This window comes from Glycine soja, chromosome 1 (assembly GCF_004193775.1).
Source record: "Glycine soja cultivar W05 chromosome 1, ASM419377v2, whole genome shotgun sequence".
NCBI lineage: Eukaryota > Viridiplantae > Streptophyta > Magnoliopsida > Fabales > Fabaceae > Glycine > Glycine soja.
In genome coordinates this window covers 19887949-20032127 of record NC_041002.1, presented here as the reverse complement: position 1 = coordinate 20032127, position 144179 = coordinate 19887949, and the positions used below count along the sequence as shown (strand labels likewise).

Below are 144179 nucleotides of genomic sequence, written 5' to 3'. Positions count from 1 at the left end.
CTAATCCTAGGTAGACCCTTCATGTTGACTGCCAACTGTGTGGTAGATATGGGAAATGGAAATTTGGAGATGAGCGTGGACAATCAGAAGGTGACCTTTAACCTATTCAAAGCAATCAAGTACTAGAGGAGAGCAAGAAATGCTTCAAGGTGGAGGAAGTAGACAAAGAATTTTTGTGCTCTTGCAACTACACAGACGTCGCTGGAGAAAGCTTTGGTAAATGCTGTAGACTGTTTAACCAGCAAAGAAGAAGAAGATCTAAGGGCTTGCTTGGAAGACTTGGATCAAGAAGACAACACTATTGAAGGAGGAACCAGCTTCAAGGAACTAAAGAGCAAGAAGACTTGGATCTAAAGGCTGGGCTTATCTACCCCATCTCTGAGAGCGCTTGGGTAAGCCCAGTATAGGTGGTGCCGAAGAAAGGGGGAATGAAGTCATCTGGAATGAGAAGAATGATTTGATACCAACATGGACTGTCACTGGATGGCGAATGTGCATTGACTACCACAAGCTAAATGAAGCCACAAGAAAGGACCATTTTCCTTTGCCCTTCATGGATCAGATGTTGGAAAGGCTTGCAGGTCAAGCATACTACTGCTTTTTGGATGGATACTCAGGTTATAACCAGATTGCTGTGGACCCTAAAGACCAGGAGAAGACAACATTCACATGCCCTTTTGGTTTCTTTGCCTATAGACGGATGCCATTTGGGTTATGTAATGCACCAGCCACATTCCAAAGGTGCATGCTGGCCATTTTTTTAGACATGGTGGAGAAAAGTATTGAGGTATTTATGGACGACTTTTCAGTGTTTGGGCCCTCATTTGAAAGCTGCTTGAAGAACTTGGAGATGGTATTAAAAAGATGTGTAGAAACTAACTTGGTGCTGAATTGGGAAAAGTGCCACTTCATAGTTCAATAAGGCATAGTTCTAGGCCACAAGATTTCAGCTCGAGGGATTGAAGTAGACTGGGCAAAAATAGAAGTTATTGAAAAGTTGCCGCCACCATCAAATGTAAAAGGAATTAGAAGCTTTCTAGGGCATGCAGGTTTTTACAAGAGGTTCATCGAGGACTTCTAAAAGATAGCAAGGCCATTAAGTAATTTGCTGAATAAGGATGTGATCTTTAATTTTGATGATGATTGTTCATCAGCATTCCAGATCCTGAAGACCAAGCTCATGACGACACCAGATTGGAGAAAAGAATTTGAATTAATGTGCATTGCTAGTGACTGTTGGGGCATTGATTTCATGGGACCCCTTCCTTCTTCATACAGGAATATCTATATCTTGGTGGCCGTAGACTACATGTCCAAGTGGGTGGAAGCCATAACCACTCCAAAAGATGATGCCAGGGTAGTGATAAAGTTCTTAAAGAAAAATATTTTCTCCCGTTTTGGAGTCCCACAAGCCCTAATCAGTGATGGGGGAAAACACTTATGCAACAATCAATTGAAGAAAGTCCTAGAGCATTATAATGTTAGACATAAGGTGGCTACACCTTATCATCCACAGATGAATGGCCAAGTAGAAATTTCCAACAGAGAGCTTAAGCGAATCCTTGAGAAGACTGTTCCATCATTAAGAAAGGATTGGGCTTTGAAGCTAGATGACGCTCTGTGGGCCTACAAGACTGCATTCAAGACCCCCATCGGATTGTCCCTATTTTAGGTAGTATATAGGAAAACATGTCACTTACCAGTGGAGTTGGAGCATAAAGCTTACCAGGCTCTCAAATTGCTCAACTTCGATGAAGCCGCATATGGAGAAAGGAGAAAATTATAGTTGCTGGAATTAAAGGAAATGAGACTGAATGCCTATGAGTCCTCTAGAATTTACAAGCAGAAAATGAAGGCGTATCATGACAAGAAATTGCATAAACAGAACTTCCAGCCAGGCCAACAGGACTCTTTAACTCTAGGCTTAGATTGTTCCTAGGTAAGTTGAAATCGAAGTTGTTAGGACCGTTTGTCATTAAAGAAGTGAGACCCCATGGAGCAATTGAGTTGGAGGATCCTACAAGAAGCAATCTTGAAAAAAATGGATACTCAATGGACAACACTTGAAGATCTACAATGGCAGACAATTAGAGAGGCTCACAAGCATTGTCTATTTAAATGACCCGTGAAGAAAACACAACGTCTAGTTAAAGACGATAAACTAAGCGCTAGTTGGGAGGCAACCCAGCACATATGTACAAAATCCATCTTTCTGGACTTTTTCAAAAAAAAAAAAGCCCAACAAGTGTATACAGTAGAAACAGGGGTGCAAGAAGCAAAATCAGATTGGGCTCACGAAGACTCGTGCTAAGCACGCTACTTGGCGCTAAGCGTGCAGGATGTCACATGCGCTTAGCGAGCGTCCTCACTGAGCGCCCAGGTCAGTTTAAATTTAAAATTTGAATTTTCAGAGGGGAATCGCAAGGGGCGTCATGCCCCCCAGCACTTAGCGGCTGCCAATGCGATAAGCGCATGACTCATAATTGCTAGGCAGTTTTCGAAACTGCCCAACCCCTCGTCTGCCTCCCTTTCTTTCTTTTAAATTTCTTTACTCTCATTTTGCGCACTTTTCTACTGAACCTTCAAAATTCTCTCTACATTTATCTGCTCTTCTCTGCCCCTATCTCACTCAATCTCTACCATCTTCTCCTATTTGCAATAAGGTAATTGATAGTTCTGGATCTTTAAGCTTGATTTTTACGTAGGTATTATCACGTTGAGCCTCTTGCATGGCTTTGCGGGAAAAGATGTTCTGGAAAAACAGGGGCATGATCGAGACTAGTGCGCTAAGCGCGCCTGCACGTGCTACGCGTGCTCCAGTATCCACCTGAAGACTTATGGGCGCGCTAAGCCTGCACCATGGCGCTAGGCTCGCCCTTGAACACGAAGCACACGCTAAGCGTGCTCTACCAGGCACTAAGCGCGCCTTGCTTAAGGCCCATCAGCCTTTTGATTTACTTTCTGCACCTTCCTTTTTCCCTTTTGTACTTTGTTTGTTTCTAATTTTCTTTTTGCACCCCCTATTTTACTCTTCTCATTCTGTTATTTGGATACTACTATTTGCACCCCCTATTTCTATAACTACAGTCTGTTCTTTGCTTTATTTTTCAGATGGCCTCCCGGAAACACCGAGCCGTGCCTACACCCAGGGGGGAATCCGCCTGGGATTCTTCTAAGGTCACTTTAGAGATAGCTTGGCATAGGTACCAGGACAACGTTCAGCTCCGGAACATCTTACCGGAGAGGAACGTGGAGCTAGCTCCTGGGATGCTTGATGAGTTTTTAGGGGAGCTCCAACGAAGGCAGTGGCACCGGGTTCTTACCCAGCTCCCAGAGAAGAGGATTGACGTAGCCCTGGTGAAAGAGTTCTACTCCAACTTGTATGATCCAGAGGACAAGAGCCCCAAAATCTGTAGGGTGCGAGGACAGATCGTTAGATTTGATGCAAAGACGATTAACGACTTCCTCGACACCTCTGTCATCCTGGATGATGGAACAGACTATCCAGTTTATTCTCAGCACCTCCACACACATCCGGACCATCAGGCCATAGCAGCAACTCTTTGCACAGAAGGGGAAGGATTTGTTTTGAACGCAGATGGTGCCCCCTAGAAGCTGTTGTAGAAGGACTTGATGATGCTAGCACAACCATGGAGTGTCCTTTCATATTTTAACCTTGCTCCTACCTCACACACCTCTGGTTTAAATGTTGTCAGGGCGCGTCTAATTTATGGCTTAATAATGAAGATGGATATGGACCTGGGCAGCTTCATTTCCTTGCAGATCAGCCAGATTGCTCAGTCAAGCACATCCAGGTTAGGGTTCCCATCATTGATCACAACGCTTTGTGACATGCAAGGGGTCGTCTCTAACACCCTAATTTTTGAGTCACTGACCCCTGTGATCAACCTGGCATACATAAAGAAGAATTGTTGGAACCTCGCAGACCTGTCCATCACATTCCCCGGGGCCCGACGCACTCGCTCTAGAGCTGTAACACCAGCACCAGAGGCCTCTCTTCCTTCTCAGCTTGATCCTCGTCCACCGGCGTCTACCTCAGCACCACTTGACATGCACATCCAGATGCTTTAGTCCTTATACCAAGGATAGCAGATTATTATGCTAGACTTGCATCAACTATCCCTTCATCTGTAGATGGACCCGCTGCTCACAACTCTAGAGGCCTTTATTCAGCAGGTCGCCTGGCCAGGAGTCCAGCCTTCTACTGATAGGGGGGAGAGCCGTCTAGAGCAAGAGAGGAGGCTAGAGTCGACGATGACATTGTAGACTTCACAACTACCGTAACTATTGATTGGGGTCCATGGGTAGACTTGGGCGGAGGAGATACAAGATCTTAGTTTTTCTGATGTTTTTAAGTTTGAATGATTTTGATGTCTTTTATTGTTTATGTCTTTTAGTTTGTCTTAAACTAAAAATGGTCTGCAAATAATGGTAATTTAGTATGTGTTTTGTTTTCAGTAAATAATTGCATGATAATCTTTGAAGTTACTTTTTAAGCTTTTTCTGGAAGGATTCAACACTTGAGATGCTGCATGAAAAACTGTGAAAATGCTGGTTCCTGGAAGCAAAAGTCACTCAAGCATTGAACATGAATCATAAAGAGAGAAAAAGGTTAGCTTGGTGGAAAGAAATCATGATCTGGTAAGCCGATAACTTTATCTTATCCCAGTGAGATGTGTGAACTTAAATTGTGAGAGAACGTCTATTTTTAAGTTCCTAGTTTTGCATCATTCTTAGACTATTAGATTATTTACATAAGGTGGATATGATGAAGGCCATGTTTCTTTTAATCTTAGCTACTCATCCAAAAAGCCAACCTGTAATGAAATTTACCCCTTGCACCCCTGTTGAGCTTGAATTAATGATGATTTGTTTGAATAAACCGCTGAGCCTAATTTTGATATTCTTGACCTTGTTTTAGGGTTTTAAGAGAGCATAAGGGTTCTAAGTCATGATAAGTCCTTAATTTGGGGGATTGCTAGATAATTTGCCTCAGAAAAGTAGAGCAGCACATAATTAGGCACCCTTAAAAGTTTGTAAGCCCAAAGTATTCCTTTTTCTTAAAAAAAAATTGAAAAAAAGTTTTGAAATAAGGGCAGGAAAAGAGAGGTGTCATAAGTGCCAAGAAGAAAAGTGATGTTAAAAGAATAAAGACTGAAAAATAAATAAGCCTAGGCAAAATAATTGAAAGTTTTTCTAGGAAGAGTGCTCTCTTATAACCCTAAAGTTTTGAAATCCCAGAAAAACCATGATTTCTTGTTTAGCCAGGCCCCATTACAAGCCAATAAAATTCCTTAGTGATCCGTGTTAGTCGGTGAATACGACTAACTTTTGTGTATAAAACTTGTGTAAATTGTATCAAACTTCCCCAGTTTATGGTTATTTTGTAGTGTTATAAGTACTTTCTGTTAAGTATAGGTAATAAATACTTAGTACTTCCATTTTGTGTGTTTAATAATCATTTTCTCTCAATTTCAGGTTAATTAGGCGACTCTTAAAAGTGTTGTTTTTCACCTTCTCGCTAAGCCAATCTGCTGGCTTGGCGAGCGTTCGCTAAGCGCACTAGCATGAACAAGGCCACCTATTTAAGCCTGAAATCAGATTTTGTGAAGAGAGTTTGGGTTGAGAGCTAAGCTTTGCATGTCTAGTGATTCTAGAGAGAGAAAGGTCCAAGTTCCAGAGAGTTTTGAGAGATTTTGCTGTGTGAAGATCTGCAGAGACTAGAGCTTGAAGCGGAAGCCGTTCTGAGAGCTTGAGATGAGTTTATGAGTGGTTGTGAGATCCTAGAGGTGAAGGAGACATCCTCACCACTTGTATTTTTGCAATCTTTCATCTTGTTCTGCTCTTTTTTGTAAAGGAGGCTTCCTGGTTATGGAAAGCTAAAATCCTCTGTTGGATCTTCCTTGTAGGTACTTGATGTAAATATCTTTCTATCTATTTAATGATGTTTTGTGTGTTCTCTGTGCTATCAACTTTTCATTCTAGTATGCCTTTACCTTGATCACGTAGATGCATGCTTTGTTAGGGTCATTCAACAGTGGAAACTGGTCTGATTCTGATGACCTTGATAGGACAGGGCTAAGTTGTCATACTATCACGAGGAATTGGGGTGCGATAATTTAGTTGTAGTATGTTTGTCTTAATGTGGTCTTGGTTGAGTTTAGTCCAACAAGAGAAATCTGAGGACGATGCTTGATCAGGATTAGGCTAAACTATCATGAGGAATTGGGGTTTAGCATTTCAAGAGACACCATAGGAACACATGAGCATTGTTAGATAGAAAATATCCTTTTAGCATCAGGCACCTATTAGGAAGACCAAAGTGTTTTCTACTTGTTTTTACACATCGTTTCTCTCGCGTGATTTTCCTTTTTGCATAGATAGTTTACATACCTGTTCATATTCACACTTAGATTTTCACACCAGACACCTATTCATTGAAATAGCTTACCAAGTAACACAAGTTCCCTGAGAGTTCGATACTCGGTTCTTACCGTTTTATACTACTTGTGCGATCCGATGCACTTGCCGAAAGTGAACAATCCGCCAAATGTAAGTAAGAATAAATTTAACTAAGATGAAGTGGAAAATTTGGGAATCTTAATTGCAGATCGTAGAAATTTCAAACACTCACCCCAGACACTTGTAAGCAAAGAGAAACACTAACCTTGTGAGGAATGCGAGGCAAGCCAACATGATGGACGTCCGACACTAACCAAATTCATCTTAATTTTTTTGTGCTTCCATTGCGAGATCTTGACAAAATGCAGAAAGGACCAGTTGAAGGAATCTGAGGAATTGCAACCATTGAAAGTGTTGAAGCATTCAGAGCCTTCTTTTATTTTGTTTTTCCTTGGGGACAAGCAAAGTTTTAATTTGGGGGATTTTGATAACTGCTAAACAATTGTATTATGAGAGTATAAAATAAAGCAAATTGTCTTTAAAAATAATTATTTAATAGTTATTTGCGCTTAAAATATGAAAGAATTGATGTTTCGTGATTTCTGGCTGCAGGTATTAAAATCAGAAGGGCAAAAAGCAAAAAAATGGGCAAACACAAAGAACAAATCAAGGCCCAGCCCAAATGACGCGCTAAGCACGTAGGACACGCTAAGCGTGCGACGCCAGACAACACGCGCTAAGTGAGAGGAGCTCGCTAAGCGCACACGCTAAGCGAGATAGGGTGCACTAAGCGAGCGTACGAAAGCGTTAATCCATTCCAGCAGCTATAAATAGAGAGTCAGACCAAGGGAAAAAGACACACCGAGTCTCAGAGCACTCTCACTACTACCTAAAGCCTTAGCTCCTGTCCTCTCTTTTTATCATTTTTCCCAATTCTTTCTTCTATCCCTCTCATTGTAAAGCCCTCATGGCCATGAGTGGCTAATCCCTTAGTTAGGGTTTGGCAGGCCTAAAAAGCCAAACGATGTATGGTGTACTTCAAATTTATCAATGCAAAAGGATTCCCTTCCAGGTTTCTTTCTATTCTATTATCTTTTCTGTTTTTATCTTGCATACTTCATCTTATTATTCTTTTAGGGGTTAGATGCTCGAGAGAGGGTAACCTTTAATTAAGGTTTAAGGAGAATATGCATGTATTGGTTTTAGGGGTTAGATGCTCGAGAGAGGGTAACCTTTAATAGAACAAGAAGAAAGGATATCTTAATAAAATCATTGCTAGACATAGAATGATTGCATTATGCCCATGCGTCAAAACAAACATCTAGAATTAAATCATCATGCATTTTATTTATTGAATCTTTTCAAAGACATTTGGGAGATAGGTAAGTAAAATAGGCTTGTCATCGTGAGATATCAGGGGCAAGTAAATGGATAGATGTGGGTAGAGTAGAATCAATTTAATTGATAAAGAAAATCATGAATTCATACATCCTAGGCGATAAAGGCATGCTAGGTCCTAACATTCACATCCATTTGAATTTTATCTTTAATTACTCTGCTTTTTCTTTTGTTGTTTATTTACGAATATAAATTCTTATTCTGTACTACAACCTTCAAATTATTATTTCTTATTGAAAAAAAAGCATTTAAATAAGTACAACACAAAATCCCTGTGGGATTCGACACTCAGACTTTCGAGCTTTTATTACTTGGAGACATTGGTACACTTGCCAAACTGTTAACAGCTTTTGAGTTGAAGAAATTCATCTTCTCAATCCAACAAGGTTTTTGTGGAAAGATTAGTCAGGTTGTATCTCTCTTACTCGATTTTTCCTTTGTATGGTTTTTACACAGTCTTTTTGGTTATGCATGAATTGCTTACGTGTTAGAATAGGGTTTTCTAGTTTGAGCTAAGAGTAAGGTTCTCTTAGGATTATATTCCCTTGTAAGGGTTCTTGATGCATAGTGAAAATCTAATTCTAGTTGTAGATTAGATAACTGGATTAGCTTCTCTAGTAATAGAGAGTGAACCAGTATAAAAAGATTATGTCTTTCTTCTCTTGTTCCAATCTTTTTCTCTCATTCAAGTATTAATCAAGTTTTTTCATAAAGGTTCAAGTTTTATAATCATGAAAGAAAGGAAGTTAATGAAGGATCATTTTTAAGGAAGGATTGATTAAGTATTGATTACGTTCATTCATATATTTGTTTGTGATACGATCCATACAAAATTTTTTTGTAACTATTTTCAAAAGTACATTTGTTTGAAAACCAATTCACCCCTCCCTCTTGGTTTATTGAGTTCCATCATCTTTTTTCAATTGGTATCAGAGTTAAGTCTTGAAAGTTACTTAAGATCATAGTGTTTGTAAAAGATGGGCTCAAAACAAATCACTATCAAAGAGGATGCATCTTTGAATCGACCTCCTTTGTTTGATGGTGAACATTTTTCATTTTGGCAAAAGAGAATGGAAATCTTTATTCAATCAATTGATCCCGGTGCATGGAATGCCATCATTAAAGGTCTTTTCATTCCTACTAAAGAACTGAATGGTGAATTAATACCTAAAGAATAGGATGAAATGAGAAATGATGAGAAAAGAAAAGTGCAAGATGATAAAAAAGCTAAAAATATTTTAACTTCTGGTTTATCTTCTGTTGAATTCTTTCATACTGCAAGGTGCAAAAGTAAAAAAGAAATTTTGAATATGCTTGAAGTCACTCATGAAGGCACAACGGATGTGAGAAGAGTAAGAAAGCATACTCGTATTCGAATATGAAGCATTTTGAATGAAGAATGGGGAAACCATTTCCGAACTTCAAACAAGATTCACTCACATTGTGAACAATCTCCTTGGTCTAGGAAAAATGTTTGAATATGAAGAGTTGAACATCAAGATCTTAAATTGTCTCACAAGAACTTAGTAACCAAAGATTACAACAATCAAGGAATCCAAGAATCTAGCTACAATGACGATTGAAGCTCTCTTCTGTAAATTGCTAGCTTATGATCATGAACTAACTCAACAATCTTATGCAGAAGAAACATAAAATCAAAGCAAAGGAATTGCATTGACAGTAAACTCCTAAAGGGAAGAATACAAAGATAGTTCCAACAATGAGGAAGATGCAAAGAACTTAAACTTGATGCTAAGAAAATTTGGAAAATTTCTTAGAAAATCTAAGGATGGAAAATTGTCAAAATCCTACAAGAAGATTGAGAACAACAACAAAAATTACACATGCTTTGAATGTGGTAAGCAAGGCCATATAAAATCTGAGTGTCCTATCTACCTTAGAAAACATGGTGAAAAGAAAGGAGAGAAGGACATAAAACAAAATAAAAAGCCTACATAGCATGGAAAGATAGTGCATCAACAACTTTCGACTCTTCAAGTGATGAAGAAATTGCAAACATATGTTTAATGAAAAAATCCTTTAATGATCTGTCAACAAGTGAAGAAGTTGAGGTAAATCTTGATTTTGAAGAACTTTTAGAAGAATTTAATGAAATGCATGAGGAAGCTCAAAGGCTTGTTGTGTTAAACAAAAAGCTGAAAAGCGAACTGAAATTGCATATCAATAAATTGGCTTCAACATAAGGTGAGTTGAATGTACTGAAGCAAGAAAATGAAAAACTTATTTCAAGATGTAAAGCCACTGCTTGTGATGACACCTCTACTTCCTTTAACATGGATGATTGCAAGTTTTTGCAAACTAAGTTTGAAAATTTCAAAAAGGATCATTATGTTGAATGTATGAAATTGCAAGCTGAGCTTTCCTATTTTAAAGATCTGTTTGGAAAATTAAATAAAGGAAAGAGTGATCTTAATCACATGCTCAGTGTGCGAAAGAATACTACAGATAAGACCAGCTTGGGGTATAACAAGCAAACCTCATTTTCAAAGAAAAATCAGTTTGCATCCTCAAAAGGGGCGAACCCAAACAAGGTTTCAAAAAAGAGAAACATGGTGTATTCTTAGAGAAATGCAAAAACATGTCATTATTGCATGAAAAAGGGTCATACATCATATAACTTATATGTTAGAATATTTGATGTTCCAAGAGGAAAATGCATATGGATTCCAAAAGATTTATTTGTGAAGATTAACCCTATTGGACCCAACTTAAATTGGGTACCACCTCTCTCTAATTGATTTTGTCTTGTAGGTGTGCCTAAAAGCAAGGGATTCAATGTGGTATTTGGATAGTGGCTGCTTTGGGCACATGATGGATAACAAGTCCAAACTCGCTAACTTTGTGTCAAAAGATGGAGGATGCGTCACATTTGGAGACAATAACAAAGGAAAAATAATGGGAGAAGGAAATATAGGGAATCAACACAAAACTTAGATAAAGAATGTGTTATATGTGGATGGACTAAAACATAACCTCCTAAGCATTAGTCAACTTTGTGATAAAGGCTTCAAAATAGAGTTCAATAGAAATTGTTGTCTTATAACTGAAGCCATATCTGGTAAAGTTGCCCACATTGGTAAGAGAATAAGTAATATCTACATGCTAAATGTTGAACATGCATCATTTCATGAGCTGAGTTGCTTGGTAAGTAGAATAGATGATTTATGGTTGTGGCATCGTAGGGCAACACACATCAACATGCATCATTTAAATCATCTAGTTAGGAAAGACTTAGTAATTGGTCTTCCAAAACTCAAGTTTTAGAAAGATAAACTATGTGAAGCTTGTCAAAAAGGGAAGCAAGTTAAAAAATCCTTTCAAAGCAAAAACGTTGTTTCTACTTCAAAACCCCTTGAACTATTTCACATTGATTTATTTGGTCCCTCTAGAACTATGAGTTTAGGTGGAAATTACTATGGTTTAGTAATAGTAGATGATTACTCAAGGTTCACCTGGACTTTGTTTTTGAAAACCAAAAATGAAGCTTTTAATGCTTTTCACAAACTTGCCAAGGTGATTCAAAATGAAAAAGGTCTCAACATTGTTTCAATTAGAAGTGATCACCGAGGTGAATTTCAAAATGAGTCTTTTGAAAACTTTTGTGAAGAAAATGGAATTCACCACAATTTTTCTGCCCTAAGAACACCTAAGCAGAATGGTGTGGTGGAGAGGAAAAATAGATCCCTTGAAGAAGGTGCCAGAACCCTTCTAAATGAAACAAGGTTACCTAAGTACTTTTGGGCAGATGCTGTACATACTATTTGTTACACCTTGAATAAAGTACTTAATAGACCTATCTTAAGAAAACTCTTTATGAACTGTATAAAGGAAGAAAACTAAACATTTCTCACTTGAGAATTTTCGGTTGCAAGTGTTTTGTTTTAAATAACAGTAAAGACCCTTTTAGCAAAACTTGATGTAAAGGCCAATGAGGCTATCTTTCTTGGTTATTCATTGCATAGTAAGGCATATAGGGTATTCAATAAAAGAACTTTAAATGTTGAAGAATCTGTACATGTGGCTTGTGATGAAACTAACTCTATTGTTCAAGAAAATTCTTTAGAAGAAGATGCAGGTTTTCAGGAAAAGGATTTTGCTCTTTAAGATGACATCAAGGTTGAAGAACTTGATCAAAGCAAAGAGATCTCTACGATAATGCCTAAATGATTTCCTAGAGAAAGGAGAACTTAAAAAGATCCCTCCTTAGACAACATAATCGGAGAAATCTCAAAGGGTGCCTCTACACGTTCTAGACTTAGAATTATGTGCAACAACATGGCTTTTGTTTCTCAGGTTGAACCAGGAAACATTGATGCAGCCTTGTGTGATGAACATTGGTTAATGGAAATGCATGAAGAGCTAAATCAGTTTAAGAGAAATGAAGTATGGGATTTAGTTCCTAAACCAACCTCTCATAAGTCAATTGGAACCAAATGGGTGTTTCGAAACAAACTTCATGAATCCAGCATCATAGTAAGGAATAAAGCAAGATTGGTTGCAAAAGGATACAACCAAGAAGAAAGAATCAACTATGATGAAACCTACGCTCCAGTTGCAAGGTTAGAAGTTATAAGATTACTGCTTACATTTGCATGTATTGTTTTAGACTTTTTTTAGATGGATGTAAAAAGCGCCTTCTTCAATGGATGCATTGAAGAAAAAGTGTATGTAGATCAACCACTTGGATTTGTGGATTATGAACATCCTAACCATGTCTACAAACTGAAAAAGGCTCTATGTGGTTTGAAGCAAGCACCAAGGTCATGGTATGATAGATTGAGCAGTTTTTTAATTGAACAATCTTTCACTAGAGGTTAGATTGAAAAAACTTTGTTTATTAACAAAGTAAACAATGATTTGTTAATTGTTCAAATATATGTTGATGATATTATATTTGCCTCTACTAATGAAACCTTGTGCAAGGAATTTCATGTTGTTATGCAGAAAAAAATTTGAGATGTCTATGATGGGAGAATTGAACTTCTTTCTAGGACTCCAAGTCAAGCAAATGAAACATGGAAACTTCCTTAGTCAAACCAAATATTGCATAGAACTGATTAAGAAATTCGGTATGGAAAAATGCAAATGAGCATATACTCCAATGGCTACTTCAACCTACCTCAACTTAGATGAGAAAGGTAAATCAGTGGATGAATCAAAACAAAGGTATGATTGGATCACTTCTCCACATAACTTCAAGTAGACCAAATATCATGATAAGTGTTTTCTTATGTGCTAGATACCAGTCCAATCCTAAGGAATCACACTTAATTGCTGTTAAAATGATCATTAAGTATCTTAAGGGCACAACCATTGTAGGTTTGTGGTATCCCAAAGGTACCTCCTTAAACTTAACAGGCTTTTCAGATTCAAATTTTGCAGGATGCAAATTAGATAGGAAAACTACAAGTGGGACATGCCACCTATTGGAAAGCTCTCTAGTGTCTTGGAATTGCAAGAAGCAAGCTTGTGTCGCACTTTCAACTCCAGATGGTGAATATATAGCTGCAAGAAGTTGTTGTGCTCAAAGTCTCTGGATGAAGCAACAACTAGAAGACTTTGGGGTAAACCTTGATCACATTCCTTTAAATTGTGACAACACAAGTGCTATCAACCTAACAAAAAACCTTGTCATGCATTCTAGGACTAAACACATAGAAATAAGGCATCATTTTCTTAGAGATCACGTGTTAAAAGGTGACTACTGCATTGAGTTCATTGATAGTGAGCATCAATTAGCAGACATTTTCACTAAACCTCTTGCTAGAGATAGGTTTTTTTCCATTAGAAATGAACTAGGCATATTGGATGCATCTAGCATATAATAAACTATTTGTTTGCATATTGTATGATTCATAATGCTACTCATATCATTTGTTTTTGTTTAGTCTGTGTCTCAGTTATTGATTTATGTCCATACTCACTAGTTTTTCAGAAAATCACAGGTTTTTCTTAGTTATTTCGTGATTTCTTTCTATTTTAATCGATTATGCCATGATTTAATCGATTACGACTGCTTGATATGTGTTTTCTATTTTGAAAACTTGTTGTTTTAATAGATTACCCCGCGTTATAATCAATTACCATTTTTCATGTCTGAGATGTTTTGCTAAAAACTTGTTGTTTTAATCGATTACCCCACGTTTTAATCGATTACCATTTTCGTGTTTGTGGTGTTTTTATTTTAATCGATTACAGGCCTATATGTTTGAACTTAGTATGGATTTCATTCTATTTTAATCGATTGCTTAACATTTTAATCGATTACAACGGCCTCAGGTAGAGTTTTTCTGGCATATTTAATCGATTACGCTCACGCTTTAATCGATTACTTATAGTAGCTTTTGATTTTAACTGAAAACAAGGGCCAATTTAATTGATTACTATGTAATTTTAGTCGATTACTTGCGTGTCTGTTGCGAGTAATCCGTTACATTTCTTTGTCTTCACCTTATCAATACCTCCTTTAGTCCAGCATTTACTCCTTCACCTACCAGCCAACCAAAACGTCACTTTTCCTTTATAAAAGGCAACCCAAACCTCCATTTTAGTCACACCTTCACTATCTCAAAGTTACCATTTCCAAACCCTAACCTTCATCTATCTTTGAACCTTTCTTATCTTCTAAAAATGGCCAGAAACCCCGCCAAAGCTAAGAAGAAAGTGAAATCCTTGAAAAGGAAGCAAGGAGAGTGCTCTCAAGTAGCTCTCAACAAGCTGGGTATGTGGTTCATAGATGAAAACAAGAAGTCTGACTTCAAGATGATCTATGCTATGAAGAATGTGAGAATACCCAAGTTTTTGAACTTGGAATGGTTCTTTAAGTAGGGATTTAACTTTCCCAACCTGCTCAAAGCACAAGGTCTGTCAATGTTGGTGTAGATGAAATGAACCTTTTACCCTGAGTTGGCAAAGGTTTTCTACACATGTGCCCGTGCAGATATGGAAGGAAATTTGTACTTTATTGTCAATGCTGTAGAGATGATCATTGGTGCTGCAGTTTGGAAAGAAGTTGCAGGAATAGATATGGGTGGAGTCCGCAAATTTGAAGAATCAATGGATGGCTACAGTAAGATGGAGACATACAAAGGTATGCTTATTGACCCAGCAAGGAATCTGAGAAACCGCCTTGGAGTTGGTGGTTTAACAGCTAAAGATAGAATGTTAGTGTATCTCATTACCTACATTCTAGCACCAAGGTCCAACCATCATGCTCAAGTCACTGACGACAACTTAGAAATTGTATATGGGCTAAAATCAGGTATTCAAATGAATTGGATACTGATGATTGAAGATATTATGTTAAAGAGTCGTTGACTAGTGGATTATGAATTCCTATATGTTGTCTTAGCTTCTGGGATGACATATGTTGATCATGAATGAATCATGGTCAGAGAGCCACCAACAACAGAAAACATCAATCAAATGGAAGAAGATATGGAAGAAGAAGCTCAACAAGAGCCTACTCAACAATGGAACCCTTTTGAGTCTCTTATGATTCAAAAGTTGGATGCTATCCTTCATCTCCATCAAGAGCACCAAGCCAAAGTTCTCAACTCCTTAGAAAATATTACAACTAGGCTTAAAAACATAGAAATTAGGCTATCCTTGAGTAACCTTCTGAACCCAGATAAGGATGAGGCGTAGTTGTGTTCGTGTGCTTGTTTTTGTTGTTTGATGTTCTTTTTATCATGTTATATTTTGTTTTTTTAAGTCTTAAGATGTTAGTTAAGTTTGTTTGTCTTTTTATTAAAAGTTTATGTAATGCTCTATGTTTAATGAATTTGGTTTTATTTCTCTGTTTACTTGTATGTTTTGTCTTGTGTTTAATCACACTTTTTGACCTCGTTAATGTTTACTTGTATGTTTTGTCTTGTGTATAATCACACCTTTTTAGCCTTGTTAGTGCCAAAAGGGGGAGAATATGCACTATTGCATAATTTCATATTGATTGCATTGCATAGCATTGAGCATTGGATTTTTTAAAATGTATTGATATATGATGATGATGATGAAGAAGAAGAATTACTCTTTTCTTAAGTGTTAAGAACTTTTCAGGATAAGACTAAGGATCATGTCTCCAATCCAATCTCAAGACTCTCAAAATGCACTCTATGTCATACTTCAGTTTGACATCATCAAAGCCCAAAAGGGTGAGATTGTTAGAGATAGGGGGAGCAACATGAGCAACATGGTGAACAACCCAAAGGCTAAAGCTTGAAGCTCAAGGAAAAGCTTGAAGAAGTTTTGAAGAAGTTTTGGCTTTTACATGCCCAACTCCCTTGAGTGGCATTTGTATTGGTTGTTATCTTGGTTGTTGCATCTTAGTACATTTGATATTTGTATTGCATCATGCATCATTATGGTTTGTGTGAAGAAAAGTTTCTAAGTTAGAAAATTTTCTTCAGAAGCAAAAGCTCTCTCTTTTAATCGATTACAACCTCATTGTAATCGATTACAACAAGTTGTCTGAAGCCTGTAGAGTTAAGTCTCATATTGGTTTAATTGATTACAACTATCTCATAATCGATTACACTATTGTTTGAGACAATGAATGATTTGTTCATAAATCTTTGCTTTGATCAATTACCAAGCAGATTAATCAATTACTTCTCTCTTGTTTAAGTGTTCAAAGGTGAACAAGAACACTTTAATCGATTACTTAGGGCATCTATTCGATTACATTGTTCTTAAGTTATTTCCAGATGTTGAGAAAAACACTTTAATCGATTACTTAGATAATATAATCGATTACTTCGTTGAATTAATCAATTACCTTATAGATTTAATCAACTACAGGTGGTTATAAATATTTTCTCTATAAATAACATCTTAGCCTCAAAATGTGTGTTCACATCTATACATCAAGAGATCAATAGAGGATTCTTAAAACATCTCAAAAATAACATCTTAGCCTCAAAATGAGCAGGATTTCGTGTTGTCATTAGTGAATAAGAGAAGATAAGAAAAGAAATTAATAGTAACTCATAACTTCTTAATTGTTTGGTTATGAAGTTTTTTTCTTGGAAGTGAGTTGTGTCTTTTGAGTTGAAGAAAATCACCTTCTCAATCCAATAAGGTTTTTGTAGAAAGATTGGTTAGGTTATATCTCTCTTACTTGGTTTTTCTTGTGTATGGTTTTTACATGGTCTTTTTGGTTATGTGTGAATCACCTACAACATGCTAGAATAGGGTATTCTAGTTTGGGCTAAGAGTAGGGTTCTCTTAGGCTTATATTCACAAAAGACCCAAGTGTTGGGTGCCTTAGTCTCTTTTTTCGGGGTGGGAATTGTAGATTGGCTATGTTTGCCTGTAAGGGTTCTTGATGCATAGTTAAAATCTAATTCTAGTTGTGGATTAGATAACTGAATTAGCTTATCTAATAATAAAGAGTGAACCAGTATAAGAAGATTGTGTCTTTCTTCTCTTGTTCTGATCTTTTTCTCTCATTCAAGTATTAATCAAGTTTTTCATAAAGGTTTAAATTTTATAATCGTGAAAGAAAGGAAGTTATTGAAGGATCATGTTTAAGGAAGGATTGATTACGTTCAATTCATATATTTGTCTGTGATACGATCCATACAAAAGTTTTTTTTTGTAAGTCTGTTTTTTAAAAGTACATTTTGTTTGAAAACCAATTGACCCCCATTTTGGTTTATGGAGTTCTAGAATCTTTTTTTCATATTTCTCTTTCTTTGAATTCTTGAGTTGAGCTTCAAATTCATTACATCTTTCAAATTTAATATTTTCTTGATTTGAAATTTAAAGGTTCTATTCAAGAGCTAAAGAGGGACAAAGAGTAAAAAAAAGGCAAGAGTGCACATTCTAGAAAAAACCTTGAAAGAGAGAAACACAAGTGGACTTTGAGTGAAACATTAAGTTGAGTGGCAATGTCCATAATTCTATTATTTCTAATAACCATTTTTTGCAAGAATGTATTATTCATCTTATAATAGAAGTGAAGAAGGTTGTGCGGAAGATGATATTCAAAAGGAGAGCATATTCCAAACTAGATGCTTGGTTCTAGGGAATGTGTGTTCTTTGGTCATTGATGATAGAAGTTGCACTAATGTGACTAGTGCAAGGTTGGTTTCAGAATTGAATTTAGAGACTATACCACACCCATAACCTTATAAACTTCAATGCTTTAGTAAAGCTGGTAAGATAACTATGAACAAGCAAGTTGAAGTGGAGTTTTCCATGGGAAAATATGAAGATGTTGTGTTGTGTAATGTGGCCCCCACTGAAGCATCATGTTAGGTAAACCATGTCAAGTTGAAAGAAATGTGAAACACCATGGTAAGACCAATAAGATTTATTTTGTACATGAAGGACATAAGATCAAACTTGCACCACTTTCACCTAAAGAAACAAATGAGGATCAAGTTAAATTGAAAAAGAAATAGGAACAAGAGAGAAAATAGGAAAAATATAAAGAAACAAAAAGGAAAGAAATGAAAGAAAAAGAAAAGAGAGAAAGAGAAATCATTGCTATGGAGAAAGAAAAAAGATAAAGAGAAATATGAACATTCTTGTTTTCATTTTGACCCTTTGTTTGTTTGTGAAAATTCTTTGCTCTAGGGATTTCAAGAAGATATTCCAAGTGAAGAATGAAAAATTCCAAATTCAAACCCTTTGTGTGATAATGAAATCTCTCATGTGAAGTGTAACATCCCTCGTTACATTGTCCCAAAACATACATTAAATGCTATTTATTCAATTTATTTATTTTTCAAAAAACCACATTGAAGAATATGGAGAATCAAGTGATGAGTCGTCAGAAGCATCGTTCCAAGGAGATGGAAATGGCTCTCTTAAAGACCTCCATCCTCTTGGCTTCAGCCTTAACTACCTCTATTGCAACAAGGTCTCCCTTAGGCTTAGCTTCCTCTGCTAGGTCCTACTCAAGGTCTTCCTCTGGCTCATCCTATGGAAAGAAGTGCTCCAAATTAATGAAAAAGGACATGCGTGTCTCGAATCGTCATATAATAGGTGCAAAACAAAAACCGATAAGTGGGAAGATGCATACTGTGACTTCTCCATTCCACTACCATTGATCTTCAAGAAACAATAGATTCCATTGATGAAGAAGATCCAATGCCTACACCCTGCATGCAAATTAAAGACTAGCTCTTTTTAAATTTATTCATGTTCATCTTGTTAATATGTGTTCATACAATTTCATCATGATATTGAATCAAATTGGTTCTTCATTTCCATATTAATTCACAATACTAACAAAACAACAACTATTAAAACAAACATTATGGAATGTAAGATTGAAGACATGAAATGAGAGAACTTTTAGAAGTTCCTCTCTACCTTTACATAACACAACATCATAATGAAAAAACCCAAACTCCCCATACCTATTTCTGCTATGCTTTGAAGTTGAATTTCTTTTCCTTCCTCTCTCAATTTCGTGCACCACCACCTCTATCACCAAGGAGAGCTCCAAAACTTTGCTTTCCTCTAGCTCTTACACTACTTTCACTACAACTCTTTACTATGAGTGTTCTTTTTGTGTCTTGAACTCAAATGATCATTGGGGTATTTATAGGGTAAGATGTGAAGCAAAGGTAGTAAATAGAACCAATGAGTGCTGAGAATCCCATAAGTCTTTTTTAATTGTTCTTACCTCTTTATTTTATTTCTATTTTATTAATTATTTATTCTAGATGTTTCCTAAGTTATTTGAGTGAAGATAAATATGTTTGCATTCCTTTTTTATTATTAAAACAGATTTTTGGTATACTATTTGCACTACAAAATGCATTTTACTTACAACACTTTGAATACTGCTATTCACACCCTTACAATACCTTATTCTATTTTTATTCTATAAGCCCCAAAACTAATATATTCCTATTCTAGGGCCAACATCATTTAGCATATACATAAAAGAATTACGAAGTCATGTAGTTCAATAAAACAATCCATAAAAAATTAAATATCAATCAATTCACACAAATTAAACATTCAAAAGAAATATTCACAATTTCTAGTGATTTTTGTTATACATTAGAAAGCAAGAAAGAACAACAAAGAACAAAAATACAGCCTCAAATGGACCACTCTTGTAGCATAAACTAACAAGAGATGCAATAGTTGAGGAGGGTGAAACCATTGAAGACAAACATTATCATGCTTTGCACCATACTTGGCCATCCAATCCGCATGTGCATTAGCCTCACATAGAGTATTACGAAAAGAAAAAATCCACTCCAAAGATGAGCTCGTGAATGGAGGTGATTAAGAAAAAGTAAGGGTGGAATGAATTAGCATAGTGTTGAATTAAATCCAGTGCAAGCTTTGAGTTAGATTCTCACAAAACAAATGAGAATCCTTCATTCCAAGCCTTATGAAGACCATAATACATAGTGTACAATTTCGCCTTCAAGTTGGTTGTAGTACCACGCTTCCTCGAGAAACCAGAGATCCAGTTGCCCATATGATCACAAATCACGCCCCAAAAATTAGTAGTACTCGAGTTGCCAGAAGAACTTCCGTCAATGTTTAGCTTTACAAAAGGACGAACATGAGCTTCCCAACCAACATATAGATTGTTTTCATCACGTTAGTGTGTTGAAATCCAGCCTCAGTGTTAGTAAATAACATATGAATCTGATTAAGAAGATGATAGAAGTCCTAAGCCTTGTCTTGAAAATTTGTAGCCAACAAGAAACAACAAATACGTTGCCTTTGGATGATTGAATGCTGGTCATGAGCCAATCCTTTGTAGTAGCAATGTAGAAACCTGCATCATGATCCATGTTTAGATACTGCCACGTCCTTCGGGAATGTTGGCAGCCATGAAGCGAATATTGCATTGTCTCCTACCCATTGTTGTACCTGTGACAAGAAGCATCTATAGACATGAAAAATGTTAGTGGGAAGGCTACCATGTAAGGTAAGCCATATAAAATGAATGATACTCTCAATCAATATATGGGTTGTTACAACTCTCCCCACCTTTTAGGAATTTTGTCTACGAAATTCTTTCTTACCTTCAAACAGATAAGGAAAACAATTTCTAGATTTTTCTTCCAATTCCCATGTTGCATCGCCTTTGTCTATATGGTTCTAGACAATCTTTACAAGTGAAATATCCTTCCTATGAAGTTGTTTGATCCTTTGATCAACAATCCTTATCGATCTTACATCATAAGAAAGGTTTTCTGGTACTTGTACTACATTGAACTTGATAACATGATAAGGGTCGTGAATATATTTTTGAAGTTGAGATAGATGAAACACATCATGAAGATTGGAGATATGTGGTGGCAAGGAAATTTGATAAGCAATGCTACCAAATGCTACCAATCCTTTCAAGAATTTGGTTGAGACCAATGAATTTTGGTGATAATTCTATAGATTTGAGAGCTCTATCCACACTAGTTATCGGGGAAACTTTCAACAACAAATGATCTCCTTCATTAAATTCTAGAGGCTTCCTCCTCTTATCATCATTACTCTTTTGTCGATCTTGCAATATGTTTTTCCTTTCATGCATTAGCTTGATCTTCTTTGTTGTTTTTTCAATCATTTCAAGTTCTACTAGTAATGATTCTCAAGTTTCATACCAACATAACATGGTTCTACATTTACTCCCATAGAGAGCTTTGAATGGGGCCATTCCAATGCTAGCGTGATAGTTGTTGTTGTAAGTGAACTCAATCAAAGGCAAGAATCGATACCAACTTCCATTCTATTCCAATATGCACACTCTCAGCAAGTCCTCTAAAGATCAAATTGTTTTTTCGTTTGCCTATTGATTTGTTGATGATATGTGGAACTAAGCCTTAACTTAATTCCTAGAGCTTGCAAAATTTTCCGAAATTGCAAGGTAAAATGGGGATCTCTATCTTACATGATGCTAGATGGTACTCCATACAAACAGATAATTTCCCTGATGTAAAGCTGAGTCAATTTTTCCAAAGGATAGTGCATGTTGATTGCTATGAAGTGTGCATACATAATCACTCTATCCACAACAATCCAAATCGCATCTTGATTTGTTGACATCCTTCACAGAAATGTGATGAAATCCATTGATATGTTTTCCCACTTCCATTCTGGAATTGACAGAGGTTGCAACTCTCCAAATGATCTTTGATGCTCCACTTTTGCTTTTTGACATACTAGGCATGCAAATACATATTCTACCACAACTTTCTTCGTTCTAGGCCACCAAACCATATTCCTTTGAGATCTTCGTACATCTTTGTAGTTCTTGGCTGAATTCTTACCTTTCCTTTATGCGCTTCATCCAAAACTAGCTTTCTAAGCTCCTTGTTATCAGGTACACAAATTCATTCTTGAAAATGAATGATTCCGTCAGATCCTTTGTGAAAAGATTTTCCTTCTCATTGCCTTTCCAGGTTTCCTTGCAAAAATTGGTGTTCTCGTTGAGCATCTTCAAGAAATCATTAGAGATCTTGAGCATTCCCACGAACATGCTCTTTTGTGTTTCCTTGACAGCTAGATTCATGTCTCGGAACTTGTTTATCAATTCTATCTCTTTCACCATCATCATTGAGGCGTGTAAAGGCTTTCTCCATAAGCATCAACTAACACGTTTGGTTTTCCAGGGTTATAGTTAAGATCAAACTCATAATCTTTGAGAAATTCCATCCACCATCTTTGTTGCATGTGTAGCACTTTTTATCGAACAAGTACTTCAGAATTTGTGATCGCTAAAGACCTTGAACCTTGTGCCATAGAGATAATGCCTCCAAATTTTCCTTCCAAATCATGCGTTGGATAGTTGACTTCAAGCGTCTTCAGTTGTCTAGAAGAGTAAGTTGCTACTTTTCCTTCTTGCATGAGGATGCATCAAAGTCCTTGTCTTAAAGCATCATAATACATACAAACTTCTTTGTTGGGTTGACAAGAATCAAAATAGGTGTTGTTGTCAACCTTTTCTTTAGCTCTTGGAAACTATGTTCATATTTTTCTGCCCACCAAAAAGGTTGTTCCTTGTGTGTTAACTTAGTCAAAGGCAAAGTCAACCTCAAAAATCCCTCGATGAATTTCCAATAATAGCCAACCAATCCTAAGAAGCTTCATATCTTGGTGATTGATATTGGTTATTTCCACTGCAACACAACTTCAACTTTCGAAGGATCCATTGCTATTCCTGCTTGAGAAATAACATGACCCAAAAAGCTTACTTCTTTCAACTCGTACTCACATTTTGAGAGTTTGACATACAATTGTCTTTCTCATTAGATTTGCAACATGATCTTCAAGTGCTCCTCGTGTTCTTCTTTATTCTTCGAGTATACCAAGATATCTTTGATGAAGACTACCACAAACTTATCTAAGTATTCATGGAAAATTTGATTCATCATGTAGTCCATGAACATAGTTGGGGCATTGGTCACTCTGAACGACATCATTAGAAACTCATAGTGGCCATGTCTCGTATGAAAAACTCATAATGACAACATTGTATTGATCCATAACCTGGTTGATCGACCATCATTGTAAATCATCCTTGGGAAGCAATAGGGAGTAAGTATATCCCTGCTCCTCATCAACTTAGTACTCCTTGATGCAATTATAGCTTGTTTAGTCATCATCATATCCATATGTATCTTCCTTACACGTAATCCACCAGAGAAATCCTCGCAAGGGATATACCCCCCGCTTCATCACAGATGCCTGACATTTATTAGGATGTTCGAGTTGGCACCACTTATCTTGGAATTCCACGGACTCATGTTGTCACCCCTTAGACCCACACAAGGCCACAACCTAAGCAATCTCGAGTGCACCAAATTGTAGCTTCCTGCATCACATCCAAAACCTTCCTCCTAACATGGCTAATCCAAGTCTTTTAGGCTCTAAGGTTTGTACTTGCGAATTAATCATCAAGCCATAAATACAAGGGTCATTCTCACCCTTACTAGATAAATAATATAGGTTACGAATATGGTACGAGAAACATAATAATAAGCTACACTTATCTCTTCATATCCTTCTCTAAAAAAAATAATTATGAGATCAACACAGTTAGAATCACAATAACTTACAAAAATAAATTTATAAGAATCGCACACACACACATTTAATTTATAACTTTAGCTCCAAATTGATTGAAATAATTTATAAAATAACTATATAATAATAGATTTTTAGTAACTCAAATATTTTTATTTTCTTATGAGATAAAAATACGTATACATAATTACATGTAACATGTATATGTTTGTAATTTTCCTTATAATGTACTTGTTAACGTAAATAAATATAATGTATCTTATAAAAATTTCTCATAAAATAAGTATAATAATAAATTTCCAACTTATACAATTCCAACGCTTATTTTGCTATAAAATTTTCTCATAAAAAATATATAATAATGATTATTATGACATTTATAAGTATACTTTAAACAAAACTATAGACTTTCCAAAACATAAGTTTCTTTCATAAATTAAGTATATAAGAAAATTTATTTTCTCCAAATAAATACTACCATTATACTAATAATTAAAATTAATATCCATTAAAAAAATAATTAAATTGAATAAATACTAACTTTTGTAGCCAAAAGTTACACCCCACATGTAGATTAAAGACTAGATTTTTTCATGTTCATCTTGTTCATACAATTTCATCATGACATTCAATCAAATTCAAACTTCAATCCATATAAATTCATAATACTAACAAAATAACAATTATTATAACAAATATTATGGAATGTAAGATCTAGGACATGAAATGAGATAACTTTTAGAAGTTCTTCTCTAACTTCATATAGCACAACATCATAATGAGAAAATACAAACTCCCCATACCTATTTCTCCTATGCTTTGAAGTTGAATTTCTTTTCCTTCTTCCTCTCAGTTTCGTGCACCACCACTTCCACTACCAAGGAGAGCTCCAAACTTTGCTTTCCTCTAGCTCGGACTCTAAAACTCTCTAATATGAGTGTTTTTTGGTTTGTTGAACTCAAATGATCCTAGAGGTATTTATAGGGTAAGATGTGAGGCAAAGGTAGTAAATAGGATCAATGAGTTCTAAGAATCCCATAAGTCTTTTTAATTGTTCATACCTCTTTATTTTATTTTTAAAACTGATTTTTGGTATACTATTAGCACCACAAAATGCACTTTGCACCCCTCTTTTTTGTGTAGTTCAATTTTACTTACAATACTTTGAATACTACTATTTGAACCCCTTACAACACCTTATTCTATTTTTATTTTATAAGCCCAAAAAATAGTATATTCCTATTCTAGGCCCAACATAATCATATACATAAAAAAATTGTGAAGTCATGTAATTAAGTAAAACACACACCCCAAAAAATTAAATATCAAACAATTCACACAAATTAATCATTATAAAAAGAAATATTCATAATTTTTTGTGATAATAATTCTCTTTAAATCAAACAATATTTATTCTAAGAAATATTTGTAGATGCAAATGCCTATGGTGTTTTGATGATGATCATGATGATATGATGCAATTGATGCAAATGGGCTTTTCAAGTTTAAATTCAAGACAATACTTCAATAATACAAGTCACAACATCAAGATGATCACTAGTATATTAGGAAGGGAATTCCTAATTGAATTAGCAAAAGGTTTGACCAAGTAATTTAAATTAAAAAAATGTTTTTCAAAGGATTTACTCTCTGGTAATCGATTACCAGAGGATGTAATCGATTACCAGTGGCCAAATATGCTTTACAACAGCTACTAAAAATTTGAATTCAAATTTTAGACTATGTAATCGATTACACCATATTGGTAATCGATTACTAGCAGTTAATAAACGTTTTAATTCAAATTTTAAAAGCTGTAATCGATTACACAAATCCTGTAATCGATTACCAAAGAAGATTTTCAGAAAATTATTTCTAAGAGTCACATCTTCTCAAAAGGTTTTTTACATGACCACCAAAGGTCTATATATATGTGACTTAAAACACGAATTTGCTAAGAGTTTTTCAGAACAACAAGTGTTTATTCTCTCAAAGAGCAAAAACGTTTTATCCTCTTAAGAATTCCTTGGCCAATACACTTGCAATTCAATAAGGAATCATTTGAGTGCTCAGATTGTAAAATCTATCTCTTTCAAGAGAGATTCATTCTTCTTCTCCTTCTAATTCTCTAAGGGATTAAGAGACCGAGGTTCTCTTGTTGTAAAAGAATTCTAAACACAAAGGAAGGATTGTCCTTGTGTGTTTAGAACTTGTAAAAGGAATTTACAAGATAGTGGAACTCTCAAGCGGGTTGCTTGGGGACTGGACGTAGGCACAAGGGTGTGGCCGAACTAGTATAAATCTGAGTTTGCACTTTCTCTTCCCTTAAACTCCTTTATTTACTATTTCTTTATATTCATATTCAAATTGTTTTATTTGAATCAATATTTAAGAAGTTCATTGTTAAGGGAATTTATAACTTGAATAAAAAGTCAAATAGATTTTTAATTGGGGAAGTAGTTTGGGATATCTTAATTCAACCCCCCTTCTTAAGATATCTGAGGCCACTTGTCTAAAAATATTTAATTTATTCAATTCTTTAAAGGTGAAAATTGGGTTGTTACATGAAGGAGAAGAAAGTTGAAGTTTCAATGGAGAAATGCAAGACTCTAATTCTTTTTTCGAAGAATGATGGGCTTAATTCTTATTGTAATTCTCTTTGTGCATCTAACCATGCAAAGTCTTTTGTTTTAATTCCTAAGGAGGAATTGTACATCAAGGATCAATGGGCACAACAATTTGGAAAAGAAGTGGTTGCATATAAGGAACAAGACATCCATTGGGCGAAGATTTTTTATCATTACATCTCTAGGCCTAATGTTTTGATTGATATGCAACACGTGTTAATTCTTGATTTGCATGATACTTTTGATGTTCATGATGCATATGCTTTGCATAATCTCAGTTTAGGTCATGGAATCAAGTCTTTGAGATTTTAGAATTACACACATCATTTGGGTTTCTATGATCATCATGAGACTTTTTCCATGTGCATTGTTGTTTGTAAAGACAACGAGCATGATGGATTCTTTAGTCACGGGGAACATTTGTGTAAAAACATGATATTTTATGTGCCTAAATTTGCCCTACATGATCCATTAATGAGAGGAACTCATGGTGAGAGTTTAGTGAGGCATGATGGGCTTAAGTTTAAGGATAGATGGATTGTGCATATAAGGGGTAAAATAAAATTTTTAGTCCATGGTTGTAGAATCTCTTTACTTATTTTTAACTCTCATTGGATTGATATGGCTATGGAATTTGTTCTAAAGTGCCCAAGATCCAAAAGAGGAAAGCATTATTTAATATTGTTTGGTAGTTTCCTTTTGCTTGTATTTGATCCAGGAGGATGGATAGGTAAGCACATAAATAATAAGAGATTTTTAAATGAATTCAAGTATCCTCAGAAGTAGGATTTTGTTTTCATTGAAACTAATACTTGTGTTCTCTTTTGATGTAGGTAAAGAGGATTTCAATTCAAGGACAAATCCTCTCAAAAAAGGAGGGGATGATGAGTATTAAACAAGGAAAATGGAGAATGAGGCACTATAAGGATTTGGTGTACTGATTTGCAAGACATGGCCCATGAAGATGTATCATCTAGTTTTATTTTTCTATCAAATAAAGTTGTAAATATTTAATATGGCACAATAGGAGTGGCTTTTGGCTTGCATACAAATTAATAAGTCACTAACTTGAGATAATTATAGCCATTTGGAGTTACATTATTAACATTAGCCTTTTGGTATGCCTTAGGAAAACTATATGTATGCACACACACCCACACACCCACAAACATCTCACAATCTTATGAATGGAATCATATTTGGATGAAATCTGAAATTAGCTTTGTGCTAAGTGAGAGGGTTTTATTCTTGTGTAGAAACCTAAATTCTTATCAAAGAATTACTATACTTTGTGTCAAATTCTCCTCAACTTATCAATCCTTAGGGATTGTGGCATTGTTCATTTCCATTTTTCACTTTAATCCGCTTTTTATTTTTCTTCTACAAAATTTCCTTTAATTATGATCTGTTAAGATAATGATTTGTGATCCATGAAAAGGGTTCTCATCAGTAGCCCATAATGTTCTTGCTAGTGGGTAAAGGGACAAGTTCCTAAGTTCCCCTTGCGCCTAAAGCAACCATTTCCTCCAACATCGCTTGTTGCCATCGTGGATCAGCCATGACTTCACATGTAGACTTAGGTATAAACATAGAATCCAAAGAATAGACAAAAAGAGAAATAGGTGGGAGATAAACGACTATAATTAAGAAAAAAGGCATATAAAGGGTTAGGGTTGTGAGAAGACCAAATACCTTTTCTAAGAGCAATGGGAAGGCCAGGTACAAACAACGTTGGTGGAGGGGAGGTTGGAGTAGGAGATGATGCTGGCGGATCAGGAGATGACATTGCTGTTGGAGATTGTGGATGTCTGTGGTAGACCATTAGAGGAGGTGTTGTAGGGGCAACAGTTGAGGTTGGAACAATAGGTGGAATACCAGGGTGAACCTCTAGAAAAAGGGTATTCTCAAAGAAGGTAACATCAATAGAGAAAACATACTGTTGAAGTTGAGGATAAAAACAATGATAACCTTTTTGAAGACAAGAGTAGCCAAGGAAAAGACACTTTAGGGACTAGTAGAAAGCTTATCTTTACCTAGTGTAAGATCATGGACGTAACAAGTGTAGCCAAAGACACCGAGAGGGACAGTGTATAAAGCTTGTTTAGGGTACAAGATGGAGTAAGGGACCTGATTTCCAAGAACAAATGAAGGCATGTAGTAGATCAGGTAATAGGATGTAATAAGTGCATCACCCCAAAAATGATGTGGGACATTATAGTGAAGGATAAGAGTATAAGTTGTTTCAACTAAATGATGATTTTTCCTTTCGACAACACCATTTTGTTGTGGTATGTTGGCACATAAGGTCTCATGAAGAATTCCTTGCGAGGTTAGAAAAGAGCGAAATTGGAAGAACAAATATTCATGGGCATTATCAGTGCTTAAAATCTTAACGAAAACACCAAATTGATTTTGAATTTCATATGAAAAACCTTGAAAAAAGGAAAACATATCAAAATGTCTTTTCAATAAAAAAAACCCAAGTACATATGGAAAAATCATCTGTAAAGGTAACAAAATAGAAATGCCCCAAGGTTGAACATACATGATTAGGACCCCAAATATCATAGTGAATTAAAGCAAACGATGACACAAAATGTTTATTGACATAAGGATTGTAAGTATTACAAACACATTTGCCTAACTGACACGACTCACACTGAAGGGACTTAATGGTAGAAAGATTGGGAACCAAAGGGCGTAGTTTGTCAAGACTAGGATGGCTAAGATGCTAGTGAAAAAGTCCTGGAGAAATAAGGGAGACACAAGCCACCAATGGTGAAAGTTGGTTCAATCCTCTAGACTCATGTCATGCTACAATAGTCCATCCAATGTGTTGATCCTATACAACAACGAAATTGTTAACAAACAAAATAGAATAACTAAGAGTGCGAGTGAGTTTGCTAATTGAGATTAAACAAAAAGGATAACCAATAACAAATAAGAATTTTTTTTGGGATAAGTTAGGAAGAGGGTGGGTTTGTTTGATGCCACAAACTGGGAATTGAAAGCCATTTGTGGGTGTAATAGAGGATAGATAATTCAAAAAAAAAAAAAACAAATAAGAGAAAAGTGTTCGATTACCAGCCATATGATTGGAGGCACCATAACCAAGGATCTAGGGTCTAAGAGAAGGAGACTGAGAGATAAAGGCTACAAGATTACTAGATTGAGCCACAGGGGTAGCAAGTAATGCAGGTGGTTGGGTTGTTCAAAGTTGAATCAATTCATTGTACTCAATGATAGAAATAGTAATATTTGTAGTTGAGGCAGGATGGGAGACTTGAGCCACATTGAATGACCTCGCTTGATCATGAGCCATGTTACAACATTCAACTTCAATATGACCATAAATGTTGCAATAATTCCAACAAATGGAATGTCATCAACAAGAGCAAAGGAATCACCAACAGGTGCAAAGGATGATCCAAAGGAATGTGGAGTGGAGAAGCAAAGCAACTATTCACTAATGGTGTCATAGGAAGAAACCTCAGAACCTGACAAAATCCAATTATAGACATCATCAAGTTCATGTGTGAGAGCAACAAGGGCAAGGACCACAAAGAACTGGTTGTGTTGCTTGTTAAATGTGTCTGCATCACTCGTATAGGGCATGATAGTGTTATAGTCAACAATTAAACGTTTAACCTTTCCAAGTTAGGTTTGCATATCCATGTTCTCTAATTTTGTATTCATCAAGGCAGTTATGATTTTGTAGAAATGATGAATGATGTGTAAAATATGAAAGGTTTGCACAAGGGCAAGTGTACCCAACGCAATAGTAACAGTAGACTCGAAAGTTTGGATATTGAACCCAAAGGACCACTTGTATTCCCAATTAGTCAAGTTTATTAAACTAATAGTTGAGGTGATTAAAAAGAGGAATTAAATATTTTTATGGTTTTGGTTTCTAGAAGAAAACAAATAAACTAATGCAAAGAGAGATTTGAGTGATGATAAGAGTGACTGGGGGTTATGATTCACTAGTACCAATATTTTTCCAATCCCAATCCCAATGAAATTCCTTCCTCGGTTAATTACTGATTTCCAAAATCAACCAAAGCCTATTGTCAAGGTCAGGGATACTCTTTTCCTTTAATCAATACTCCAATGATCATGGGTCTATCAATTTAAGTCAAAGGATATAATAATTTCTAGGGATGATCAATTAAAGATTAACTAATCTATCAGAGATTACCCAAACAATGTGATCATGCAATTTGGTACAAAACATTCTCTACCTAGATCTACCAATTACATGCAGGTGATCACTACTATGTAATCAATTGAGTATTAGAATGGCCGATTTCAAATAAACAATAAAGGCAAGGAAGAGAATTAATTAACATTAAACAATGAGGAATTCCTTTAAGAATAGGGAGAATGGTACATTTGGATAGTTACATCATAACTCTCAGACTACGGGGATTGACTGCTCATGATCAAAGATAAAATAACAATCCTATACAAAATAGACATAGACATGCCAATAAGGCAGGAACAATGATCATGATCCATCCTCACGGTGTTTTCTAGGCTTTACATCTCTCAAAAGCTTTCAAGGTTCTCCTAAATTCGTAAAAAGATAAAATTAAACAAACAATTGTTTTTATGAAGTATAGAGACCTATATATAGCTTCCTTAAAATATTAGTTTGAAGAGGCCAACTACGACCATGGTCAGAAGTGACGCTAAAGCTTTGGGGAATTATCATGGTTGGCTACAAACCTCATGAATTGACCACGATCTTTGTTTGATCGTTGATGTTGTTCTGGAGGACTATTATCATCTTATTGCGGTCATGTTACTTACCACGGTTGTGGTAAATGTACCAGAATCATGATCAAGTGCAGAGCCTTCAAATCTTCATAAAATCATACAATTTCAAACTCTTCACTCAATTAAGTAGCTACACTTTGGCAATACAAAACTAGTGTTCAAACATGAGTTCTACCAAGAAAATGCATGCATAATGACACAAAAACTAACACAAAATATCACTTAAAAAATGGTTTATCAATGGATATCATTGGAATATACCTTTTTATCCTTATTTCATACCTAATAACAAGTGGGAAAATATGAAATTATGGTTGAAGGTTAGGGCAAGAGTGAACTAGAAAACATTGCACAATGAAGTATAAACTTTCTTCCAACGGGCTTGCTCTGAGGTGGGAATATCCTTCACCTGAGTGGTCAAGTGATCAGCATGGCCTTGGTCTTGGAACCAAAGCTGACCAATAGTGGCCCATGTGTTGTAGTTGGTTGTCTCGATTAATTTTTCACATGAGATGAGCGGTTTGTTGGTGAAATTCACATTTGAAGACGTGGAAGCAGGATTAGAAGCAACCATGACAAAAGTGAAGTAATCATAACATCACAAGAAAGGGGTTTGAATTGTGATGTTTCCAAATATTCTTGAAACTTTAACCTTTCTAAAGTTTTACTCAAGATTACCTTGGTGTTTAGAAAGTCTTGACATAGAGGTTCAAGCTCTTAGATAGCTAAGCACTCTAAGTAGTTAGTCACAACACTCATTATGAAATGTTTGATATGATTATGAGAACCTAATATCAATGCACATTTGCTTATGTTTAGAAGTTCATTACATACATAAAAACATTTCTCATAATATTGTTATTATGAAAAACTTAATTTATGTTATGTAAATGCAGTACTTAGAATGCCATGTCAGAATGTTGTGCTTAGAAAGCTATTACTCACAATGTTTTTTCCATCTTTTCATGCACAAAACCATTTTCATGTTATATGAAAGATTTCATACTTCAATGCATATGATGGAACTGGTAAAAGGAAAATCTTGTTATTACAAACATGATTTAGTTCAAATATGTCATTTTACAAAATAGTTGAGTTTGTTATGAAAACCTTATTATGTATGCATTCTGACGAAAGTCATTCTGATGCTTAGAATGGTCTAATGCATATGTAATATATAGGACAACAAATAACATAATGCAAATAGGAAAGAGAGAGAGGATTCAACACAAATATTTTTATATCGGTTCACCCTAACCTTGGGCTACGTCAAGTTCTCACCCTTCAAGATGAGATTTTCATTAGCACAACCGACAACTTGTTCAATTTTTACCATTGCCAACCACTTGTTGGACTTCAAAACATCTCCCTCACCACACCTGGTCTTGGCTTGGAGATAACCCATCTCAACCACAACACCATGGGAAAGACAAACCAAGCATTCTTCACCTCTTAAGGTGAGCCTAACCCATAGAATGATTCTCCTCACTCTCGGGAAGCAAAACCCACTCAACTACAATACCTACTTGGTCATGGGAGAGACAATACAAGTATTTCTTTCACCTCTTCAGGCTACCCAAGTATTATTTTACTTTAGCCTCTTCAGGTTGCCATCTTAGAGACTCTCTCTAAGCTTCCCACCTTCCACGAATTCTCCCTATCACTTATCTCACAACCAAACTTAACCTACATGGTTAATTTGGGATACATGTAGATTACAAACTAGAAGAGTGTGTTTAAGGGGATTTTATAGCGAAACAACACTCATGGGTTGGATCTTCATTGATGCTTTGGTTGTATTTCACTCCATTTTCTTCCTTTTAGCACATAGAAGGTTATGGAGGGTGGAGAGCATGTGATTTTCATTTTTGCACTGTGTAGGTAGTCTCTTACCTTTTTCACAACTTCTGTAGCCATCCTTTAATAGTTTTATAGACCTATAGGTCAAACTAGTCGTTATGACAGTTGGGTCTCTTCTTCTCTTTCTTCAAAAGCTTGCTTCAAGTTTGAAATGTCCCCAAGAAAATAGCTGTTGGAAGTAGGGCCCTTAGCTCTGCAACAACTTCTTGTAAAATTTGAAAGTGTACTAGTTGTACTTGAGTAAATAGGTTTGAGTTCGTTCTGAAGTTCTCCTTTTGGGTCAAGATACCCTAGAGACCCTTGTGGAGCTGTGGAGACATGGCTTACATCATTGGGGAGCAATCTTGAAAGCCTAAAATCTGGCACCTTAATTGAAACACTAATGTCAAGTAGAATGTTGTTGGTTTTGACATCACAGTGGATGATATTAGAAGTATGGAGATAAAGAACAAAACTAATGATTTGTGCTCCAAAACTAACAAATCTCCTCTAATCGTTTCTACACTCCTACTATTTAGGCAAATATTTTATAGAAAAACACAGATAATAAATTGTGATGTACACAAGTATAACAAAAATCAGAGTAAAAATTTAGAAGAATTAGAAGATAAAAAGTGACATTAACCATACATGAGAAGCATAAAGGTAAAAAGTACTAGACCTTATCAGTGTGAAATGCATGAATGATAAGAAGATGCACCTCCTATGTTAATATCTTATTATTATTTTGATATATAAGGTATGCTCCACTTACACACTTATTTTATTCTATCTATTAATACACTTTATATATTATGTATCTAAGTATAGATTGGGTATTATTATTAATTAAGCATATGAATGCTAAACAAATGTTTTGCTTTTTCTTTCATGTTTTCTTGTTTTGAGCTACATAGCCAAATGCTAGTTGCTTCCCTTACTGGAGGATTAGTAGAAGAATATTTCTTCCGCTAAAAACACCACATACACACAAGAACTGTCTGTTGTTCCTTCTTTAAAATGGAGCATCGAAATCCAACAGCTAATCTGGTCTCAGTCTGACTCACAATAACTTAGGAAAAATCCATTTTGTCATACCTCTAAGCTTTAAGACATTTAGCATCTGCAAGTTACCATTGATAAGAAAGCCTTGCTCCACTTATACATTTATTTTCTGCCTACAAAATTCAATATTCATTCTAAAATGACAATAGACCCTACTACTCTTAAGTATTCAATATTCATTCTAAAATTGAAAATTCAATATTCAATATTCATACCTTTCTGCTCTAACAAATCTGTTGTTCATCTGATAGCAATCATCGGAGAAAGAACACTATATCTGCTTGGTGAATCTTAATCATGAATAAAAACAAGAATTATCCTCTTACAGCTCTCTTTGCCTATCACATGAATAAGTAACACTTTTAATAGCCAACAAGCAGTTTCACATACTTTGGTTGAGCATAAGCTGAATTAGTTTGTTGCAGTTGAACTTGGTTTGGCTTTGAGTTCTTCTAATGTCATTACTCATTATATCAACTCTAGGTAAAGCTGAATTAGTTTGTTGTAGTTGAACTTGGTTTGTCCATTGGCCTTGTTGTGGAAGCTGTTTCATTATATCAACTCCAGGTAAAGCACATTGTTACTACTTTTTATATATACATGTATATGTGTAAAACATGTATTGAAACACTACAGCCAAATACAACTTCCAAGCAGGTGTTAAAGTCCTAGAAGCTTCAAGCTGACAGAGAGTTGAGAAGTTTGGATAATCTCACTTGAAGCTGTGAGTTTTCATTGATAATTTTTTCATTCGTTCAAGCTTCCTTACTCGAGAATGTCTCTGAAATTACTGGTTTTTTTACCATATACTCGATCTGAAATTTCTGCTTAAATGTATGTTTTTATGAAAATTTGTTAAGGTGCTAATTACAAGGATTAAGCAATATATAGTTTAAGTGCAAGGTTCTAAGGCCAGAGTATTATTTTGAAACAATAACTGTTTTCTCAGGACTGCCTTTTAAATAGTGTAGTACCTTATACCTATGTGAGTTTTCATTGATAATTTTTTCATTCGTTCAAGCTTCCTTACTCGAGAATGTCTCTGAAATTACTGGTTTTTTTACCATATACTCGATCTGAAATTTCTGCTTAAATGTATGTTTTTATGAAAATTTGTTAAGGTGCTAATTACAAGGATTAAGCAATATATAGTTTAAGTGCAAGGTTCTAAGGCCAGAGTATTATTTTGAAACAATAACTGTTTTCTCAGGACTGCCTTTTAAATAGTGTAGTACCTTATACCTAGCCTAGAGATGAAATTGTCAGAAATTGTGCACAAATTGGCTGATCACACACACTAATTAGTGTACTATATCTGGCTTTATGTGAGCAAGATATCTGCCCCAGCTCCCTATCTGCAGCATCTCTCCTAACCTTGCTTCGTTTCAGAATCTAGTCTTCATCAACAACTACCCTTTCGACACCTCCAATGGAATGTTCATAAATAGTGAATATAGGACCAGACCCTACACTCCAATGAAAACCCTCAAAGTGGACTTAACCCTGGGTGCTTTCCCTAAACAAGGCCCCCAAAACAGCATCATAGAGAAACTATGTATGCATGATTATCTATATCTTAATATGCACACAGGCATTAGTGTATCCTAACCCCAAAACCTTAAGGACTGAAAATGATGAGAAATACATTACCTTAAGCAAGTTGGTCAAAAAATTAAAGCAATTGACCAGACCAATACAATGAAAAAAAAATATACTTTAACTTTGACTAGCTTGCAGCAAGTCCATTGGTGTTACTTCATGATATACCTACTTACCAATGAAATATTTAAATTGTAGGCACTATTTATCTAGTTCTTTGCATCGTCATCACGACATTCGTTCCTAGACACTATACTGATCATCATCACAGGTACGAAAGTTTGCAATCAATTTCGATGCTTACTTTTGTTATGATTGTTTTTGTATGTTGTTGTATGTGATGAATGTACTTTGCTTTAGATACAACTTTTGTTCATAATGATTCTTGCGGACAGTTTACATTAATCATTGTATTCAATCTTGAATTGTCCATTTGGACAGTTTGAGGAGACTCATATTTTTATGGTAGATTCATGCGTTAAGGTTAACAATATTTTGTTGAATTTGATGAAATTTCGGTACAATGCATTTCTAGTTGTTTTCTGAGTGCATACTTGATTATCAACAAATTAATTTCACCGATTTCATGTCGTGTACTTGGAGACCAATGTGAAATGCTGCCAAAATTTTGTCAAATTTAACAAAATAGAATTAACCTTCACGTATGAAGCTACCATAAAAAAAGATCTTCCTGAATGGGATAGGGCCACACCTATAATAAAAAAGTGAGATTTTCATGCATCAAATAACTTTGTGAGTATCATAGAGTTATTATTTAGATGGATCGAAGTTGGATGAATGAAATTCGCATGAGCTCTGCATATGAGGAAGGCGTCGAACAGTTCTTACAATATGCCTCTGAAAGAAGTCGACCAGATGAGGAAGAAAAATATTATTGTCCTTGCATTAATTGTTTGAATGGAAGACGACAAATACTGGAAGACATACAGGGGCATCTATTGTGTGATGGAATTAAGAAGAATTACACCACGTGGATATGGCATGGAGAATTAATAGACATGCAGAGTGGGTCCCAATCGGAACCGTTTGATGTAGAAATTGGAGATCGCTTGGAGGATATGATTTGTGACCTTGGACAAGAGTCTTTTCAGCAAGCACATGCCCCTATGTATGAAGGATTGCAAAGTGATTCAAAAAAGCCTTTGTATACGGGGTGCAAGAATTCCTTGACGCTGTTGTCGGCGGTGTTAAGTCTGGTTAATGTCAAGGCCAGATATGGGTGGAGTGACAAAAGCTTTACTTCACTGCTTCAAATAGTGCATGATCTGCTTCTAGAGGAAAACATGTTGCCTAAAAGTTACTATCAGGCCAAGAAGATACTGTGTCCGATCGGTATAGAGTATCAGAAGATTCATGCTTGCCAGAATGATTGCATACTGTGCAGGCGTGAATTTAAAGAAATGTCCAAATGCCTTAGGTGTGGGGCACCATAGTACAAAGTGAAGGATGATGAAGACTGTAGCTCTGATGAAAACTCAAAGAAAGGCCCTCCACTGAAGGTGTTGTGGTATCTTCCCATCATTCCAAGGTTTAAGCATCTTTTTGCTAATGGAGATGATGCAAAAGACCTTACCTGGCATGCAAATGGGAGAAACTCTGATGGAATGGTCCGTCATTCGACTGATTGCTCCTAGTGGAAGAAGTTGATGGTTTGTATCTGGATTTCGGCAAAGAGGCAAGAAATCTTAGGCTTGGACTAGCTAGTGATGGAATGAATCCATATGGCAATTTAAGCACTCAACACAATTCATGGCCAGTTTTACTAGTAATTTACAATTTGCCTCCTTGGTTGTGCATGAAGTGAAAATACATGATGTTGTTTATGATGATATCAGGCCAAGACAGCCAGAAAATGACATTGATGTTTATCTAAGTCCGTTGATTGAAGACCTGACAAAGTTATGAGATGAGGGGGTTTTAGTGTTTGATGGCTTTCGCAAGGAGACTTTTGAAATGCGTGCAATGATTTTTTGTACCATTAATGACTTTCCAGCATATGAGAATCTAAGCGGTTACAATGTTAAGGGTCATCATGCATGCCCCATCTGTGAAGAAGACACAAGCTACATACAACTGAAACATGGTAGAAAAATAGTGTACATTAGGCATCGCCATTTTCTAAAACCTCATCACCCTTACAGGCGATTGAAAAAAGCATTTAATAGAAGTCAAGAGCATGAAAATGCATCGATACCATTGACTGGTGAGCAGGTCATCCAGGGGGTTCAACACCGGAATACTGTATTTGGAAATAGGGGTAGGAATAGGCCAGGTTTTGAAAGGCCTGAGCCTGGCCTACGATGAATTTTTGAGGTCTGAGCCTGGCCTATAGCCTATCAAAGGCTTTTATTTTAGTTCAGCCTGGCCTTTTTAAAAGCCTAACCTGGCCTAATAGCCTTTTTAAAAGCCTTCTTCACATTAAATATTTAATATTCCTTTGCTCTGGAGTAGGAACGTAATAGGAAAGTTAAAGTAAAAGGAAACGTTAACAGGAATAGGAAAGCCAATAAAAATAATGAGGAATATAAAGGGGCACATGACTCACACCTAAATTGTAGTTAAAGTCTTACTTGATTATATGAATAGAAGTGATGGAGCAGTAATGTGTAATCAAAGTCTGATAGTTCCAAAAAAAAATTAATTGTACCCAAAAAATAATATAAGTATATATACATATATATAGGCCGACCTATCAGGCTTGCAAGGCTTTTTAATAAGCCTAAGCCTGGTCTATTTAATTTAATAGGCTTTTAAAAAAGTTTGAGCCTAACCTTTTAATTAAATAGGTCAGTTCAGGCCAGACTTTAAGTAGGCCAGGTCGTAGGCCCTTGTAGGCCGACCAAGCCTATTCCCACCCCTATTTGGAAAGACCCAAAAGAAGGATAAAAGTAACACTTGCATATGGAAGAAGAGGTCCATTTTCTTTGATCTTCTATACTGGTCAGATCTAGATATTAGACATTGTATTAATTTTATGCATGTGGAGAAAAATGTATATGATAATGTCATTGGGACGCTCCTTAACATTCAAGGCAAGACGAAAGAGGGTCTGAATACCCATCAAGATCTAACTGGCATGGGTATATGATCGTAGTTGCATCCAAGGTCTGATGGTAAAAAAATATACTTGCCTCTAGCTTGTCATACTTTGTCCAGAAAGGAGAAGATCAGTTTTTGTCAGTGTCTACGGGGGGTTAAAGTCCCACAAGGATACTCTTCAAATATTAAGAGCCTTGAGCAGTTGAAGGAGCTTAAGCTAGTAGGGTTAAAGTCTCACGATTGTTACATGTTGATGCAATAATTATTAGCTGTGGCCATACGAGACATTTTTCCTAACAAAGTCAGGTAAGCCATAACTCGCCCTTGCTTTTTCTTCAATGCCATATGTAGCAAAGTCCTTGATCCTGTCAAGTTTGATGACCTGGAAAATGAGGCCGCAATTATATTGTGCCAGTTGGAGATGTATTTTCCTCCTGCTTTCTTTGACATCATGGTTCACTTAATTGTTCATCTGGTCAGAGAAATCAAATATTTTGGTCCTGTTTATTTGCGGTGGATGTACTCGATTGAGCGATACATGAAGATCTTAAAAGGGTATACCAAGAATCCACATCGTCCGGAAGCATCTATTATTGAAAGATACATTGCAGAAGAAGCCATTGAATTTTGTTTAAAGTACATTGAAAAGGCTAAACCTGTTGGCCTTCTTGAGTCTCGCCATGACGAGAGAGAGGGCGGTAAGGGTTCAAGAGGACTGCATGTTATCACTCCAAGTGTAGAAGATTTGTTACAAGCTCACTTGTATGTATTGAATAACAGTAATGAAGTTTTTCCATACATACTTCAGCATGAAGGTTTAGTCAAACAAAGTAATCCAAAAATGTCAAAGAACTGGGTCTTGAAAAAGCATAACAAGACTTTCTTTGATTGGTTTAAAGATACAATCTTTGCTGATGAAAATGCTTCTGAAACATTAAGAAAGCTAGCAGATGGGCCTAAAAGAAATGTTACAACTTGGCAAGGATACAACATAAACAAGTATTCCTTTTACACAAAAGCACAAGACGAGAAATGTACAATGCAAAATAGCGGGGTCACCCTAAGGGCTGAATATCAACACTTCGCAAATGTACATGATGACAATCCCTATGTAACTTCCATCCTTTACTTTGGGTTCATTGATGAAATTTGGGAGCTTAACTATGTCAAATTTATTGTATGTGTTTTCAAATGTAAATGGGTTGACAGCAACACCGGTGTGCGGACCGATGAAGTAGGATTTACGTTGGTAGACCTAAAGAAACTAGCTTACCACAATGACCCTTTCATCATGGCAGAACAAGCTAAACATGTATTTTATGTGCAAGACCCTTGTGATGAAAGGTGGTCCGTGGTTCTACACGAGAAAACAATTGGTGTTAATGTAGAAAATGATGATTCATACATGGACACTTATGTTAGTCCTTTGTCCACACAAATGACTCCTAACATCGTCGGAGAAGAAGAAGCTGACGACGTTCATGCTAATCGTAATGATCATGACGAAGGAGAACTAATTAACATCGTCTAATGTAATTTTCTAATTATGTATTTCATTTCGGTACATTCATTTACATAATTGATTCAGTTTTTTGATAATGTTAACTAACTCAAGTTCTTTTCTTTACAGGCCCATGGCTACTCCACCTGCCTCGCCTCCTCCTCCTCCTTCTGTAGTAGCATTAGTGTCTCCGTCTACCTTGAAGTGGAAATGCAAAGTCACACGACTACGATCCTTGGCCACTAGACTACCTGGGGTAGAAAGACCAGTGGTCCACGTCGATCCTGCAATTGGGAAGGCCAACGGTCCCCACAAGAAGAAATTAAGAACATATTTGGGGATTATTGCTCGTGATAAGGTCGACGTGACATACGAGACTTGGAAGGAAGTCCCTGCTGCTCAGAAGGATTTGATATGGGAGGATATTCAGGTATTTTAGTTTTCATATTTGATTTTCTTTATTAGCCAAAATTTATGATTTACTAACAATAAAACCTAATTTATTGTTTGTCATGCGAAATTTGATATCCTTGAAGCTTCTCATGGTAGGACAAAGAAGAAAGTACTTCAAACTTTTGGTGAGCGGTGGAGACAGTTTAAATTTGATTTGATGAGGAAACGGGCCACTTGCAGCCGACAAGGACAGTGTGGACGACACTGTTTCTGAAAAATACGACATTAGCAAGGAGAAATGGGCCCAGTTTTGTCAGACCCACAGAGACCCCTCGTGGGAGGTATGTACTTTGTCATTTTAATTGTTTTCCACTAAAAATTCAGTTCTTATAATACATTGTAGTAATCATTTTCATTAATGTTCGATTTTTGCCGGATGTGCAGAAAAAGGCACAGGCCATCCAGAAGCAAAACACTGCCCTCCACGTGTTGTCTCGTGGGGGTTATGAATATTTAGAACAGAAGCTGATGGCTGAGAAGACAAAGAAAAAACTGGAGAAGCTGCTTAGTTCGGAAGCACTGAGGGCGTCATTGACCCTCCATCTCCCATCAGACGACACGTGAAGAGGAAGATGGCCCGCACCAAGAAAATTTGGCAGATGACGTCTGAGGCAGCAAAGGAAATTGCTAACAAGATTGTAAGTCATTTTCAATTAAAAATTGTAATTATCTTTGTTTATTGTGTGAATGACTAAAAAATATATGTGTTATGTACAGGATTCTTTGGAGGAGCAAGCGTCATAGGGTTCGTTTGTCCCCCATGGACGTCATGATCTCCTGACTGCTGCCATTGGTTGACCAGAACACCCTGACCGTGTGCATGCTGCTGGAGCTGGTGTCAGCATAAAACAATACTTTGGATCGGCTCCATAAACCACCCACAGTTCTTCCTCCATGGCTCCCGAAGAACTGAAGCAGTTGACTCAACAAATCAGGGACCAGCAGGAGGAGTCGATCACAGAAAAAGTGACTTGGCAGCTGATGTTATTCTTCAGCCAATTGCAGTCCTAGTTGCAATCACAGATCCAATAACAGGGACTTGCACTACCTCCGGAGCTTGAGGTTGGTGCCTCAGCTGCTCGTGTCAACACAAAGGGGAGTTGTGTTGATCCCTCAATGACCGATCCAGACGGTGACTCAGACAAATGCGGGTTGTACATCAAAGAAAATCCTCTTCGCCTAGTTGCCCTTGGAAGAGTTTATGAGGGATCCACAATGGAACACAACATCCCTTTGTTGCTTGGCCAAGTGAAGGTTGGTGATGAGGAGGTTAAAGATGTAGAGGCTCCCGTTCCTGTACCCATTGACGAGGTTATTTTAGTGGGGCAGACACTTAACACTTCCCTTGCTTGGCCGACACATCTCGCGAAGCGTTTATCAGACCAGGTATTTTACTATCATTATATGCTTTTTTTTTCAACTGAATTGTTCACTGTAATTAAATTATGTTAATTAACTATGTTGGATAAACAAGCACCTGTGTCTCCAGCAAAACCTCCAAATAGGCCGGATCATGAGGTCGATGATCCTCTATATTTGATGACATTGACCATCCCACAACATTTTTTGAAGCCTCTCTAGGTTATGTGGGATGATACCGTGTTCGAGGTGTTTAATGAAGACTTCCCGTTGTACATAAAGCACGAAGATCTCTCTGAAATTGCACACGGTGGTCAAAATCTCAACATATCTGTTATACAATTATGGATTCTGTCAGTCAATTTAGATTATTGTTAATTACCTAAGTTATTCTTTTAAATTCATACATAATTAACTTTGTCTTAACAACAATAGGCATCTGACTGAGACAAGTATGCGAGCAGGGAATGCCGATGTGTATGGATTCCTCGAGCCACAGTCCATTCAGAGATCTGGGCAATCGTAATTTGAATCAGAAAGTTACATGAAGAGTTGGATGCAGAGTTCAAAACGCGATGTCTACCTTAGAGCCCACCTGAATGGGTAAGTCAAACTGAACAACTGAATTTAAATAATGTATAATACTACAATAACCCATATTGGTCTCCACTGCAACGAACACTAGCAAATGGTCGTCATTTTGCCTAAGGAAAACCTTGTTGTCTGGTTTTGTTCCTTGCATAATAGGCCAGACAACTACCTTAAAGGAATAATTAACAGGTCAGTGTTTTTTCTCAATACATTTGCATTAGCATAACTCAACAACATCAATATTTTAATGTTCCTTGTATTCAACAGTGCTTTGAAAGGACTTGATAATAATCCACAACCTAAATCCAAGGTTGCTGCTAGGTGGATTGCTGTTAAGGTACGTGATTTAAATAAAACTTCTACTTATATATACTGCTTATGTGTGTGTACAGTAATTGTAGTTAACGTTTAATATCCAAATTTCATTATGTATTTAGTGTAATAGACAAAAAGGAAGCACTGAGTGCGGCTATTACATCATGCACTGGATGTCCATGATAATCTTTAGGAACTTTCAGGAATAATTGAGAAACGGTAATTGTTTATTTCAAACAAAGTTGATTTTCTTATCATTGGTATTACATTATTGTTTGACGCATTGTTTGTCACTCAAAAAAGCATATGCTGCTCTAATCAGTTGGAATATTTGTCTCTTTGCTAAAGCATGTTTGCATTTTAGTGGAGAAAACACCGAGACTTTGTCAAGTCTCACAAGTTATCCAGAACTACGTAGGTCTGAGTTCCTCGTTGGAGGATACGTAGGAGCAAGAGCCTCGCTTTTGTCGACCACACCACCTTTTGTTGCCATGACCCAAGAGCTGGTAACCCGCGGAGACACCTTACGGTTATCCGCACCTCGTCATTCAGTGACCCCAAGTGTGATTGACGAGCAGAGGCCAATGTGGTCATCTGCGCCCTTTCCGGAGATGTCAGCATCTTCCAACCGAGACTTTTTCAAGTCTCCCAAGTGATCTAGAACTACGTAGGTCTGAGTTCCTCATTGAAGGATACGTAGGAGCAAGAGCCTTGCTTTTGTCGGCCACCCCATAATCTCTGTCATACTGACCCTGAGGTCATGTGACATGCGGAGACAAAATTTGGTCATTCCGCACCCCTTTGCCATTCAGACACAGTCGTGTCCGATGGCACGCAGAGACAAAATTTGGTCATTCTGCACCCTTTTGTCATCCAGAGGCGGCGGGCCCGATGACATGCGGAGACAAAATTTGGTCATTCCGCACCCCTTTGCCATTCAGACACAGTCGTGTCCGATGGCACGCAGAGACAAAATTTGGTCATTCTGCACCCTTTTGTCTTCCAGAGGCGGCGGGCCCGATGACATGCGGAGACAAAATTTGGTCATTTCGAACCCCTTTGCCATTCAGACACAGTCGTGTCCGATGGCACGCAGAGACAAAATTTGGTCATTCTGCACCCTTTTGTCATCTAGAGGCGGCGGGCCCGATGACATGCGGAGACAAAATTTGGTCATTCCGCACCCCTTTGCCATTCAGACACAGTCGTGTCCGATGGCACGCAGAGACAAAATTTGGTCATTCTGCACCCTTTTGTCATCCAGAGGCGGCGGGCCCGATGACATGCGGAGACAAAATTTGGTCATTCCGCACCCCTTTGCCATTCAGACACATTCGTGTCCGATGGCACGTAGAGACAAAATTTGGTCATTCTGCACCCTTTGTCATCCAGAGGCGGCGGGCCCGATGACATGCGGAGACAAAATTTGGTCATTCCGCACCCCTTTGCCATTCAGACACAGTCGTGTCCGATGGCACGCAGAGACAAAATTTGGTCATTCTGCACCCTTTGTCATCCAGAGGCGGCGGGCCCGATGACATGCGGAGACAAAATTTGGTCATTCCGCACCCCTTTGCCATTCAGACATAGTCGTGTCCGATGGCACGCAGAGACAAAATTTGGTCATTCTGCACCCTTCGTCAATCGCGACCAACAAGCCCGTTGACACGCGGAGATTTTCATCATCTTCCGCACTCACAAGATCTGTCATACTGACTTTTGAGTCACGCTGACGGGCGGAAATACCCGAGTGGTTATCCGTATAAACATTCTTTTGCTATCTGTAAGATAGAACGCTTGATAGCAGGCAGAGACTGACATCGTCTTCTGCACCTTTTGTTCCCCTGGGAACAACGAGTCATTTGCATGCGGAAATTTTATGGTCACCCGCGACTCTCGTCAACCGAGAGGAACGAAATTAGTGTCTTATCTTTGCTTTCCTTTTATCTCCAATAAAAGACAAGTAAAGAGGGGCAACTGTCGTACCCTAATTTCATCCGGGGACCTTTGCTTGATGACATGCGATCTTTGTTTGGTCCTTGTAAGGTGCTTGGCACCCATCAATAGGCAATTTGTGAAATTCCGGGACATGCCGGAAAACTAAAGAAAATATTGATGCACAATCTGTAAGGTTCCGTGACACACCGGAAATCAAATGGAAGCATCGTTGCATAATTAGTGAGGTTCCGTAACATTCCGTAAGTCAAAAAGGGGATGATTATGTAATCCGCAAGGTTCCGTAAACATTACGGAAAGAAAACAAGTATCGTTACGAAATTCGTAAGTTTCCGTAACTTTACGAAAAAAGAATCACAAAAAAAAAGGCAGAGGGGGTGTACTTAGTAAAAATGGGGGTGCAAATAGCAACCAGGCCCACATGGTCCCTCCAGAAGCCTTCTGGAGGAAGCAACCTGGCTCGCCTGGGCGAGCTGGGCGGCAACCATCTCCCCTATTTTGCTATAAATAGGGGAGGAAGTGAGAAGGAAAAGGGTTCAGCCCCTTAGGCACTTCTCTCTCTTTCGAATTTGCTTGGAAAAATTGTTTCCGTGAAGAAAATCTAAGCCGAAGCGCTTCCGAAACGTTTCCGTAACGTTTTCCGTAAGGAATTTCGTGAAGGTTTCAACCGTTCTTCGACTTTCTTCATTCGTTCTTCATCGTTCTTCGATCTTCAACGGGTAAGTACCTCGAACCAAGCTTTTCGATTCATTCTATGTACCCATGGTGGTCCACATTGTGTTTCGTGTATTTTTATTCTTGTTTCATTTACTTTTTATACCCTCTCTTGACGTGCTTAAGCCATTTTATTTAAGTCATTTCTCGCTTAACCTAAAAATAAAATAAATTTCCACCGATCGTTTGAATTGTATTATCCGTTAACTTCGGTTAAAATGGATTCCGACCGTTCGGTCGTGCCGTAACCACGTTGGAAATAAAAAAAGAGGTAAAAAATAATAAAATAATAAAAAAAACATCTTTTAGGTAAAATAAAGCGGAAAATCAATCGGACGTTTTTTCTCTTTGGGATTTCTCATTCTTAATCGAATTGACTAATAACTAAGGTGAAACTAAGGCTAAAATCAACTCGCCTAGTCAAGCTCGTCCATAAAAATAGGTTTTTGAAGTTTGTCATTTCAATTTCTTACTAAGTAAATGGATCATTTTCAAGGTCCAACGCCTTAAAATGATCACCTTTTAAGTAAAAAGAATCACTTGATAAGAAAGAACTACGTAGGTCTGATTTCCTCATCGCAAATTGAGGAATACGTAGGAGTAAAGGGAAACACCCTTGTCGACCACAAAAAGAGAAAAATATAAAAAGGGTATAAAGGATACAGAGACATAAAAAGGAAACATAAAAAATCAAAGTCATGTTTGCACATTCGATTAAAGGCTGCCGTCCCTTGGGACGGACGTGTGGGGTGCTAATACCTTCCCCGTGCGTAAATACAGCTCCCGAACCTTTCACTTAAAAGTTCGTAGATCTCGTCTTTTCCGGTTTTTCCGACGTTTTCCTCAAATAAACGTTGGTGGCGACTCCGCGCGTATTCCTTTCGTGGAACACGCATCCCGCGAGTCTCGCGTCGCCCTCCCGCCGAAGGGTAGGTTGCGACAGTTGGCGACTCCACTGAGTTATATATACAAGAACATAATGAAGGGAAACCCAACAAAGGAGTAAGTCACGGTAAAACATTGCACAAGATTAAATGGCCTAACTCTCTAAAAATAGTCCCCAGTGGAGTCGCCAACTGTCGCAACCTACCCTTCGGCGGGAGGGCGATGCGTGACTCGCGGGATGCGTGTTCCACGAAAGGAATACGCGCGGAGTCGCCACCAACGTTTATTTGAGGAAAACGTCGGAAAAACCGGAAAAGACGCGATCTACGAACTTTTAAGTGAAAGGCTCGGGAGTTGTATTTACGCGCGGGGAAGGTATTAGCACCCCGCACGTCCGTCACAAAGGACGACAGCCTTTAATCGAATGTGCAAACATGACTTTGATTTTTACGTTCCCTTTTATGTCCTTATATCCTTTATACCCTTTTTATATTTTTTCTCTTTTTGTGGTCGACAAGGGTGTTTCCCTTTGCTCCTACGTATTCCTTAATTGCGATAAGGAAATCAGACCTACGTAGTTCTTTCTTATCAAGTGATTCTTTTTTACTTAAAAGGTGATCATTTTAAGGCGTTGAACCTTGAAAATGATCCATTTTACTTAGTAAGAAATTGAAATGATAAACTTCAAAAACCTATTTTTATGGACGAGCTTGACTAGGCGAATTGATTTTAGTCTTAGTTTCACTTTAGTTATTAGTCAATTCAATGAAGAATGAGAAATCCCAAAGAGAAAACGTCCGATTGATTTTCCGCTTTATTTTACCTAAAGATGTTTTTTTGATTATTATATTATTTTTTACCTCTTTTTTTTATTTCCAACGTGGTTATGGCACGAACGAACGGTCGGAATTCATTTTAACCGAAGTTAACGGATAATACAATTCAAACGATCGGTGGAAATTTATTTTATTTTTAGGTTAAGCGAGAAATGACTTAAGTAAAATGGCTTAAGCACGTCAAGAGGGGGTATAAAAAGTAAATGAAACGAGAATAGAAATACACAAAACACAATGTGGACCACCACGGGTACATAGAATGAATCGAAAAGCTTGGTTCGAGGTACTTACCCGTTGAAGATCGAAGAACGAATGAAGAACGTCGAAGAACGGTTGAAACCTTTGCGAAATTCTTCACGGAAACGTTTCGGAAGCGCCTCGGCTTAGATTTTCTTCACGGAAAAAATTTTTCCAAGCAAATTCGAAAGAGAGAGAAGTGCCTAAGGGGCTGAACCCTTTTCCTTCTCACTTCCTCCCCTATTTATAGCAAAATAGAGGAGATGGTTGCCGCCCAGCTCGCCCAGGCGAGCCAGGTTGCTTCCTCCAGAAGCAACAGCCTTCTGGAGGAATCTTCTGGAGGGCCCATGTGGGCCTGGTTGCTATTTGCACCCTCATTTTTACTAAGTACACCCCCCTCTGCCTTTTTTTTTTGGTGATTCTTTATTCGTAAAGTTACGAAAACTTACGAATTTCGTAACGATACTTGTTTTCTTTCCGTAATGTTTACGGAACCTTGCGGATTACATAATCATCCCCTTTTTGACTTACGGAATGTTACGGAACCTCACTAATTATGCAACGATGCTTCCATTTGATTTCCGGTGTGTCACGGAACCTTACGGATTGTGCATCAATATTTTCTTTTGTTTTCCGGCATGTCCTGGAATTTCACAAATTGCCTAATGATGAGTGCCAAGCACCTTACAAGGACCAAACAAAGGTCGCATGTCATCAAGCAAAGGTCCCCGGACGAAATTAGGGTACGACAGTTGCCCCTCTTTACTTGTCTTTTATTGGAGATAAAAAGAAAGTAAAGATAAGACACTAATTTCGTTCCTCTCGGTTGACGAGAGTCGCGGGTGACCATAAAATTTCCGCATGCAAATGACTCGTTGTTCCCGGGGGAACAAAAGGTGCAGAAGACGATGTCAGTCTCTGCCTGCTATCAAGCGTTCTGTCTTACAGATAGCAAAAGAATGTTTATACGGATAACCACTCGGGTATTTCCGCCCGTCAGCGTGACTCAAAAGTCAGTATGACAGATCTTGTGAGTGCGGAAGATGATGTAAATCTCCGCGTGTCAATGGGCTTGTCGGCCGCGATTGACGAAGGGTGCAGAATGACCAAATTTTGTCTCTGCGTGCCATCGGACACGACTGTGTCTGAATGGCAAAGGGGTGCGGAATGACCAAATTTTGTCTTCGCATGTCATCGGGCCCGCCGCCTCTGGATGACAAAGGGTGCAGAATGACCAAATTTTGTCTTTGCGTGCCATCGGACACGACTGTGTCTGAATGGCAAAGGGGTGCGGAATGACCAAATTTTGTCTCCGCATGTCATCGGGCCCGCCGCCTCTGGATGACAAAGGGTGCAGAATGACCAAATTTTGTCTCTGCGTGCCATCGGACACGACTGTGTCTGAATGGCAAAGGGGTGCGGAATGACCAAATTTTGTCTCCGCTTGTCATCGGGCCCGCCGCCTCTGGATGACAAAAGGGTGCAGAATGACCAAATTTTGTCTCTGCGTGCCATCAGACACGACTGTGTCTGAATGGCAAAGGGGTGCGGAATGACCAAATTTTGTCTCTGCATGTCATCGGGCCCGCCGCCTCTGGATGACAAAAGGGTGCAGAATGACCAAATTTTGTCTCTGCGTGCCATCGGACACGAGTGTGTCTGAATGGCAAAGGGGTGCGAAATGACCAAATTTTGTCTTCGCATGTCATCGGGCCCGCCGCCTCTGGATGTCAAAAGGGTGCAGAATGACCAAATTTTGTCTCTGCGTGCCATCGGACACGACTGTGTCTGAATGGCAAAGGGGTGCGGAATGACCAAATTTTGTCTCCGCATGTCACATGACCTCAGGGTCAGTATGACAGAGATTATGGGGCGGCCGACAAAAGCAAGGCTCTTGCTCCTACGTATCCTCCAATGAGGAACTCAGACCTACGTAGTTCTAGATAACTTGGGAAACTTGAAAAAGTCTTGGTCGGAAGATGCTGACATCTCCGGAAAGGGCGCAGATGACCACATTGGCCTCTGCTCGTCAATCACACTTGGGGTCACTGAATGACGAGGTGCGGATAACCGTAAGGTGTCTTCGCGGGTTACCAGCTCTTGGGTCATGGCAGCAAAAGGTGGTGTGGTCGACAAAAGCGAGGCTCTTGCTCCTACGTATCCTCCAACGAGGAACTCAGACCTACGTAGTTCTGGATAACTTGTGAGACTTGACAAAGTCTCGGTGTTTTCTCCACTAAAATGCAAACATGCTTTAGCAAAGAGACAAATATTCCAACTGATTAGAGCAGCATATGCTTTTTTGAGTGACAAACAATGCGTCTACCAGGGAAGGAGAGTCTGCTGATGGAATCCCCCATAACCATAAATGAGATTTTGGATGTTAGCATTTCGTTTCTAAATGACCATTTAGAGGAAACACTGGGTTCGACAAAAATAGAAGAAATCCGCTCAAAGTGTATCAATCTTGCACAGGTAAGTGTCTTATCCTAATTCCGAACCATAGATATGTCATGACTTAACCTTGCAAATTATTTCCTATCAAATCAAAAATTACATGCGTGATCATGGATCAATAGGACTTCCCTTGGGAATGGATTCTTTTGGTGGGTTTTTCGGCTTTTGTGTGTTTTTGGCCTTTTCCTTTTCTGGTTTTGCGCGAGGCGAACAAGTCACCGACGCACAGGATTTTGGTTGGTAATCAAAGGGAGAAGACCACTTTTAGGTCATGGTTTCCTTTTCTTTCTTTTGTTCATTTGGTGACAATTCTGTATTGTTCAGATACTGTCTGGTCCAAAGACCTCTCTGCACATTTTTTCTGGTTTCTTTGACCAGGAGCTTTCTTCTTTTTTACTTTCTCCCATTCTTTGGTTGGGAATTTTCTTTCTTTTCTTTTTTTTCTTTTTTCTTTCTCCCACTCTTTGATTGGGAATTTCTTTGCTTCCTTTTTTCCTTTGATTGGAAATTTTCCTTCTCTTCTTTTTTGCTTCCGAGGGTAAGGATTGATATTCTCACCCTGGGTCAAGGTTTATGGTGAGTCAGGATTTTGGCTCAAGACTTGTATAATAGCTAGGCATGATACATGTCAGGGTTTGGTTTGGTTCAAGGATAAAAAGGGATGCCCCACATTATTTCCATGACACAAATGCAAAAATGATGATTTGGAAATTTTATGCAAAACTGGTCATGCATGCACCTATGCGGACACTCAAGTGTCAAATTTTTATGGTCATGCGATGCTAGGGCTCAGGATTCATTTCCTCCATTTTAGTCAACCCAATGTTTCCAAAATATGTGCTTTTATCAATTTGTGCATTCATCCAAGTCCATTTTGGGTACTCGGGAAAATTTCACAGCATTCACCCTTCAGGTATACACACATTTTTTTTTCCAAAAACTAGCTATGATCAGTGAATTTTTTCAAAGAAAAGTTGGAAGTCATCTCTTTTCAAAAGCATGTTGGTTTTTCAGCTAGACAACTTATTTTTCTTTTTTTCTCTCTTTTTCCTTTTTTTTATTTGTTTATTTCTTTTTCTTGTTTGTTTTTGTTTTTTTCCTTTTTTTTCATGAGGTATTTTGCTACCTAAACATGTGTATATTTTTGTGAGGTATTTTTGCTATATACATGCATATCCAAGGTATCTTGCTACCTAAACATACATATATATATTTTGTGAGGTATCGTTTTGCTACATACATGCATATCTAAGGTATTTTTCACTACCTAAACACGGATACATATATTTTGTGAGGTATGACTACCTTCCGAGCTTATGCTCGTTTTATTTAAATTCTTAGGATCATGAGCAACTAGGTGTGTCCCACTATGACTTAAGAAACAAAGCTGATCAAATAACAAGCAGAGATTTAAAAGGTACTAGGTTGCCTCCTAGTAGCGCTTCTTTAACGTCTTGAGCTGGACGCCTTATGACTTGTCGGTCACTGACCTAGTACTTTGCTTACCTTTGGCTTTGGACTTGGTCGCCTATTGGTCGGCCATGTGGTGTAGGCAATACTCAAACCTTTTTGTGGATGAGCAGAGGTGAACTCTAGAGGTGATGGCGGTGCGTTTGTTGCCCACTACCGGCCATCCCAATGCTGATGTGGTGTTTCGCCCTGCGCCTGCCTGGGGGCGCAATACTTCTTGATGAAAGCTCGATTGGTAGAGGGCCTGATGACCTTGCTGGGGGCGACATGCACTCCCTTGAACTGACAGAGACCCGTATTTAGGGCTGGCAACTCCAAGACCCTGTTGGCCTTCTTTGGGTCCACTAGGTGTCTTGTGGGCACGATCCCTGCAAACAATAGATGACATCAGAAATCAGTTGAGCGATGTGCATACTTACCTATGATGACATGACCTTGCCGGGGGGGTACGGGCACCCTGTAGGACTGATAGAGGCCCGTAACCAGAGCTGGAAACCCCAGGGCCCTGTTGGACTTTTCCGGGTCCACTGGGTGTCTTGTGGGTGCGATCCCTGCAAACAATAGATGGTATCAGAAATCAGTTGAACCATATGCATACTTACCCATGTCGGGACGACACAGACCAACTGATACTTTTGCAGGGGGAGATTGACATTGCAGTCGCTGGGCAGAATGTTGCTAAGTAGCAATGTCATCTATATCTGTGTAAGAGTGGTCATGTTGGTGCGCATGATCCGCACTCGTCTCTTTGCAGCGGCACGGGTGAAATCTTGCCCCGGTATGCATAGTAGCTGTGTGATAGCCTCCCTCTCTGGTTGTATTCGCACAGTTGGCCCCCCTCCAATATCAGGGGGTGGCCCAGGAACCGTTAAAAGGAAACTACTGGTCCCTTAACCGGGAGTGCAAGTCTCGGTTAAGCATTTAAGGACAGAGGACCTTAAATTCTCTTAAGGTGCGGATGTGGAGCACACTGAAAATGAGGACATGTAGCCCTCTAAAGGTAAGGGCGTGCAGCCCTCTCAAGGCAAGGATGTGTAGTCCTCTGGAGGTGAGGGCGTGCAGCCCTCTGTTGGCGAGGACGTGTAGTCCTCTTCAAGGTGAGGGCGTGCAGCCCTCTGTTGGCGAGGACGTGTAGTCCTCTCAAGGTGAGGACGTGTAGTCCTCTCAAGGTGAGGACGTGCAGTCCTCTGAAGGCGAGGATGTGTAGTCCTCTAAAGGCGATAGGTACAAGTACCCAAGGGTCCACCCTTATGAGAAAGCAAGAAATCGACTCATCGAGAGGGCCGGTCATCCCAAATCCACAAGATTTGGACATTAGATGTAGGAAATCTATGCAGTTAACATGATTTTTAGGGATGCAGATGCATGCAACCTTTGTCGTGAAATTTGGTAAATGCGGACTTCATATGAAACAATGCAATGTAATGGAAAGTTGTACAATGTTCATGACATTCTTTCCCTATTTTGTGATTTTGATTTTGATTTGATTTTTTTTGGAAAACACAAATTGACTGTCCTTTTGAAAGAGGTGATAGTCCATGCAACCTTATCCTATCTTTTGCAAATCTCTCCGAGAACTCCCTCAGAGTGTTGTTCTGTTTGATTTAGTCATTTGACCATTTTGGAGTGACGGCAATGGAGTCGTTTGATGTTTAATCAATCCATTGAAATCCTAGGGTTTGTCCCCCCCCCCTTTTTTTGTTAAAAACATCGATGGGTGAGAACTTTTGATCGACCCCTATGTTCACTTGAGGCTCATGCACGGTGCCCCTCATTGCCCCAGTGTAAGGCTTTGAGGTACCAATCGTTGTCTTTCGTCATGACCTTATAGGAGGGAACCTATTGGGTGAGAACTTCTAATCTGCCCCTAGGTTCACTTGAGGCTCATGCACGATGCCCCTCATTGCCCCAGTGTAGGGCTATGAGGTAACCATCGTTGTCTTGTTTTCACAACCTTGTAGCAAGGGAGAATGAAAGAAGCAATTGATTTTTGCAAAAAGAATTTTCTAAGGACGAGAAATAGTTGAAGGATTTTTTTTCAGTTGATGGATTAAGTCAAATGACTCCTATGTAGAAGCAAGATATTTTGATGTTTTGATGATGCCAAAGGATCAAGTGCTTCCAAGTTTTATTCAAGACAAGAATCCAAGAATCCAAGAAAATCAAGATATATGATCAAGTTGATCTCTAGAATCTTAGGAAGAAGTTTCCAAATTGAAAAAGCAAAAGGTTTGGCCAAAGAATTCTATCTAAATCATTTTAAATTGAGATTTACTCTCTGGTAATCAATTACCAGCAGCTGAAAATGTTTATAACAGTCACTAGAAATTGAATTCAAAATTTATAATGTGTAATCGATTACACATGGATGGTAATTGATTACCAGCAGTTTATTCAAATTTTAAAGCCTGTGATCGATTACACAAGTCTTGTAATAGATTACCAGAGGAGATTTTCAGAAAATAATTTCCAAGAGTCACATCTATTCAAATGTTTTATGAATGGCCATCAAAGGTGACTTGGAAACACGAATTTAAAGAGAGTTTTCATTGCCCAAAAGTTTTATCCTCTCAAAAAGATTCCTTGGTCAACCACTTGCATATTCAATAAGGAATTTTGATTGATCTTCATTGTACAATCTATCTCTTTTAAGAGAGATTTCTTCTTCTTATTTCTGAAAAGGGATTAAGAGATCGTGGGTCTCTTGTTGTAGAGGATTCCTGAACACAAGGGAAGGGTTGTCCCTGTGTGGTTCAGACTTTGTAAAAGGAGTTTTACAAAGAGAGTGGAAAATCTCAAGTGGGTTGCTTGAGGACTAGACGTAGGCGCGGGAAGTGGCCGAACCAGTATAAATCAAGTTTGCATTCCTCTCTTCCTTTAAACTTCTTTTATTTATTTCTATTTATCTTTTGCTTTAAAGAAGTTTATTTTGAATTGTCTTTTGAGTAATTCATGTTTAAGGGTGCATTGTTAATCCAAAAAGAAAGAGTGATAGTTCAATTGGGGAATAGTCTTTGCATCTTAATTCAAACCCCCCTTTCTTAAGATAACTGAGGCCATTTGTCCAACATCCTATTCTTGACAACTCGCTTCTCTAAGAAGACAAACTTTCCGGAATGATAAAATGAAGTCACATGAACGTCTATATTTTTACTTGAAAACACAGTCAATCAAATGCCCCCTCTTTTTTTTTTTTGTTTTTACTTTACTCGTCGTTTTACGACACCCCCACCAATGTGCAAGATGAGTAATCTCTGATTGAACGGTCTTGGAAGTCAACACTCAGGAGCGCAGGTTGCTTGAGCAAACAGACCAATGGCTTACACTCACATTCCGGTGGAAGTTGAATAAGCAAAGATGTGTTTGTGAGAGGATGAGAGAGACAAGGATGTCCATTTTATCCATATCATTTAGCATTGTAACTGTGGTTTATAATAATGGCATAAACTTGAAAATCCTGATGAGTCATAACAACAGCTTCCAAAATTGCCCCATGTATGGTGTTGCTTGTCAATGTTAGGATTCAACAAGCGATTCTCCTCAAATTTCAGCCGGCCCGTATCAATTAGACTTCACACTTTATGCTTTGGGGTCATACAATGCTCAATGGAATGCCCCGGGGCTCCTCCATGATAAGCATACGTTGCGTTCGAGTCGTATCCTCAGAAAAATGGAGGTTGAGGAACCTTGGTTGGGGTTATGGCTACCATTGAATTATCGAGTGGATAGGGGATCAAGTTTAGCATATGACAACGGAATTTGGGGTGAACCCTACAGGCTTTTTGCTGCAAAATTCCTTTTTGTTGGTGTTTTTGGTTTGTGCTAAAGGTGGTCTTCGTCATTGGAAGTGTGGTAGACAGGCTTTGTGGTTGATTTAGGGATGGCCTTTGTGGATAACTGGGTGGTGGGTAAGGAGGAGGTTTGTTATTGGCTGAGTAATGACATTGTTGGGTTGGTGGGAAACTTGGCCGTATAGGAATGGCAGTCACAGCATGGGTTTCTCCCTCTTCCTCACCCTCTTCATTTGCCCCAGTTTTTTCAGTCGTCCTAGTAGGATGATCAAATTTGCCTCTTTTCGGACCCACATCGATCCTTTCACTGGTGAAGACCAAATCCGCAAAGCTTTGAGGGTGCGTAGCCCACCATCTTTTCATAGTAGAGTATCGATAATGTGTCTACCATCACGATTATCGTCTCCCTTTCCATCATTGGGGGTACCACCTGGGCCGCCAGATCCCTCCACCTTTTGGGTGTGTTCTTCGAAAGATCCGTCCCCTTTTTTGCACATGTTCTGTAGTTGCATCCTATCCGGAACCATATCAGAATAGTACTGATACTGCCTAACGAAGGCAACCATTAGGTCCTTCCAAGTATGGACTCGGGAAGGTTCCAAGTTAGTGTACCAGGTAACAGCTACCCCAGTAAGACTTTCTTGGAAGAAATGTATTAGCAGTTCCTCATCTTTGCGTATGCCCTTATCTTCCGACAATACATCTTTGGATGGTTCTTGGGGCAAGTAGTCCCCTTGTACTTGTCAAAGTCCAGCACCTTGAACTTGGGAGGGGTGATGATATTGGGTACTAGGAACAACTCTTCTAGGTTAGGAAAGGCATAATCTTTACCTCCTTCAATGGCCCTGAGCCATTCCTCTTTCCCATTTCTGCCATAGCATGAGGGTTTTTAACCGCTGTGGAATGTGAGGGTTGTGGTTGTGGGTGACACTGAGGGCCCTCCAAAGTGTTTTGCAGGGGTATACCACCAACTGCTTGCCCTTCAGTGGCATATCCGAGGCAAGGCTCGAAGTCGGCTAGATTGTGGTGGGGAATTTCATGTGTCTCCCCCATGGTTTGAGAGATATGTGCCTGATCAGATTGAGGTTATTGGTTCTCAATGAGTATCGAAGTGGAGTTATTGAGATTTTCATTGAGAGTGTATGCCACATTGGGTGGTGTATAGTTGGGAGGCAAGCCATATGATGGGAAGGCGTGCTCGTTTTGAATTTTCACATCATGGGGTCGTCCGTACTTCCCAAATCTTTGCCTACCATATTTGAGGTTGGATGATTCATTTGGTTGAGGCCAGAAGGGGGCATCGGGTTCACCTTAGCAACAGCGTTGGTAGCGGCAACTGCAACCATATCGACTTCCCTTATCTTTTTCATGCTTATTATGGCCTCCATCATTGTGGCCATTTGCTCTTTCATGGCCTCCATGTCGGCCTTCATCTGCTCTTGCACCTTCTCTACTTCACCCATTACTCTAGCTCTAGCACGGGTTTGGTAGGGGCGCCGTAAAGCATGTTTTTTTCTTTTTTGATAATAACGGTTAAGTTCATTTTTATTTTATTTATTTATTTTTATTTTCTTTTTCAAGGAAAGAATGCAATGAGCAATGCAACCAATGAAAAACATGGATGTATGCGAATGATGTACAGTTGAAGTATTGCGAATTTTTACGCAGGATATGGGGTTGAATCAATTTAGATTTTCAACATGGTCCATGACATCTTTGTCAAGGTGAAACTGGAAGTAACAAGGACATCAACAATCCTAAATATGTTTGGCACTAGACGAAGCAGTGATGTGACTCGATTCATCTTTTGCCCCAATTTTTGCAAGATAGTTACTTCCATACTTCAACTTGACTTGATGAACTTTTTTCGAAAAAGCATGAGCTTGGTTCAACCCCATAACCCAGGGAATGGCAATTTTGATTGCCAATACTTCAACAACATTTCATAGGGATGAAAGACTCGGGAATACGCATACTATGCATGGAGAATGTAATTATCAAATTGAGATGCCCGAAGAAACATCTTTTCTTAGTTAACTATGCATTAGGTACCATGTTCACTCATTTTGTTTTTAAGTGAAACGGGTTTATGATCCCAACATGGTTGGCTCATGGTACCGAATATATGCAACCAAGAATGCATCATGAATTTTCATGCTTCCTTTTTTGTTTTTGTTTTGTAGAGGAAAATGCAAGGCTCATGCATGAGCAAACATGAAACAAAAGGTATGCAGTTTGTAGAACAAAAAGTATGTTGAACGCATATGCATGATGATGCAATGACTCATGCAAAATGTGAGGCTGGAATATGATAACGGACAAATGCAGGAACAATATGTTCATTATGATGTTATGAAGAGATGCTTATGCGATGCATGATATGAATGCATTTTACGGACACGAGAGCCCGGAAAATTATCTCTTCTTACTTGCGCATTTGGGGGCGCAGTGCCCCATGTGTACAATTAAGAAGGTGATATGGACCTTCCGGCTTCCCGTGACAAAGGACGAGACCAACATACAATGCATGCTAGAGATAAAATGCGGGAGTAACTTGATTCGCACTGATTTTTGGAGTAAAAACGTGGGATAAACTCATTTTATTCAGAAAGTTTATAACTAGTCAAGATCTGAGCGACAATACAAACTTCCTAGCGGTTTCTAATCATATGGTCCATTAAGTCTATCATATGCTGACAATAGCTGAGAAGTCTGTGGATCTCCTCGGGGGCGGAGTAGGTGTCCGCCATTGCTTTGGCCTTGGCTAGCAATCGGGGAAGTTCTTGACTCCTGTTCAAAGTAAGAGCAAATCGGTCCATCCACATTGTTGCCTCTTGGTTGAATGAATCAATTACCCTTTCCCTTGCTTCCCTTTCTGCTGATATCTTGGCGTACTCATCCTCTAGCCTTTGCTCGTGAGTCGCCGCTAGATTTAGCTTCTCTTTGCACTCATCGATGATGGCCCACATATTCCCTTCAGTCTCGCTTAACTGTTGGGACAAATTTCTTTTCGACCTAAGGCAAGCCTTTAGCTCGTCCTTCCAGATCATGCCTTTGACCCGTGATGATTCCTTTCACCTCTTCGGAGTTTGAGCTCACTATTGCTGCCCTATAAAGCCCCTCAAAACTTGTTTTGGTCGTGTTCTTCCTTTCGGGCCTTCTTGGTTTCTCATTCCAAGGCTTCATCAGTGGCCATATTGACGTCCCTTAGTTCATCATACTCTCTTCAGACTTTGATGGCTATGGACTTGAACTTCTCTTTGACTACCCGGGCTCTTTCAAGCTTTGCCTTTAGGGCTTGTACCTCATCACTTTCTTCCGAAGCTTTAACCTCATTGTCTCTCACAGTCTTTAGATTTGGGAGCCAATCCAATCCTTGTGTCTGGACTCTCAGCCACTTATGATAGCCGCCGATGCTCCCATTACTGCTTCCCCTAAGCTCTCTGTCCTTTCTTCACACCGCATCACATGCCTTGTGAACTCCTTAGAGTACCCTTGCATTGGGGTCGCTGAAACCCCGTGTGATGAAAGGCGAGGACGGGATTATAATTAATACAACCCCTTGTTCCATCAAGGGAACATTTGGACATCCTTCGCATGAAGATAGAATCCTGATTCTTCCTTCCTTCTAGCGAGGGAACCAATTAACAGACGCCCCTCTATGATAGCCAAGAGTTGGTCCCAACTCGTCTTTCTTTTTTTCGACGCACGAGCGGTGACCTTGTAGCGGATATACGAGCCTACCTTCTTGGAGAAAAAGGTGCGAAACCAGCCACACATAGAGAGTCGGTGTACAACAAACAATTCTTGCGCCGCTCTTTTCACATCTCTGATCGAACGTGTCATGCATGGCCAAAATGGCGACGACCGGGCTTTCCTTGCCATGATGAAAGGCGAGGAAAGCGTCAATCACTGCTAGGTCCACTAACCCTTCCATATTTGGAAAGAGGACACCTCCAAAGATCAAAAGTGCCAAGATGTCAATAAAAGAAACCCATTCGCCTTGATTTTGCCAAGGCCTTTTCCCTTTCCTCCAAACACTTCCTTGGTACTCCGACTACTCCATTTCTGTTTTGCTTTACACGGTCCAACTCTTGTGCTGAGATTTTCACTACCTTGGCAACTCTTGTCGTGGAGGGATAGAACCCAGAGAAAAGATATGGCTTCCTTCCTCCCAGTGGGCATCCCAGGATTTCTTCAAACTCTTTCACAGTCGGCACTAGCTGGAAGTCCTCAAATGTGAAGCACCTTAGGGGCTGGTCATAATACTGGGAAAGGGATGCAATCGGTTCCATGGAGACTTCTACCCTAGCTAGGTCCCAAATCTTACCATAGGCTTTGCGGAAGGCTTGCCGTTGAAGTTGACCCATTAATTGCCCCAACTCTCGTAAACTAGTGACCTCTAAGCTCTTGATTTTGACTTGATAGAACCTCTTTTTAAGCGAAGGCTTTTGACTTGATCCCATGTTTTACTAAAGTGAAATAAAATCTAGTGCGAATCAAAACTCCGACATCTATCATGGGTGGAATGGATGAATGCATGAAGAAATGCATATGACACAGATGCAATTTACGAATACGGGAGCCCGAGAAATTGTTTCCTTCTTGGATACAACGTTTGGGCAGCGTGGCACCCAACGTATGTTTTTAAGAAGGCGACACGGACCCTCCGTCGGTTTGCTAAAGTGAGGGGATCAAAGACGAAACCCACACATGATGCATATGTGAAAGGCACAACACGGGGATGTACATAGTACGACAATATTCACAAACAAATATAAGCAAAAGGGTATATGATACTTATGCATGGCAGTGTGAAAAATGGCACGCAGCGTGTTTGCTCCGTGCCCCTATTTAAAGGGACCTATATGGGAGGGAACTAACTAGGCTTTTAGTAATAACCCCCAAGGTAGTCATATCTCTCTTGATGGTTTCTAGAGGTACCATCCCCTTCGAAGAACATACTGCAGCAGTAGGGACTACTAGCAACAATATGTTTTCAAAGAGAAAAACTCTAGATGAGGGTTCACTGTAATCAAGCAAGTCGGAGACCTAGCATGATCACGGATTCACCTCCACTCCTTATGTTCCCACGAACCCGGGTATAGGGCCTTTTTTCAACTCACCGTGTGTGCAAATAGTGTTAGTGTTTGTGTGTATCAAATGAATAAATATTTACCTCAAGCGTACACTTAAAAATGCACAAAAAAACATCAATGAGTTATATATACAAGAACATAATGAAGGGAAACCCAACAAAGGAGTAAGTCACGGTAAAACATTGCACAAGATTAAATGGCCTAACTCTCTAAAAACAGTCCCCAGTGGAGTCGCCAACTGTCGCAACCTACCCTTCGGCGGGAGGGCGACGCGTGACTCGTGGGATGCGTGTTCCACGAAAGGAATATGCGCAGAGTCGCCACCAACGTTTATTTGAGGAAAACGTCGGAAAAACCGGAAAAGACGCGATCTACGAACTTTTAAGTGAAAGGCTCGGGAGTTGTATTTACGCGCGGGGAAGGTATTAGCACCCCGCACGTCCGTCACAAAGGACGGCAGCCTTTAATCGAATGTGCAAACATGACTTTGATTTTTACGTTCCCTTTTATGTCCTTATATCCTTTATACCCTTTTTATATTTTTTCTCTTTTTGTGGTCGACAAGGGTGTTTCCCTTTGCTCCTACATATTCCTTAATTGCGATAAGGAAATCAGACCTACGTAGTTCTTTCTTATCAAGTGATTCTTTTTTACTTAAAAGGTGATCATTTTAAGGCGTTGGACCTTGAAAATGATCCATTTTACTTAGTAAGAAATTGAAATGATAAACTTCAAAAACCTATTTTTATGGACGAGCTTGACTAGGCGAATTGATTTTAGTCTTAGTTTCACTTTAGTTATTAGTCAATTCAATGAAGAATGAGAAATCCCAAAGAGAAAACGTCCGATTGATTTTCCGCTTTATTTTACCTAAAGATGTTTTTTGATTATTATATTATTTTTTACCTCTTTTTTTAATTTCCAACGTGGTTATGGCACGACCGAACGGTCAGAATTCATTTTAACTGAAGTTAACGGATAATACAATTCAAACGATCGATGGAAATTTATTTTATTTTTAGGTTAAGCGAGAAATGACTTAAGTAAAATGGCTTAAGCACGTCAAGAGGGGGTATAAAAAGTAAATGAAACGAGAATAGAAATACACAAAACACAATGTGGACCACCACGGGTACATAGAATGAATCGAAAGGCTTGGTTTGAGGTACTTACCCGTTGAAGATCGAAGAACGATGAAGAACGAATGAAGAACGTCGAAGAACGGTTGAAACCTTTGCGAAATTCTTCACGGAAAACGTTACGGAAACGTTTCGGAAGCGCCTTGGCTTAGATTTTCTTCAGGGAAACAATTTTTCCAAGCAAATTCGAAAGAGAGAGAAGTGCCTAAGGGGTTGAACCCTTTTCCTTCTCACTTCCTCCCCTATTTATAGCAAAATAGGGGAGATGATTGCCGCCCAACTCGCCTAGGCGAGCCAGGTTGCTTCCTCCAGAAGCAACAGCCTTCTGGAGGAATCTTCTGGAGGGCCCATGTGGGCCTGGTTGCTATTTGCACCCCCATTTTTACTAAGTACACCCCCCTCTGCCTTTTTTTTTTGGTGATTCTTTTTTGGTAAAGTTACGGAAACTTACGAATTTCGTAACGATACTTGTTTTCTTTCCGTAATGTTTACGGAACCTTGCGGATTACATAATCATCCCCTTTTTGACTTACGGAATGTTACGGAACCTCACTAATTATGCAACGATGCTTCCATTTGATTTCCGGTGTGTCACGGAACCTTACGGATTGTGCATCAATATTTTCTTTTGTTTTCTGGCATGTCCCGGAATTTCACAAATTGCCTAATGATGGGTGCCAAGCACCTTACAAGGACCAAACAAAGGTTGCATGTCATCAAGCAAAGGTCCCCGGACGAAATTAAGGTATGACAATTATTAACCTATCTTTTATTTGATCATGCAGTATTTTAATGATGTTAGACCATTGGAAACAAAGAGATTGAAGGCGCTTCGCATCCAATGGGCACAATATTATCTCAAAGTTAGAAATCAAACTTAGGATGTTAGGGAACTATGTAACTTTAGGTTACTTAATTAGTTTACTATAGCTTGCATTACATTTTTTACAATTGTTGTTTCATTTTAACATTGAATAATCTTTGTTGATAGTTATTAATAAATTATTTATTCATAGTTATCAATTGATTTTTTACAATTGATAGTTTACTAGCTAGCTTTAAGCTAAAACATATTTGAAAGCAGAATGCAAATGATATATGTTGTGCTGTGTGGTCTAATTTTAAATTTACAGGTTAAATTTTGGGTTTTTTTTGTAAAAATAGAGAGAGTATTTTAAAAAAAATTCCTAATAACAACATCGGTTTTTTTAAAAAAACGATGTTAATATCCAAAAATGTTAACATCTTTCTATAAAAAAAAATGATGTTAACTTATACGTTAACATCAGTTTCTGTTAAAAATTGATGTTAACATAAAAACTGTTAACATCAGTTTTTATAGAAAACCGATGTTAACGTATAAGTTAACACCGGTTTTTTTTTTACAAAAACTGATGTTAACATTTGGAAGTTAAGATCGATTTTTATACAAAATCGATGTTAACATATAAGTTAACATAAGTTTTTATAGAAAATCGATGGTAATGTATAAGTTAACATCGGTTTTGTATAAAAACCGATGTGAACTGTCAACATTCATACATTTTTTTTGGTGTAATTCTTATTATATAACATTGATTATTTAAATAACCGATGTTGTCAATTTTACGTTAACATCAATTTTAAAAAACCAATGTTAATGATAATACTTTCAACATCGGTTAAAAATCGATGTAGAAAGTTAAAAATAACCGAGGTAAAAAGCATATTTTCTAATAGTGACTATAAAAATCTTATTTTAGGAGCAAAATTTTGTTTCTCCACATGTTGTTTATAGTCTTTATGCCAATACATATGATGATATGTGTTTTATTTTATGGTGATATATTATACGGTTTGTTTTATATATTAAATTTTTTAATTACAAGGAACCACCATAATATGAAGGAATTTGTGGTTTTAAAATTAAATTGGAGCATATGATGAAAATTGTTTTAATTTATTTTATTATAAGGAACAACTTGACTAACAAGAGACTTGTAATTTGAAAATAAATTGAGCATATGATGCAAACTATTTTGATTTATTTTATTACAAGGAATGACTTGACTAACAAAAGACTTGTAATTTGAAAATAAATTGGAGCATTGATGAAAATTATTTTTATTACAAGGCGAGCCAAACTCACCTGGGCGAATGTTGCAGTCTACAAATACGTCCAGCAGTGTAAAAGAGCCATCTTCTTCCTCCTCCTCTTCCCCTAAACCCTCCCCTAACATCCCCTCCTCCACCTCCACTGACCACCGGTGACCACAACGAGCCGCCTTTGTTTGCCATCGGATCACCGCACAGAGAAGAACAGTTTAATCGGAGCGGAATCTTCAAAACTCAACTCGAGGATTCGGTAGAGAATGAAGCCTCCAATCCTTCCTTCACGGTTTATTCGAGGTAACTGTGATTCTAAGTCTTCTCCTTGTTAGTTTGAGCCTATCTTTGCATCTCTTCTGACTTGGGAACCATTATTAGATGTTTTTACACTTCCTTTGAAAAACCCTTGAAAATGAGATGTTGTAAAAGTTATCTTTTTATAACATTGATGTTATTTTCGTGACCTTCATTGAACCCCGATCACATTGGCGTGATCAGAATTTTAAAATGATGTCTCCTTTTAGTAGAATCTGAAACACCCCTTAGCCCTTTATGTTTTGACAAGGGTATTTGACTCCAAAGGTTGTCATAAACCTTGTTTCTAAAATCTATATTATATTTCCTTCAATTTAGTATATTGTTAGTCGATGAATACAACTAACTTTTGTTTATAAAACCTGTGTAAATTGTATCAAACTCCTCCAATTTATGGTAATTTTGTAGTGTTGTAATTACTTTTTGTTAAAGATAGGTAATAAATACTTAGTACTCCCATTTTGTGTGTTTAATAATCATTTCCTCTCAATTTCAGGTTAATTAGCCATATTTGTGAAGTGCTGATTTTCATCCGCTCGCTAAGCCAATCTTTTGGCTTAGTGAGCCATTCGCTGAGCACAACATTCCTTGGTTGAGCGCGAGGAAGAATCTGGAAGAAGGATGAGTTGTGCATGTTCGCTAAGCAAGGGCTAATCCCGCTAAGCGCACTGCTTGAGTCCATCCGCTGAGCGACAAGACGAGCGCTAAGCCGAAATTCACTAATGCGCGCTAAGCGAGCCAGAGTTGTGCTAAGCGCACAAGCACCAACAAGGCCACCTATTTAAGCCTAATATCAGAAATGGAGAGGGAGTTTGGGCAACTCTCGAAGCTTTTACATGTTTAGAGATTTCTAGAGAGAGAAAGGTCCAAGTTCCAGAGAGTTTTGAGAGCTTTTGTTGTGAGAAGACTGGCAGAGAACTGAGTGAGAAGAGGAAGCCATCTTGAGAGCATGAGATGAGTCTGTGAGTGATTGAGGTTCTAGAGGTGGAGGAGACATCCCCACTACTTGTATTTCTTCAATCCTTCATTTTTATCTTCTCTTTGTTGTAAAGAAAGCTTCCCAGATATGGAGAGCTAAATCCTCTGTTGGTTCTTCCTTTTAGGTACTTGATGTAAATACTTGTATATCTATTTAATGATGTTTTATGTGTTCTCTATGCTATCAGTACATCATTTCAGTGTGCTTTTGCCTTGATCACGTAGATGCATGCTTTGTCAGGATCATTCAACAATGAAAAATGGTATGATTCTTAGAAATTGATAGGACTGGGCTAGTTTATTGTATTATCACGATGGATCGGGTTATGGTAACCTAGTTGTTTGTATGTTTGTCTTAATGCGGTTCTGGTCGAGTTTAGTCCAACAAGAGGAATTTGAGGACGATGCTTGATCAGGATTAGGCTAGACTATCATGAGAAATCGGGGTTTAGCATTTCAGGAGACACCATAGAACACATGAGCATTGTTAAGTAGAGAATATCTTTTTAACATCAGGCACCTAATAGGAAGACCAACGTGTTGTCTACTTGTCTTTACACATCATTACTCACGTGATTTTCCTTTTAATAGTTAGTTTACATACCTGTGCATAGTTGACATATCTCTTTTCATACTAAACACCTATTCACTGAATATAGCTTTACCAAGTAACACAAGTTCCCCAAGAGTTCGATACTCAATTCTTACCGTTTTATACTACTTGCACGATCCGGTGCACTTGCCGGATTCGAACATATATAGAACCTTGCTTTTGGACTGACGAACGTGAACGAGAGAGGTCTCTGAGTGATGCAAAGAGAAACTGACATAGAGCTCACGATAAGTGAGGGGAGTTTATTATAACTTACCATTTTTGATACCATAGTTGGGGTCAGGGAACCGAACTATGGGGATGTATGTCTATCCCTGTTGCATGCTGGTTTTCAAGAAAATAATGTTTTTGAATAATTGGATGTGATATATCTATTATTGATGAATAACATTATTGTTTCTATTAGACTTGTGTTGTTTGAAGACCTGGGAGTGTGAATCTCTGGCATGAACTATATATGTATATACGGAGTGTGACTTACTGATGATATTTCTATTGATGACATTAATTGATATGAGCTGACTTTGATGTTTATGATAATATTGATATGAGATGATGTTGTTGTTGATGATTATGTCAATTTGAGTTGATGTTGTTATTGAGGATTATGTTAATGAGATGATGTTGTTGTTGTTGATAATGTCATTGAGATGAGATGATGTTGATGTTGAGAATGATATTGAGATGAAATGTTGATGATGTTGAAAATGCATTGTGATGATGTTATGTTGTGTATGTACATGGGGGGTGCAGTGACCTTATTGGATATCCCTGGTGGGGGAGATAGAGTGGTTAAAGAGTTTTAAGCATCTCTGGAGGGGGATGGCTTAGAATCTTTAATTATCCACGGTCAGTGCATTGATGGTGTCCATGTTTCATACGTTGTATGTTGTGTATGTACATGGGGGGTGTCGTGACCTTGTTGGATATCCCTTGTGGGGGAGATAGAGTGGTTAAAGAGTTTTAAGCATCTCTGGAGGGGGATGGCTTAGAATCTTTAATTATCCACGGTTAGTGCATTGATGGTGCCCATGTTTCATATGTTGTATGTTGTGTATGTACATGGGGGTGCAGTGACCTTGTTCGATATCCCTGGTGGGGGAAATTGAATGGTTAAATAGTTTTAAGCATCTCTGGAGGAGGATGGCTTAGAATCTTTAATTATCCACGGCCAGTGCATTGATGGTGCCCATGTTTCATACTTCATATGACATGGAAATAGTATAAACTTTGTCAGTATGTACTTGTAGTTTCTCGTGAGGAGGAATACTTGTACTTGGGAGCATGTCACTTGGTTTAGAATCCCTTGAGACTTAGGCTGATCACCATGGGGGGGGGGGGGGAGTTACCTATGCACGACAGGGTGACCTCGACACTTACTGCCTAGTTTTCCTAAGGGAGAGTTTCGTGTGGACACGCTTAGGCTATTTCCTTGGGATGGTACCACATTGCGTTTGAGAGTTGAGGTCAGGTGCATGCATCATACTGAGCATGATTGATTGGAACTATGGACTTATGATGACTATTTGTTGAGTGTGTGTTGGACTAGTGAATGTTTGTGTAAGCTTATGATATTTGTTAATTTTTTCTTACTAATTGTGGTTATTTGATTTTTGTATTATTTTCTTTTATAATAAACTCACCCCTCGCAATTTTGTACCGTGTGGTTGGTACCTGTGATGATCGCGAACCTTTGTTCATGGGAGCAGAAGGACAGCAGTAGAGTACAAGAAGTGAGATTCTTTTGTGGAGCCACCGAGCCGACGTGATGACGTTGGGATCATTTTGGGAGAGAGTTGTGTTTTGTTAATCAACTACTCCACAGCTGGTTCTATAATTCTTTTTGTTGATTTGAAGATGTAAATCACAAATTTAATTATATGTATGAACAAATTTACTTTCCATTATGTGAATGATGTGTACTGAGTTACTATTCCTATATATATATATATATATATATATATATATATATATATATATATATATATATGTATGTATGTATGTATGTATGTATGTATGTATTCACTTAAGTAATGGTGCATTGTTTGGTGAATGTATATTCGAGAAAAAAAATTACGTTCATTTTTCATAAGCAAATTAACGGAGTTTTCATTTTAAAAATTGAAATTCTCGCGGTTTAGAGTGGTGATATCGTAGCGACGAGGCAGGTCGTTACAGATACTAATAGGATTGACCTGACAACTAAATACTTATCTGGTATGATTATTTTTTTCAAAGTGTATGTGATAGATCATGTCTTAGAAAAATATATGTGATATATTTTTTCTTAGAATATGTTTGAGAAACGACTTGACAACCAAGTGACTCATTCGTAGTTTTAAGAAATTTTTCACTTAAAGAGATATTGCAACAAAAATTGGTTGGATAAGATGCTTAATATGCTAATTGACTATGAGAATCAAGTTACCTATGATTTTATAGTAAGTTTATGTGCACATATGCTTTAGAAGCACTAACTTATTTTCCAAATAAAGTTTCTACAAAATTGGTATCTACAACTCCATATTTGATATGGAAAGGACTAGAATGAATCTCAAACACAACAAGGTTTAGGATTGTCCCACTTACATTAAGAGATTGGGAATAGATAAACTTGAGGCAAGGTCTGCGAAATGTAGATTCATTTGGTATCCCAAAGAAATTATGGGATATTGTTTACGCCAACCTTCTAACCATAAAGTGTTTGTGGCAAGAGTAACTATTTTTAGAAAGGGAATTCCTTGTAGAAGGAAGTCATAGTAAAGAAATTGAGCTTGATGAAACTCAATTAACCAATGAAACAATTATGGTTCAAGAACCTTCAACAATTATGGTTCAAGAACCAGTTATAGTTCAAGATTAGGTTAATGAACCAATCTTAGAATCAATTTAACAACCTATAAACCCAATGTATGAGGCTTCTAAAAGATCTACTTGAGTGCATCATGCACCTGATAGATTAAACTTGATGGTCCTAGATGACACATCAAATGAGTTTTATCATGATGATGATGATCCAAGAAGCTATGAAGAGACCATGCAAAGCTTAGATTGTAAGAAATTGCAAGAAGCTATGGAATCTGAAATGGAATAAATGAAGATCAACAAATTATGGACTTTAGTTGAAGCTTCAAAGGATATAAAACCAATTGGTTGTAAATGGGCTCACAAGAAAAAAGATTGGAGCAGATAGAAAGGTCGAGACCTACTAAGCTTGCCTTGTTGCCAAGGGATATTGTCAAAAGGAAGATATAAATTATGACGAAAATTTTCTCCCGTGACAATGCTCAAATCAATTTGGAATCTTCTTGCTATAGTAGCATACTATGATCATGAAATATGAAATGGATGTGAAAAATGGCTTTCCTTAATGGTGAGCTAAAAAAGGATGCGTATATGATACAACTCAAGGGATTCACACCCTTGTCTGATCATAATAAAGTCTACAAGTTTCAATGATTCATTTATGGATTGAAATAAGTGTGTGGAAGTTGGAACATTAATTTTAACAACGTAATTGAATGGTTCAATCTTGTTAGTTATGAAGAACTTTGTGAGAACAAGAAGGTCAGTAGGAGCATTACATTTATATGTAGATGACATAAAAAATAATACACAATGCAAGTAAGAAAGATTTGACTACTAATATATTATCCATGAAACATTTGGGAGAAACAACCTACATTTTAAAAATAAAGATTTATTGAGATAAATCTAGAAGGCTGCTTGGTGTCTCCCAATCTAGGTTCATTGATACCATCATAAAGAGGTATAACATGGAAACTCCAAAAGTCACTATTTGCAAATAAGAATTGAAGTTACTCTCGGTATGGAGGATTGTCCTAAAACTGATGGAGAGAATACATAACTAGAGTACCACATGCTAGCATAATTGGAGCTATTGTATATGACATAATTTTTTGCATGTTCTAATATCATTTATGTACTAGGTGTAACAAGTTGATATCAAGAAAGTCTTGGTGGGGAGGATTGAAAGTGGGTAAGACCATTCTTAAGTACTTAAGAAGAACTAAAGATTGCACCTCATTTATGGAGACTCAAAATTAAAAACTAAAGTATTTTGGTGAGCATGAGTTCCAATTAGTAATGGAATACATGAGTGATTGGCTCTAGAGAAAGTGAGAGATTGTTGGGAATAAATATGTATGCTAAAGATCCAATTCATGATATTATCAATTTTAGTAAAGAATTGTTCTTTATTTTATTATCATATTTATTGTTTTATTAAATTGTTAGTTTGACAAGTTCTTAATTAAAATTAGAGACTTGTTATCGAGATAGAGATTATGATAATGAGAACACAAGTCCTTTATAATTTTAATCTAAATTGTTCTTGATCATAGGATTATTGTGAATAGGACATCAATAATCTGAATAGATCAATATATATGTAAGTCTTTATTGGATAAAGATTAATAAATCTCATTTGTTGTTAAATTAATATATAGATGATGTAATGTGGATGTCATAATTAAACTAACTCAATTGAGAATTTATAATAGTTAATATTACCTTGATTTGTGAATAGGAAGTTCTCAAGAAGAAATATAATAGTTTCATTTAACTTGAAATTATCATAGTAATTAAAAAGTTATTTGTTATATTTTAATTTCGGACACCTAATGCCTTAGGGCACTAGTTGAATCGATATTAGATATGATTAAATACTTGTAGAATTAATGATTAATCAAGAAGGAATTCATCAATTCTAGGTAATGAGTTTAAGTTCTATGATAGAATTAAGACCTTGGGCAGGACAATTGAATGAAAGAAGAAAAGAGTGTCTTAAGTCATTCATTGATTAAATGTGTTAGCTTATTAGAGTTTGATAATAATACTATACTCTAGAGTTAACCTTGAGTTATAAATGATGGAATGAAATATTATATTATTATTCTATTGGTTCTTGAAGGTAAAAAAATGTAAGTTTAGGTTATCCCAACATTAAGGAGTGTTGCTAGATGCCTGCCTTGATTAGTAAATTAACTATGAGTAATTTACTACTGGTTAAATATTACCTACGGAGTCACACGCAAATGAATGTTTCAATCTTTGCAAAAGAAAATAATTTATTTAATAAGTAAATTAGAGAATTTAATTTAATCAAATAAATATTTTAGTGGAATATTATTATATTTTTTGCTAACACCAAAAATATAATTAATATAAAAAACGAGTATTATTTTATAAATGTGGAAGTTGTCCATAAGATAAGAATAATATTATATTGCTACATATCAAGATCAAATCATGCGATTAATTATCGTAATTAGTCATGTGATTAATTATGAATTATTTTTGTCTTAGATCAGTAAGTTTCTTAAAATAAAAGATATGAGATAATTTTTATTTTTATAAAGATACAAAGATTTAAAATTATTTTAAATAAAATCTTTCCTTTTTTTCTTCAAAAAAAGGCTCAAATCCATATCTATCTAACATTGCAAATAAAAATATATACATGAGGCAAAGTGTAATAGACACAAGCTAGAAAAGTTAAGCCTAGCAAACGAGTTTGCTCTTTAGAGTTTCACGCATCGAGTTGATAGAAAAGATTGGTTTCGGTGTGAATACATGTAGAGTCTTCACATTATTGAAGAATTGTTGCTTCAAAAACATACATACCTGAATACACAAATCTATTTTTTTCTATTTATTATCATTGTATATTATTTAATACAAAATACATTTTAATTTTAGTGTTGAAAACACTTTTATATAACTATCAGCATCATCATACCAGCTTCCATCTTAATTTTTTTTTCATTTTTTAAAAGCAAGGGAGTGTGAATAAAAAAGAGACATTGAGAATAACAATTCCCTTGGCAGCAAAACCAAGAAACATTCTCTATGGTGGATTCCTATTCACACCCACTTTTGCTATTTTCACCCCTATATTTTTAAAGTAAAGTGACACAATTACCCCTCCTCCTTTCCCTACACCACCCTTCCCTTTCCCTCCCCCATTTTGCTCTCAAAGTTTCCACCCACTCCCTTCTGTCTTTTACCTTTGGCATCACATCACATCTAGCAACCAATTTGCATCCTTTGAACTTGATTAAGCTAGTTGATATTTGTTTGCGAGCGTTAACAAACATGTTTCAAATGAGTCAATTGAATGAGATAAATACAGGAAAATATTAATCTTTGTTCTACTCCCATTTTACAAAAAAGGCGAGAACCCAAAGCACTAATTCAATCAACAACAACAATATAAAACTCATCCCAACAGAAAGCATAAGACACACAAAGAGGAATCCTTCACTTTCTCTATTACTCCCAATGCACCCACGACACTTGTCATAGCTCTTCCACACCATCTTTGTCACTCACACAGGATCATCCTTTGTTCTTTGAAAAATGGTAAACATGGGGATGCATTTTTCACCCCTTTCGATAGCCACACAGATAGACTCATTAGTCCCATACAAGCTATGTGACCACCACATGAGGCTTACTAGCAGACATAACTCAAGATAACCCTAGTTCAAACATCTATCTCACAACACTTAACACATTTTGAGCCTCCACTGCCACTAAGCCTCACAAGTCTTTGTAACGCCCAGAAATTTCGATAATTGAAACTAGATGTTTGATGTTTTTCTTGTGTTATTTGATTACTTGATTAATTTGGATGAGTTAAGTTATTGTGTGAATTAGCCATGTGCGATCTGCTTGATGTGGATGTTGAGTTATGTGGACTTTTATTGACTTAGGTTGAAATTATGAGATTTCAAGTTTTACCTAAATTTGTTCCACTAAAACCGCAATCTTGGATTTGTTTGACCGTTGGATCGCTTTCAAATTTGGACTGTAGGCTTGCTACCCAATTCTTCACATTCTGACCGTTGGGATTTTCAATATAACATCGTGAGTATGAGATATGATATTTTTAACCAAAGCAGTAAAATTTGAGTTGGATCAGCTCGCCCAGGCGAGCCAAATTTTGCCTGGGCGAGTGTTGCAAGCTACAAATACATCCAGCAGCATAAAAGACCCATTTCTTTCTCCTTCTCTTCCCCTAAACCCTCCCCCAACACCCCCAAGCTCCTCATCCACCACCACTGACCACCGGTGACTGCCACGAGCCGCCTTTGCTTATCGTCGGACTACCACACGGAGAAGAACAGTTTAATCGGAGCGGAATCTTCAAAACTCAACTCAAGGATTCAGTAGAGAACAAAGCCTCCAATCCTTCATTTTTAGTTCTTCGAGGTAATCGTGATTTCTAGGCCTTCTTCTTGTTAGTTTGAGCCTATCTTTGCATCTCTTCTGACTTAGGAACCATTATTGGATGTTTTTACACTTCCTTTGAAAAACCCTTGAAAAAGAGACATTGTAAAAGTTGCCTTTTTATAAAATAGACTTTGTTTTTGTAACATTTGTTGAACCCTGGTCACAGTGGCGTGATCAGAATTTCAAAATGACCTCTGTTTGATATGAATCTCAAAACACCCCTTTAGTCACTTTTTAAATTGAATGGGTATTTGACCCCAAAAGTTAATATTAACCTTGTCTTTGAAATGTATACTGAATTATCTTTGACTTGGTATGTAGAGCTCTGCGTTTGGACGAACGGATGTGAACCTAAGAGATCTTAGAACAACACCGCAAGGAACTAACTGAGAGATATAGATAGGTGAGGGGATTTTATTGTTTGTTTATAGCTTTTGATATCATAGTTAGGGTCAGGGAACCCAATTATGGGAATGTATGTCTATCCCTATGCATGCTGGTTTTCAAGAAAAATTGTGTTTTAAACTAATGGGATGTGATATGTTTATTATTGATGATTGAAATTATCAATGATGTTGTTGTTGTATTGATTGGAATTTTTGGGAAAAGTCTTAATTATAGAGGAGACTATGCCCAAAATTTTATATTTGTTCTTCTATTTACTTTTTTTATTAAATTTTAAATGGACATAAGAGTTTGTTTTGAATACTATAGTTTTCCTCTTTAATTTAGAATTTTTCTTAAAAATATGAGTCTCGTGGTATTATAGATTGTTGTTGTATGAGGTTTATGTTGCCTTAAGATCTAGGGAATGTGAATCCCGAACATGAATTTATATGTATGTATGTGGAATGTGATTGCTTGGGATGTTGAGATGAGATGATGTTGATGTTGATGATGTATGTTGTGTATGTACATAGGGGGTGTGGTGAACATATTGGATATTCCTAGAGGGGGAAATAGTGTTTTAAAGAGTTTTAAGCATTCCTAGGGAGAGAAGGGGATGACTTAAAATCTTTAATTATTCATGGTCAGTGCATTGATGATGCTCATGTTTCATGTTTCATATTGCATGGAAATAGTACAAAATTTGTCAGTAAGTACTCGTAGTTTTTCATGAGAAAAAATACTTGTACTCGGGGGCATGTCACTCTGTTTGAAACTTCCTTGAGACTCAGGTTGATCACCATAGGGAGGGGGGGAGTTGCCTATGCACGACTGGGTGACCTCGACACTTGCAGCCTAGTTTTTCTAAGTAAGAGTGTCATGTGGACACGCTTAGGATATTTCCAGATAAATAGTACCACATTGCATTTTTGAGTTGAGTCAGGTACATGCATCATTTTAAGCATACATGATTTGAACTATGGAAAAGTTGATGACTAGTTTCTTAAGTGTACGTTGAACTGGTGGGTTATTAAGAATGATTGTGGTCATTGTTATTATTTTCATGTTAATCATTGTCTTTTGGTGTTTATTGATCTTTTATAATAAACTCACATTTTCAATTTTTGTACCGTGTGATTGGTGCCTATGATGATCTCGAACTTTCATTCGTGGGAGCAGATGAGCATCAGTAGGTGACTTGGAGGGATGTCTTTTGTTGGACCGCCAAGCCGACGTTATAACGTTGGAATTTATTTTGGGGGAGAGTTGTGTTTTGTTATGAACTCTTCCTTAGTTGGTTCCTTGAATCTTTTTTATTGGGCATGTAAGTCCCAAGTTTAGATATATGTAAAAAAATATGAATTATGTTCTGACATTTGAAAGATATGTAGTGGTGTATAATATATATATATATATATATATATATATATATATATAAGTATGTATTTGTTCACGCGTTTGTGAGTTGTTTGATGAATATACAACGCAAAAAATTTACCATCGTTTTCACAATCAAATTAATGGAGCTTTTACTTAAAAATTAAAATGTCATATTTTATAGTAAGTGGTATGGTAGCAACGAGGCGGGTCATTACAGTCTTCATGGTCTTATGCAAATTAGTTGGATGATGATTGAGAGTACATGTTCTAGTTTGGTATGGATGACATGACGTTCTCATCAACCATGGATAAAGCCTTATTTATTTCGAGAATGCCAAGTTAGTTTGAGTGAATCCCTGAGTCTTAACCAGACTTACAACCTTTGTTGAGTTGTCACAACTTGACATCATTTCCTCAAGGACTCCTTCAGCCAACAAACTTTCCTCCAGTGTATTGATTGTAGCCATCCACTCATCTTAAGATAAAACCTCACACAACACTCCTCATCAAGGGTCATCCTTTCAAGATAATAGAACATACGATTTCCTTGGTACATACGGGAGAACATTAGATGACACTCCCACCTGAGCATGGAGTCAAACCCTATCTTTAATAAACATAACCACATCATTAACTCCATCACATCATTGCAAATCGATGTTCCTTCATTCAATTTTTCTTCCTCAAAGCACGTGCCAACCAGAAAAGCTTTATGACACATAGTGTCAATTGCCACTCCAATTCAAATGAGAGTAAATGGAACTTATTCCTTCTAACCTCTTAGTGTAATATATAATCATTATGATCGCTCAAGTGGACAAGCCACAATAATCACGTAAGTGCCCTGAGCACTATAACATCATCATGAATCACATGCACGATCAAATTCCAACACTCATTGCCTAAGGATCACATTCCTCTTGGTCTCCAAATTCAAGATAATAAGTAGAATAATGAATATGAGCAATACTCAAGATTCAAATCATAATTAGCCAAATATTTTCATTAACTACTTTCGCTAAATTTAAGTGTCACATTGCCTTAAATTACAATTATTTTCAAATTATGAGACTTAGATCCTAGACTTAGGTCCATCCTTACCCACTCCTCCAATACAAATGGTCCTAATGAATCACTCAAGGTAATTCTCTCCGAGTCCAAGGTTCAAAGTCACACAATCATATTAATTCACTAAACTAGACATAACTTTCATGTTTTAAATCCAAATTCACCATATTTTGAAGCAAGTGCCTATACCTAATAGGCATCTAAATCCATCAATTCTCCATAATCATTTAGAACTCATCAAATTAGTTAAAATTCCATTTTTCTGACTAAATATACTGCAGCCCATAAAAAGTCATTAAAACATCATTTTGAAGTAACATAGACTTACCATTATGCACTAGTATAATGACCAATTGATACTACAAATAGTTCCTGCCAACTGGAAAAGATTACACATCATTAAAACATCATTTTAGGTAGAGTCATACTCCATTTTTGTAGTAAAAATATGTAGCTATAAAACTCTAGGAAAAAGAGTCAATTTTGTCACTTTAAAAGACCGTAAATGAACTAAATGTTACAAAATATTTTTTTTTATAATTTAAAATTTATAAAAATATATTACTTATATTAATTATGTTTTTATAAAATAAAATATTTGTTTTAGAATCTGTTACGTAAAACTAGAATTCCTATCTTTTAAGATTTTGTTTTTAATGGGTCAATGTAGTTTGTTACGTGTTTGTTATGTGTGTTTTTGTTCTGCACGTTTGTTTCCAACATTCATGTAGTTTTACTTTGAGTTTTTTTTAGCAGAAAAAAATTGTTTTTTTTTCTCTAAATTTCTTCTCTTTCTTTTCTTATATAAAAAAATTATTATCTTTTTTAGAGCAAGAGCATTGGTGCTCAGTAGGTTTGGGAATCCTTTTGTTGCACACGATCGGAACCAACGGGTTGTCATATCTTGGGAGAAGAGCACAATTAGAACTTTCTACCAGTGCAGTGGGGGTGTTTTCTGTCTAAGGGTAGCATTCGTACACTTCAACCCATACTAATTAAAAATTTCTCCCTTAAATTATTTTCCTTTGTACTTATTGTATGTTATATTGCATTGTTGATTCATGTTCTATCATATTTTGAAGTTACTTTGCTACTGTTGTTTTGTTATTTAGTTTAAGCCTTTGCATCTTCTTCTCATTTATTTATTTTATTTTATTTTAATTTCTAACAGTCTTAGAGAGAAAATTTCATTTTCTTCTTGCATAGTCTTTTCTATAGTAGCATTCTGTTTTATCAAAATGTCCATCATGGATATGATTAAGTCCCTTTCTAGTAAGCCTGGAAAATTTATGGGTGAAAACTTTTTCTATTGGCAACAACAAATGAAATTCTAGCTTATTGAATTGGATTTATACTTTATGATTTCTAAAAGAGAAATAAAAGCTTCAACTTCCTCTACTGATATAGTTCAAACTGATGCTACCAAATCTTCTACCACTAAGCATGGTGTTTCTGATAAAGATATTTTAGGTTATGGACGCATTTTAAGTGCTTTTGTTGATAACATATATAAAAATTTTTGCCATACTAAAACTTTTGTTGAGTTATGAGAAGCACTTGAATTGAAATATGGATCTGCTGAAAAAGGTTTAAGTTGATACTTTTGTGAAAAAATGATTGAGTTTCAAATGATTGATGGAAAATCTATTTCAGATCATATTCATGAATTTGAAAACATTGTTTATGACATGAAATTGAAAGGAATTGTTTTGCCTGAAATTATGCTTGTGGCTTTCATGATTTCAAAATTGCCTCCTTCATAGATTGATTTTGCTCGAAGCCTGAAACAGTAGTAAACCTTTCTCTAAGTCCTTAAAAAAGCATAGGTTTAATAAAAATAAATTAGGTAGAAAGCCTTCTTTTTCTAAAAATAAGTGCAATGCTTTTAATAACAATAATAAACCTAAGGATAAAAATCCGGGGAATGAAATTTTTTGCTTTGTTTGTGGGCAAGCTAATCATTTGGCCAAGAATTGTTTTCAATGCCATCGCCAACCTATGTCTTTCCCTAAACCCCAGGCTAATGTTGTTACCATTGGTGTTACCTCTAATTCCCCATCTGATAGGTACCATGTCACTAGTCCTGAGTTAAATTGTGTTTTTAACTCAAATGATTGGTTTATAGACTCTAGGGCTAATGTTCATGTGTGTGCTGATAAAAAATTATTTTCTTTATATCAGGAATCAAATGTATTGTGAGCATAGAGAATGGGAGTATGTCACATCTGTTAGAAGAAGGTCAAGTGAAGCTAGAGCTATCTTTAGGGAATTTTCTTGTTTTAGATGGAGTCTATCATATTTTTGATATTAGGAAAAAATTAATAAGTACTTCTTTGTTAGTCCAACAAGGGTACAAGGTTGTTTTTGAGTCCAACAGAGTTGTTATTACGAGACATGGTGTTTTTATTGGTAAAGGCTACATTTGTGATGACTTGTTTAAGTTAAGTCTTATGCCTCTTTCTATTAATAAAATATCCAGCATTTCTTCTTTTGTTGAAAATGTTGAATGTTCTAATATGTGGCATGCTAGGCTTGGACATGTGCATTTGAATTCTATCAGAATAATGATGTTTCTTAATCTTATTCCTAAATCTTCCATTGATTTAAAACAAAAGTATGAAACATTTATTCAAGCAAAGCAACCTAGAAAGGGTTTTACTACATGTATTGAAAGAGAAACTGTCGCAACCTACCCTTCGGCGGGAGGGCGACGCGAGACTCGCGGGATGCGTGTTCCACGAAAGGAATGCGCGCGGAGTCGCCACCAACGTTTATTTGAGGAAAACGTCGGAAAAACCGGAAAAGACGCGATCTACGAACTTTTAAGTGAAAGGTTCGGGAGTTGTATTTACGCACGGGGAAGGTGTTAGCACCCCACACGTCCGTCACAAGGGACGGCAGCCTTTAATCGAATGTGCAAACATGACTTTGATTTTTATGTTCCCTTTTACGTCCTTATATCCTTTATACCCTTTATATTTTTCTCTTTTTGTGGTCGACAAGGGTGTTTCCCTTTGCTCCTACGTATTCCTCAATTTGCGATGAGGAAATCAGACCTACGTAGTTCTTTCGGAACAAAGTGTTTGGTTAAGTTGTTTTTGTTTTTTTTTGCAAAATATGTTTTTATTTGAACAAAAGGTCATTTAAGGTGTTGGACCATTAAACGGTCTTTTGATTTTGAATGGAGAGAAACGTTAAGGCGTTGGACCATTAACGATCTCTTGGGGTGGTCGACAAAAGCGGGACTTTTGCTCCTACGTATCCTCAATTGCGATGAGGAAATCAGACCTACGTAGTTCTTTCTTATCAAGTGATTCTTTTTTACTTAAGTGGTGATCATTTTAAGGCGTTGGACCTTAAAAATGATCCATTTTACTTAGTGAGAAATTGAAATGACAAACTTCAAAAACCTATTTTTATGGACGAGCTTGACTAGGCGAGTTGATTTTAGCCTTAGTTTCACTTTAGTTATTAATCAATACGATTAAGAATGAGAAATCCCAAAGAGAAAACGTCCGATTGATTTTCCGCTTTATTTTACTAAAAGATGTTTTTTTTATTATATCATTTTTTACCTCTTTTTTGGTTTCCAACGTGGTTACGGCACGACCGAACGGTCGGAATTTATTTTAACCGAAGTTAAAGGATAATACAATTCAAACGTTCGGTGGAAATTTATTTTATTTTTAAGTTAAGCGAGAAATGACTTAAGTAAAATGGCTTAAGCACGTCAAGAGGGGGTATAAAAAGTAAACAAAACGAGAATAAAAATGCACGAAACACAATGTGGACCACCAAGGGTACATAGAATGAATCGAAAAGCTTGGTTCGAGGTACTTACCCGTTGAAGATCGAAGAACGATGAAGAACGAATGAAGAACGTCGAAGAACGGTTGAAACCTTTGCGAAATTCTTCACGGAAAACGTTACGAAAACGTTTCGGAAGCGCCTCGGCTTAGATTTTCTTCACGGAAACAATTTTTCCAAGCAAATTCGAAAGAGAGAGAAGTGCCTAAGGGGCTGACCCCTTTTCTTCTTCACTTCCTCCCCTATTTATAGCAAAATACGGGAGGTGGTTGCCGCCCAGCTCGCCCAGGCGAGCCAGGTTGTTTCCTCCAGAAGCAACAGCCTTCTGGAGGAATATTCTGGAGGGCCCAAGTGGGCCTGGGTGCTATTTGCACCCCCATTTTTACTAAGTACACCCCCCTCTGCTTTTTTTTGGTGATTCTTTTTTCGTAAAGTTACGGAAACTTACGAATTTCGTAACGATACTTGTTTTCTTTCCGTAATGTTACGGAACCTTGCGGATTACATAATCATCCCCTTTTTGACTTACAGAATGTTACGGAACCTCACTTAATTATGCAACGATGCTTCCATTTGATTTCCGGTGTGTCACGGAAACTTACGGATTGTGCATCAATATTTTTTTGGTTTTTCGGCATGTCCTGGAATTTCACAAATTGCCTAATGATGGATGCCAAGCACCTCACAAGGACCAAAGAAAGGTCGCATGTCATCAAGCAAGGGTCCCCGGACGAAATTAGGGTATGACAGAAACCAACTTGCTTGAATTGGTCATAGTGATGTATGTGATAGTAATGAGGTGTTAACACGTGGTGATAAGAGATACTTTATTACTTTAATTGATTATTTCTGCAAATATTTCTATGTGTATTTAGTTAATCACAAAAGTGAGTTGTTTGATAAGTTCAAAGTATATAAAACAAAAGTAGAAAATCAATTAGAAAGAAAAATTAAAATTCTACGTTCTGATAAAGGTGGAGAATACACATCTTTAGACATGAGTAATTTTTGTGAAATGCATGGTATTATTCATGAAGTGGCACCTCCGTATGCTCTTCAATCTAATGGTATTTCGGAAAGAAAGAATCGTACATTGCTTGATATGGTGAATGCTATGCTTGTAAGTTCTGGTTTGCCAAAAAATATGTGGGTGAAGCTTTATATTCTGCATGTCAAATTCTTAATAGGGTACCTTATAAATTTTTTGAAAAAACCCTTTACGAGTTATGGAGAAAAAGAACCAAATTTGAAATATCTTAAAGTGTGAAGGAAAAGGAAAATTGGACCCAAAATTGTTGATTGTTTTTTTGTTGGATATTCTTTGCATAGTACTACTTATTGATTCTTGGTTGTTAATTCAGAAGTGTCTGAAATTTCTAATGATACTATTATGGAATCTAGAGATGCCACTTTCTTTGAAAATGTTTTTCCTTTGAAAAATAAATTGTCTAAATCTATTTGTGATACTTCTTGTTCTAATTGATCATCTTGTAGTAGTGCTAATAAGGACATTGTTTTTGAACCTAGGAGGAGTAAATGATCCAAAAAAGTTAACGATTTTGGTTTTGAATTTTTCTCTTTTCTAGTTGAAGATGATCCTAAAACTTATGGTGAGGTCATGAGGTCTATTGATGCACCCTTTTGAAAATAAGCTATCAATGATGAAATGAGTTCTCTTAAAACTAATAAAACTTGGTTTCTTGTTGATCTTCCCCCCGCTTGTAAAAGTATAGGTTGTAAGTGGATTTTCTGAGAAATTAAGAATTGATGGATCTATAGAAAAATTTAAGACAAGACTTGTTGTGATTGGTTGTAAACAAATAGAAGGTGTAGATTTCTTTGATACATATTCTCATGTTTCTATAGGTACTACTATCAGAGTTTGAATTGCACTTGCTTGTATTTTTAATTTAGAAATTCATCAAATGAATGTAAAAACTGCTTTTTTTAAATGGTGAATTAGAAGAAGAAATTTATATGAGCCAACCTGAATGCTTTGTAGAACCGGGTAAGGAAAAGAAAGTTTGCAAACTTGTTAAATCTTTATATGGTTTGAAACAAGCTCCAAAGCAATGGCACGAAAAGTTTGATCAAGTTGTTCTTTCGTATGGTTTTCAAATCAGTAATAATGATAGGTGTGTGTGTGAAATAATTTGATGATGGTGGATGTGTCATTTCATAAATGATGTGAAGTATTTATTGTCTAGTAATTTTGATATGAAGGACCTTGGTCCTGTAGATATGACTTTGGGTATTAAGCATATAAAGAAAAATGATGACATAGCTTTAACCCAATCACATTATGTTGAAAAGCTATTGAAGAAGTTTAATTATTTTGATGTGAAGCATGTTTCTACTCCTTATAACTCATCCATTAAGTTAAAGGAAAAATTGAATAAAGAATTTTTTTCACATAAATATTCTCAAATTATTGGTTCTTTGTTGCATTTGTCAAACTTCTCTAGGCTTGATATTGCATATGCAGTTGGTAGATTAGGAAGGTATACTAATAATCCTGATCATTCTCATTGGATTGCATTAGAAATAGTTTTTAGATACTTAAAAGGAACTATTAATTTTGGCATTCATTATACATGTTTTCCCTAGTAATTGAGGGGTTTAGTTGATGTAAGCTCCATTGGAGCTTGTAGACCTAGAATCTTCTTCATCAATGGATTCCTTTGCTTCTTGGAAGATGAATGGTAACAGAATGGAGAAGGAAGAGAGAGAGGAGACGCCACTTCAAGGAGAAGATGAGTCTAGAAGAAGCTCACCACCATAGGAGGCCATGGATAAGAGCTTGGAGGAAGAAAGAGATGAATGAAGGGAGAGGAAGAGAAGAGCACGAAATTTTGTGCTCTAAAAGAGCTCTGAAATCTGAAGTTTAATTTTCAAATGATCAAAGTTGAAAAAATTCACACACATGACCTCTATTTATAGCCTAAGTGTCAAACAAAATTGGAGGGAAATTTGAATTTCAATTCAAATTTCACTTGAATTTGAAATTGAATTTGTGGAGCCAAACTTTGGAACCAAAATTTCACTAACTATGATTAGTGAATTTTAGTTATGGTTCACCCCACTAATCCAAGATCAATTCCAAGATTCTCCACTGAGTGTGCTTAGGTGTCATGAGACATGTAAAACATGAAGGACATGCACAAAGTGTGACTATATGATGTGGCAATGGGGTGTAGTAAGCAAATGCTCACCTCCCCCTCTAAAATTTAATTGGATTGGGCTTCTACCAATTCAATTAAATTTATTTCCCAACACACACATCAAATATTCACTTAGTGCGTGTGAAATTACAAAACTACCCCTAATACAAAAACTAGTTTAGGTGCCCTAAAATACAAGGGTTGAAAAATCTTATATTTCTAGGGTACCCTACCTACATTATGGAGCCCTAAATACAAGGACCAAATATAATGACATCCTAGTCTAATATGTACAAAGATAATTGGACCTAACCTTGGCCCATGGGTTCAGAAATCTACCCTGAGGTTCATGACAATCCTAGGGCCTTCCTCAGCAGCTCTAACCCAATCCTCTTGGAGCCTCTTGCTCATGGCTCTAGTGACTGGTCCCTTCCTAGGGAGGATTGCATCATCCCCTCCCCCTTGAAGAGGATTTGACCTCAAATCTATTAGTTCCTCCTCCTCAATATCAGCTCCACCTGCAAAAGGAACTAAATTAGAAATGTTAAAAGTGGTTCTGACTCCATACTCTTCTGGGAGGTCCAACCTATAGGCATTGTTATTGATCCTCTCTAAAACCTGAAAAGGTCCATCCCCTCTAGGGCTAAGATTGGATTTCCTTTTATTAGGGAATCTATCCTTCCTAAGATGGAGTCAAACCCAATCATCCTCATTAAGAACTAGCTATTTTCTTCCTCTATTGCCTCTAGTTGAATACACCTTTGTTTGGCTCTCTATTTGGTTCTTAACCCTCTCATGCATCTTCTTTACAAACTCTGACCTAGATTCCCCTTCTTTACGTATAAAAGAAGTGTCCAGTGGGAGGGGAATGAGGTCTAATGGTGTTAGGGGATTAAACCCATAGACAACCTTAAAAGGGGTCTGCTTGGTGGTTCTATGAACCCCCCTATTGTAGGCAAATTCTACATGAGGAAGATACTCATCCCAAGACCTATGGTTGCCTTTCAGAAGAGCCCTTAAAAGGGTGGATAAAGACCTATTCACTACCTCTGTTTGCCCATCAGTTTGTGGATGACAAGTGGTAGAGAAAAGAAGTTTAGTTCCTAGCTTAGCCCATAAGGTTTTCTAGAAGTGGCTAAGGAACTTAGCATCTCTATCTGACACAATGGTCCTAGGCAAACCATGAAGTCTCATAACTTCCCTGAAAAAGAGTTTTAAGATGTGGGAAGCATCATCCACCTTGTGGCATGGTATAAAGTGTGCCATCTTGCTAAACCTATCCACCACCACAAAGATAAAGTCTACACCTCTTAGGTAAGGGTGTGTATAGCCCATGAGGCATCACCCTAGACTTGGCTTGTAAACAAGCCACACACCTCACACCTAGTGCAATGCTTATGGACATCTTTCTTTCAGTAAGACAAGGGCCTTGTCTATCCCAAAGTGGCCCATGAGCCCACCCTCATGGCTCTCTTTCACAAGTAATTTCCTAATGGATCCTTGGGGTATGCAAAGTTTTCCCTCTTTGAACAAATACCCCTCAGCTAAATAGAATCCACCTTGGGCCTTTTTCCCACAACTCTCGCAAGTGGGAGAGAAATGTTCATCTAAAGCATTCAAGTCCCTAATATTATCAAATCCTAAAATTTGAGCTCCTAGGGAGCAAAACAATGTGTGTCTCCTAGAGAGGGCATTAACTACCACATTTGTTTTTCCCTTTTTGTATTTGATAACATATGGAAATTGCTCTAGGTACTCTACCCATTTTGTATGCCTTTTGTTTAACTTTCTTTGCCATCTAATGTACTTAAGTGATTGATGATCACTATGAATGACAAATTCCTTGGAAACAAGGTAATGTTCCCAAGTTTAGAGGGCTCTTATTAAGGCATAAAGCTCTTTATCATAGGTGGGGTAGTTGAGGGTGGCACTATGAAGTTTTTCACTAAAATAAGCAATAGGGTGCCCACCTTGTAACAATACAGCTCCAACTCCCACTCCAAAGGCATTACATTCTAGCTCAAAAGTTTTAGAAAAATCAGGAAGAGCTAGAACAGATGCCTTAGTAAGCTTTTCTTTGAGCAAAGCAAAGGCTTGCTCTTGTTTTTCACCCCAGGTAAATGCCACATTCTTCTTCACCAGCTCATTGAGAAGTGATGCAATTGTAGAAAAATTAGGAACGAACCTTCTATAGAAGCTTGCTAACCCATGGAAGCTCCTAATATCTCCCACACTTTTTGGGGTGGGCCATTCTTGGATGGCCTTGATTTTCTCAGGGTCCACTTGGACCCCATTTCTACCAACTACAAACCCTAAGAAAACTATATCATCTACACAAAAAGTACACTTCTCTATATTTGCATAGAGGGTGTTTTTCCTAAGGACTGAAAGAACTTGCCTGAGATGTCCTAAGTGATCATCTAGGCTCCTACTGTACACTAAAATATCATCAAAATAAACAACTACAAATATACCTATGAAATCCCTTAAGACATGATACATAAGCCTTATAAAGGTGCTTGGTGCATTAGTGAGTCCAAAAGGCATCACTAGCCATTCATACAAACCAAACTTGGTCTTGAAATCGGTTTTCCACTCATCACCCTTTTTCATATTGATTTGGTGATAACCACTTTTAAGATCATTTTTTCAAAAGATATTGGCACCATGCAACTCATCAAGAAAATCATCAAGTCTAGGAATGGGGTGCCTATACTTTACAGTGATGTTGTTGATGGCCCTACAATCTATACACATTCTCCACGTACCATCCTTTTTGGGCACCAACAACACTAGCACAACACATGGGCTTAGGCTCTCTTGGACCCAGCCCTTCTCCAACAATTCTTTAACCTGAGACTCTATCTCCTTAGTTTCCTGAGGGTTAGTCGTATAGGCTGGCCTATTTGGAAGGCTTGCTCCTGGAACTAAATCTATTTGGTGTTCTATTCCACTTAAAGGAGGTAGCCCAGGGGGTATCTCTTTGGGAAATATATCACCAAATTCATGTAAGAGTTCTTGGACCTTTGGGGGTAAGGTCTCAAATGTAAGAATTGTGGCAGTGCTAAGAGATGTTTCCCTTAATAGGAGAAGGTAGAAAGATTGTTTAAGAAGGAGTGCTATTTTAATATCACCTTTTGTTGCAAAATGATTTTCCTTCTTAAAAATCTTCTTGGAGGAATCCTTTTCCTCTTTTCCCTTCCCCTAGGCCTTTGAAGACAACGCCTTACTATCCTTCTTTTTCTTTTGTTTTTCTAGTTTTTCTTCCTCATCCCTCTTATCTGTAGAAGCAAGCTTCATGATGATGAATCAAGTTAATTCAAGTAGTTTTGAAGATGACAAAGATGACGACAAAAAGCCCAAGAGAATGATTTCAAGATTGAGTCAACAAGTTCAAGATCAAGTTTAATTTCAAGTTTCATGAGCAGAAATAAAGAAGATTCAAGAATCAAGAGAAGATGAATTCAAGATTCAAGAGAAGAAATCAAGAAGACTTCACAAGGGAAGTATTGAAAATATTTTTCAAAAAACAAACATAGCACAGTTTTTTTTTCAAAAGAGTTTTTCTCAAAATTTTCTAAGTTACCAGAGTTTTTACTCTCTGGTAATCGATTACCAATGGCAAAGTTTGATTTCAAAAGCTTTTAACTGAATATGCAATGTTCCAATTGTTTTTTAAATGGTGTAATCGATTACAATATATTGGTAATCGATTACCAGTGTATCTGAACTTTGAAATTCAAATTCAATTGTGAAGAGTCACATCTTTTCATAAAATGCTTTGTGTAATTGATTACATGGTTTTGGTAATCGATTACCAGTGACAAGTTTTGAATAAAAATCAAGAGATGTAACTCTTCCAATGGTTTTCCGGTTTTTCTCAAGGTTATAACTCTTCCAATGGTTTTCTTGACCAGACATGAAGAGTCTATAAAAGCAAGACCTTGACTTGCATTTCAATAACTTTTGAACAATTCTTTAGAACAACTTTTGAGAAACCTTTGCTACTTATTATTCTTCTTCTTCCTTTGCCAAAAGCTTTCTAAGTTTTCTGGTTTCCAAACCTTGCTCTTTCACAGAAAACAAAAGTGTGCTATATCTTTTTATTCTCTTCTCCCTTTGCCAAAAAGAATTCGCCAAGGACTAATCACCTAAATTCTTTTTGTGTCTCTCTTCTCCCTTTTCCAAAAGAACGAAGGACTAACCGCCAGAATTCTTTTGTGTCTCCCTTCTCCCTTTTCAAAGAATTCAAAACGATACAGTCTGAGAATTCTTTTGATTCTTCCCTTTACCTTAAACAAGATATTTCAAAGGACTAACCACCTGAGATATCTTTTGTTTCCCCTTCACAAAGTTTCAAAGGACTAACCGCCTGAGAACTTTGTCTTAACACATTGGAGGGTACATCCTTTGTGGTACAAGTAAAGGGTACATCTACTTGGGTTGTTGTAACTGAGAACAAGAGAGGGTACATCTCTTGTGGACCTGTTCAAGTGGAGGGTACATCCACTTGGTTGTTCAAAGAGAACAAGGGAGGGTACATCCCTTGTGGATCTTTGCTTGTAAAGGATTTTACAAGGTTGAAAGAAATCTCAAGGACCGCAGGTCGCTTGGGGACTGGATGTAGGCACGGGTTGTTGCCGAACCAGTATAAAACTCTTGTGTTTGTCTTCTTCTTCCCTAGACTTTTATTTTCTGCTGTGCACTTTTAATTATCGCTTTTACTTTTTGTTAAGTTTCAATTACTGTTCTTTACTTTCTTAACTTGGTAGTAAAAGCCTAATTAAATCTAGTAACATTAAGGAGGATAAGTTTTAATTAGTCAAGGTACATTAATAATTAATTCAACCCCCCCCCCCCCCCTTCTTAATTATTCCGAGGCCACTTGATCCAACAAGTGGTATCAGAGCAGGTATCTTGTAGAAAGTTTAACCACTTCTAGAGTCATGGCCTCTTCAAATTCTTTTTTTCCTGAAGGAAATTCCATCCATAGGCCACCTATCTTCAATGGTGAGGGTTACCACTATTGGGAAACCCGTATGCAAATTTTCATTGAATCCATAGATTTAAACATTTGGGAAACAATAGAAATAGGACCCTACATACCCACTATAGTAGATGTAAGCACTAGCACCACAACACAAAAACCTAGAGCTAAGTGGACTGAAGAAGATAGAAGAAGAATCCAGTATGATCTTAAAGACAAAAACATTATTACTTCAGCCCTAGGAATAGATGAGTATTTTAGAGTTTCTAATTGCACTAATGCCAAGGAGATGTGGGATACTCTCCAACTTACACATGAACGCACTACTGATGTGAAAAGATCTAGAGTCAATACCCTTACACATGAATATGAATTGTTTAGGATGAAACCTAATGAAAACATCCATAGCATGCAGAAAAGATTCACACATATAGTCAACCATCTTGCCTCTTTAGAAAAAATCTTCCCTAATGAAGATCTAATTAATAAAGTTTTAAGATGCTTAAGTAGGGAATGCCAGCCCAAGGTAACTGCTATTTCTGAAAGTAAAGATCTTTCCTCTATGTCTCTTGCTACTTTGTTTGGAAAATTGAAGGAACATGAAATGGAACTCCAACATCTTAATCAAAATGAAGAAATCATCAAAAAGAAAAGAAGTATAGCACTTAAAGCCTCTTCATCAATGCAAGAAGAAAAATGAAGAAGAAGAATCAGAAGATGAACAAGAATTCTCATTCTTTGTGAAGAAGTTTCAAAAATTTGTCAAGAAAAGAAGAATCGAGAAGCGTCAGAACTTCAAAAATGGAAGAAGATCTCAAGAAGACTCTCAAATTATTAGATGCTACAAATGCAACCAACTTGGTCACATCAAAGCAAATTGTCCCTCAAATGAGGAATGGTCTGAGAAGAGTGATAAGAAAAAGTATGAAGAAAGAAGGACCAAGAAGGCATACATTGCATGGGATGACAATGACTCATCCGATGGTTCAGAGAAGGAAATCAACCTTCTAACCAAGGACTATGAGAGTGATGAGAACATCTCTCAAGAAGATTAAGTAAAAAGTAAAAGTACGACTTCCATCTTTGAAGATCTAGACACTTTAATCATGAAAAAGGTAACATCAAAACCATTCTCTTTTAAAATTTTATTTTGATCGTAATTTTTTCTATCAATTAATTTGATTATGATGACTAACAAAATTTTATTTGTTTTTCTTGATTGATTGAAATTATGAGTGTGTTTATATGTTTCTAAATTGAGTTAATTCTCTTTCTCAAAGCATGAAGTTTTTTTTTATCTATGATCTTTATTCTTCAATACTTGTGTTGATTATTTTGATATAATTGAATATATATGTTTCTTTTGAATGATTATGCATGATTTTGAATATGATATGTGATTTACTTGATTAAGGTTCATTCATAAAGTATTTTTAATATATATTTTCTTTAAGAAAGTATTTTGATATTCATTCAAACCCCTTTTCCCTTAAAAGTCATTAAGCATTTAGTTTTGGCTGAAATGCTCTCTGGTAATCGATTACCACAATAGTGTAATCGATTACAGGCAGTTAAGTAGGGTGCAATCCCTATTCTATGACTTGACCCAATTATCTAGTGAAGGTGTACCATTTGAAGGTACACTGAATGATGATTAGAAATTTGATTTCTCTGTGCATGATGCCCGCCGGTTGGTTTGCACCAACCAAGCGGATATGACCAGAATGCTTCTTACCGGATCATTGCCTTTTGAAAGCCGCATCCTTCACTATCTCATTGTGCGTATTTTACTTCCAAGATCTTCAAACCTTGCACATGTTTCTGAAGAAGATCTTATTGTCATGTGGGCTTTTCATACCGGCCGACAAATTGATTGGGCACACATAGTCCGATATCGCATGCATAAGGCATTGCGATTAAATGCTCCATTGCCATATCCACACCTAGTCACTCTTTTCCTTCAACACTTTAACATCCCTCTTGATTCTGAACCTTATGTTCCAATCAAGAGATCCTTCTTGATCGGTGCTGCTGTGATTGCATCTTTTGGTTACCGCAAAGAGCATGATGGCTCTTAGGTAAGAAAGGGTGCTCAACCCATTGATGATGAAGAAAACCTACCAGTTGGAGAAGATTCCTTTCTTCTTCAAAGGATTTTGAACAGGTTCGATGGTCTTCAAACCTATGTTGGTGAAAGGTTTGATGCTTTGGAATTACAAGTGGACATGCAATTCGATGAGATGGACTCAAGGATCACAAAGATTTAAGGAGATGTCACTTACATCTGCACACGCTTTGATCTACCACCACCACCACCACCATCGTCTTAGACTTTATTAATCTTTAGTATTATTAGTACTTTGATTTCTAGCCGTGTATTTGGCTATATTATTATGACATTTGAACATCAAGTATTTCTTTTAATATTTGATTAGTATGACTGAACATTTATGAGTTATGTTATATGACTATGTGGTTTATATTTTAGTTTGGTTTATTCATGTCTTGCTTCATGATTAGTTTAGAATCTTTTATGATTGATTTACAATGGATGCTATGTGTATGATTTTTTTAAAGAATAAAAATCATGTATGTCTTACGCATTTTGGCTTTTTGTTGATGTCAAAGGGGGAGAGAAAATAGGGATTAAATCAAGAACTCACACAATTAAGTAATTTAATTTCAAGTGAAGCTTAAACTCAAAAACAAAGGGGGGAGAATATGGAGAATTAAGTGAGTGATCGACTAGGAAAAAGAATGTGTATGTGTTTCTTGATTTCAGGGTTGTCATCATCAAAAAGGGGGAGATTGTAGAAGCAAGCTTCATGATGATGAATCAAGTTGATTCAAGTAGTTTTCATGATGACAAAGATGATGACACAAAGCCTAAAGAATGATTTCAAGATTGAGTCAACAAGTTCAAGATCAAGATTAATTTCAAGTTTCATGAGAAGAAATCATGAAGATTCACGAATCAAGAGAAGTTTGATTTCAAGATTCAAGAGAAGATGAATTCAAGATTCAAGAGAAGAAATCAAGAAGACTTCACAAGGGAAGTATTGACAAGATTTTTCAAAAAACAAACATAGCACACTTTTGTTTTTCAAAAAAGCTTTTCTCAAAATTTTCTAAGTTACCAAAGTTTGTACTCTCTGGTAATCGATTACCAATTTCCTGCAATCGATTAACAGTGGCAAAGTTTGATTTCAAAAGCTTTTAACTGAATTTGCAATGTTCCAATTTTTTTTTAAATGGTGTAATTGATTACAATATATTGGTAATCGATTACCAGTGTATCTGAACGTTGAAATTCAAATTCAATTCTGAAGAGTCACATCTTTTCATAAAATGCTTTGTGTAATCGATTACATGGTTTTGGTAATCGATTACCAGTGACAAGTTTTGAATAAAACTCAAGAGATGTAACTCTTCCAATGGTTTTCTGGTTTTTCTCAAGGTTATAACTCTTCCAATGGTTCTCTTGACCAGACATGAAGAGTCTATAAAAGCAAGACCTTGACTTTCATTTTAAGTACTTGATATAACTCTTACAACTTTTGAACATCTCTTTGAACTTCTTCTTCTTCTTCCTTTGCCAAATGCTTTATGAGTTTTTTGGTTTCCAAACCTTGTTCTTTCACAGAAAACAAAAGTGTGCTATATCTTTTCATTCTGTTCTCCCTTTGCCAAGAAGAATTCGACAAGGACTAACCGCCTGAATTCTTTTTGTGTCTCCTCCCTTTTCCAAAAGAACAAAGGACTAACCGCCTGAATTCTTTTGTGTCTCCCTTCTCACTTTTCAAAGAATTCAAAACGACACAGTCTGAGAATTCTTTTGATTCTTTCCTTTCCCTTAAACAAAAGATTTCAAAGGACTAACCGTCTGAGAACTTTGTCTTAACACATTGGAGGGTACATCCTTTGTGGTACAAGTAGAGGGTACATCTACTTGGGTTGTTGTAACTGAGAACAAGAGAGGGTACATCTCTTGTGGATCAGTTCAAGTGGAGGGTACATCCACTTATTTGTTCAAAGAGAACAAGGAAGGGTACATCCCTTATGGATCTTTGCTTGTAAAGGATTTTACAAGGTTGAAAGAAATCTCAAGGACCGCAAGTCGTTTGGGGACTGGATGTAGGCACGGGTTGTTGCCGAACCAGTATAAAACTCTTGTGTTTGTCTTCTTCTTCCCTACACTTTTAATTTCCGCTGTGCACTTTTAGTTATCGCTTTTACTTTTGATTAAGTTTCAATTACTGTTCTTTACTTTCTTAACTTGGTAGTAAAAGCCTAATTAAATCTAGTAACATTAAGGAGGATAAGTTTTAATTAGTCAAGGTACATTAATAATTAATTCAACCCCCCCCCCCTTCTTAATTATTCTGAGGCCACTTGATCCAACAATAGATTTCATAGAAAATAATGTTTATATGATTGATTTAAAACAAAAATCTAAAAATGATAGATGCTTTCTAAGTAAAGATAATGATCCTTGATTATGGCATAAGAGAATTTCAAAAGATCTAGTTATTGGTTTACCAAAATTAAAATTTGAAAAAGATATAAGTTATGTGATGCATGCCAAAAAGGTAAACAAACAAAAGTATCTTTTAAATCTAAAAATATTGTTTCTACCACTTAACCATTACAATTATTGCACACGGATTTTTTCTGACCATCTAGGGTCATGAGTTTTGGTGGAAGTTACTATGCATTAGTAATTGTTGATGACTATTCTAGGTATACTTGGACTTTATTTCTTACTCATAAAAATGATGCATTTCATGCATTTAGAAGACTTGCCAAAGTCATCCAAAACAAGAAGAATCTCAAAATTATCTCCATCAGAAGTGATCATGGAGGTGAATTTGAAAACAATGATTTTGAAATGTTTTGTGATGAACATGGCATAGAACACAACTTTTCTGCACCTAGGACACCCCAACAAAATGGAGTAGTAGAAAGGAAAAATAGAGCCTTAGAAGAAATTGCTAGAACTCTTTGAAATGACACACCACTGCCAAAATATTTTTGGGCAGAAGCAGTCAACACCGCATGTTATATTATGAATAGAGCCTTGATAAGACCCTTTCTTAAGAAAACTCCTTATGAACTTTTTAACAATAGAAAACCAAACATTGCTCATTTACATGTTTTTGGATGTAGATGTTTTGTCCTAAACAATGGAAAAGAAAGCCTAGGAAAATTTGATGCTAAGGCGGATAAGGGTATCTTCCTTGGCTATTCCCTACATAGCAAAGCCTTTAGGATATACAACAAAAGAACCATGACAATTGAGGAATCAATACATGTTACTTTCGATGAAACTAATATTACCTCTCCGAGAAAGGAATTTCTTGATGATATTGCAGATTCTTTGGAAGATAAGCATAATCAAGAAAAGAATCTAAAAAGGAAGAGGGATGAAGAAAACAAGGATGTTCAAGATGATATAGTCCAAGAAAATGATGATCTTCCCAAAGAATGTAAAACCTCAAGAAATCATCCTCTTGACAACATCATCGAAGATATCTCAAAAGGGGTAACAACTAGACACTCTCTCAAAGATTTATGCAATAATATGGCTTTTGTTTCATTAATAGAACCTAAAAACCTTAAGGAAGCCATTATAGATGATCATTGGATAGTAGCTATGCAAGAGGAATTAAATCAATTTGAAAGAAATGATGTATGGGAATTAGTAGAGAAACCTTCAAATTATCCAATCATAGGAACTAAGTGGGTATTCAGAAACAAATTGGATGAAAATGGTATAGTAATTAGAAATAAAGCTAGACTGGTAGCAAAAGGATATAACCAAGAAGAAGGTATAGACTATGAAGAAACCTATGCACCCGTAGCCAGATTAGAAGCCATTAGAATGCTTTTAGCCTATGCATCTATTATGAATTTTAAACTATATCAAATGGATGTCAAGAGTGCTTTCTTAAATGGTCTGATTCAAGAGGAGGTATATGTAGAACAACCTCCAGGGTTTGAAGACTCACAAAAGTTAGACCATGTCTATAGATTAAAGAAAGCACTCTATGGTTTAAAACAAGCACTTAGGGCTTGGTATGAAAGATTAAGTAAATTTCTTTTAGAAAAGAATTTCACTCGAGGGAAGGTAGATACCACCTTATTCATAAAAAAGAAGGATAATGATATCTTATTAGTACAAATTTATGTTGATGATATAATTTTTGGATCTACTAATGAATCTTTCTGCAAGGAGTTTTCTATTGATATACAAAGTGAGTTTGAGATGTCCATGATGGGTGAGTTAAATTACTTTCTTGGACTACAAATCAAACAAACAAATGATGGGATCTTTGTCAACCAAGCAAAATATTGCAAGGAACTCATTAAGATATTTGGAATGGAAAACTCAAAACACTTGGCTACTCCTATGAGCATCAGTTGTTATCTTGACAAAGATGAATCCGGTCAACCCGTTGATGCAAAACAATACAGAGGTATGATTGGATCTCTACTTTACTTATCTGCAAGTAGGCCAGATATTATGTTTAGTGTATGCATGTGTGCAAGATTTCAATCAAATCCAAAGTTTTCACATCTAATGGCAATAAAAAGAATCATAAGATATCTATTTGGAATAGTTAACTTAGGATTATCGTACCCTAAGAATTCTTTATGCAATTTAGTAGGATATTCAAATTCGGATTTTGCTGGATCAAAAACAGATAGGAAAAGCACTAGTGGCACATGTCAATTCATGGGTTTGCTCTTGTTTCTTGGAATAACAAGAAGCAAAATAGTGTAGCATTATCCACAGCAGAAGCAGAATATATTTCTGCTAGTAGTTGTTGTGCATAGATTTTGTGGATGAAACAACAACTATCTGATTATGGAATTGTATTAGATCACATTCTCATAAAATGTGATAACACAAGTGCCATAAACATATCTAAAAATCCAGTCCTTCACTCTAGAACCAAGCATATAGAAATTAGGCATCATTTTATTAGAGATCATGTTCTAAAAGGTGACGTTGTTTTAGAATTTGTGGATACTAAAAATCAACTTGCAGACATCTTCACAAAACCACTAAACAAAGATTCTTTCTACACTAATAGAAGAGAATTAGGGATGCTAGATGCTAGTGACTTATCTAAATGATTTATATTTTTATTATACTCTGATTTCTAGCTGCGTATTTGGCTATATTATTATGACATTTGAACATTTAGTATTTCTTTTAATATTTGCTTAGTATGACTGAAAATTTATGAATTATGTTATATGACTATGTGGTTTATATTTTACTTTGGTTTATTCATGTCTTGCTTCATGATTAGTTTAGAATCTTTTATGATTGATTTACAATGGATGCTATGTGGATGATTTTTTTAAAATCATGTATTTCTTACGCATTTTGGCTTTTTGTTGATGCCAAAGGGGGAGAGAAAATAGGGATTAAATCAAGAACTCATATAATTAAGTAATTTAATTTCAAGTGAAGCTTAAACTCAAAAACAAAGGGGGGAGAATATGGAGAATTAAGTGAGTGATCGACTAGGAAAAAGAATGTGTATGTGTTTCTTGATTTCAGGGTTGTCATCATCAAAAAGGGGGAGATTGTAGAAGCAAGCTTCATGATGATGAATCAAGTTGATTCAAGTAGTTTTGATGATGACAAAGATGATGGCACAAAGCCTAAAGAATGATTTCAAGATTGAGTCAACAAGTTCAAGATCAAGATTAATTTCAAGATTCATGAGAAGAAATCAAGAAGATTCAAGAATCAAGAGAAGTTTGATTTCAAGATTCAAGAGAAGATGAATTCAAGATTCAAGAGAAGAAATCAGGAAGACTTCTCAAGAGAAGTATTGAAAAGATTTTTCAAAAAACAAACATAGCGCAGTTTTGTTTTTCAACAGAGTTTTTCTCAAAATTTTCTAAGTTACTAGAGTTTGTACTCTCTGGTAATCGATTACCTGTTTCCTGTAATCAATTAATAGTGGCAAAGTTTGATTTTAAAAGCTTTTAACTGAATTTGCAACGTTCCAATTATTTTTTAAATGGTGTAATCGATTACAATATATTGGTAATCGATTACCAGTGTATCTGAACGTTGAAATTCAAATTCAATTGTGAAGAGTCACATCTTTTCATAAAATGCTTTGTGTAATCAATTAAATGGTTTTGGTAATCGATTACCAGTGACAAGTTTTGAATAAAAATCAAGAGATGTAACTCTTCCAATGGTTTTCCGGTTTTTCTCAAGGTTATAACTCTTCCAATGGTTTTCTTGACCAAACATGAAGAGTCTATAAAAGCAAGACCTTGACTTGCATTTCAATAACTTTTGAACAATTCTTTAGAACAACTTTTGAGAAACCTTTGCTACTTATTCTTCTTCTTCTTCTTCCTTTGCCAAAAGCTTTCTAAGTTTTCTGGTTTCCAAACCTTGCTCTTTCACAGAAAACAAAAGTGTGTTATATCTTTTTATTCTCTTCTCCCTTTACCAAAAAGAATTCGCCAAGGACTAATCGCCTGAATTCTTTTTGGTCTCTCTTCTCCCTTTTCCAAAAGAACGAAGGACTAACCGCCTGAATTCTTTTGTGTCTCTCTTTTCCCTTTTCAAAGAATTCAAAACTACACAGTCTGAGAATTCTTTTGATTCTTCCCTTTCCCTTTAACAAAAGATTTCAAAGGACTAACTACCTGAGATATCTTTTGTTTCCCCTTCACAAAGTTTCAAAGGACTAACCGCCTGAGAACTTTGTCTTAACACATTGGAGGGTACATCCTCTGTGGTACAAGTAAAGGGTACATCTACTTGGGTTGTTGTAACTAAGAACAAGAGAGGGTACATCTCTTGTGGATCAGTTCAAGTGGAGGGTACATCCTCTTGGTTGTTCAAAGAGAAAAATGGAGGGTACATCCCTTGTGGATCTTTGCTTGTAAAGGTTTTTACAAGGTTGAAAAGAAATCATAAGGACTGCAGGTCGCTTAGGGACTGGATGTAGGCATGGGTTGTTGCCGAACCAGTATAAAACTCTTGTGTTTGTCTTCTCCTTCCCTACACTCTTTAAATTCCACTGTGCAATTTAATTATCGCTCTTATTTTTGGTTGAGTTTTTATTTATGTTCTTTACTTTCTTAACATTATAGTAAAAGCATAATTGAATTTAGTAACATTAAGAAGGATAGATTTTTAATTAGTAAAGGTTCATTAATAATTAATTCAACCCCCCTCCTTAATTATTCCGAGGCGACTTGATCCAACATTATCTTTCATAGTTAGTTGATCTTTGGCCACCTGTGAAGGTGTTTGAGGATGCAACACAAATTTAGTGTCAAGATGGGTGAGGGTGATGTGCCATTATTTTCTCCTATTTCTTACCCCTTTTTGCACCATTTTAAGTACTGATTAATCTTAATTGTCAAATTAATTAGGCAGTTTTATTATTTGGGCCCATTAACCTAATTTGATGTTTTTTAATCTAATTTCACGAATTAATGAAGCATTGGGCTAGAATCCAAAATTGGGCTTGGACTTGAAGAGGGCAGACTATTTTATTCTACAAAATTAGATCTTATCTTATCTTATCTAGATATTATTTAGATTTGATCTCATCTAGATATTATTTCATCTAGATCTTATGTTATCTTATCTTATCTAGATTTTATTTTATTTTATTTATGGGCTTGGATTTAAAACAGATTTGTAAGCTTTGGGGCTGGAAAAACTATATAACAACACCAAGGTTTTAGTTTTAGGCTGATATTCTCTTTCCCCTTTTTTTCGTTTTTGGCAATTCCAGTTCTGACTTGTAGTTTTATCAATAAAATTTTGTTCTTCAATCTATAATTTCTTTCTCTATTGATTAATGGAAGGCTAAGTCCCCAGCGTTGTTTTCTCTTGAGCATCAAGCACAGTTCTCTTTGAGGTTCTATTATTACTGTTAAATTTTGTTCAGTCTTTCCTCTTCACTAATTACTCTGAATTTGTTGCTATTAATTCATGCATGCTTAATGCTTGATTAATTGTCTCTGCGCTTAATTTACGTTCATGCTTAATGATCGTTTATGAGTAATTGGTGTATGTGTTGCTTAATCAAATAATGAATGCCTTATGTTAAATTTCGCATAGGTTGGATTAAGTGGTTAAATTGATAAAGGATAAATTCTCGCAACCTAGGATAAGAAACTTGTTTGTGAATCAAGGGGAAGCAACGTATTTTAATTTTGATATTTTCTAATTCAATTTTACTCGCTGTTTAATTTACAAAAGCAAACAACCCCCCCCCCCCCCCAAATTTGTTACTATTTCTTACTATTTGTTATGAACATTTGGTTTATCATTGCTCGTTGGGAAACGACCTAGGATCACTTTCTAGTTACTACATTTTAATGTTTATTTGATTCGGGTACGGCCTCGATCAAATTTGGCGCTGTTGCCGGGGAGCAGTGTCCAAAGGTTCATAATAGCTAGTGATTCGTGTTTTATGTTTAGTTGTTTTATGCTTTCGTGTGTTGTGTTAGTGTTGTGTTAGTATTGTGTTAGTGTGTTTAGAGTCTTGTTATTTTGTTTAGTGTGGTGTTTTGTTTTAGTTTTTCTGTTCAGCGCTTCCCCTATTTCAGTTTTTGTGTTTGCTGTGAATAGTGCTTTGCAACGGATTCAGCGACCACTTTTGTTGAACTGGAAAACAGGGTAGTGGTGGAAATCCCTTAGCGACGGATTTTAGAGACCATCCTCGCTGAATTAATTGGGATTTTTTGTTTTGGTAGCTATAGTTGTTATTTTTGGCTGAATTTTTTTGTGGTTACTTCTTTTGATCCATATTTTGTGGGAAAAATAGTCGGATCCCTTAGTTTGGTCAGATTTGAAAGTTCCAAAAAAGTAGCAAATTTGATTTTTGTCAAAACTTTAAACGGCCATAACTTTTGCTCCAGTTAACAGAATAACAATTATTATATATGTATTTGGGGTAGAAAATAATTTCCCATGAGGTCTCCTTCTTCCAAGAATTTCGATTCTGTCAAAAGTTTTTTATTTTCAAAGTATTATTCTCTTATTTTTCTTAACTTGTCATTTTTAGCTTCTATAGTTAGACTTTGAATTTCTGTTTGAAATTTTTTGTGCTATCTTCTCATCATTTTATAAGGTTGCTCACAAAATTTCAAGTCATTTGGATATCATTTGAGGGTAGCTGTAGTTCAAACCTACACTGCTACTTACATAAGAAGGCAACTAGTTGTGCATGCTGAATATAGTGTATGACTAGAGGCAATCCATTTGACTTACAAACCTTTGATCCTGAGATAGATAGGAAATTTCATAGATTAGTTAGACATCATTTAGTACCTTTTGAGCATCCTGAGCATTCTGTTAATGGTGATTTTGAGCATTATAGTTTTGAACATTCTGATTTTGAACATTTTGAGAACATGGCACAACCTCCACCCTGTGACAGGACTCTAAGGGAAATGGCTGCACCTGATTTCACCTACGAAATCTTGTGCATCCAATACCCTTATGAGGATGTCCCATATGTTCTTAAAACTGAACTGATCCATTTGCTTCCAAAGTTTCATGGCCTTGCAGGTGAAGATCCACACAAGCATCTGAAAGAATTTCATATTGTCTGCTCCACCATGAAACCACCAGATGTCCAGGAGGATCACATATTTCTGAACGCCTTTCCTCATTCTTTAGAGGGAGTGGCAAAGGACTGGCTATATTACCTTGCTCCACGGTCCATCACGAGCTGGGATGACCTCAAGAGAGTATTCTTAGAAAAAAATTTCCCTGCTTCCAGGACCACGACCATCAGAAAAGATATTTCAGGAATTAGGCAACTCAGTGGAGAGAGCTTAATTATATGAATACTGGGAGAGATTCAAGAAACTATGTGCCAGTTGCTCTCACCACCAGATTTCTGAGCAGCTTCTCCCCCAATATTTTTATGAAGGACTTAGTAACATGGAGAGAAGTATGATAGATGCTGCCAGTGGTGGAGCCCTTGGAGACATGACCCCTGCTGAAGCCAGAAATTTAATTGAGAAGATGGCTTCCAACTCCCAGCAATTCAATGCCAGAAATGATGCTATTGTCATTAGAGGAGTGCATGAAGTAGCCACGAATTCATCTTCATCAGGTGAGACTAAGAAGCTTGAAGGTAAACTATATGCCTTGGTTAACCTGGTAACCCAACTAGCCATGAATAAAAAATATGCACATGTCGCCAGACTCTGTGGTTTATGCTCCTCTGCCGACCACCACACAGACCGTTGCCCTTCTGTGCAACAACCTGAAGCTTATGCTGCAAATATCTACAACAGACCTCCTCAACCTCAGCAGCAAAATCAGCCACAACAGAACAATTATGACCTCTCCAGCAACAGGTACAATCCCGGGTGGAGGAATCATCCCAACCTTAGATGGTCGAATCCTTCACAACAGCAGCAACAACAACCTTATTTTCAAAATGCTGCTGGCCCAAGTAGACCATACATTCCTCCACCGATCCAGCTGCAACAACAACAACAGCCCCAGAAACAACAAACAGTTGAGGCTCCTCTGCAACCTTCGCTTGAAGAACTTGTGAGGCAAATGACTATGCAAAACATGCAATTTCAACAAGAGACCAGAGCCTCCATTCAGAGCTTAACTAATCAGATGGGACAATTGGCTACACAGTTAAATCAACAACAGTCCCAAAATTCTGACAGATTACCTTCTCAATATGTCCAGAATCCCAAAAATGTGAGTGCCATTACATTGAGATCGGGAAAGCAGTGTCAAGAACCTCAACCAGCAAATGAACCTGCCCAACCTCACTCTACTCCAGAAAAAGATGATGACAAAAATGTAAAGAATAAGTTACTTAACAATTTCTATGCAGATGAATCTTCCGCTGATAATTCTGATTTACAGAAGCAGCATATCCCTCTTCCATTCCCTCCAAGAGCAATTTCCAACAAAAAAAATGGAAGAGGCAGAGAAGGAGATATTGGAAACATTTACAAAAGCAGACGTAAACATACCTCTACTGGATGCAATAAAGCAAATTCCAAGATATGCTAAATTCTTGAAGGAGCTATGCACTAATAAGTGGAAGCTTAAAGGAAGTGAAAGAATTAGTATGGGCAGAAATGTCTCCGCATTGATTGGTAAATATGTTCCCCAAATCCCTGAAAAATGTAAAGATCCAGGTACATTCAGCATAGCTTGTATTATAGGGAACAATAAGTTTGACAATGCCATGCTAGATTTAGGAGCTTCTGTTAGTGTTATGCCTCTGTCTATTTTTAATTCTCTATCTCTTGGTCCCTTGCAGTCAACTGATGTGGTAATTCATTTAGCTAATAGAAGTGTTGCCTATCCTGCTGGTTTCATAGAGGATGTCTTAGTTAGAGTTGGTGAACTGATTTTCTCTGTTGATTTTTATATTTTGAATATGGAGGAGGGATTTTCTAAAGGATCAGTTCCCATCATTCTAGGCAAACCTTTTATGAAAATTGCTAGAACTAAGATAGATGTATATGCAGGCACACTATCTATGGAGTTTGGTGATATAACTGTTCATTTTAATATTCTTGATGCTATGAAACACCCATCTGAAGATCTTTCTGTATTTCGTGTTGAAATAATTGACCATATTGTTGATGAATACATGACTGATCTTCATTCTAATCTGCAAGCATGTCACTTTTCATGCATTGAATCTGAATTTGTACTTGATCATATGTCTGAATTTGATGCTAAGAGTGAATCTGAAATTTATATTGATTACATGTCAGGTGATGTTTTACCTCTTGAGATTGATTTTATAAAGTCAGATAGAACTAACCATGTTTCACGAAGTACACATACTTCTAACTTTCTTTATGAGGTACAGGCTGAGAAACCATCTCTTTCTACCACTATCCAGCCGGCCACACCAGAATTGAAGCCTCTACCATCAAATTTAAAATATGCTTACTTGGATGATAGCAAAAGTTTTCCAGTAATTATATCTGCCTCCCTTGCTGCTGAGCAAGAGGAGAAGTTGTTATCAGTTCTCAAGAAGCATAAGAAGGCTATAGGTTGGACCCTGGCGGACATTCCTGGTATTAGCCCATCCACATGTATGCATCGAATAAATTTAGAGGATGGGGCTAAACTAGTAAGACAGCCACAAAGAAGACTCAACCCAGTGATTCTTGATGTAGTGAAGAAGGAGGTAACCAAGCTTTTACAAGTTGGAATCATTTATCTTATCTCCGACAGCCAATGGGTGAGTCCCGTCCAGGTAGTCCCGAAGAAAACTGGCCTCACCATGATAAAAAATGAGAAGGAGTAGTTGATTCCTACTCGGGTGCAGAACAGTTGGAGAGTCTGCATTGACTATAGGAGGCTGAACCAGGTTACCAAAAAGGACCATTTTCCACTGCCATTCATTGACCAGATGCTTGAACGCCTGGTAGGTAAATCTCACTACTGTTTCCTTGATGGTTTTTTTGGTTACATTCAAATCACTATTGCTCCTGAGGATCAGGAAAAGACCACATTCACCTACCCCTTCGGCATGTTTGCCTCTAGGAGGATGCCTTTCGGCCTATGCAATGCCCCCGGTACCTTCCAGCGGTGCATGATTAGTATTTTTAGTGATTTTTTAGAAAATTGCATAGAGGTGTTTATGGATGATTTCACTGAATATGGATCCTCTTTTGATAATTGTTTGGATAGTCTAGAAAAGGTTTTGAATAGATGCACTGAAACAAACCTTGTTCTAAATTTTGAAAAATGTCATTTTATGGTTGAGCAAGGTATAGTTTTAGGCCACATTATTTCCAATAAGGGCATTGAAGTAGATCCTGCAAAAATTTTTGTTATATCACAATTGCCTTACCCCTCTTGTGTGCGAGAGGTGCGATCTTTTCTTGGTCATGCAGGATTCTATAGGCACTTTATAAGAGATTTTAGCAAAGTAGCCCTTCCACTATCCAACTTGTTGCAAAAGGAGGTGGAGTTTGACTTTAATGATAAATGCAAAAAGGCTTTTGATTGCCTCAAAAGAGCACTGACTACCACCCCCATCATCCAGGCACCCGACTGGACAGTCCCTTTTGAGCTTATGTGTGATGCATCAAATTATGCATTGGGGCTGTCCTTGCTCAGAAAATTGATAAATTGCATAGGGTGATATATTAGCCATAGTTTTTGCTCTTGAAAAATTTCGTTCTTATTTGCTTGGTACTCGCACTATTGTTTATACTGACCATACAACTTTAAAGTACTTGTTGAGGAAGGCTGATTCAAAGCCTAGGTTGATCCAATGGATGCTCTGGCTCCAAGAATTTGACTTGGAGATCCGTGATAGGAGCGGAGCACAAAATTTGGTTGTTGATCATTTGAGTCGGATCGAACATGTGTCTGATGAGGACTCACCCATTCAGGATGATTTCCCGGATGATCATTTATATATATTGTATAGTATTTCTGATTCTCTTTCTACTCCTTAGTTTGCTAACATTGTCAATTATTTAGTTGCTTCTGTTTTTCCTCCCTTAGCATCTAAAGCTCACAAAGATAAAATTAAAAGTGATGCTAAGCATTTTATTTGGGATGACCCCTACTTGTGGAAATTGTGCAGTGATCAGGTCATTAGACGATGCATTCCAGATCATGAGACTGACTCAGTCCTGCAGTTCTGTCATTCTTCCGCACTGGGAGGTCATCTGGGTGTTCAAAGGACAGCTCGCAAAGTGCTTGACTGTGGCTTTTATTGGCCCACCATCTTTAAAGATGCGTGGAAGATTTGTAGCACTTGTGAGCAGTGTCAGAGAGCAGGAAGTGCACTTACATGACGACAACAAATGCCTCAGCAACCTATGCTATTCTGTGAGGTGTTTGATGTCTGGGGTATAGATTTCATGGGCCCTTTTCCTATATCTTTTGGTTATGTTTACATTCTCCTTGCAGTTGATTATGTTTCAAAATGGGTGGAAGCCAAGCCCACTAGAACTAATGATGCTAAGGCTGTTGTAGATTTTGTCAGATCTAATATGTTTTGCAGGTTTGGAGTGCCTAAAGCAATCGTTAGTGATCAAGGAACCCATTTTTGCAAAAAATCAATGCATGCCTTGCTTAAAAAGTACGTGGTTGTACACAGGGTATCCACACCATTCCACCCCCAAACCAATGGACAAGCAGAAATTTCTAACAGGGAGATCAACAGAATTTTAGAGAAGATTGTGCAACCAAGCAGGAAAGATTGGAGTACCAGGCTAGATGATGCTCTTTGGGTATATAGGACTGCCTACAAAGAACCCATAGGAATATCTCCTTATCGAGTTGTCTTTGGAAAGGCATGTCATCTTCCAGTAGAGATTGAGCACAAAGCATACTAGGCAGTGAAGACCTGCAACTTCTCTATGGATCAAGCTGGTGACGAAAGAAAGTTGCAACTAAGTGAGTTAGATGAGATCCACCTAGAAGCGTATGAGAATGCCAAGTTCTACAAAGAAAAGACCAAGAAGTTCCATGATAGCATGATAATTAAGAAGGACTTCATGGTTGGGCAAAAAGTGTTATTGTATAATTCTAAGCTTGGACTCATGAGTGGTAAGTTGAGGTCTAAGTGGATTGGTCCTTTTGTTGTTACTAATGTTTTTCCTTATGGTACAGTTGAGATCAAAAGTGACTCCACAAACAAGAGCTTCAAGGTCAATGGACACCGACTTAAGCCATTCCTCACAAACCCTTCTTTAGTTGACATAGTGGTGGAAGAGACTTCCTTACTCCACCCTACTCTTCCTCCACCATGACTTAGGGAGTTTTTCTTTCCTATCTCCTTCTTTGCTTTAATTACATTTGTCCGATTCTATTTGATGGTTTAATTGCTTTTAATCTTTTAATTGTGCTACATTGAGGACAATGTGTTGTTTAAGTATGGGGGGAGTGTGTTCTTTGGTTTTGGTTTTGTTAGTTGTGTTAAATTAATTTAATTTTGTTAGTTTTGTTGGGTTTCTAGTTTAATATTTTAGGTCAATTCTTTCTAGTTTTGTTGGGTTCTAGTTTAATTTTGTTAGTTTTGTTGTGTTAAATTTGCATGTTTGTCTTTGAATTATAGGATATGTTCAAGTAATGGGTAATTGTTCTGAAAATAAAAGTCTCTTGACATTTTGTGATTTGAAATCCTTATTTTTGCTCTACATGTCATGATAGTTTTGAAAGCTCAATTTGAAAGTGATAAGTTTACTTTTGTGAGAATTTGAGCCATCCATCATCATAATATTTTGGTGTGTTTTGCCCCATTGATTGCTTGCACAATAGCCTTGGCTTGATTCTTGTTGATGCTTCCTAATTCACATGCATATTTGGAAATGATTTAGGTAATTTTGTTCTTATAAACTTCTAGCCAAATGGACTTACCTTGAATTAATTCCTTTGATAGCCCCTTTGAGCCTATGTTCCCCTTTCTTTGTTTTGAAGCTCATTACAAGCCTTAAGTGAAAAACCATGATATCACCTTACCCTTAAGGAATTCTGGAGCTTCATAATTGTTTTGGGAATAAGTTGGGAATAAGTGTGGGGGGTATGTTTCATTGGAAGATATAATTTTTGGCCATGCTTAATGTTTTTTTTTTTTGCCATGCTTGATGTATCTGTATATTGCCTAGTTCTTGCTTTAATATTCAAATTCGTACTGTTAAAAAAAAAAGAAGAAAAGAAGTGAAGTTGAATAAATAAGGTCTAGTTATGAGGATTTTATTTGAGAGCCTTGGTTGATTTTGTTGATATTAGAGGGTTTGAGTTTACTACTTGTGCTTAATTTCCACTTATTCCCCATTGCTCCTCTATTCCTTTGGGATTTAGCTACTTATTCCATATTTTTCTTCCCTACCTTATCCTTGGCCCCATTACAACCTTTAAAGACCTTTTGATCCTCATGTGCATGTGTTTGTCAAATTGTTGTCAATTTTAGAATTTTTCCAAGTCTATGTGGTGTTTGTTTTCATGGGTGCTTCGAGAGTAAACAGTAGCCTAGACACTTGAGAGATAGAGTGTATATCTTGTGAGGCTTTATCACTTTTCATTCTTGAGCTGATTAACTATTTTGCCATGATTGGGTTGCTTGGATGATTTTCACGAATGTCTTCACTCTTTGGATGTCTTCATGTTAGATGTTACCCATTCCTTGATGTTCATTGAGAAATATGTAAATGTTTTTGTTTGTCTTTCTTTGATATCCTTGGATTTTGTTCTTTATTTCATTTTGTCCAGGAGTGCAAAAGGCTAAGTATGGGGGTTTTTGATGTGCCATTATTTTCTCCTATTTCTTAACCCTTTTTGCACCATTTTAAGTACTGATTAATCTTAATTGTCAAATTAATTAGGTAGTTTTATAATTTGGGCCCATTCAGCTAATTTGATGTTTTTTAATCTAATTTCAGGAATTGATGAAGCATTGGGCTTGAATCCAGAATTGGGCTTGGACTTGAAGTGGGCAGACTATTTTATTCTACTAAATTAGATCTTATCTTATCTAATTTTATCTAGATATTATTTAGATTTGATCTCATCTAGATATTATTTCATCTAGATCTTATCTTATCTTATCTAGATTTTATTTTATTTTATTTATGGGCTTGGATTTAAAACAGATTTGTAAGCTTTGGGGCTGGAAAAACTATATAACAACACCAAGGTTTTAGTTTTAGGCTGCTCTTCTCTTTCCCTTTTTTTTCGTTTTTGGCAATTCCAGTTCTGACTTTTAGTTTTATCAATAAAATTTTGTTCTTTAATCTATAATTTCGTTCTCTATTGATTAATGGAAGGCTAAGTCCCTAGCGTTGTTTTCTCTTGAGGATTAAGCACAGTTCTCTTTGAGGTTCTATTATTACTGTTAAATTCTGTTCAGTCTTTCCTCTTCACTAATTACTCTAAATTTGTTGCTATTAATTCATGCATGCTTAATGCTTGATTAATTGTCTCTGCGCTTAATTTATGTTCATGCTTAATGATCGTTTATGAGTAATTGGTGTATGTGTTGCTTAATCACATAATGAATGCCTTATGTTAAATTTTGCTTAGTAATTTAATTTAGGGTTGGATTAAGTGGTTAAACTAATAAAGGATAAATTCTCGCAACCTAGGATAAGAGACTTGCTTGTGAATCAAGGGGAAGCAACGTATTTTAATTCTGATATTTTCTAATTCAATTTTACTCGTTGTTTAATTTACAAAAGCAAACAACCCCCTCCCCCCCCCCCCCCCCCCCCGATTTGTTACTATTTCTTACTATCTGTTATGAACATTTGGTTTATCATTGCTCGTTGGGAAATGACCTAGGATCACTTCCTAGTTACTACATTTTAATGTTTATTTGATTCGGGTACGGCCTCGATCAGAGGGTAATCTCATTAGTTAGGCCATTGTAAATGATCTTCCTATCAAATTGCCACGCCCTTCCTAAAAGAATATGTCCTGCCTCTATGGGAACTATATCACAATTAACTTCATCCTTATATGTCCCAATGGAGAAAGGTACCTTCACTTGTTGGTTAACTATCATTTCCCCTTTCTTATTGAGCCATTGAAGTTTATAAGGTTTTGGGTGGGGAATGATAGTGAGGTTCAACTTGGAAACTAATCTTGTGCTACAATAATTGCAACAAGATCCACTATCCACAATGAGAGAACAAGTTTTATCTAAAATTTTGCATCTTGTATGAAAGATGTTCTCTCTTTGGGATTGAGATAGATCACAAGATTGACCTCCAAGGAGCCTTCTAACCATTAAGAGGTCACCTTCTTCATGGGGGTAGACTTCCTCACTAGACTCTTCACCCCTTACTTCATCTTCACTTCCACTAGAGGAAGGGCAAGAAGTAGTCTTCCCTTGACTACTATAAATTTCTTGACCCCTCATGATCATGGTTTTCTTTGTGGGGCATTGAAAGGCAATGTGACCTCTCCCAAGACATTTGAAGCATTAAATGTTGCTAGTCCTTTCTTGGGAACTAGTCTTAGGGGTGCATTTCTCTATGGTATTACCCTTATTTTCCTTGGGTTTTGAAGGTGCAGCCCCCAAAATTCCATGGGCTTGGTCCTTCCTTGGATAAGAGTGAGAGCCATAAGATTTTGAAGAAGGCTTTCTTTTAAGTTGTTGCTCCACTCTTATACAAAGTTGGACTAGCTCATCTAGGTCCCTATATGGAAGGAGTTCAACCTTGTCCCTCACTTCCATATTAAGCCCACTAAGGAACCTAGCTATGCTTGTTCTTTCCTCCTCCCTAAGTCCAGCTCTTAAAAAGAGTAGTTCCATTTGTTGTCTATATTCTTCAACACTCATACTCCCTTGTCTAAGCCTTTGGAGCTTGTCCATAAGCTTCCTTTCATAGTAGGAGGAAATGTGCCTCTTCCTAAGGACACTCTTAAGATCATTCCAATACTCTACTGGAGGATCCCCATGAATCCATCGTTCCCTAATAAGGGAAGTCCACCAGTAGAGGGCATACCCTTGAAAGCTAAGGGTAGCCAATGGAACTTTTCTCTCTTTGCTAATATGATGGCAAGCAAAGAGTTGTTCAACCTTTATTTCCCAATCTAAGTAGGCCTCAACATTATCTTTTCCATGGAAATATGGGAGACTAATGTTAACCTCTTGAGGCCTTCTATCCTTTTCTCTTCTTTGGGAGTGATGTTTAGTATGTGAACTATGGCGCCCTCTATAATAGTCGCTCAGTTCTTCGCTTAAACTCTTGCAAGAGTCATGACTACTATAGGAGACATGTTTTTCTCTTTTCATTTCTTTCATTATTTTTCTTCTTTCTTCCTCTCTTATTTTCTCTCTTTCATCTTGACTTATTTCTTCCACTCTTTCTTTTACCTTTTTCTTTTCTCTCTTGTTTTTCTTTCCACAACTTAAGGGATCTCAACTCATCTAATATCTTATACAAGGGTTCCTTAGGAGTAGAACCCTCACCATTAACACTAGATGAAGAATGAAGACTCGTGTTGGTTCCTAAGTTATGGTTCTTTCTTGTTGGGGGTTTGAAAACAAAAGGTAAAAGAAACTATGGTTGAAACTAGCCAAAAAAACACTAAAAGAGGTGTGAAAGATAAGGTAAGAACTAATTGGTAAAAGGCAAGCTACCTAGGCGGTTTGACAATGGAGGGTAAAGGAAATAAGCTACGAAAGTAAGCAAGAAATTAAAGTGCAAGAAATGCAAACTAGGCGGATCCTAAGAGTGTTTGGATGACCTCATTTAAGCTTCCCAACAAAACACTCACTATCCTAAGGGAAAATTGCCTAAAATTATTACACACAAATGGAAGTAGGGTGACCTATTGGAGGCTCCCAACTTACTTCCAATGAAAGACCTTTTTGTTACAAAATTTGAAAGCAAAGCAAATTGTCAATTACAAAATTACAAAAAAAATAGTCCTCAATTGTGGTGGCTATTCTCTCTTTGGTGTTTCACTCAATTTGGAGTGCTTCTTAGTCCAATAGATCTTAAGGTGGTTGGCCCCTTGCTTCTTGACTCAAATTCTTCAAGGTATGGCACCAATCCTCCTTTCCAATTCCCTATATGGCAACTCAAAAGCAAGGAAACAAAGAGACAAGCAATAACCAAAGACCAAAAAAAATGAAATGAAAGCTAAACCAATAGAGTTTTAACAAGACAAATTTTCAAGGATTATTCAACAATTAAAGCAATGAAAAGCACACAAAAGCAAGCTAGGACTTAAAGAGAAAACTAAAATGACTCTAGAGTAGAGTAGAAAAACTATAAAAAAAAAAAGACTCAAGAAACCTCTAGTTTTGGCACTTGTTTTCACAATAATTTTTAATTTAAATTTCAAAACTAGGATTGGTATAAAATAGGCACCAATTATAAAACAAATTTTGAGCCAAAACAACAAGCACACTTCCCTTTCACTTTTTTTTTCCTGGACACTGATTTTTTTGCCAACTTCTTATTTTTTCCTTTAACCCAAATCGCTTGGTTCTTTTGTCATAATTTTGATCCAGATGTCTATAAAATTCAGTAAAAATTTCAGCTCAAAACACATAGTAACCAATTCCCAGTAATTTATACAAGTTCGTATGTTCAAGCTGCCAACACCAGCGATTTCAACCTAGAAATCAAGAGTAGTGTTTATGTTGCTTAAGGCTTGGATAGTTACAATTTGTGTTTGCTTATGCTCAATCATCTTGAATAACACAATTCAAGAGAGCTTAAGAATTATTTTGACTCACAAATCCAGACACAACTCAGCACCACAACTCAACTTCATCATAGGCATCATGTAGGAAACTTAGAATACAAAAAAAAAAAAAGAGTTCAACAACAAGACTACTTCTCATAATTGATTTAGAACATGTTATGAACTAAATAACATGCATAAATTAGACTCAAAATTCAAAAGATAGGCTAAGAATGACAAGAATACATGAAAAAATGTATTTAGAATTCAATCAACAGAATAAAAATTCAACACAAACTTAGAACATAATGTGACAATTATTATGACTAAACATGACTCTAAGACAACATGGATTAAGTGATTTACACTTAGATTTTTATGTTTTTTTTCTAATCAAAATTTTGGAAGAAAATTTAGATCTAAGGTTCAGCACAATAATATTATGAATGAAAAATGATAGAACCTAAAATCAACACAAGAACATGATGCAAGAGTAGATCTACAAAATTTGAACCATAGAAATGCAAGAACAAGTGTAGATCTAAGATTTAATCGGTTTATTTTGTTTTTTTTTTAATCTACTCTAAACAGCACCAAACCACAAGACAATGGAGGATATACATGGAGAATAAGATGAAGAACAAGGAATTAAAGAGAATTCACCGAACAAAAAGATAGAGGAAGCAAAAGAACATCACCTAGATGAAGATGCTCTTGATACCACATGATGTAAGCTCCATTGGAGCTTGTAGGCATAGGATCTTCTTCATCAATGGATTTCTTTGCTTCTTGGAAGATGAATGGCAGCGGAATGGAGAAGGAAGAGAGAGAGGAGACGCCACTTCAAGGAGAAGAAGAGTCTAGAAGAAGCTCACCACCATAGGAGGCTATGGATAAGAGCTTGGAGGAAGAAGGAGATGAATGAAGGGAGAGGAAGAGAAGAGCACGAAATTTTGTGCTCTAAAAGAGCTCTGAAATCTGAAGTTTAATTTTCAAATGATCATAGTTGAAAAAATGCACACACATGACCTCTATTTATAGTGTAAGTGTCACACAAAATTGGAGGGAAATTTGAATACACTTGAATTTGAAATTGAATTTGTGGAGCCAAAATTTCACTAATTATGATTAGTGAATTCTATTTATGGTTCAGCCCACTAATCTAAGATCAATTCCAAGATTCTCCACTAAGTGTGCTTAGGTGTCATGAGGCATGTAAAGCATGAAGGACATGCACAAAGTGTGATTATATGATGTGGCAATGGGGTGTAGTAAGCAAATGCTCACCTCCCCCTCTAAAATTTAATTGGATTGGGCTTCTACCAATTCAATTAAATTTATTTCCCAACACACACATCAAATATTCACTTAGTGCATGTGAAATTACAAAACTACCCCTAATACAAAAACTAGTCTAGGTGCCCTAAAATACAAGGGCTGAAAAATCCTATATTTCTATGGTACCCTATCTACATTATGGAGCCCTAAATACAAGGACCAAATATAATGAGATCCTAGTCTAATATATACAAAGATAATTGGCCCCTTCCTAGGGAGGATTGCATCATTATTGATGCAAATTAGATTTCTGATTTTTATAAAACAAAATCGACAAGTGGTCATGTCTTTACTTTAACTGGTGGGGCAATATCATGGAAATCTGCTAAACAAACTATTATTTCACGTTCTACCATGGAAGCAAAAATTATTTTTTTAGATACTGCTACTAGAGAGGTTGAGTTTCTTAAAAATTTGTTGTGATTTGCCATTATTGAATAAGCCTATACCTCCAATTTCAATGCATTGTGATAGTCAAGTTGTTATATCTAAAGTTACTAGCAATAATTTTAATGAAAAAAGAAGACATTAAGAGTGAGACATAAGTCTATCAGAAATTTGATTCCTCATGGTGTCATTTCTCTTGACTTTGTCAGGTCAGAAAACAATATTGTGGATCCGCTTACAAAAGGGTTGACACACCAACAAGTACTTGAGTCGTCTAGGGGAATGAGACTAGAACCCATTATTTAGTTACAACAATGGACATCCATCTCCGTGTGATTGGTGATCCCATGGGTGGAGTTCAACGGGTAACAACGAAATTGCTTGTTGACTAAAGTACACCAAAATAACATTTTACGGAGTTGTTTCGTTTCTCATTCCTATGACAAGGTGTATTATAAATTGTGGTAATATTAAGGTTGAGGTATTTATATATGTGTATTTTTTAGTTATAACAAAATACCTCTTAATGAATTAGATGACAATTATTATAGGGGTGGGGGTCATAAATCACTCTTTGAGGACTCACCTAGTGAGTGTGGTGGTGGGACTGCCACTATGAGATATGGGCTAATCTCTAAGTGACACTCACAAAACAAGATACATGCGCAAGGCTGTGTAACACTCAATCACTAATTAGAACCTAAATGAACACCAATATTGTAGGAGTTGTGTATTAAAGTCTGGTTAAAGAAGGTGTAGTTCATAAACTCTAGGTATAAGGCTCAAACCCGGAAGGTTCCTTATACTGAAATACAATATCACATGCTCTTTCTTTCAAGTGTCTATACAAATTGTGTTTTTTTTTTTTTACATTTTAAAATTTTAAATTATGTGGGAGAATGTTACAAAATATTTTTTTATAATTTAAAATTTATAAAAATATATTACTGTTGGATCAAGTGGCCTCAGAATAATTAAGAAGGGAGGGTTGAATTAATTATGAACGTGCCTTGACTAATTAAAAATTTATCCTTCTTAATATTACTAGATTCAATTAGGCTTTACTACTAAGTTATGAGAAAGTAAAGAACAGAAACAATAACTTAGACAAAAGTAAAGCGGAAATAAAAAGTACACAGCGGAAAAGTAAAGAGTGTAGGGAAGAAGAAGACAAACACAAGATTTATACTAGTTCGGCCACAACCCGTGCCTACATCCAGTCCCCAAACAACCACCGGTTCTTGAGATTTCCAATAACCTTGTAAAATCCTTCACAAGCAAAGATCCACAAGGGATGTACCCTCCCTTGTTCTCTTTGAACAACCAAGTGGATGTACGCTCCACTTGAACAAATCCATAATAGATGTACCCTCTCTTGTTCTCAGTATAACAACCCAAGTAGATGTACGCTCTACTTGTACCACAAAGGATGTACGCTCCAATGTGTTAAGACAAATCATTCTTAGGCGGTTAGTCCCTTGAATCTTTGTAAGGGGAAACAAAAGATATCTCAGGCGGTTAGTCCTTTGAAATCTTTTGTTTAAAGGGAAGAAGGAAAAAGATATCTCAGGCGGTTAGTCCTTTGAAATCTTTTGTAAGAAACAAAAGATATCTCAAGCGGTTAGTCCTTTGAAATCTTTTGTCAAGAGGGAGAAGGGAAGAAATAAAAGAATTCTCAAGCGATTAGTCTTTTGAATCTTTTGACAAGAGAGAAGGAATGAAGAAAAAGAATAGCACAAGTTTTTGGTCAATGAACTTTTCTTGAAAGAGAAAGTATTGAACAAAAACTTTTAGAAAGATGAAGAGAAATGAATGAAAGAAATCTGTTATGCATGAAAGGAATCTCTTTTTGAAATTCGTGTCATGGTCACATATTTATAATCATTTGATGACTCAATTTCTTTAAAACTAGTCACTTTAAAAGTTGTGACTCTTTTGAAAAACTAGTCACTTAAAGGTTGTGACTTTTGAAAAACTCTTCAGAAACAAGTCACTTTAAGAATTGTGACTTTTGGTAATTTATTTATTGAAATCAGTCACTGGTAATCGATTACCATCATAGTGTAATCAATTACACATCAACAGATGTGACACTCCATGTTTAAATTTAAAAATCAAAACGTTTAGAAACACTGGTAATCGATTATTCAAGTTTGAAATGATTTGAAAAAGTTTTATCAAAGGTTTTGACTCTTGAAATTTGAAATCTAACATTTTAAAACATTGGTAATCGATTACATGATTATGGTAATTGATTACAGCTTTGTAAATCAGTTTTGAAAAGAATGTTTGTTACTGATAATCAATTACTATCTTCTGGTAATCGATTACCAGAGAGTAAAACTCTTTGATAAAAGATTTTTCTTTTTGGAAAATTCTCGTGCTATTCAGTGTTTTGAAAAACTCTTTTAATACTTATCTTGATTGAGTCTTCTCTTGATTCTTGAATCTTGAGTCTTGATTCTTTACTTGAATCTTGAATCTTGATCTTGATTATTCTTGAATCTTGATCTTGATTCTTGAAACTTGTTTGACTCTTGATTCTTTGACATCATCAAAATAATCTTGGAAGGCATTGCTTCCACAATTACTTATATTAATTATATTTTTATAAAATAAAATATTTGTTTTAAAATCTGTTACGTAAAACTAGAATTCCTATCTTTTAAGATTTTGCTTTTAGTAGGTCAATGTAGTTTGTTACATGTGTTTTGGTTCTACACATTGGTCTCCAACGTTCATGTAGTTTTACTTTGAGTTTTTTTGTTGTTGCATAAAGGGGCCTATGCCTATATCTCTCTCTCCTCCTTTGGCAAAAAACAAACAAAAAATAATTTGCTTTTTTTTTTCTCTAAATTTCTTCTCTTCTTTTTCGTATATAAAAAAATTATTATCTTTTTGAGGGCAAGAGCATTGATGTTCAGAAGGTTCGAGGATCCTTTCGATGCACACGATCGGAACCAACAGATTGTCATATCTTGAAAGAGGAGCGCAATTAGAATTTTTTACCAGTGCGGTGAGGGTGTTTTCTCTCTAAGGATAACGTTTGTGCGCTTCAACTCAGGCTAATTAAAAATTTCTCCCTTAAATTATTTTTCTTTGCTTATTGTATGTTATATTGCATTGTTGATTCATGTTCTGTCATATCGTAAAGTTACTTTACTACTGTTGTTTTGTTATTTAATTTAAGACTTTGCATCTTTTTCTCATTTATTTTATTTTAATTTCTAACACTAAATTTAATTCCCAACTCAACCATAGTTCAAGGTAATACTTTTATGATAAAAAACAATCCCTTTAACCATTCAAACTCAATATAATCTCATGTTTTTTATTAAACCCGTAACTTCACAATAGGGTTATAACTTTATTTTGCAACAAAAATGCTATAAAATTAAGATTAAAATATGTTTTTTGCCCTCATAAAATTAAAAATATTTAAAATTTGTCCTTGTAAAATTTTCAATACATTTTTCATCCTCATAAAATTAAAATGTATTAAATTTTAGCCCAAAATTAGGTTCGGATGTCTAAATCTATACAAGAATTTATGAGAGTTAAAAATTGTTACAAATTACAAAAACATGCCACAAGTTGCATAAATAAATAAATAAAAACAAGATTTGTGATAATTTTTTTTACAATTTATGATGATTTTTCAATAATGTGTGACAATTTTGTTTGATTTATGACTATATTTTTTTACAATTTATGATGGTTTTTAATTTTCAGAAATCTGACCGCTATAAAATGTAAAAAAAATCACAAATTCTAGAAGATAGGTTCAGAGACTTCTATCCCAGAGTTGATCAAAACATCAAAATCATAAATGCAGAAACTTCTATGATAAAAGGCCATCATTATCTACATATTTTTATAAAAAAAAATATTATACACACTTCCTCACATAATTTTAAAATGAAATATATATAAAAAAATGTGCAACATAATATATATAAAAAATGAAATATATATTTCATTAAGCATACATATAACATATTTATTATTAATTCTTTTATAATATACAACACCGGGTGCTTTTTATAAGAAACAAATGATTCTATTATTTTGGTTCTAATTATAAGAAATATGGACATACATACTTCAAGATGTATTAATTGCTAAATTTCTTTTATAGTCTCATGGCTTGAATGATGTGTTGTGTTGCTAAATATTCTCACTACTTTTGATGAGTATATCTGGAATAAGATTTAATTTATGATATGAATAATTAAATTAACTAACTTACTTAATTTATTGGTTTTGATGAATTAATTATTGAGGAGAGATGAAATTATACCCATGTAACTTTGATAACTATTATATTATTTTATAACTTTCAACTAGGTAATGCTTTTTTAAAACTTACCATTGGATTGAAAGTCTCTTTTATATGCAAAATTTTATATTAATCCAAAATCATTTGTTACTTTGTTTATGTAGATTAAAATCGACGTAATAAAACATTTCAAAATATACTAAACTATGAACCATTTGATTACCTTCTTGTTGTTGTTCAATTTTGATACATATGATTTTGATAATATGTAAATATAACTCAACGGTTGGATTAATAAAAATCATATTTTATATTAATTTATAAAAATAATATAATAATTATCAAAGTTAGCGATGTAATTCAAACCCTCCTCTTAATTATTTATTTCTTAAGTAAAGAATCACATGTAGTATATATTATCATAGTTGAAACTAGATTTGTTAAACCGACAAGTAAATTTCTAAAATGTTATGTCAATAGAACTCAAATATCATGTAACAACAAATTTTTTTAAGAAAAATGTGAGTTGTTACTTGTTAGTGGCTCATCTATTATCTATTATATCTATATATCTATATAATATATGTAAAGGAAGCTTCAAGCTTTATAACTATTGGATTGCATTTTTGATTTGACAACAACCATTGATTTGATTCAATAAATGTCTAGCCTAAATACTTTAATATTTGTATACTATTAAATCGAGATTTTAATTTCATAACATGTTGATGTTTTTTTAGAAAAAAAATTATCATTATTATGATTTCTAATATATTATTAATTAATATATAAATATATTTAAAAATATATATAGACATACATAATAATTTATTATTTGATTTCTATTCTAAATATTAATTTAAAAATTTATATAACAAATAAAATATTACCACTTAAAATTATTATTAAAATTAATATTTAATTCAGTATTTGAGATCTAAAAAAATTTAAATTAAAAAATTATTAATTTATATCCCTCATTTGATTTTTTTAATTATGATTAATTTTTAAATTAAGATTTACTTTTTTAAATGTAGAGTAAATTTTCATTTATTGTAAAAACATACATATATTGAATTTCATACTATTTATTAATAATTTATGCATAGATTTAAAATATTTTATGAAATAAAATTCAAACCCTTTTTAAATAGTTTAAAGTATTTAAAATAATTTAGTAGATTTTTTTTAATTTTAACATCTAGATTTATGATAATAAATCTAAGTCAAATTATCATGTTAATTTTCATATGATTAAAACATGGAGTATATGCTGGCACTCCAGTTACATTATTCAACCGATTAATTTAGTATCTTTTTAAAACCCTTTTGACAGTTATAAAATATTAATTTGCAGCATAACTTACGATTCATATTAATAACGGCAATTAGCAATAACATGGTCTTAGTGGTCAAGGTGTGATAGTCGGTTTTTGTTTTGAGTCAAATTTTTAATTGAATTACTTTAATAATAGAATATTAATTTAAATTTAAATAAATTGAGATTTTAGCATCGTTAGCAATCAGTTTAGAAATTCAACATTACCCATAGCAACGCTCCTTATATGTTGTCAGCAAGATTGCATAATCAATATATGGATCACCCACTAATTAGAATTGATTCAAACTAATATGAATCATTTGGGTTGAGTCATTCATATATTTGGGTGAAAATCGAACTCAATCGATCAAAATCGATTAAAATGTTTAGAGTTGTTTGGTTTGACTTTAAACACTACTAATATTTGGAACTCCAAGTGTAGATACTACTTGTATTGAAACTTCCTAAGGTATTACTTTCAAATACATTGTTATTTGTTTCACTTTTTTGCATAATGATTTTTTCAGTCATGTTTATAATATTAATGGATAATATGTTGTTAATTTGTTTCAGCAAATTTGGTTGTAGCAAATTAGTTACAGCAAAGCTTATTGCAATAAATTAGTTTATAGGAAATAGTTGTGATTCAGACTATTATATTAAATATAGTTGAAGAATATTTTGTTTTAATTTGTATTAATTTATTTTAGAATATTATATTGATCGTATTAAATGAATCAATTTTACTACTTTTAGACATTTGATAATTGTATTAGATATTTGGATGCATAATGATATAAAATAGTAATTCAAAGAAAAAAAGATCAAATTTATATAGATAACCCGTTAGCCCAGACCGAACCAAACCATTAATGAATTAGTTGAGTTATGTTGGGTTTCAAAAAGAATTTGTGAAAATCGAACCGAATTAAATCGATTAAATTTATTTAGACTGGGTCCTGGATTTGACCAAAACCAGAACCATAATTCTTGTGACATCTCCTTTTTGTCACAAGCATATGTATTTTTTAATTTATTACACACCCGAATTATTAACATAAACATCTATAAGTTAAGATCTATTTTTCAATATCATGGATAAAGGATTCGTTTTTTGGAGCACAAGGAATATTTCATTATAAATTAAAACATAATAACCCTCTCAATCAATCAATATCTATATACTAAAGTTGGAGTGTGTGGAATATACTAAAATATCCATGGCTGAGAGCTTGACAGCTGTCCATTTTTTTTGGTTTTTTGGTCATTTTATGCCCCTCCAGGTTGGTTTGGTTTTGTGCCACCTTGCTGCCATGTGTCATTTTATGGTTATGGGTATTGTGTTGGTTTTAAGTCACGTAGCTTGGTGTGTTGTTGAGTGATTAGATTGTCGTTTCCAATTTTGGTGGTTGGTGGTGTACGTGGCTTCTTTTCTAGCATTTTTGAGTCCTTTCACTAGCAAGTTGGAAGCTGCTGATTTATGCTGGGTTTGCATTGTTTCTTCTTGATTTTGATGTCCTCTTCGGTTTCACTTTTTTCCTTTGTTTTCAGTTGGCTTCCGTCTTCAATATACATGTTCTGTTGTTTAGCATTTTGGCATGAGGCTGTGGTTTCTAGTTCGTGATTTTCGTTCTTCTGTTGTTGAAGGTTCGAGTTTTGTTCGTCTGTTGTGCATGTGTGTTTTTGTCAGTTTTTTGTTGTTTGGTGATTTTGGTCTCTGCATGATGTTCTTCTAGCACGTGTTCTGTTCTGTTTTTTATTATTAACAAATTCTTGCTTTTCTTTTCGTTGGCTTCCATTTCTCTGTTGTTCGTTGGATTGCATTTACATGGTTTTGGATTGATCATATTATTCCTTTAGAGCTATAATTCTTTGGTTCTGTTTTTTTGCTTTTTGCTGAGTTGGCTATTTTGTTTTTTGTCTCTTTCCACTGGCTTCGATGGTTGGATTGTATTTACATGGTTTTTTTATTAACCATATTATTGTTCGTCTGTTGTGCATGTGTGTTTTTGTCAGTTTTTTGATGTTTGGTGATTTTGGTCTCTGCATGTTTATGTTCCTCTAGCACGTGTTCTATTTTGTTTTCTATTATTAACAAATTCTTGCTTTTCTTTTCGTTGGCTTCCATTTCTCTGTTGTTCGTTGGATTGCATTTACATGGTTTTGGATTGATCATATTATTCCTTTAGAGCTATAATTCTTTGGTTCTGTTTTTTTGCTTTTTGCTGAGTTGGCTATTTTGTTTTTTGTCTCTTTCCACTGGCTTCGATGGTTGGATAGTATTTACATGGTTTTTTTATTAACCATATTATTGTTCGTCTATTGTGCATGTGTGTTTTTGTCAGTTTTTTGTTGTTTGGTGATTTTGGTCTCTGCATGTTTATGTTCATCTAGCGCGTGTTCTATTTTGTTTTTTATTATTAACAAATTCTTGCTTTTCTTTTCGTTGGCTTCCATTTGTCTGTTGTTCGTTGGATTGCATTTACATGGTTTTGGATTGATCATATTATTCCTTTAAAGCTATAATTCTTTGGTTCTGTTTTTTTGCTTTTTGCTGAGTTGGCTATTTTTGTTTTTTGTCTCTTTCCACTGGCTTCGATGGTTGGATTGTATTTACATGGTTTTTTATTAACCATATTATTGTTCGTCTGTTGTGCATTTGTGTTTTTGTCAGTTTTTTGTTGTTTGGTGATTTTGGTCTCTGCATGTTTATGTTCCTCTAACACGTGTTCTGTTTTGTTTTTTATTATTAACAAATTCTTGCTTTTCTTTTCGTTGGCTTCCATTTGTCTGTTGTTCGTTGGATTGCATTTGCATGGTTTTGGATTGATCATATTATTCCTTTAGAGCTATAATTCTTTGGTTCTGTTTTTTTGTTGTTTCCTGAGTTGGTTATTTTGTTTTTTTGTCTCTTTTTACTGATTTCGATGGTTGGATTGCATTTACATGGTTTTTAATTAACCATATTATTGTTTTAGAGATATAGTATTTTGGCTTTGCTTTTCTGCTGTTTGCTGACTTGCCTATTTTGTTTTTGAGTTGAGGTCATTGCTTGTATTGGCTGACTAAATTAACTGATAGTCTAATACTTTTTGTGGTATGTTGGCATTGATGGAAACCTTATTGCATGTGTGGTTTAAGCATGGGTTGGTATTCTGTTTTTTGTAAACAAAACTTTGTTGTGTTTGTTTTTGGCCCCTTCCATTTGTTTGTTGATGGTTGGAATATTATTTGTTCGGAGATATAATTTTTTGCTTCTGCTTCTCTGCTATTTGCTGATTTGGCTATTTTCTTTTTGGGTGAGGTTGTTGCATGTATTGCCTTAGTAGTTCAACGAATAGTATCATAGTTTTTATGGTATTTTGGCATTGATTGAAATGTTATTGCATGTGTCATTTAAGTCTATGTTGGTATTCTAGTTTTTGTAAACATAAGTTTCTTGGTTTTGTTTTCGTGAGCTTTCGTTTGTTTGTTGAAGTTTACATTGCATTTGCATGGTTTTGGATTTATTACATTTTTCATTTAGAATTGGCATGTCTATGCAATTTTATGGCGAGGATTCCTGACAAGATTAAGTCTATTGATGGGTCAAAAGAGACACTTAAGCTTGCTGTCAGAATCACGGATCTTTTGTTCGTTGGGACTCCCAACAAGTCTGAGCAAGTGGAAATGGTTTTTGTTGATTCTGAGGTATATTTTGTGCTCTTTATTTGATTGTTGGATTGTTGTTCATATCATTGATTGATTATATATAGTTTTCATATTTCAGGGTGATCAAATTCATGCTGTTTGTAAATCGGACCACCTCAAGTCTTGGAAAGCTGATTTGAAAGAGAATTCCACTTATGTTATGCATAATTTCAAAGTTGTCAAGAATGATGGTCAATTTAGAGTGTGCGAACATGAGTACAAGTTATTTTTTATTGGAGTGACGGTTGTTAGAGAAGCTGATTTGCATGAACTGCCTTTTAAGGAATTTAGATTTGTTGAATTTGCAAATGTCGTTGCTGGCAATTTCGTGGCTGGCCTGTTGGTTGGTGAGTCCAGTCAAAATTTGTGCTTTCATTTTGATCATAACTTTTTTGGTTTTCTTTCAATGACCTGTTTTCATTTCTGGTGGTTTAAGATATTATTGGGGTCGTTGATCAGGTGGTCTTTCGGCGTGTTTCATCAAAAAATACCAGGGTTGTTTTTAGAATGAAGGATTTGAGGTTATGGTTAACAACAATTTTTGCTATCTCCTATATATATTGGGTTATTTAGGGTTTATATTGTCGAGGATTTAATTTTTCACGTTGCATGATGCTTATCTCTATTTGATCCTTATTAAGTGATGGATGTAATGTTGTTTCTTTGCTGTAGTGGTGAAATTTTATCTTGCACACTTTGGGAGAATTACTGTATGCAATTCCTATCCTATTTGAATGAGCGTGGGAATGATGGGTCGATGGTTATTATATTGGCACATGCCAAAATAAAAGATGCGCAGGGTAAGTGTGATATTCTATTTACTGATTTGGGTACTCATCTGATAAGTTTTGGCGTTGCTATTTTTGGCATTTACAGGAAGTTATCCAGCTTCAGTGAGCAATTCCTTCAAGGTGTCAAAACTATTGATTAATGATCCTATATTGGAAATTCAGGAATTTAAAGAGAGGTATTTTGCTTATCATCTTTGCTCTGTGGCTGTTAAATTCATGTATCAATTGTCTTGAGTGTTTTCTGTTGCTTTTTCCTATTTATTTGATGCCTTAGGCTTTTAGATTTAGGCGTTGAGGTAAGTCCAGTTTTACTATTTGGCGATCAAGCAAGTTTACAAGTTTCAGGGGGAAGCCAGGTATCATCAAAGGATTCGTTTCTTTCGAAAGCTGAAGTCAAATCTATTTTTGAGATTAATAGCATTTCTGAGGTGGACCTATTATCTGTGTTTATTGTGTATTCATTGCAATTGGAAGTCGAATTTGGCTAGATCTGTTCACATTCATATATTATGGCTAATGTCTCTAATACTGGCATTTTATTGTTGCCAATTTGATTGTTATGGTTTTCTTTAAGGATGTTGTTTGTGTTACGGTGGGCACTATTAGCAAAATAGTCATGGATAACCATTCATGGTGTTATCCAGCTTGCCTTCAATGTCATAGGAAAACTGACATCCAAACAGGACCATTCACATGCGGATGTGGCAAGGATAATGATCAGCCTGTTCTGAGGTAATTGGACTTTTAGTCCATTAGCATGTTTTATTCAGGATTTTGTATTTGACTAGCATGTACATTGGTAGGTATAGAGTTGATGTAATGGTTACCCAAAACAATGAGAGTAGCAAGTTTTTGCTCTAGGACCGTGAATGTGCTAAATTGATTGGTCAAACAGCTGATGATGTGAATAGGGTCAAGATTGAAGTATGTTCATGTCTTATCATATGTTGTTCCTTATTTTATGTATTATATTTTGTTCTTTCAATTGTAACTGGTGGCTGGTGGATTTGTCCTCTTTCTGGCAGGATGGTGATCTTGATTTGAATGCTTCCCCTCAATCACTTGACAGACTGTTGGGTCATGTGCTTGCTTTTAAGGTCAGGATTCAATCAAAATTCAAGAATGTCGTTGTTCTTAGATACTCAAATGAACTAGATTTGATCAATGTTGTTCTCGAGATGCTGGCTGATAGTGAGGTGTTCTTTTCTAATGTCTATTTTAGTTGTTGTTGCCATAATGATATGATGCATGAGTTTGACTATCATCAACTTATATATGATACAGGCTTGTTCCAAAATAGATCCTTCGAACGTTGATTGCAATAATGCTACCCATGCTGAATGTGTAAGTTAATATTGTTGTCATGAGTATTGATATGTTACATTGTTTTTTATTTACCAGTTTATCTTTTATGCAGCAATCTCTGTCTGTGACAGCTGACCATGATCCAGTTGCAGGATTCCCTTTAACGCCCAAAAAGCGGATGCCATCTGATGAAGTTGATGATGAGTTAGGAAGCTCGCAAATTTCCCCAGCCCAACTATCGTCTAACAAATTAACAAGACATTCTGATAAAAATCAATTTAGCTGATTCCAGATTGTTATTATTGTGTTTTCATGGTGCTATTAAAATATTGTCATATTAAGCAGGCAATTATGTAGTTTTCGTTATGGCTACATCTGACAATTCCCCTGGCGCTTCTTTCCGCCATGCTGATGCTTTGGCCATTTGAAAACTGGTTTTTTTGGATTGATGCTATTTTGTCCCTTGCTACTGTACATTTCTCCCTTTTATATTCTGTCAGCTCTGAAGCTAACTATGGCTTAGTTTTAAACATCTTACAATTCACTCAGTTTTGAGCAATCAAAACTAGCCAATTGTCTATTAGCATGTTTTTTTGTGGATCTTTTAGGCGTCCTAAATTGAGATTTGCCCATATTATGTGTTCATGTCGTTGTATTGCAAGTTTTCTTATATTAAATATGCCACTAAAAACAATTTATTTTTTCACTATTCATTGCTTGGTTGTCCTCGATACAATTGAACTGTTTTTTATCATACATTTGATGGTCTATATGCTTCTAACAAATTAATGGAGGAGTTATACTAAATTTAAAAAACAGTAAAGGAGATAAATTGATGTTCAAATTACATCAAATATTAAAAACAACGAAGAAGAAAAATTTAAAGCTACATTGGCGGTCATATTGATACTCGATACTCTCACGTTCTTAATTTGTTTCTTGGTGAACTGTTTGATGAATTCCATTCCCATCTGAATTGCATAAAAATAACAACAAAAAAACCAAATTAAGAAAAAAATAGAATCCGCAGGATTGTGTTAAATTTTTAGTTTCAGTTTTCCTTCTCAATCCATGTTCTCTTTAAATTAATAAAACTTTCTATCCTAACATCATATTTCCTCTTTTAGAATGTGTTTGGCATGAATGTTATCACTCCATTTTTCCAGCTATCACTGCTTTGCTAAAATCATGTGTTCTATATTTCAATTGCAATTTTTTAGTTCATTGATGACTTACGCAAGTATAATCTTGATTTTAACTACAACAAACTAGAACTATGTAAAACAACTATAATCTATGGACAAGAGAAATGAAAGAGAAATTTGTAGTGTGCCAGACAAGCAATATATAAACAACCAATGCGCATCTCCGATACAAACGTTGAGTCAAGTTTTTTTTGCATGTTTTGTTACATAATGCCAAATAAAAGATGTAAAATAGAAATTTCATATTTCAAGTTGAACACATGAGCTAATAGATTTGACCGTACAAATTAAACAAATTTGTGTTACTGAATGAAAGTTCATCACTATATATACAATATCTTCCATTGCAAGGTTAGTAGCAGTTACAGAAGTCAATATTTGCGCCAATGACTATGATCATTTCTATCTTACCTATTTTGAATTATGGCCTTGGTTTGTGTGTCTAGATTGACACCAGATTCCTAAATAGACAATATCTTTCATTGCAAGCTTAGCAATCGTCCCAAAACGCAATTTTTCCCGAAACCAAGTGTCATGATTTCTATATTACCAATTTTACTAGCTGTTAATGTTGGATCATAGTTTTGCTATCTCATCTACCCTTAGTCTCATCTCTTTATCTTAGAACTCAGTCAATTCTATCATTACCCTTTTTCAATATGCAGAATTACCAACATGCAAACATATCTAATCCAGCAAATTCCACCACTAATAGTTAGCCTATGATCCAGAACCAACGAAATGCCTCATGTCCGATTTCTTTCATCTTCTAATTTTATTGTAGCTTCTGCAGATTTAAAACAAGCATTTGGTTCTTCGTTTGAACATAAATCTATTATTTAGTTTATAATTCACTGAATTCTGCCTTTAGTCATTTTCAACATGCAGAACTATCAACATGCAAAGAGATTTGATTCTGCAAAAGCTAGGATCAACAGAAAACGTATCATGCAGTAGAAGCGACATGCTCATCCTCAGTCATCTTCACAAGCAACAGTTAACCGCACTTCAGAATATGATAGTGAGACATCTGATATAGCATGTTCTACAAGAAATCAATTTACTTAGTTGCATTAATCACATTTTCTTTTGTTTCCTCTCTATTTTTTAGTGATTGCGTATGATTCATGAGAAAGTGAAAATTCTGAATCCACACAAGGTACTGAAAAAAGAATGTTTCACGCTCTTTTTTGCTATGGTTCAAATATTGCTATTATATCTATTTCTAATTTTTGCAGGTTCAGGCTCTAATTTTATGACTGCCTATGAGGATTGTCAATCTCCAACTAATCAGCCTGTAATCAACACTGAAGGTAATGACTATAATTCTAATTTACAGTTTTAGATGCTACTACACATGCTCTTAAATTAATATTCAAAATTCTTATCATCATATTGTACTATGATATTAAACAATTTCAGGATATTCTGATCTTGGTGATCAACTCATCCAATGTAGGTATTGTAATGCACAAATGTGGTATGATGAAAGAATATCAAAAGATAAAAATTGTCAAAATCCAAGGTTCAGCTTATGCTGTGGAGATGGCAAAGTTGAATTGCCATTATTACAAAATCCACCTCAATATCTCCAACGACTTCTGTTTCATGATGATACAATTGATAGTAAAAATTATCAACATAACTTACGAGCATACAACATGATGTTTGCCTTTACTTCTGCTGGAATTAAGCTAGACAAAACAATTAATAATTCAAGAGGACCACCTACAATCAGAATACAGGGCCAACCATGCCACCGGATAGGCAGTCTATTACCAATGCCTGGAAAAAAAAACCCAAATTTGCACAGCTATATATCTTTGACACAGAAAATGAAGTGCAAAATAAAATTAATGCCATGAGGTAGAAGTTCTTTTATTTCTATCAGTCAGAAAATTATTCATTCACTTACAATAGTTTGTGCAGTTATGAATATTTTTAAATATTGTTTTTTCAGCCAATATTCTGGAATTCAGAGCCATATTGTTTCAGGTTTAAGTCACATGCTCGATCAACACAATTCTCATGCTAAAAGTTTTAGAATGGCCAGGGATAGATTGGCAGGTGATCAAGCCAATAATATCAAATTGCAACTAATAGCTGCTCGAGGAAAAGATGGTCGTGTATATAATATGCCTAATGTTCCAGAAATTGCTGCACTTATTGTTGGCGATTTTCATCCAGGCTCAAAAAGAGATATTATTGTTGAAACTCAAAATGGAGAATTACAAAGAATCCATGAACTTCATGCTAGCTATCCACCACTACAGTACTCTCTACTCTTTCCTTATGGAGAAGACGAATATAGAGCTGACATACTTCACCGTTCTACTTCATCCAGCAAAAAAAGAAAGCGAAACCGTCTGACAATGAGAGAGTGGTTTGCTTATAGACTTCAGTCCAGGTCAAATGAAGCACATACTTTATTGCATTCTCAAAAATTATTTCAACAATTCATTGTTGAAGGTTATACCATGGTCGAATCTAAAAGACTTAGCTACATCAGAAACAACCAAAAGAAGCTTAGAGTTGATAAGTATTTTAGCTTACAAAGTTCATTGGATACTGGAATAGCTAAAGGCTAACCAAGGGAAAAAAGTCATCTTACCTTCAACGTTTGTTGGGAGCCCACGTTATATGGATCAACTTTACTTTGATGGTATGGCAATATGCAGTCATGTTGGTTTTCCAAATCTTTTTATTACTCTAACCTGTAATCCAAATTGGCCTAAAATTTGTAGATTACTTTCACCTTTGAATCTCAAACCAACAGACAGACCAGATTTTGTATCACGAATTTTCATATTAAAATATGAACACATGTTGTCAGACTTAACAAAGGGTCAATTACTGGGAAAAGTGGTTGCATGTAAGTTGACTATCATGTTTATACTTAAATACAAATATAAGTTGGTCATTTGGCCATTTTTCTTTGTTCTATAATGCAGATATTAATGGCTAAAATATTACAATTTAACCAACACTTTTACAGATATGAAATACAGAATTATACTTACCATCATAACATTATCTTTTATCAATCACAGATATGCATACTATAGAGTTTCAAAAGCGAGGACTCCCTCACGTGCATTTATTGCTATTTCTACATCCAGACAATAAATATCCATCTTCAACTGGCATTGACGAGATAATATCAGCAGAAATACCTTCCCATGAAGATGACCCAGAACTCTACAGATTGGTGGAAAACCATATGATACATGGCCCATGCAGAATTTTACAACCCAACTCTCCATGTATGAAAGAAGGCAAATGCAGTCATTTTTATCCTAAACAATTTCAGCCTCAGACTCTTTTGGATTCAAACGGTTATCCAGTCTATCGTAGAAGAAACAATGGTCATTCAATTTCAAAGAATGGTGTTATCATTGATAACAGATATGTAGTACCTTACAATCCAAAATTACTGAAAAAATATCAGGCACATATAAATATTGAATGGTGTAATCAAAGTACTTCAATCAAATATTTATTTAAATACATAAACAAAGGCTATGACAGAGTGACTGCTGTTATGGTTTCTGATAGTAATCAGACAGCTCAAAATGTTAACATTCAAAATGATGAACTTAAAGAATATCTAGATTGCAGGTAATTTCATCTTAACCTGCATAATTTATTTTCTGACTATTATTTTTACTAACCAACCTATATCACAGATACATTTCTCCCTGTGAAGCTGCTTGGAGAATATTTGCTTTTCCAATCCACGGCAGAAAGCCTGCTGTTGAGAGATTGTATTTTCATCTTCCAGATCAACACAACGTTCTTTATGAAGATCATGATGATATAGATGATGTACTATCGAAACCAACTATTTCAGATTCAAAATTCCTAGCTTGGATGAACACTACTAAAGGTTTTCCTGAGGCCAGGAATCTTACTTATTCACAATTTGTGTCAAAGTTTGTATATAATAAAAGAAACAGATCGTGGCAACCCAGAAAAAAAGGATATACCATTGGAAGACTTATATGGGTACCACCAACCACAGGAGAATTGTTTTATTTAAGAATGATGCTTGGCAGCTGCAAAGGACCTACTTCATTTGAGGATATAAGGACTATTGCAAATATCCAATATCCAACATATAGAGAAGCATGTTTTGCAATGGGCTTTCTACAAGATGATAGAGAATATGTTGAGGCAATCAAAGAGGCTAAGGACTGGGGCACAACTAATTATCTAAGGAAATTGTTTGTATTAATTTTATTAACAGGTGCCATGACCAAACCTGAAGAAGTTTGGAACCAATGTTGGCATTGGCTAGCTGATGACATTGCATATCAATATAGCAAATCAACAATGAACTCGAGTAGGTCGTGACTGTTTTTATGTTCCACAACAATGGTCAGAATCATTCACTAACAACTTGATTTTTATTTCTTATTCACTAACAACTTGCTTTTTATTTCTTAGAAGTACAGATCAATGATGATACTCTTAGAAATTTGACATTGATTGAAATTGAACAACTATTGCACATAAACCAAAGATCACTGAAAGACTATCCTACAATGCCATATCCTCAGGATATCAATCTCACATCCTACCTACAAAACAACTTGGTATTATCAGAACTTGATTACAACCATGATGCAATGAGATCAGAATTTGAGTATCTTTTTGCATCCATGACAGGCAATCTACCTATTCATATATTATAAATTCTATTCATAACAGTTAACATCTTACAAAGAAATGCTCATTGCGAATAATAAATTGTATTGATGTCTGTTAATATTCTATTCATAACAAGTAATCTACCCTCATTTAATTCTTTCCATCAACAACAAAATTAATCTTCATTTCAATATAACATTAGGTTACCTATCAATACAGATGAACAAAAAACATTTATGACAGAATTATCCAAGCTGTCAACAATAATGAAGGTGGAATGTTTTTCCTATACGGATTTGGAGGCACTGGAAAAACATTCATATGGAGAACATTAGCAAGTTCATTGAGAGCATAGAATCAAATTGTTATTATTGTTGCTTCTAGCGGAATAGCCTCTCTATTATTACCAGGAGGCAGAACTGCACATTCCAGATTTAAAATTCCTGTACCAATTTTTGAAGACTCAACATGCAATATCCATCAAGGGACCCAATTAGCAGAATTACTGAACCAGACAAGTCTAATAATTTGGGATGAAGCACCAATGGCCCACAAATTTTGTTTTGAAGCACTTGATCAAAGTTTAAGAGACATTATCACAAATAAATCAAACTCAAATCAAATATTTGGAGGCAAAGTTATAGTATTCGGTGGAGATTTTCGCCAAATACTACCAGTCATCCCAAGAGGAACCTGCTCAAACATTGTAAATGCAGCAATAAATTCATCCTATCTATGGGATTTGTGTGAAATATTGACCTTGACAAAAAACATGCGCTTACACAGCAATCTAGAATCAATTGATGAACAAGAAACTGCCACATTTGCTAAATGGATTCTAGACATTGCAGATGGAATTATAGGTGATGAAAATGATGGTTATGATACAATTCAAGTTCCTGCTCATCTACTCATTACTCGATATGATGATCCAATCAGTGCTATAGTCAAATCAACATTCCCAGACTTAGATCAGCACCATAATAATCCTGAATTCTTTAAATCCAAGGCAATACTAGCTTCAACAAATGAAACAGTAGAACAAATCAATCATTATGTACTATCCTTCATTCCAGGTAATTATCTCATTACTTATTTAATTAACATTTCCTCAGTCAAAAATATAATCACTGAAATTGCAATTTTGCAAATCATAGGTGACCACATGGAATATCTAAGCTCTGATTCCGTTGATAAATCATAAACCAGTGAAGATTCATATTTCCAATCAATTACTATTGAATTCCTTAATTCATTGAACACATCCGGTTTTTGAACTCATTCTATCAAACTTAAAATTGGAAGTTCTATAATGCTCTTAAGGAACCTCGACCAAAATCAAGGTCTATGTAATGGTACTAGATTAGTGGTAACAAAGATGGCAAAACATGTAATTGCAGCTGAAATTATCTCAGGCAAAAACATTGGTCTCGCTGTTTATATTCCAAGAATGTCAATGTCCCCTTCACAATCACCCTGGCTGTTTAAACTATTGAGAAGACAATTTCCGATTATGCTATCTTATGCAATGACAATTAACAAGTCACAGGGACAATCACTATCCATGGTTGGACTTTATTTTCCAAAACCTGTATTCACTCATGGCCAATTATATGTTGCATTGTCAAGGGTCAACTCAGCAAAAGGATTAAAAATCTTGATTCATGATGATGAGCAAAAAAGCATGAATTCCACTACCAATGTAGTATTCAAAGAAGTGTTCAGAAACATTAAAAGATAAATTTCAGTTGTTTAATATCAGGTTCAATTCTATTGTCATGCTTTCTGAAACAGTCCTATTCTTTAATAATCAATTCTTCAATATTACATTATGACTACATTATATCATTTAACTTATTACAATCTTCAATACAATTCGATTGATTTTAAATATTGAGAATTGACTATCAGCTTCAATTCTTTTGTCATGCTTTCTGAAACAGTGCTACTCTTTTGTGATCACTTCTTGCACACAATTCCATTGATTTTAAATACTGAGAATCCACCAACAATAACAACAAGCAATCTATAACTTTTTTAAAACTACCTCCTTAATCAAACATAACCTCTTTGACACAGACACACAGTCAGATAGATACATACATATATATACATACATATATATATATATATATATATATATATATATATATATATATATATATATATATATATATATATATATATATATACACACACGTCGTTTTACTAATAACAAAATAATAACCATCGAGAAATTTAATTACCACCACAGGAACATGTAAAATAGTTTAGTGATTGGGTGAACTTTACATTATTAATCTATTAATTAATCCATTAAGGCGAATACCTCATAGAAAAAATTAACCCATTTAAGGCCCAACCATTACATGCACACCACAAACAACACTAAAGTCCAATCAGTTCTGAAACCATTCACAAAAAAAATCGTTCAGTTACTTCCACAACTATTCACGTTCAGACTCTTCACATCACCATTAGCTTTCCCATTCAAGAAGCAACAATTGAGTTGCACCATTTCCAACAAAAACCTACCGCCACTTATGGCATTGAGAAGATAAGTCAATTAATCAAGTCCACTCAACTATTAAGCCATATTACACGTTCCTCTGGAAACTTCATCTCAACATCCTATCACCATACTTTCACTTCAGAAAAACCCAAAATGAGTATCACATCCTCCACCGCTTCAACCAGAGTAAGGAGTGTCTCTTTAAAAGTTGATATCTTCCAACGAATCATTTCTTCACTTTAAATTTTCTACATTACTAAATCCTGTGTTCATGCAGATCAGATATCCAATTGAAAGACCACCTGCAATCATCCAATTCAGAGCAGCTTTGCACAATGACCAGGTTATAGTTTAAAATACAAAAAGCTTTTTTTGCATTCCCTTGCATCTGTTTGTTATTCCTTACATTCCATTTACATGGTTTTTGATTGATCATATTATTTCTTTAGAGTTACAATTCTTTCGTTCTATTTTTTCCCTATTTCCTGCCTTGCTTGTTCTGTTTTTGTCTCTTTTCGCTGGCTTCCATGCTTGCATTACATTTGCATGCTTTTCGATTTACCACATTATTACTTTAAATATATAGCATTTTGACTTTTCTTTTTTGTTGTATATTCATCATACTTCAGTTATGCTTCAGTTATAGTATTTCTGCTCTATTTTGCATTTCATTCTTGACATTTCATATATTACTGATTTTCATATACTTTAGTTATCCTTTGACTGTAGTTTTCGGGTGGAACTTTGTATCATTTTCGTTTAGTTCCTTTAACTTTTTTGTATTTCTCTTTTGACATATTATTTCTTTTCATAAAATTTCTTCCTTTTTATATCCAGACATTCATAGAAATACCCCCATTCTACCATGAACAATGGGCACCAAATTACCCACAAGAGGTGCGGTTCAAATACAATGGAGCAACCTACCCAATACGAGTCCAACAACACCGAGGCAGATATTTTTTTGCAGATGGACTCGCAGACTTCAAAGCAGATTTAAAAATCTACGAGTCTATCATCATCAACTTCTTTGCCTGCGATGATAACACCATTTTTTATCTACATTTTACACCTCCCCTGAATCAACAGACATGTGGCAGACCAATACTTCATTCCCGTCAACATATCTGGACAACAGAAATAACCCAATGTATACTGGGTGCTCCCCAACCACTGGTAACATGCAATTACATCAACTTGCATTGTTATGAGAATTTCAATCACATTATTAATCTGCATAAATAATATCCAGGAAATCTCATCACATGCAAGGAAATATCTGAAAGAATGTGACAATCACTTGACAATTTTAAGGAAGAATGCACCTCCTCTGCAATGGGACGTGGTTACGCTCGACCACGACATTAAAGATAAAAGTATCTTCCGGTCATGGTATAAGTTTCTCAAGGAAAATGACTTCCATCATGGAGACGAGGTATCACTCTACTACCAGCCACACGAAAGAATTTGGGAAATAGTCATTAGAAAAGAAAGGAAGTGGCAATAATTTTCATTTTATATGTAATTATATTTTGTTTATTTTCTCTGAACAATATCTCTTTTACCAATATTATAAATACATATTTATCTAATCTTCAATTATACTACTCTGATTGCAATTTTACTAACCAAGTGATCTGTGCGTACGCACGAGTTACAGACTAGTTCTTTAATAAATCAATGGACAAATTGGTTAAAGCATCATTATTATCAATATGACTTATCTAAAAGTAGATAGTCTAGATTAGTACCACAAAAATAGAGAAATAAAATAATTGAATATCGTATGGCTCAAAATAAAGATTTAACCAAATGCAATTCATATGAAAAAAGCCAATTAATTCTTTACAAAGAACAACAAGTAGACGAATTAAAAAAAAAAATTAGGTGAACACCCCTATTCAACGGGGTGAAGGTTTCTCACTTTCAACCATTTCACATTATTATTCGAATTATTCATTATTCATGTCGTTATGTTGGGGTTGGCAGAAAAGTTTCTCACTATTACACTCATATTGTTTAGATTTTATAGATCTGCACGCTGGATTTCATCTTATTTATCTGAATCTGATTCATCTTATTTATCTAACAAAATCATACTTATTTTTGTTCCTATTGCCTCCTCTATAGATGAATTTTCTTTATTTTGAATCTACATCTTATTTATCATATATTTTTTTTGTGTGTGTACAGATACATATTTAAATTTTTAGAAAAGAAGATTTCTTAGTTGTTTAACAAATTTAAGAAATCACTCTTATCTCTTAAAAAATATGTTTTCTTTTTTGATGGTTTAATTGTCATGATGCTTGATCTGAACATAGAGGTAGGTGATTAATTGAATGATTAGGAGTGAGAACAAAAATCAGCCAAAATTTATTGTGTCTTTTTTCTTCTCCTTAGACTGCTTTTACATGTTTCTTCTCTTCTTTTTCCTTTATTTATAGACTTTTTTTTTACATCTTTTTTCTTATGTATTTTTTATGTGGCGTGTTATTAATCTATGAGTTTTCTTCTTAAAGTTTATAATAGGAATTTTTATTTTCAACCAACAATTATGAACCTGAATTTCATTTTAATTTTTATATATGAAATGCTTATTATTTATTTTATTCTTTTGACCAGTGTTATTTTTACTTTTATAATTTTTTAATAATATTAATTACTATTTATTTTTACAATGGATCTAATTCTTCGAATAATATTAAAAATATATATATATATATATATATATATATATATATATATATATATATATATATATATATATATATATATATATATATATATTGTAATTGTAACAGCCATATCGGGGGAGATGTGTTTGTGTGTTTGTTTGATGCTGTCTTTGTAACTGATCTCAAGCGGCTTTATGACAAAAACACAGAAAAGCTTCCTCTTCTATAAGCTATTTTGCAGGTTTAACGCAAGACTGCATTATTTGGAGTAGGAATGTGCTATCATGTGATCTTTTATTTACAAAAATGAAAGACAACACAACTGCTAATTTGATGATGATGATGATGATGAGCCAATCTCATATCCATTCTCTCCAAAAATATTAAATACAAATTATTTTATTTTTAATTCAAATAAATATCATTAACCATTAAATGTAATAATAACATTGATATAATATATTCATATTAGTAAATTAATTAATGAATAGATTGATGTTAATAAATTAATATAATAATTAATTACTAATAAGTTAATTATCAATTAGATATTAATACATAAATTAGTTTAATCAATTTATATTTTACAAATTGATATATATGAAAAATATACAAAATTTTGTTCTATAGGATAATGTCATGTGCATATTCATTACTTTCAAAAATATTAAATGAGATTATTTTTGAATTCAAACAAATATCATTAATAATTAAATGTAATCAATTAACATTAATATAATAGGTTCATGTTGATAAATTAATTAACGAATAGATAGATGTTAATAAACTAGAATAATAATTAATCACTAATAAGTTAATTATCAATCAAATATTAATACACTTGATCAATTTGTATTTTACGAATTGATATATATGAAAAATATATATTACGTATATATGTTAGGTTTGGACGATTCATTATACTAGACAACCTATCACACTTTAGATTTTGTTTACAAAAGTATAAATTGTCAATGATCTAATGAGTTGATGTTAAGTGGACAAGACTAACTTCCTAAAAGAATCAATGGCGTCCACTCATGATGAAAATCAGTGTTTATACACTGAGTGTTTTCATTACTTGCGTCCAATTGGCATAAGTCACTTACATACTCATTTTATACTCTTATATGTGACGTCCAACAAAATACAAAAAGGTAATATTAGCTGCAAAGGAAAGTGCACGATCTCTCTTTTTGAAATTCAGTTTTGTCTCTCTTTATATGAATTGCTAACATTTGAATTTAAGGAATAACATAATAGAAGAGAATAGAAGGTTGTTACATAATATTCCTCAGACATCATTTTCGATGCGGATAAAGAGCACATGCTTCTATTTGTACTTTTCTTCCTTTCCTCTCCAATCAAAAGATACCACGTTGCCTCAACTCCCAGTGTGACAAAACGGTCAGTTCAAGACTCAACGCTAATCCTGTAATTGATCCTTCATTGAAGTCTATAAAAGGCTACCTCTACCCAAAAGCAGAGACAAGAAAGAAAATCGTAGAAGAAACGAGCAAAATCTCTTAAGTGAAACTCTGCAAAATCACTAGACAATACACTTGAGATTATATTGTTTATTCTTTGCTAAGCAAATTTATTTGTTGAGTGATGTTTCACAGCATTCAAAGAGTGATTTAATTTGTATTCAAGCTTAAATAGTTTATTCGTTCTTTGAGTGTTGTTGAATCGTTGTATTCATTCAAACTTTTGTTTGTGAAAGTCAAGAGTGACTTAGTGTTAAATAATACTTGGGTGTTCTTAAATTTAGGAAGAGTTCAAGGGTGTGTCAGAAGTGACTAGAAGAATACTTGTATAGCCAGGAGTTGCAGGACATAATAGTTATTTTGTAATAAAAGTTTTGATCAGTAAAATCCTTTACAATTTGAGTAAAGGAGAACTAGACGTATCTCTATTTGAATGAACCAGTATAAATCAAATATTTTTAGGTCTCTTTTAAGTAGTTTTATTAAGTATTCTCTTAGCTTACTTTGTCACTATTTTCTCATCAAGTGTTTATCTAAAAACCTTTTTGAAAATATTGCCTTATATTTATTGGAAAATCCACCTATATTTTCATAAAACTTGTGTTTTCTTATCAGTGGACGACTCTAGTACATATAACTGTTTGAACTTGTGATCAAGTCAATCTGTTATCAAAAAGTACATTTCTTTGATGATCAAACTGTTCAACCCTCCCTTTCTAGTGTGATTGTTGTTAGTTCAATATACATGTCACGAGTTATATGAAAAAGTATATAGAAGAATTGTTAGCAAATTGTAATATTCAAAAGAATTGATAACCACATTATATGAAACAATATTGATATATATGAAAAAATAATCAATACTAATAAATTGGTATTTGATTGATAATCAATTCATGCATTGAATATATTTAATTTCAACATTTATTATACTTTTTTACAACCAAAATTTATTATAATAAATTGCATTAACTATACTATAAAAATTTGTTTTTCTCTCTCTCTATTCAAACAAAAAATATCCATAGAAAGTTTGATAGAAATATATAATCAATATTTATTCAAATTAAATATGTATATTAAATTTTGAATTATCAGAAATTTTAAAAATCCTTATTGTAATAAATTAAAATATCAATCGAGTAATATAGTTATCAATTTAATATATAATATTTGTTAATATTTTTATTTATGCTTAACCATTTGATTAGAAAATATATTTTATCATTTAATTAAAATATTATGAAAAATAAATATATAGTAAATTATTTCATATTTAGTTAAAAATAGTATGCACAACTAGGAATCACAAATCCATACTTACATATATTCGTAGATAAAATTTGCAATAGATACTAAATATCTTTAGTGGATACTCATGGCTAATGAGCACATATGTATTTTCACCACCGGTTTGTTAATGGACACAAGAGTGAATATCATGCTACTTGTACATGTACATGCGGATATATGTTATCCACTAATATTAAAATACTTAAATATTATTTATTTTTTACCACGCATAAATACGTGAATATTTTTTATATGTACTTATGTTTTGAGTATAATTTTATTTGGACTTATACTTTAGTGTGTTTTTATTTGAGTTTATATTTTAGAGAGTAATTTTTGGATAATTTTGTTTGGAGTCCACAAAATTTATATATTTATTTATTTAGAATTATTTATGGGCATTTTTAACTGTGTAGATTGTAGAAAATTTGAATAACTTTAGTTGTAACAAATAAAATTATTTTTTCAAGAAAATATTAAAATAAATAAAAATATTTGTTAAAATACTTTTAAACTATTCTTTTATTTTTGCAAAAATATCCATGTGTGCTCGCGGATATTTCAAATATTAAAAAAAATACATCGCTTAAAGGGTATTGTGTGGATAACTTAAAGGGTATTGTGTGGATAACGAGTGAACACATGACGAGTATTTATCTGACGAGACGGATAAAGGGTGACTACTCTTTGTGCCCACTTTGTCCATTGTCATCCCTATGCATAATCTCATATGCATTTTTTTGTAATAAAAATTCAATAAAACACTTATAATGTAAAACTATTGGAATATATATATATATATATATATATATATATATATATATATATATATATATATATATATATATATATAAAGATGAGAGATCAAATCATATTGGTATAACTTTGATAATTATTACACTATTCTATAACTTTCAACTAGATAATATTTTCTTAAAACTCATCGTTGGATTGAAAGTTCCTTTAACTTAAATCACATATACAAAATTTCATATTAATAAAAAAATTATTTTCATATAGATTAAAATCGACATATATAAATATTTCAAAATATAATAAAATACGGATCATTGGGTTACCTTTTTGTTATTGTTCAATTTTGACAAATACGATCTTAGTAATATGTAGATATAATTCAACGGTTGGATTAATAAAAATTATTTTCTATATCAAATTATAAACATAATGTAATAGTTGTTAAAATTATACTAATATACTTTGATCTCTCCTCATATATGAATATTTATAATTATCTTATATGTATTTTTATATATACATATGTAGTAACATATATAAAATTTAGAAAATAATTAATAAATATATTATAAAATATATAATAATATTAAAAAAATCATAAATTATAAATTCAACATTTATGTGGCCCGGCTTGCCACACTCAAAACACGTTAAGTTAGGGACGTGGAGTCATTCTTCTTAAAGTTCTTCTTGCGTTGGAAGGATCTTCCTTTGGGATTCTTCTTGTTGAGATACTTCTTAAACTTTCTAACAAGTAATGTTAGATTCTCGCTCTCGAAACCTTCTGCATTTTCTTCATCACTCTCATCACTAGATGGTGTGGAGGATTTTAGGGCAAAGCCTTTACTCTTCTTCTCCTTAGTATCCTCTTCAACCATCCTAGTCATGTCTATTTCTTATTCTCTTAATTTCCTAACTATCTCAACATGTGTGATGGAGCTAAGATCTTTGGACTCGGAGATTGCCATGACCTTCAGTTGTCATTGTTCTATTGAGGGACTTTAGTATCTTTACATTCAGCTCTTCTTCCTCAAACATTTTCTCAAGGCCCTTGAGATGTGTAAAGACTAATATCACAAGAAGGAAAATTTAATTGAGTTTCACAAAAATTAAAGAATTTTCATAAGCACCAAAGTTATTGTCTGAAGAAGTAAGACTTCAAAAAATAGATATCAGACTTTTGCAAAGCAAATCATATAATAGTTTCAAATCTTTGTAAAAAGAATAGAGTTTTTCAAAAACAAAGATCAAATTCAAACCCTAGGTCAGTTCAAATAGAAGAAGAGAAAATAATAAGAATAACACACGGGAAATTTATACCGGTTCGTCTCAATCATCGAGATTACATCTAGTTCTTCACAAACCACCAAGTTCCACTAACTTTAATTATGTGATTGATTTGGATGAGTTGAGGTATTGTGTGAATTAGCCATATGTGATTTGCTTGATGTGGATGTGGAGTTTTATTGACTTAGGTTGAAATTATGAGATTTCAAGTTTTAGCTAAACCTATTTTGGTAAAACCGCAATCCCAAACTCATTAACCGTTGGATCAATTTCACATTTTCACTGTAGGTTTGCAACCCAAGTCCTCATGGTTAGACCATTGGGTGATCTAGCTCCATGTGGAGCTTGTAGGCCTTGGATCTTCTTCATCAATGGAGTCCTTTGCTTCTTGAAGATGAATGGCAGTGGAATGGAGAAGGAAGAACGATGATTGGAGACACCACTTCAAGGAGAAGATGAGTCAAGAAGAAGCTCACCACCATAGGAAGCCATGGATAAGAGCTTGAAGGAAGAAGAAGATGAGTGGTGGAAGAGGGAGAGAAGAAGCATGAAATTTTTTGCCTCAAATGAGGTCTAAACTTTGAAGTGTAATTCTCAAATGATCAAAGTTGAAAACATGCACACACATGACCTCTATTTATAGCCTAAGTGTCACACAAAATTGGAGGGAAATTTGAATTCTAGTCAAATTTCACTTGAATTTGTGGAGCCAAAATTTCACTAACTATGATTGGTGAATTTTAGCTATGGTTTAGTCCACTAATCCAAGATCAAGTCCAAGATTCTCCACTAAGTAAGTTTAGGTGTCATGAGGCATGCAAGCATGAAGGACATGCACAAAGCGTAACTATATGATGTGGCAATAGGGTGTAGCAAGAAAATACTCACCCCCTCTAAAATTTAATTCGATTGGGCTTCTTCCAATTCAATTAAATTTATTTCCCAACACACACATCAAATATTCACTTAATGCATGTGAAATTACGAAACTACCCCTAATACAAAAAACTAGTCTAGGTGCCCTAAAATACAAGGGCTGAAAAATCCTATATTTCTAGGATACCCTACCTACAAAAAACTAGTCTAGGTGCCCTAAAACATTAATCTAATATGTACCAAGATAAGTGGGCTCATACTTAGACCATGGGCCCGAAATCTACCCTAAGGCTCATGAGAACCCTAGGGCCTTCTCTTGCATCTCTGGCCCAATCTTCTTGAAGTGTTCTATCCAATGCCCTTGGGGGGTAGGATTGCGTCATTGGGATTTGTAAAATAACACCTTTTGACATCTCGGTTAGCGAAAGAAGTACGCTAAGCGCAATTCCAACCCGAGAGGAATTGCGCTCAGCATAAATCCCAACTCGAGAGGAATTGCGCTCAACGCGAAAAGTCACACTCAGCACCAAAAGTGGATTTCTGCTTACGGAGACGAGCTCGCTAAGCAAGATCTGTAGATTATAAATATTTCCAACAATTTAAAATTACACATTTTTAGCTCTCTTTTCTCTCAACCTCAGCCCAGAAGCCCTAACTCCTCTTCCTCTACCACCCACGACCACCGGTGACCACCACGAGCCACTATTGCTTGTCGACGAACCACCACATGGAGAGGAACACTTTAATTCGAGCGAAATCCTTAGAATCCACCTCGAGGATTCGGTGGAGAACAAGCTCTCAATTCTTTATTTTTTAGTTTCTCTGAGTTAATCTTGACTTATATGCCTTTCTCCTAGTTAGTTTGAGCTTCTCTTAGTGTCTCTTGAGTTTTGGATACCATAATAGGATATTTTTACACTTTCTTTGAAAAATCCTTGAAAATGAGACATTGTAAAAGTTATTTTTTATGAAGTTGATGTTGCTTTCGTGACCTTCATTGAACCCTGGTGACATTGGCGTGATCAGAATTTTAAAATGATATAGTAGAACCTGAAACACCCCTTAACTCATTTTATTTTGATAGGGGTATTTGACCATGAATGTTGATATTAACCTTGTTTTTTAAATCTGTACTAAATTGTCTTTGATTTGGTATATAGACCTCTACGTTTGGACCAACGAACGCGAATGTGAGAGACCTTTGAGCGACGTAGAAATGAGCTGATAAAGAGCTCACGATAGGTGAGGGGAGTTTATTATAATTTATGGCTTTGATACCATTATTGGGGTCAAGGAACCCAATTATGGGAATGTATGTATGTCCCTCTGCATGCTAGTTTTCAAGAAAAAACAATGTTTTTGACTGGATGTGATACATCTATTATTGATTAATAGAATTATTGTTTTTATTAGACTTGTGTTGTTTGAAGACTTGGGGAGTATGAATCTCAGGCATGAAATTTTTATGTATGTATGTGCAGAATATGATTTACTAATGATATTGTTATTGATGATATTAATTGATGTGAAATGACGTTGGTGTTTATGATATTGTTGATAGAGAATGATGTTGTTATTGATGATAATATTGATATGAGACGATGTTATTATTGTTGGTAATGTCGTTGAGATGAGAGGATGTTGATGTTGATAGTGACATTGAGATGAGATGATGTTGATGTTGATAATGACATTGAGATGAGATGAGATGATGTTGATGTTGATAATGATATTGAAATGAGATGATGTTGATGTTGATAATGACATTGAGATGAGATGATGTTGATGTTGAAAATGTCATTGTGATGAGGTATGTTGTGTATGCACATGGGGGGTGCAGTGACCAAGTTGGATATCCCTAGTGGGGGAAATAGAGTGGTTAAATAGTTCTAGAATCTCTGGAGTGAAGGGATGACTTAGAATCTTTAATTATCCACGGTTAATGCATTGATGGTGCCCATGTGTCATACTTCATATTGCATAGAAATAGTATAAACTTTGTTAGTAAGTACTTGTAGTTTTTCATGAGGAAAAATACTTGTACTTGGGGGCATGTCACTCGATTTGGAACTCCCTTATGACTCAGGCTAGTCACCATAGGGGGGGAGTTGCCTATGCACGGCAGAGTGACCTCGACACTTGCTGCCTAGTTTTCTTGAGTGTGAGTGCCATGTGGGCACGCTCAAGCTATTTCTTGACGAATGGTACCACATTGCATTTGAGAGTTGAGGTCAGGTGCATGCATCATACTGAGCATGATTGATTGGAATTGTGAAAAAGTTGATGAATAGTTATTAAGTGTATGTTGTACTAATTGATAATTGTGTATGAGCATGGTACTTGTTATTGTTTCTCTTACTAATTATGGTTATTTGATAACTGTCGATTTCTTTTGTAATAAACTTGCCCTTGCAATTTTTGTATCGTGGGGTTGGTACTTCTAATGATTGTGATCCTTTATTTATGGGAGTAGATGGCAACAGTAAATTATGTGGAGTGAGGTTCTTTTGTTGGAGCCGCCAAGCCGACGTGATGACGTTGGGATTATTTTGGGAGAGATTTGTGTTTTGTTAACCCACTCCTTTGTAGTTGGTTCTATAATTCTTTTTGAATTGAGGATGTAAATTATAGATTTAATTATATGTATGAACAAATTTACCTTTCATCATGTGAATGATGTGTACTGAGTTAATAAATCTATACATATATTCATTTAAGTATTTGTGTGTTGTTTGGCAAATGTAAATCGCAAAAAATTTACTCACGTTTTTCATAAGCAAATTAACGGAGTTTTCATTTAAAAATTGAAATTTATGTGGTTTAGAGTAGTGATATCGTAGCGATGAGGCGGGTCATTACAACTGCCACTTTTGACTCCATAACTCAAGCTTTATTCCAAGCTTGTTACAACTAGTATTCTTTGTCTTACTAAGCCACTACTGGCTCTAACATAAATAAGAAGATTTGTTAGTTTGATTGCACACTAACTAGCACTTTGTCATCTTACACACAGATAAACAAATTCACATTTAGTCTTTTCTTTAAAAATGAACAAAATGTTTTGAGAGCTTTTCTAAACTTTACAAGAATTTACACAAAGTTCTTTTAACAAACAGAATTTGAATATTGAGCATTTCAGTTCCTTTTTCATATTTTCAAAGCTTTTGGTATTCATAGGTCTCCTTCAATCAAGTATCTATTGTCTCTAAACGGACATATTTCCTCTCTTAATCTTGCATATAAAGAGTGTGGCCGTTGGGGCATTAAATGCACATACTTCTTCATGTTGAGAAACCATTCTTCATCATTGGCATATTGAACACTACAACAAGAAACCACTTCCTTTTACGTTAGAGTAAGTCTGTGCAGCATAGCTTTTCTTTTGATGGTGATTAAGGGATTTCAGAACTTGACTTCATTTATTCTTCATAGGATTTCGACATATCCTAGTAGAATTTCTCTACAAAATAGATCTCCGACACAGTGTATTAGATGAAGTCTTAAATGTCATCTTTAATGTCATATCAGATCATGATTCTATCTTGCTATAATCTGAAACACCCGACACATAAGACGAAACTTTTAACCTTTGTATTTATTTTCATCTAATCAAAATAAATAAGGGTCTTGATTTATCTTAAGACATAAATATCTTGTGACATAACAAGATGATTCACTATATGATTGAACATCTTTAATTATTTCTCCTTGCTCCATCCAGAATGCCTCATACCCTTGGATAAGAGAGTTCTTCCTTGCTCTTCTAACTTCCGGAGTACCTTCATAAGTCACTTGAATGAGATCCCACATCTCCTTTTCTATTTCACATATTAACAGGTAACTTTCCAAAAGGGATAGTTCATGCGACAAAAGAGTGGAGGTTTGTTAATGGATGCACCTTCTGCACATGGTAATTGATTCCCAAACATATCCGAAGACTTTTGATAAAATCTTGATTAATTTTCAATACCCTAGCTCTGATACCAATTTTTGGAATAGTCAACAATCTAGAAGGAAGGGTTAAATAGATTATTTACAAAACTTTTACCTAATCATTGTTTAGATTCATTTAAAACATACCTATTTATGTAATCAAGGTTTTCTCGGAAACTTTGTTAAGAAAGATTATCAAACAGTGAATACAAAAACATAAAAAAAAAAAACAGAATTTATGGCCATTATCAAGATTGATTCACAAAACTAAAGGTTAAAGAAAGAGAGAATCACACACATAATTTATATTGGTTCAATCGTCAAGAGAAACTACATCCAGTTGTTCTAAGATCCCTTAGAATTTCCACTATTAGAAAACAAAGTACAAATACTATGCAATGCAATTCCCTAAAATTCTACCTCTCCTTTGAACCCTACAAGAGACAAAATAAGAGTTGAAACCCTATCAACTTAGAAAACCCTTGGTAACCCTAACCAAGCTTAACAAATTAGGAAAAAAAATCGGAATTGGATTGAATACACCTTGATGTGTAGATCAT

At 35.6% G+C, this 144179-nt stretch overlaps 2 protein-coding genes and 1 pseudogene across 2 annotated transcripts in view; all 3 read left to right on the top strand.

Moving 5' to 3' along the window:
• Positions 1 to 354, top strand: part of LOC114413911 — a 786-nt gene extending 432 nt beyond the window's left edge. The window contains exons 2-3 of the mRNA XM_028378367.1: positions 1 to 90; positions 196 to 354. The exon at positions 1 to 90 is cut by the window's left edge and continues 242 nt beyond it. Coding sequence (XP_028234168.1) covers positions 1 to 90; positions 196 to 354 — 249 coding nt within the window. The remainder of the gene's footprint in view (positions 91 to 195) is intronic.
• A 136-nt stretch (positions 355 to 490) lies between these two features.
• LOC114413801 lies at positions 491 to 1672 on the top strand. Its single transcript, XM_028378350.1, has 2 exons — positions 491 to 853; positions 1163 to 1672. The coding sequence occupies exons 1-2, from the start codon at positions 491 to 493 to the stop codon at positions 1670 to 1672; spliced, it is 873 nt and encodes a 290-aa protein (XP_028234151.1).
• Positions 1673 to 40450: 38778 nt separating this feature from the next.
• LOC114413721 lies at positions 40451 to 130538 on the top strand (annotated as a pseudogene).
• Positions 130539 to 144179: the final 13641 nt, after the last annotated feature.

Bases quoted from the DNA above. Each gene is read 5' to 3' on its own strand.
- LOC114413801 (XM_028378350.1), top strand. From the start codon at position 491: ATGTGCATTGACTACCACAAGCTAAATGAAGCCACAAGAAAGGACCAT. The intron at 854-1,162 runs GTATTAAAAAGA...TCAGCATTCCAG, and splicing joins GCTTGAAGAACTTGGAGATG to ATCCTGAAGACCAAGCTCAT.